This window comes from Felis catus, chromosome X, assembly GCF_018350175.1.
Source record: "Felis catus isolate Fca126 chromosome X, F.catus_Fca126_mat1.0, whole genome shotgun sequence".
Lineage (NCBI taxonomy): Eukaryota > Metazoa > Chordata > Mammalia > Carnivora > Felidae > Felis > Felis catus.
The window spans coordinates 122,133,499-122,273,921 of NC_058386.1; the positions used below are offsets into that span (position 1 = coordinate 122,133,499).

The window sequence follows — 140,423 nt, forward strand, 5'->3', positions numbered from 1 at the left end:
ACACACAGACACACACACACACACACACACATTCCTGGTTTGGTCTCCTCCAAATGTTCCTGATGAGTTGGTTCTGCTCAGATAGGCACCACCAAGAGTCCTGTTTTCCTGCCCCCTATGTCGAATTGTCCTCAGAGTAGTGTCTCACTTGGTAGCACCCCTTTTATTCCTGCCCCTCCCCACTTCCCGCTTTGGTCTCTTGCAACTGTTCCTGCTGGTTAGTTGGTCCTACTCAGATAGGCCCCAGCAAAGAGTCCTGTTGACTTGCCCCCAGGTCAAGTTGTCCTCAGAGTAGGGTCTCAGTTGGTAGGCCCCCTTTATTGCTTCCACTTGCTGCTTTGGTCTCTTCCAACTGTTCCTTTTGGTTGGATGGTCCGGCTCAGATAGGCCCCAGGAAAGAGTCCTATTTCGATGCCCCAGGTCAAGGTGTCTTCAAAGTAGGGTTTCAGTTTTTAGTCCCCCTTTGTTCCCTTCCCCACTCTTCCCGCTGTGGTCTCCTCCAACTGTTCCTGCTTCTTAGTTGGTCCTGCTCAGATAGACACGCACCGGTAGTCCTGGTTTCTTGCCACCGGGTCAAATTGTGTTCAGGATAGGGTCTCAGATGGTTGCCTTCCCTTTTATTCGTTTCCCCCACTTCCTGCATTGGTCTCTTCAAAATGTTAATGCTCGTTAGTTGCTCCGGCACAGATAGGCCCCAACAAAGAGTCCTTTTTTCTTGCCCCCAGGTAAAGTTCTACTCAGAGAATGGTTTCAGGTGGTTGCCCCCCTTTTATTCCTGCTGCCCCCCTCACAGTTTCTGCTTTGGTCTCTTCCTACTGGTCCTGCTGATTAGGTGTTCCTGCTCAGATAGGCCCCAAAAAGAGTCCTGTTCTCTTGCCCCCAGTTCAAGTTGCCCTCAGAGTAGTTTCTCAGTTGGTAGCCCCCCGTTTATTCCTACCGCCAACAAAGTTCCGCCTCGGTCTCCTCCACGTGCTCCTGCCGGTTAGTTGGTCCTCTTCAAATAGGCCACGACAATGAGTCCTTTTATCTTTCCCCCAGGTCAAGTTGTCCTCAGAGTAGGGTTCCAGTTGGTAGCCCCCATTTTATTCCAGCCACCCCTCCTCAGCACACACTCCCATCTTTGGTCTCCACCAAATATTCCTGCTGGTTAGTTGGTCCTGCGCATTTAGGCCCGAGCAAAGAGTCCTGTTTTCTTGTCCTCTAGATCAAGTGGTCCTCAGAGTAGGATCCCAGTTGGTAGCCCCTCCCCCCCACTTTCTGCTTTGGTCTTTTCCAACTGTTCCATCTGGTGAGTTGGGCCTGCTCAGATAAGCCCCAAAAGAAAGTCCTGTTTTCTTGCCCCCAAGTCACGTTGTCCTCAGAGTTGGTTTTCCGTTGTTAGCTCCCCTTTTATTCATGGTGGCCACACACTTCCCACTTTGGTCTCTTCCAACTGATCCTGCTGGTTAGTTGGTGCTGCTCACGTAATGCCCTGATAACACGTCCTGATTTCTTGCCCCTAGGTCACGTTGTCATCAGAGTAGGTCTCAGTTCGTAGCCCGCACATTCCACACCTCCTCCTCAGGGGCACAGTTGTTCTCCAGGAGGACCACCCCCAAGACCAGCACCAGGAAGCTGGCCGTGGGCATGCCCTGCCTACTGCTTAGCATCCCATCACATATCAGGCCAAGGATGGTGACCAGGAAGAAGGAGTGGTCTCTGGCGTCCGCTTCCTTCACGTCAACTCCAACGACCAGCTGTAGATACTCGCAGGCTTGGCGGAAGATCACGGAGACGTGGTCCTGGTCATCTTGGCTGACCACCGCCAGCATCTCCGCCTGTGTGGTCGGTCGGCTGCTGAGTGCGATACTTGAGAGCAGGAATGCCACCAGGTCAGCCAGCCTCATGCCGAATGCATCTGGGAGCGAGGGCTGGGCTCCTTGTGGGGCCCCTCTGGTGCTGGACCCCTCCTCATCGGGGCTGCTGGGGTCCTCATCGGACTGGCTCCACGGAGCACCTGCCATGTCAGCGGGGGAGGGGCAGGCATTCGGAAGGCTCAGACTGACTCTGTTGAGGGGCCCAGGCTCCCTCTGTCCTCCTTCTGCATCCTCGCCAAGAATGGCCACAGGGCCCAGGCCCTGCCCTCTGCCCACTTGAGGTGTCCCAGCCGCCTCCCCCCACCCACACACACACACACACACACACACCCCGTGTCTGTGAGACTCCACTGTGGAAGTCTGGCCCGACTCATCCACCCAAATGCCCATCCTGCCCATGGCCCTTCACAGAAGGACGCGGGTGCCCGAACTCTGGCAGGTTCCTTCTGTGTGTCCTAGGGACCTGAGTCCTTCGGTCCGCCCCCCATGTCCCCACCTGGACTCCCTAGCCCGGCCCGTGCCCCTGCCCTTTCTGACCTGGGATCCTGTCCCTCACCCCAAGGTCCTCGGCTCCCTCAAACCCCCGAGGTACAGTTGAGTGGACACAGCCTGCGGCCGCCCTCTCCAGAAACCCCGGCCTCAGCGGGGCCTGAGCGCCTGCCTCTACCCAGGGTGGGTGGGTATAGTAGGCCCTACCGCTCTCCCTCAGGTCCAGACACCAGCTCCAGGAAGAGCCTGGGCCCGTCCCTCTGGGGCCCCGAGTCTACCACCCTTAGCCCCGCTGGGAGAAGGGCTCCGCCTGACCACCCTGCCGGGGTCTCTCGGGCTGCCGGCTGGACTGACCTGGATTCCGGGATGGGGGGGCCGGCCGTGCTCCCTCACATGTCGACGTGCACGCCTTGCTGCCCGGCCGGGCCCCTTCTCTCTGCCGGCCCGAACCAGGCATCCCAGACTGAGGCTCCCACCTCTGTCACCATCCTTTCCGGGATCCTCACCTTGACTCTGACCGGCTCGGGCCGTGCCCCCGCCCTCTACACAGCTGAGTCTGTGCGCCTCAGATCCAGGCTCTCACTCCCTGACTTCCTGGAGACGGAGGCAGGGAGCACACCGCAGCCACTGTCCCCTCCCCGCTACATTGTGATCAGCTACCCAGAAGGCATCACACTGACCAGAGACACCAAGCCAGCCTGGCTCAGGATGTCTCCACTGTAGGGCTCCCCCTGGAGCCACACTGCCTCACCCTCCTTTGATTTGTTCTGCTCCTCTTAGGGGACCCTTCCCTGCCTTCCCACTGGGACTGTCGCTGCTAGACAGTCACCTAGGGGTGGGACGTGTCCCGCCTCTCCTAGTGTCCTCACTGCCAACACAGGGCCCTTCCGAGAGTGAGCAGAGCTCAGCGAATGTCCGGCCACAAATGTCCCAGTGAGCTGGGGACCTCTGCTCAGATCGAGTGTCTCCTCCTTTCTTGGAGACCCAAGCAAAGGCAGGCACACATCTCTATGTCCCTCGTCCAGAATGACAGACGACAAGGGACGAGAAGCAAGAACGAACATCTTTTATTGCTCCATGCCCTGAAACCATCCGCTTACTGCCAAGGTCTTCACGTTTGCAAGACATCCCTGTCTGTGCCCAGCCCAGGCACCGCGTTTCCCTTCTGGATCCCGAACGAGGACGGAAGGGTTCCCAGCTCGTTGCACCAAACGGCACAACTCTGACTCTTGAACACCTGTGGCGTGGGTGCCACTCCCACACTGAGCCCGAAGCTCACGAAACCTTCTATGACAAGGAACAACATCGGAAAACTTCCTCGAGGAAACAAAGATCGATTTCCGAGGCCACGTAGACAGAGAACAAGAACCCACCCAAACGCGCGCTTGGCCCCGCTTTCCCCCAAGCCGCCCTGGCCCTCCACTACTCACAACGCCCAGCGCCCGCTCTGCTCGCACTCGCAGGGGAGAAGTGGCCTGGCTTCGTGCCCCGCAGGAGAAGCTGCTCGACCCCAGGTGGGAACGGGCCCGGCTGCCCCTCGGGCTCAGGCCCGCTCTTCCTCATGGCTCACAGCCTCTTCGGACAGACACGGAGACCCGGGCTGCCTGCTGTTGACCGCGAGGAAGTGCTGCAGCACTTGCACGCCACTGGTTTCTGCGTGGGCCCTGGGACCCCACAGGAACTCGTAGCGTGCGGGCTCGCTGCCGGGCACCTGCCGGTACTCCAGGTACCCTTCCTGCACCCAGACGTCGGTCAGCAGCTCCCTGGGCTCCCCATAGAATACGTGCTCCCTGCCGGCATACACCCCCATGACCCCCAGCGCTTCCCACACCGCCTCCTCAGGGGCACGGTCCTCCTCCAGGAGGATCACCCACAGGACCAGCACCAGGAGGCTGGTCTTGGGCATGCCGTTCCTACCACTCGGCGTCCCATCGCAGCTGAGGCCCAGGATGCTGACCAGGACGTAGGAGCCCTCGCGGGGGTCCACTTCCTTCACGTCGACTCCAAAGACCAGCTGCAGATACTCGCAGGCTCGGCGGAAGATCACGGGGAAGCGGTCCTGGTCATCTTGGCTAACCGCCGCCAGCATCTCCGCCCGTGTGGTCGGCTGCTTGGTGCGATACTTGAGGAGCAGAAGCAGCACCAGGCTGGCCACCTTCACGCGGAGAGCATCTGGGAGCGAGGCCTGGGCCCCTGCCGGGGCCCCCCAGGTGCTCGACCCCTCCTCATCGGGGCTGCTGGAGCCCTGGTGGGACTGGCTCCCCGAAGCGCCTGCCATGGCCCTGGGGGAGGGGCAGGAGCTCCGAGGGCTCTGGGGAGGACTCGGGGACCCGGCAGCAGCAGACCCCTCCTCCAGGGGGACCAGAATGAGGACAGAGCAGGAGGAGGACAGGGAGGAAGAGGAGGAGGAGGAGGAGGAGGGAGATGGGTACCCCCCCTCCTCCTCCTCTGCTTTCTCCTCCTCCATCTCCACCTCCTCTTCCAACTCCTCCTCTTCCTCCGACTCCACCTCCTCCACCTCCAACTCCACCTCAACTCCACCTCCAACTCCTCCTCTTCCAACTCCTTTTCCTCGGACTCCACCTCCTCCACCTCCACCTCCACCTCCTCCACCTCAACCTCCACCTCCAAATCCACTTCTTCCACCTCCTCCTCCTCCACCTTCTCCTCCTTCAACTCCACCTCCTCCACCTCCTCCACCTCCTCCTCCTCCAAATCCACCTCCTCCACCTCCTCCAACTCCACCTCCTCCTTCTTCAACTCCACCTCCTCCTTCTTCAACTCCACCTCCTCCACCTCCGTGTCCTCAGGCTCTGGCAGCATTGCATCCCATGGCAGCGGGACCTCTCTTGGCTCCTCCTTAAGCTTGCAGAGCTCACTCCTCTGACGCAGGGGCATGATGGTCGCCAAACCCTGAAGACAGAAGAGGGGTGGCTCCTCAGGGGGAGGCCCAGCCCACCCAGACCCCGAGCTCCCAGGCCTGAGAGCGGGGCCGCGTGGGGGTTGGGGGCCGAGGGGTCCCCTCTGGGGTGGGATGGGCGAGCCCCCGGCCCCACGCGCGGAGCACGCACCTCGCCTGGACAACCGACTGGCACGCGGCCTCGCCTCCTCTGCTCTGTGACCTCAGGACTCCTGCCTCAGACCAAGGCCTCAACTGCAGAGCTCGCAGAGCCCCTGGAAGAGGGAGGGATGGAGGGAGGGAGGGGGGGAAGGAGGGGGCGCCTCAGGGTCTCAGGGTGGGTGCAGACCGCGAGCACCGCCCCGGGCCCCCACCCCCCACTGCGGCCAGGAGATTCTGGCCAGGACTCTGGGCGGCCCCGCCCCGGGAGCCCCCACCCCCCACCCCCCATCCAGCCTGGGCCTGCCCCTTCCGGGCCTCCCCTGACAGCCAGAGCGGACCCGAGCGGCAGGGCAGGCCTGGGCCCTACGCAGGTGTCCTGGGCTGGGAGGCAGCGCCTCCTCTCTCCCCTGCACCCCGGCCAGGGCCCTGGATCCTGCCTCGGCTGACCGGGGTCCAGCCCCGCACACCAAGGCCCTCCCCTCGCCCAGACCCACCGCGGGGGCGGCTTTCCGAGGGCGGCCCCGGGGCTGGGGTCCAAGGGGCCTCCGGCCGTCCTCCCGCAGGGCTCTCCCGGGGAGCCCCCGGCCGCTGCCTCCCACCAGAGCCCTCTCGGCCCGGCGAGGTCCGGGCCAAGGCGGCTGGCGTCGCACGAGGCGACCAAGTCCGGGGAGGCCCGGGGCCGATGGCGGGGGGCTCACGTGGCTTCCTTGGGGTCCCTCAGCCCTATCCTCTCGTCCCCATCCGGACTCCCTGGGCGGCCTGGGCCTCGGGCTCTGCCGCCTGACGCCGGCTCCTCGCGCGCAACCAGCTCTCAGTCGGGCTGGGACCCAGAGCCCGAGTCCGCCCACGCCGCACGCCCTGGTCACAGTCGTCGTGGTCGCGCCACCCTGCGGCCTCCACCGCCGCCCCCACCGCCGCACTCATTCCCCTCTGGGTCCCGGCTCCCTCGCTCCTCCCTCTGGGCCTCACCTCGAAGCCCACGAGGCTCTGCGCCCTTCCCGCGCCTGACGGGATTCGAGGCGCGGCCGGAAGACGCCGAGGCCCCCTCGCCACGCCCCGCCCCGCCAGTCTCTTGAGACCCGGATGCGGAAGTCCAGACACCGCGCGGGGCCTCATTCCCACTAGGCGCTTCCCTAGGCTGCCGCTAGGGGTCGCCTTCCGGGCCGGGGCCGGGGCCTGGGTTCTGGGGGGCCAGAGTCCCTCCCTCGGTGTTCCCTCCGTGGCCTCCTGCACCCCGGGGATGGCCTGTGCGCGTGGCCGCTGACGATGGGAACTCGTGCCCCTCAGACCGGGGTCCGAAGGTCTCTGGGACGCACCGCCCAGGCTCAGTGACGGGGCGCCCGCCACCTCTGGCCACCCGATGCAGTGGCTCCCCGGGCCTGCGGCACGGACTGACTTCGTAGCTCTGGGCTGGGGTGGACCTGGTCTCCTGACAGCACCTGGGCCCTCCTCCCGTCTGCCCACCGGAGCGGCTGCTCCCGACAGACAGCGGGTCCTCGGTTCTCCCCAGCTCACCCATCCGACCCCCACTCCCCCGTCCAGGTGATCCGAGACCCGGATGCCCAAGTCCAGCCTCGCCCAGTGTCCCCATCCCTCCCGGGGGCCTGCGCGGACTGACTCTGTTGTGGGGTCCAGGCTCCTTTGCCTGCAGGTCCCTCTGTTCCTCATTAGGAATCGCCCCGGGACACGGGCCCTGCCCTCTGCCCACCTGAGGTGTCCCAGCCACCCCCCGCCCCCTGCGCCTCCTCCGGTGTCTCTGAGACCCGGCTGCGGAAGTCTGGCCCGACTCTCCTCCGCGAGTCCCCATGCCTCCCAAGGGCCCTTCTCAGAAGGCCTGAGGTCTTGAACTTTGGGACGTCCCCTCTGTCCTGGGGACCCGAGTCCCTCAGTCCTCCCTCTGACCCCCACCTGGACACCGTGGCCCCGTCCTGTATCCCTGCCCTTTCCTGACCTAGGATCCTGTCCCTCACCCCAAGGTCCTCAGCTTCCTCAGATCCCTGAGGCACAGTTGAGTGGACGGGGCCTGCGGCCACCCTCTACACGTACCCCGGCACCGCGGCCCAGGCTGATCTCCTGTCCCCGGGGCGGGATGGGCCCTGCGGATCTCCATGAAGTCCCGACACCTGCTGCAGAGGAGCCTGGGCCCGACCCCCTATTATTCCTGCCGCCCCGCCACACACACTTCCGACTTTTCTCTCTTCCAACTGTTCCTGTTGGTTACTTGGTCCTGCTCAGATAGGCCTGAACAAAGCCTCCTGTTTTCTTGCTCCTAGGACAAGTTGTCCTCAGAGGAGGGTCTCAGTTGGTAGCCCCCCTTCTATTCCTCCCCCCTCTCTTCTTGCTTTGGTCTCTTCTAGCTGTTCTTGCTGGTTGGTTGGTTCTGCTCCAACAGGGCCCCAACAAAGTGTTCTATTTTCTTGACCCCATGTCAAGTTGTCCTCAGAGTACTGTTGCAGTTGGTAGCCCCCCCCATTTATTCCTGCCGCACCCCACACACACACATTTCTTGCTTTGGTCTCTTCCAACTGTAATCACTGGTTTGTTGGTCATGCTCAGATATGTCCCAGCAAAGAGTCCTGTTGCCTTGTCCCCAACACAAGTTGTCTTCAGAGTTGGGTTTAAGTTTGTAGGCCCCCTTTTATTGCTCCCCCCCCCCACTTCTCACTTTGGTCTCTTTCATCTCTTCCTGCTGGTTAGTTGGCCCTGCTCAGATAGGCTGCACCATGATTCCTGTTTTCTTTCCCCCCAGGTCAAGTTGTCTCCAGAGGAGGGTCCAAGTTGGTAGCCTCCTCTTTGATTTCTGCCCCCCACCCACACACACTTTCTGCTTGGGTCTCTTCCAAATGTTCCTGCTTGTTGATTGGTCTTTCTCAGATAGGCCCCAATAAAAAATCCTGTTTTTTTTGCGCCCAGGACAAGTTGTCCTCTGAGTTGGGGTTCAGTTGGTAGTACCCCTTTTATTCCTGCCCCCCACATACTTTCCGCTTTGGTCTCTTCCATCTGTCCTGCTGGTTACTTGGTCCTGCTTATATAGCCCTCAACAAAGAGTCCTGTTTTCTTGCCTCCAGGTCAAGTTGTCCTCAGACTAGGGTTTCAGTTGGTACCCCCTTTTATTCCTGCTTCTCCCCCTCCCCACACACACACTTCCTGCTTCCGACTCTTCCTACTGTTCCTCCTGGTTAGTTGGTCCTGCTCAGATAGGCCCCAACAAAGAGTCATTTTCTTGCCACCAGGTCAAATTGTCCAGAGTCGGGTTTCAACTGTTAGCCCCACTTTTTTTCCTGACCCCAATGCTCTTCCAGGTTTGGTCTCTTCCAACTGTTACTGCGAGTTAGTTGGTCCTGCTCACATAGGTCCCACCAAGAGTATTGTTTGTTTTATTGCTCCCTAGGTCAAGTTGTCCCCAGAGTAGGGTCTCAGTTGTTAGCCCCCCGTTATTCCTGCCCCCACCCAATTCCCGCTTTGGTCTCTTCCAACAGTTCCTGCTGCTTAGTTGGTCCTGCTTAGATAGGCCCCATCAAAGAGTCCTATTTTCTTGTCCCCTAAGTCAAGTTGTCCTAGAGTCGGGTCTCAGTTCGTAGCTCCTATCTTATTCAACCCCCCCCCAACACACACTTCCCACTTTGGTCTCTTCTTACTGTTCCTCCTAGTTATATGTCCTGCTCAGATAGGTCCCAACAAAGAGTCCCGTTTACTTGTCCTAGGTTTTCTTGCGTGCCCCTCACTTCTGTCTTTGGTCTCTTCCCACTCTTCCTCGTGGTTAGTTGGTCCTTCTCAGATAGTGTGCAGCCAAGACTCCTGTTTTTTGCCCCCTACATCAAGTTGTCCTCAGAGTGGTGTCTCACTTGGTAGCCCGTTATTACTGCCCCACCTTCACTTTCCGTTTTGTGTCTTCCAATTACTCTTGCTGGTTAGTAGGTCTGCTGTGAGAGACCCCAACACAAAGTCCTGTTATCTTGCCCCGTGGTCAAGTTCTCCTCAGAGCAGTGTTCCAGTTGGTAGCCCCCCTTTTATTCCTGCCCCCCTCACTTCCCACTTTGTTTTCTTCCAACTGTTCCTGATGGTTAGTTGGTCCTGCTCAGATAGGCTCAAAGAATCTTGTCTTCTTGCCCCCAGGTCAAGTTTCCTCAGAGTAGGGTTTGGTTGGTAGGGTTTGGTTTCTTCCTGCCGCCTACCCCCCCCCATTTCTTTCTTTGGTCTCTTCCAACTCCTCCTGCTGGTTAGTTGGGCCTGTTTTCAACAAAAAGTCCTGGTTTCTTCCCCCGGGTCATGTTGTCCCCAGAGTAGGGCTGTGATGGAGCACGGTGTGAGCATTCGTCTTGTTCCTCAACCTCAATTTTACCCATAACACCTCAGACACAGTGTTACCCAACGCGTCGGTGTTAGGCGTGAACGGCCGCTTCCTCCGCTGTGCTTGAGAGTCTCTTGTTGTGCTTCTCCATGTTCCTCAGCTCATCCCTCTCCAGATCACAAGGGGATTGTCTTTAGTTTCCATTTGTTCCCTATAGAAAACCTTCTCATTGCCCAAGACCTGCTCACTTTGGGAGCACTTGAGTATGCCCTTTGCAGATCACCTTCTGCAGACACTTGGATTCAGGGTCCCTCAAGCCTACCTCTGAAGCCCTATTTCCTTTCTTCCATATGGTGGTTTCGCTTCCGCTCTCCCAGATTTCTGGCCTCCTGCTTGCGAATTGGATCTCCTTCGGTATTTCCCCCTTTAATTACTTGATTTGCAAGTTCAGAATATACTCCATTCTGTTGACACAAAGCACTTCACGGGTCCATTGCCATGCCCACCCTGCTTCTCTTGTCCTGAGCCCACTCCCACCCCACCCCGTGTGTCCTCTCCTGCCATTACCTTGATTGGAGATACACTGAATAACGTTCTTTACTGTGGGGCTACTTTTCATAGGGCCTGCTTTACACAGACTCACTCCCAGGGACCATTCCTACTTGTTTAGCTAGACGTGACTAGATGGAACCAATATGAAGTATCTGAAAATAGAGGAGAGTCTGAGTGTGGGGTGGCACAAAACCCAAATGAAAGTCATCTTCGCCACAGGTGAGAGGATGGGACAGTGGATTTGGGGATACGTGTTCTCTAGGCATCTGGACAACTTTGTTCTTAATCTTCACTCTGGATAGGAGGAAAGGGCCCTGCCTGCGAGGATCCTAGCTCCTTGTGCCAGCTCCACCACTGAGGAGCGTCATTGGCCCTCTCTGAGAGTCCATACTTTGTGTCTAAAAGGGGAACACCAAGAGGGTCTGAGAGAGGGTCTCCCAAGGTGCCTTTCAGTCCAATGGCTGGAACCCTCGACGGAGCCTCAGGTCTAGAGTCAGGCTTGCTCCATGGGCTGTGTGCTTCTAGACAGGTTTACCAAGTGTTCATTCCAGAAGTCAGCGTGTCTTGTATGGCCGTGCCCTGAGAGGATAAGGATTTAAACGGGAGGTAAAAGTAAAACAAAGCCACCATTTCAAAGTCATTCGTGGTTTCTCAGAAGGGGGCTCCTAGCATCTCTTCTTCCACAGCATCTCGGCTTCCTTTAGTTGCACACATAAGGATTTTCCCTTCAGTGAGCTCTTTAAGGAGTGGAAGCGGTATTTCACTGTGGCCCTTGAGAGCCCCTGAGCTCTGTTGGTTACTGACAGGGACAGGACCTATTGGTGGGAGGGATGTGGGAGAGAAGAAGATTCATGAAGACACAGTGTGGTGCTCTACAGAGAGCAGGCAGAGATTTGATTGGATTTAGGCGCTGTTAGGTCCGAAGTCTTCTGTAGGACTGTTGCCTTATGTTCTTTGTTTCAAGAGTCCCCGAATCTCCACTGGGGTTAACAGTCTAGGGCAGGAGGCTCAGCTCATCCCCTGAAGAATAAATAGCCACCGTGCCATCTTCAGTCTACATGAAGAAGGGCATGATGGAAATCCCAGTCTCTCTTGGCTAAACCTTCTCAGTCCCAGCATTACAACCCTGGGACCCATGACCACCGCTCAGACGAGTCTGTCTCAGGTAGCTTCTGTGCTCGAGACCCTCTGGGAGAAATGACTGGCCCTCAGGGCTTCAAAGGCCCCAGAGAAGACCCAGACGTGTCACCGCCTTACAGGGACCAAACCCCATGCTGGGCGACTCCAGCAGAGCACAGCTGACCAGGCCAGGAGGACAGCCACGCTGAAGGGAAAGCGATTTCAATCTTGACTCTCCACGGCTCCCACACAGCCTGGTGCCCACGGGGAGGGCGCCGAGCTCCAGGTTACAGGGCCCGAGGCCTGGCGTCTCCACCCGGCAAGCCTGGCTCTGTGGCCTTGCCCTCAGCCGCCCCCACCCCCACCCCCTGGACTCCATCCATTAACATCCCCCTGTCCCCCCCCCCCACCGTTGCTCCCAGTGTCCCGGGAGCCACCCCCTTCCTGGTCCCCATCCCCCAAAGGCACCACCCTTCCCCTGCTGTTGGGTCACCTCACACCCCGAGGGTCTATCTCAGCCACGGCCCAGAAGGAGCGCGTCCGTTGTGGACACAAATCTTCACCATGTCCCAGGCCTGCTTTCTCCAGCCCTGCTGGCCACTGCATTCACCACACCCTCACCTGCACCCACCAGCCCTCCAGCCCTCCAGCCCTCCAGCCGCTTTTTCTCACCCTCTGCTGGGCACCGGCCCCTGGCCCAGCCCGCCACTCGTCTAGCCAGCACTGTTGTCTGACACACCTGGAGCCCGTGTCAGGGTCAGACCCCGTGCTACCCTCTCCTGTGGTCTGGCTTCGAGGTCGCTGTCTCCGGAAGTCCTAACTCCTGGCCCGGTCTCCCTCAAGATTCCCTTCCCGGGGCTCCCGCATCCAGCCTAGCTCCCACGTGGAGTCCCAGTTGGGTGCTCCGTCTCCCCTTCCAGACTAAGGAAGTCCTTGGGGACAGTGGAGACCACGATGTGAACCCGGTCCCAGGGTGTACATTTTGGAAGGAAGAAAGTTGTGTGTGACCCACCAGGAGCTGGTCGGGGTTTAGCGTCTTTGACGTTACAGCCCTGCAAGGTAACAGGACAGCAGGAGCAGGCACGGAGGGCCCCGCATCACAGCGGCTGTGCTGAGCGCTCCACGGGGTCTGGGCCATTTCCTCTGGGCCCCGGTCCCCTGGGAAGGTGTCAGAAAAGGCCCAACCTAGGCCGTGGAAGGTGGAGTCAGGGGCCCAGGTTCCACCTGACCAAGTTGATAGAGCCCTGAAGCCACGAAGCCTCCCGTGTACTGCACAGACCAGCAGCAAAGGAGCCTTTCCTATCTGGTGGCGTTACATTCTGTAGTCGCCCAAGGCTCGGGGACACTGGGAAGGTTGCAAATGGCACGGGGCCATTGGGTGCTTTCTCGAGGAACCATGTGCAAGTGTTGTTAATAGCCGGTTTCCCTCCCATGCTGTAGACAGGGAGACTCGGGTCCTCGGGGTTTCCATCAGCGTTTCTTTTCTGCAGTATCCGACGTGTCTCCTTCGGAGATGTTCTCCCATCGGGAACTGTGCCTTTAGAGTCACTCTCCGTCAGTGTCTCTCTCTGTTGTGAACTCTGAATCTTGGTAACAGAAGGCATCTCCTGGTGCTTTTTGCCTACTGGAGGCCCTGGGGAAAGGAGGACCACGTGGGAGAGAGAGGCAGCCCGCAGAGCCTTTTAGAGACTGGAAAAGCAGGGTTCAGGTCGTGTTCTACAAATGGGCCAAACGGGTCCTGCGCACAGGGGCCCCCGAGGCGGTGGACTTCTTCACGGCAGGCTGCTGCACCCTGTTGGCTCAAACACCCGCCAGCACCCGACTCACATTTTCTCTCACGTTTGTGATTGTTTCCAACGTAGCCCAAAGCAGCAGAGTTTGGGCCGTTTGGAGCCTGCGTGCTTGGCGTGCCTCGCCAAACCTCACCCTGCATCTGCAGAGAATACACAAGATAGAGCCTTATGCTTCTAAGACCCCGGGCCAGGGCCCTGAGCTGCTGAGTTGAGCCCCCTCCCTGAGGGAGGCCTCCCCCAGGGGCCCCTTCCCTTGCCTTCATCCCTTAGCCCATGGGGCTGCGGTAACACAACGCCGCACACTGAGTGGCTTATGAAGAAGGGACATTTATTCCTCATGGTGCTGAAGGCTGGAAGTGCAAGGTGCCGGCAAGGTGCCGGCAAGGTGCCCGCGCACGGTGCAGTGAGAGCCTTCTTCCTGGGTCACAGCCGCCATCTTCTCGCTGTGTCCTTTCATGGTGGCAGGGGCTGGGGAACTCCCTGCAGCCTCTTTCCCAAGGTGCTCCTCCCACCCATGAGGGTTCCACCTTCGTGACTTAAGCACCTCCCAAAGGCCCCACCTCCAAATGCCATCATTCTTTGGCACTTAGGATTTCAACAGATGTATTGGGGGGTGGGGGGTGGGGGAGGACACAAACATTCAGACCATAGCACTCCCGTTCTGCATAGGCTCCCTGCCCATAAGCCCCTGGATGGTCTCATGCTGTGAGGGACTCCTGGGTAATGGGGCTGTTCAGGCGCCACCCAGGAGAGCTTGTGTGCTGCTGTGTCTCCTGGTCATGTCTTCTTCCCGGAGCAGCCCCCAATCCCCAGAACCCCCTACAGTTTGCTAAGGAGCCCTGGGGAAATCACAGGTCTGACCCTTAGAGGATGACGATTATCTGGCCCGAGGTGCAGGTTTTGCAGCGGTCAGGTGGCGAGACTCTAAGGATGGCGAGGCCGGAAAGGCTTAGGAAAGCATCTGCTTGCCATGGGGACTTGGGCAGCTGCTGTCTGGCCTGGCCGGGTCTTGGCTTTCTTGCGGGAAGCTGCTGCGGAAGCGCCACCGACTTTGTTAGACCCGAACCACAAAGCCTAACTGCCTGGCTTTAATGCCGAGCCAAACCTGAACGTGGCCCCCGTGGGCGGGCCTTTTCAGCCTCAGCAGGTGCTGTGCTGGACCGAGAACAGGCAAAGCCCGACCGCCAGGTCTTGGGCTCTGGGCGTGTTGCAGATTTGGGACACCCCTCTGTGGGGTCCAAATCTGTCAAAATATCCTGGGTGCCGCCCTGCACCATATGGGTCCCTTCCAGATGTGCGCAAGGAAGCACTCGCTCTCCCAGGAGACCAAGAGAAACGGAGCCGCCCAGGGGCATTTCTGACACAGACGAGGGAGCGTGTTCCGAGCTTGGGATGCCCGCTGAAGCTGCAGGTCCCGGGAAGGCCAACCGCAGGGACCCTGAGGCCTCCGTGCACTCAGGGCAGATCCGACTCGGAACCCCTCGAGGGGGCGGCCCTCTGCTCTCGGCTCGCTGTGCTGGCCCGGCCTGGTTATCTGCGGTCCGCAACAAGCACTGGCCGCCTGTTCCCTCGCCTTCCTCCCGCCGCACCCACCAGGCCGTGTGCGTGTTCCCTCAGCTTTCCCAGGAAGGCAAGGCTCTTTTGTCCACCCCTCACCGGGTAAGCGATCAGGATGAAAAGGGTCACGTGCCCCCATTTCAAACACTGCTGAAAATTCAGGCTGTCACCCTGACTAGCCCCTGACCGTGACGAGTCTTTGTGGTTCACTTTTACGACAACGTTGCTCTGCCAAGATGCTTCAGTCCCTCTTGGGTAGGACCCCTCCAGACAAAAGGGTCTGGGGGAGAAGAGGGGCCAATGGAAACGATGTAGTCTGATTACTGAAAGGACACAGTGATTCTGCGACCGTGGAGCAAAAGCCAGCCCTAGGCTTGGGGGGATCGGACACCCCGCCGGGCACAGACAGGGCTTTGTGATCTTGGTGTTCCAGAACTGCTCCTGGAAGCTTCGCCCTCCTCCTGAGGGAAGCCGGAGGCGCTGCCCTCCTAAGCTGCCACGACGCTGGTGATGCAAACTGACTGCCGGGCCTGGAGGCAGCCTGACAGCACTCTCACACGGCCAGGGGCGGGCCCGGCAGGGTGGCCCAGAGTTCATCCTGCTTCTGCCACTCTCCACCCAGAGACAGCATCGCAGTCCACAGGGCCGGGGCTCGGGCCCACAAGGTTGCCCACCCCTACTCCCGCCAGTCCCAAACCCCGGGCCGTCACCCCTGCTTGCGACCGAGACGCTGTAAATCAGAGGTTCCCACCACCCCGTCCTCAGGTTCCATGAATTGGCTAGAGTGGCTCACGGAACTCAGGCAAACAAGCTACCCGGTAGCTCACCGCTTGACTGCAAAAGGATGGAGCTCAGGAAGAGCCAGACACAAGAGCTGCCTGCGTATGTGGGCAGAGGGGCGAGGCTGCCGTACCATCAGAGTGCGGCCCTCCCCCACACACCTGCAAGTTCAAACACCTGAAGAAACCTCCCTCAACGCCTCCCTTCGGGGTTTTCTGGAGGCTTCCTCACTCAGTCTGCAGCCCCTCGGCCCTCCCTGGCAGTGGAAGGAGGAGGAATGAAAGCGCCCATCCTCTAAGCACATGGTCCACTCACCTGGCAATCAGGCCCCGTGCTTGGGAGATGCCCAGACTCACCTCATTGACATAACAAGACACCTTCATCTTTTAGGGATTCCTTCCTCAAGCTTTGGGATTAAAAGCATTTGGGGAGGTCTGAGACAGACCCTGGAACAAGACCAGCTATGTATTTTGGTTTACTTTTTTATGATTTTTTTAATGTTTATTTATTCATTTCTGAGAGACAAAAAGAGAACACTCACTCCCCCACAAAGGAGGAGGGGCAAAGAGAGAGACGGGGAGACACAGAATCCAAAGCGGCCTCCAGGATCTGAGCTGTCAGCACAGACCCTATGACGCAGGGCTCCAACAGACAAACCGTGAGATCACGACCTGAGCCAAAGTCGCACACTTAACCGAATGAGATGCCCAGATGCTCCACACAGATATTTGAAAGAAATGTATTTTAGTCATCTCAGTGACCACAAATATATTTTCTGCATATGCCATAATATCACACCAGCACTTCAACTATCGTGAGTACTGCATCTGTGAGCAAAGGAGCAAAAGAAGTTTGGAACCCAACTTTCTACTCTTTGCGACGATACCCAGAATTAATTAGGATTGTTGGACCACGCAGGGATTCCATTCTGAATCTTTCGATGGCACACCAAACCGTTTTCCACCACAACTGTATCCTGTCACGGTCCCGCCAAAACTGTACAAGAACTCACATCTGACACAGGGACTGGGCCACTTCCAAGTGCCCCCAGGTACTCCACCCCATCTCCTCCGGGCTGCTGGGGCCAAGGTCCCACGGGCTCAATGGAGCACCTGCCATGGCATTTGGGGAAGGGCAGGGGCTGTGAGGGCTCTGGGGCTCTGCAAGCCAGCAGCAGATCCCTCCTCCAGGGGACCAGAAACTGGGCAGAGCAGGAGGAGGACAGGGAGGAAGAGGAGGACGGAGAGGGAGAAGGTGCCTCCTCCTCCTCCACATCCACCTCCTCCTCTTCGTCCTCCCGTCCCACAGCAGTGCATCCAACAGGAGCAGGATGCACTGCTCTTCCTCAAGCTTCCAGAGCTCACTCCTCTGACTCTCGGGCAGACTGTGCCTCGCCCTCCTCCTCCACCTCCTCCACCTCCTCCACCTCCTCCACCTCCTCCACCTCCTCCACCTCTACGTGCTGCACGTCCTCCGCCACATCCACCTCCTCTTCCTCTTCGGCATGCACCTGCTCCGCTTCCACAATATCCACCTCCTCCACCTCCACCACCTCCACCTCCACCTCTACCACCTCCACCTCCTCGTCCTCCGCCTCCCACAGCGGTACATCCCATGGCAGCGGGGCCTGTCTGGGCTCCTCCTCGACCTTGCAGAGCTCACTCCTCTGACGCAGGGGCATGATGGTCGCCAGACCCTGAAGACAGAAGAGGGGTGGCTCCTCAGGGGGAGGCCCAGCCCACCCAGACCCCGAGCTCCCAGGCCTGAGAGCGGGGCCGCGTGGGGGTTGGGGACCGAGGGGTCCCCTCTGGGGTGGGATGGGCGAGCCCCCGGCCCCACGCGCGGAGCACGCACCTCGCCTGGACAACCGACTGGCACGCGGCCGCGCCTCCTCTGCTCTGTGACCTCAGGACTCCTGCCTCAGACCAAGGCCTCAACTGCAGAGCTCGCAGAGCCCCTGGAAGAGGGAGGGATGGAGGGAGGGATGGAGGGAGGGAGGGGGTGAAGGAGGGGGCGCCTCAGGGTCTCAGGGTGGGTGCAGACCGCGAGCACCGCCCCGGGCCCCCACCCCCCACCCCCCATCCAGCCTGGGCCTGCCCCTTCCGGGCCTCCGCTGACAGCCAGAGTGGACCCGAGCGGCAGGGCAGGCCTGGGCCCTACGCAGGTGTCCTGGGCTGGGAGGCAGCGCCTCCTCTCTCCCCTGCACCCCGGCCAGGGCCCTGGATCCTGCCTCGGCTGACCGGGGTCCAGCCCCGCACACCAAGGCCCTCCCCTCGCCCAGACCCACCGCGGGGGCGGCTTTCCGAGGGCGGCCCCGGGGCTGGGGTCCAAGGGGCCTCCGGCCGTCCTCCCGCAGGGCTCTCCCGGGGAGCCCCGGGCCCGCTGCCTCCCACCAGAGCCCTCACGGCCCGGCGAGGTCCGGGCCAAGGCGGCTGGCGTCGCACGAGGCGACCAAGTCCGGGGAGGCCCGGGGCCGATGGCGGGGGGCTCACGTGGCTTCCTTGGGGTCCCTCAGCCCTATCCTCTCGTCCCCATCCGGACTCCCTGGGCGGCCTGGGCCTCGGGCTCTGCCGCCTGACGCCGGCTCCTCGCGCGCAACCAGCTCTCAGTCGGGCTGGGACCCAGAGCCCGAGTCCGCCCACGCCGCACGCCCTGGTCACAGTCGTCGTGGTCGCGCCACCCTGCGGCCTCCACCGCCGCCCCCACCGCCGCACTCATTCCCCTCTGGGTCCCGGCTCCCTCGCTCCTCCCTCTGGGCCTCACCTCGAAGCCCACGAGGCTCTGCGCCCTTCCCGCGCCTGACGGGATTCGAGGCGCGGCCGGAAGACGCCGACGCCCACGCCGACGCCCAGGCCGACGCCCACGCCGACGCCCACGCCGACGCCCACGCCGACGCCGAGGCCCCCTCGCCACGCCCCGCCCCGCCAGTCTCTTGAGACCCGGATGCGGAAGTCCAGACACCCCGCGGGGCCTCATTCCCACTAGGGGCTTCCCTAGGCTGCCGCTAGGGGTCGCCTTCCGGGCTGGGGCCTGCGTTCTGGGGGCCAGAGTCCCTCCCTCCGTGTTCCCTAGGTGGCCTCCTGTGCATATGGTGGGTCCCCGTCCTCCCCAGCTCACCCGTCCGACCCCCGAACTGCCCCCCACTCCCTGGTCCCCGCCCTTGGAGACCCAGATGCCGAAGCCCAGGCTCTAACAGTGTCCCCATCCCGTCTGGGGGCCTACTCGGACTGGTTTTGTTGAGGGGTCCAGGCTCCTTCCGTCCTCCCTCTGCGTCCTCACCAGAAATCGCCCCAAGATCCAGGCCCTGCTCTCTGGTGACCTGAGGCGTCCCAAATCCCTCTCCCCCCCCCCCCTCGTGTCTCTGAGACCCGGCTGTGGAAATCCGGACAGACTTGCTGCCGCAAGTCTGTACAGGCCCAGGGCCCTTCCATGAAGGATGCAAGGTCGCGAACTCTGGGAGGTCCCCTCTGTGTTTTCTGGGGTCCTGGGTCCCTTGATCTTCCCTCAGGGTCTTTACTTACCTTCACATCGCAGGGTCTGGGAGTCCTCTCTGTGCTGACTTGAGGATTCACACCTCAGAGGAAGCCAAACTGCCTTCCCAGTCCCCAGGTGGAAGTGACAAATACTACATTTGCCCAGACTGTCATGGGGCTTCCAACAGCTGACAGCTAGGTTGGGTTTTTGTTGCTGGTGGAGGTCCCCTCTCTTCCGGAGTCCAGGGCCCCTTCAAGCCTCCCTCAGGACCCTCCCTTTGATTACCGACAGGACCTAGGCCCTCCCTTCTGCTGACCCAAGTGCAGCACCTTTCAGATCAAAGATTTCCTCTCCTTGAGATCTCCCCTCCCTCCAGAAGATCTCAAAGGCGGACACATAGGGCCTCGTATTCCCGGGGACTCCCAAGGCTAATAGCAGATGCAGGGTTGGGCTGAGGACCCTTCTTTTCTGTGATCGAGGGTCCCTTTACTCCTTCAACAGGATATTTTGATTCATGGAAGGTACTGGCACGCCTTTCTCTGCTGATCTGAAGACATACCCCTCATCCAAGTCTCACTTTCCTGAGACCTGCATCTCTCTTCCCCAGGAGGAAGTCAGGGGCCTCTACATCCTTCTGACATGGGGCCTCTAGTAGATGACCACAGGGACAGGGCTAAGCCGGGATCGCTCTCTTAAGGTTTGGGACGTTCCTTCAATGCTCCTTAAAGATCCTCACCTTGGTTTCTGGCATGGCCTTAGGCTCCTCCCTCTGCTGACCTGAGCCCTTCCCCTTCTGGCCAAGGCTTTCATTGCTCTTACACCACTGAGGCAGAATGAAGAGGGGTAGGGGACCTCTCAGCCTGACAGTTCTGCCAGGGTCTCCCAAGCCTGTCATCAAAGTTGGGACTAGATTCTCTGGGCCCTCTGGAGAGGGTGGACCCCCTCAGTCCATAGTCGTGAGTGTCCTCAGCTTCTGGCTCCTTGATTAGATGCTGCCTTGGAAACGCCCCTTCCCTGTTAGATCCAAGTTTTTGCTTAGCTACAATCCTTGCAGAGAATGACTCAGGATCCCATAGTTGACGTTAGTGGCCAGCTGCAGCACCTAAGACTTGTGGTGGGAGGTCAGAGAAGAAGCATCCTTTTCTATCATGTTTCTTCACCAGCCAGCCAGCCAGCCAGCCAGCCAGGCTTCGTTTTGTTCGAAAAGATTTATTTTCCACGTGGAAGAAGGTGAGCGGCAGGATTTGGGGAGATCCTTCTGTTACCAGTTATCTAACATTGTATCATTGAGTGCAGTGATTTTCACTTTCTTAACCCTCACCTCTAGTTAAAAAAAACATGTATTTTATGTCTCTACCAAGCGTCTACTTAGAATATGGTTAACATTTCATGAAAGAGTCTCTACACTTAGTGTGTGTGGATCACTCTGAAACTTCCTATTGTATTTTCAGATCATTGCTTTTTTTTCTCATCTCTATCATGCTGTTTACTCAGCCAGAGACTTATGTCAGGGATGTATGGCCCTTAGATGTGACATGCCCGATTTCTGCGCCTTTAAAGCCCCGGGCATGGCTACAGGTATTCCACCACAGAGGCACCCCACAGGAAATGGGTTGGAGGAATTCATTCATGCCACCTGCACCCTCAGGTCCCTGAGCTACTGCCATCAGTCTGCTCAGGGCTGTGATGTGTCTGTCTCTTTTGGGAAACCAGCAGCCAGCTGCACATTGGCCATGTTGGGATTGGGGGTGTCCTCCCCTGGGGCCCTGCCAGCAGGCCCCACGTCCGTTGCTACCCACACTACCCAGTCCATCCTGACCCTGGCCTCAGTCTGCATACTTTGGGGTTTTGTCCTCCTGTCTCCCCATGCCGCCCCCCCCTCACTCCCCAGTGCCGATAGTCACTTGCCCTCCTCTTCCCTTGGGAGTCCCCAGACAAGAATCCTCTTTCAGCGTACTTGTGCTTCCTGTAGAGCTGACTAGACAAACCTGGTGGTCAGTCTCCTAGGGCTTGGTAAATAACAATCATAGCCATGTGACTGTGCGAGAATGCACCTGAGAAGCAGTTATTTGCAAAGAGCTCCTGTGAGGGGTCTCAGCCATGGTCCTGCTCCTCTGAGAAGCCCTCATTCCCCAGCAAAGCCTGCTCTGAACTCCAGCCTCCTTGGCAGGGGTCTGACCTGCAGTCTGGCTGCCACCCACCTGCCCTCCTCTGTGGCAGTTATCGCTGGCAGCTGCCCTAGGTGCTTCATGAGCAAGTAATTGACCTCGCTGCCTGTCCTCAGTCACCGAGCCGAGCCACCCTTGCCAGGTGCCCAGAGGATCTGTCCAAAGTTTCCCCACGACGCTCCCCACCCCTGTGGGGATGCAGCGAGAGTCCACAGGCCCAGTGGGTGTGTGCTCCGAACCGCTGGCCCGTTGAGTGCCTGACGTCCAGCCTGCCCAGGGAGTGAGCCTGCAGGAGAACGCTGGGCCACCCAGCCACCTGGGATAGAAGGGGACCGGGCTGGGCAGGAGAATGGGACAGCAGGGGCCAAGCATGAACACCAGAGCAGCCTTCAGTTGGCCAAGCTCCTACGGCCACGTGCGAGAGTGATCTTCTCCATCCTCACACCTTCCATCCTCACCCCCACTTGGTGTCCAGAGCCATGGAATCCATTTAGGACAGATGGTGACCCAAAGGGGCTAGGAGAGGCCGTGTCGGCAAGGTGCAGTGTCTGGCATCTTGATGGCATCGTTTTTCCTGGGGTCCCTTCATAAAGGGACATGAGGCATCGTGCTTGACATCCTCACAGAGGACAGCTAGAACCCTGCTGGTTGTGGGGAGAACACCTCTGGCCAGTGTAGGACCACAGCTTTGCACCTGTAGCAGGCTCAATTTGAATGGGAATGCTGCCACTCATAAGCTGAACACCGCATGTCAACTCTCTCTGGCTCTATTTCTGGATGGGCAAATGGGTACAGACAGTATCAGTACACATTCAACGTGTAGCTTCGAGTTGTACACGACGTGACCTGTGTGTAAAACGCCTGGCCCAAATTAGGTGTCAGTAGCCTCACCTGTTGTTCTTGTGCGTCTAAGCTGTACCTTTCCCCCTTATTGTGAGGATGGATGCTGAACCAGTCAGTGCATGTCTTGTGATCCCTGTGAGCATCACATGATGGAGTTTTTCTTTCCCGCTGCAAACCTGTTGCCTAGCTAATTCCTCTCACATGTCAGAACTGGGCAAACACGGTATAAGTTGTTCTAGAGTCGGCCAGGGCGAACGTCAGGGCTCCTAGAGTGGGCATAGAGAGGACATGGGGCTGGGGCAGGCATCTAACCTCCCCCAGGCTGCCTCTCCTGCTCTGAGCGCCTCAACCTGGAGCTTTGGAGCACTTCATGGTGCCTGGTTTGAGGCTGTGTGAAGGAGAACTGCTTGTTGTACACCCCTAGGGATGGTCTGACCACCACCCCCTCCCCCCCCCCCCCGTTATTTTGTGGGCACTTCCTGAGCATCTACTTTATACCAGGTTGCAGGGATGCAGGTGGGTAGCAGGTTGCTCATGGGGGCCTGAGCCGAGGCCTGAGAGAGCACCCACGAACTGTAAGTAGCTCAAGGCAGGGGGCAGCATGCTGTGCATGGGGCTGATCCCACGAGGCCTTAGAGGCTGGCTGGTCCCAGGCCTGGGGGCGCTTCTTCAATGGTGTATGATGCTGAAATGCTTGGTGCAGAGGCAGGGTGCCATCGCACTTGTGTTCTGGGAAGACCACTCAGGAGAGTGATGTGGGGGCTGCGGGTGGAGCTGGGCCTTTGGGGGGCTCCCGCCATTGTCCAGAGAGGATGAATGTGAGGCTGCTTTAGGCCTGGCCGGGGGCTAGAGAGGAGGGACGGGCTCCTGAGATGAAAGCGAGGTAGAGGACGCCAGAGTGGTGTAGGAATCAGGCTTGGGGGCTCGGAGAGGGCAAAGCGCTGAGGTCATCATCAGGAAGGCTACTGCACCTGCCTGCTACTGGGTGTGTGTGCTCGCTTGATTTCTTGCGTTTTAACACATGTTCATCATCCATTTAACTTTTTAAATTTCTGTAGACTGGATGTTGGAGAGTTTTATATTTATAGAAAGTCTGCACTCCTTGTACGGAGAGTCCCCATATACTGCACCCCCAGTTTCCCCTAATATTAACCTCTCAGATCAGTAGAGTTCATGAGGTACAACTCGTGAGCTAATGTGGATGCGATATGATTAGCTAAAGTTCACCATGCCTTCAGATTTCCTCAGTTTTCTTCTTGATATTGACCTTGAGCATGTGGCTGAGGTAGAGGCTGTCAGGTGTCCCCTCTGTAAAGGCACTCTTTTATTTGCCGGTTCCACATTGTCCTGTTTGGAAGGAAGTCGCTCTGTACAGCCCTCACTTCACTGGGGTGAGGGATGATGCTCCCACTCTTTGCGGGAGGAGTATCTACTTCAGTCAATTGGAATTCTAATGCAGGGGAAATTTGTCTACTCTCAGGCATTTGTGTCTTTGCCATTTGGTCATGCATTGCTCTCACGATGGACTCAAGGATATTTGTTTTATACTTTGGGTTATATTCCAATATTACTTTCTTTGGTTGCTCAGACTGCTCCATCGTTGGTCATCAGAAGCTGAGTCAGTTACCTTCTGAGTCCTTTTGACATACAGTGTGGTTCGGTTTGTCTTGTTATTTGTTTTCGGTTTTGTTTTTGTTTTTTACCATGTCCTTACTTTCCGGCACTACAAGATGCCCAGGCTCATTGTTAAATGATAAGATATTGATCTCTGTATCTATGTCTCTGTCTCTCTGTGCCTCTCCTTTTCTCCTTCTGTCTTTATTTCTATTACACAGGTTTCTGCCCCTGTTCCTGGCACAGGGCTCCTAAACCCACTGTAAATAGGGGTGCTAGGAGGATCTTTTGTTCTAATGTGTAGTCTTTGGCTCCGGTTTGATGCAGGGCTCCTCAAACCCTCGTCAATTCTCCAACGATAAGAGCACTAGGAGCATCTTGTCTTCTAATGACGTGACCCTACGTGGGCTCCTGGATGGCTCCTGGGTGGCTCCTAGACCGCTCACCAGAAAGACCAAGCCATGATTAGAAACTTGGAGTGTTCAGCTCTGTTCCCCCATTCTCCAGATTGGTGAGAGGGGCCAGACATGGAATTAATAATCAATCATGCCAACGTGAGGAAGCGTTCATAAAATCCCAATAGTGTTAGAATTTTGGGAGCTTCTATGTGGGTGAATACATCCCCGTCCCAGGAGGGTGGTGCACCCCAAGTCCATGGAGGCAGATGATCCTGTGCTCAGGACCCTCCCAGACTTCCTTTGATGTGTGTCTTCATGTGGCTGTTCCTGCCCCTTAATAAAGTGGCAATCACAAGTGGTTCCCTGAGTTCTGTGAGCTGCTCTAGCAAATAGTCGAATCCACGGTGGGTCAAGGGACCCTCCAATCTGTAGCCCACTCAGACGGAAGCTGTGGGTAACCTGGGGACCTACTATGTATGATTGGCGTCTAAAGTGGGAGGCAGTCTTGTGGGACCGAGCCCTTCAGCTGAGGGATCTGGCATTGTCTCCAGGCAGAGAGTGTCAGTAGTGAGTCAATAATTGAATCAGGACACCCAGCTGGTGTTACATAGAATTGGTTGCTGTGGGGGAAAAGCCCACAGAATGTTAAAAGTGTTGTGAGTATGGTAGCAGTGTGGGAGGAAAAGGCAAAAAGGAGGAAGAGTGACATTTTGTTAGTCACTTAATGCTGCATACTGCCTGCCCCAATCCTGGAATCATCCGTACATCTAAGGAGCCCTGCTTCTGTTCCTTGACGAATGGTTTTAGGAAACAAGATGTGCGTGTTAGGTGTGCTCATTGCTACCGAGGTGTTGTTAGTTATAGGTCCTCTCTGCTGACAGAGCAAGGACACATATACAGAGGTACTCACCCCTGCGTACACGTGTATCTATGAACAGTTTTTGTGTAATCTGTTTCTATGTGAAGCTAAACATGGCCTCATGCTGATGACTCCAACTGTAATATACTATCCCCTGGATCTTCTAGCCTCCCACTATTTATAAGTCAACACCCCTCTCAACAGTGAGAAACCTGGCTCCCACTGTTGGCCATCCACTTACATAGTTGTTCAGTTTCAGGTATGCTTGTGTAGCAGCATCAGAATTGTTAACCTGTATGTGCCGTCTTGGGAAATAGTTACATGAGCTAGAAAACAGTGGTTATCTCGTTACCCGTGTCTTAAGTCTCACAGACTCACTTGCTTCCCTAGTTACTTAGGTAAGAACCTTCTCCCAACCCCCTCCAGTGAAGTTATTTCATATATTTGTGATATGTTTGCCAGAGTTGGATTTCTGAGACAGGCTGCATTCCTTCCTGGGATTCCACTGACCTCCTATGTGATTTTGTGCATGTGTGTAATGGGCATACACGAAGGTACGCTCTTGTGCTGTAAAGGTCAATGGGCTTTGACAAGTGCGTAATACCATATAACCACCATTACAGTATTATACACAGTGGCCTCACTGTTCCAAAATATCCCCCGTCTCTACCTATTCAGGCCTTCTTCCCTTCTCCCAAACCAGTGGCGATCACTGAACTTTTAAAATAATTCTCTAATTTTGACTTTTCCAGATGCCAGAAACCTGGAATCATACAGTACACAGCCTTTAAGAATGATTTTTAGGAATTTGAGTCTTCTCTGTTTCGGTAAGTCCAGCTAAAAGTCCGTCACTTCCGTATCTTTTCAAAGAACAGACTTTTCTTTGCATCTATTTCCTCTTTCGTTTTTTTTTCTTTTAAATATTTTATTTGTAAGTAACCACTACACCCAGCATGGGGCTTGAACCCCAAACCCCAAGATCAAGAGTGGCATCCTCCACCAACTGAGCCAGCCAGGTGCCCCTGTTGTTTCAATATTCTCTATTTCATCTACTTCCACACTAATCTCTCTTATGTCCTTCCTTGTGCTTGCTTTGGGTGTGCTTTGCACTTTTTTTTAGTGTTTAGTTGTTTTTGTGCTGTGCTGTGCTGACAGCAGAGAGCCCAATGTGGGGCTCACACCCATGAACTGAGCCGAAGTCGGTTGGACGCTCAACTGACTGAGCCACCCAGGCACCCCGGGTGTGCTTTGCTCTTTAGTTTGCCAGTGTTGATGGTTAGGCTTTTTGTTTTGTATAAAGTGGGTGTTTACAGCTCTAAATTTCCAAGGACTGCTTTCACCCCATCTCCTAAGCTTTGGCGTAGTTGCTGTAGATTTTGTTCACTTCAAAGCATTTTCTAGTTTCCCTTTGATTCTGGTATGACCCATTGGTTATTGTCACAGACTTAATTGCAGTGCCCCCCAAATTCATATGTTGCAACCATACCCCCAGAACCTCAGAATGTGACTGTTGCTGGAGATAGGGCCTTTCAAGTGGTGTCTGAGTTAAAAGGTAGCCAGGTAAAATGAGTTCTAATATGATATGGCTGGTGTCCTCAGGAGAAGGGTAGATTAAGACATATAAAAGGAGACACAAGGGGTGGGGTGCATGCATGCAGGGTGACCATGTGGAGAGGCAGCAAGAGGGCAGCCACCTGCAAGCCAAGGAGAAAGGTTTCCAGAAGAACTCAACCCTGCCAGCACCTTGATGTTGGACTCAAGTCTTGAGAACTCGGAGGGAATAAATATCTTTTGTTCAAGCCAGGCAGTCTGGTCTTTTGTTCTGGCAGCCGTGGCAGACGAACGCGGTTATTTGGGAACGTGCTGCTTGATTTCCATGTATTTGTAAATTTCCCACATTTCCTTCTGTTACTGATGTCTGCTTTCACTCCATTGTGACCTGAGAACGTACCTCATATGGTGGGAAGTTTCTGGAGGGATGTATCGTAGTCAGGCACGTGTATTTTTCCTGGGGAAAGTGCCCTTGAGAAGAGCATTTATCCTGTTGCTGGGGGGAGTCGTCCACAGGTGTGGTTAGATCCAGTTGTTCCACAGTGCTGTTTGAGTCTTTGATTCCCTTACTGTGTCTCCATCTAGTCCTTCTCTCCTTTACTGAAAGCGGGGTGTGTTCGCCAGCTAGGGCTGCTTAACAAAATGCCACTCACCGAGCAGTTTACACAGCACGCATTTATTTTCTCACAGTTCTGGAGGCTAGAAAAGTACAAGCCAAATGTTGCAAAATTTGGCTTCTGGTGAGGGAAAACCTCTCTTCCTGGCTTGTAGAAGGTGGCCGTCTCACTGTGTCCTTTACATGGCCTCCTTTCTGTTCACGGAGAGAAAGAGATCTCTGCTGTGTCTTCCTCTTCTCACAAAGGACACTAGTACCATCAGCCTTGGGGCTTATGACCCCGATGGCCTCATTCACCCTTAGTTACCTCCCTAAGGGCCCTGTGTCCAGATTCAGTCACGTCAGGGGTTAGGGCTGCAGCATATGAATCTGGTAGAGGACACGCAGTTCAGTCCATCACATGGGGGAGCAAAGTCTCCAACTTGTATGGGAGAAGTGTGTGTTTCTTCCTTCAGTTCCGTCTGTGTTTGCATTGTTCACTTTGGGGCTCTGTCGTTAGCTTTCTCAGGAGATCCCCTCGACCTGCACTAGCGGTTGGATTGTCACCAGCAGGGGTGGGAGATGCGACCAGGGGAGACTCAGGGTTCCTCTGGCTCATGGTGGTCATGGCTTCCCTTGTACCCAGGCTCAGCTCTCCTCCCACCCCCACCCCAGCAGTGTTTATGAATGGGCCCTCGCTGTTACCCTGCCCCTGGGAGACTCAAGGAGTCCTGCCCAGGTCTTCCCCTCCCCACTGTGCACCCCAGAGGCAGCATGTGGTTCGCTCTCAGTGCGCGCTCTCCTCCAGTGCTCTTGAAACGTCCCCTGTGCAGTGATTCCACTGCTCAGTGTCCTCACGGAGTAGGCAGGCTCAGGACCGTCCAGCTCAGCTGGGACCCAGCAACTTTCTAGAACACATGCCATTGAACAGTGAGAGCTCGGACAGTTGAGGCTGTGTAGACATTGTGCTGGGTGCTCAGGGTCACCGTCCCTTCTTGTATGAGAACCGTAGGAAGTGTGACACACCAAGGAAGTGTGACAGCACCTGACAGAAAATCCTGGCACCCTGGGCGACCATCGGGGCAACATGTAGACCTGTCTCGTCAGGTGGCTGCTGAGGGGAACGCTGAACCATCATCGCCCCAAACAAACTGAGCATCTGTTGTGAGTGAGGGTCCCATGCCATCAAGGAGTGAGCGTATGGCAGACCGTCACTCCTACTTAAGACAGCAAGAAGTTGTGCAAACAGTTCAGTAAAGTGCCTGCACAGCCTCGGTGGGCTCTCCCACGTGTCACTGCATAACGTACTCTGTGTTCCTGTCCCTGGTGTTGGACAAGGTGGTCAGTAAGATGGGTGTAAGACCAGGTTCACATCGGCCTGAGTCAGAAAAAATATGCCAGCAAGGCCTGTGCCTTGAATGCTGTGAGGGGCCCGTGACTCTGATGCTGCACTTGGGAAGAAGAAAGGGTGAGTCCTCTGAGTGCATCCTTCCCTAATGGTCTGAGAGACTATTTTCCTGGCACCTCTTGTACATAATGACCTGAGGTGGCCTCAGGTGTAGAGGAGGGATACAAGAACACGTGAGCAGCCCAGTTCCAAGTCCCCATTCATCCCGTTCTCTGCCTGACATGGTTTTACTGCAAATTCGGCTTTTAAACTGAGCTGAAGCACCGAGAACATCAGTTTAAGAACTTGAAAAATTTAGCTAAGAACAAAGAAACCCATGTTTCCCTGCCACCTGCACCTCAGCTGTTTCCTGAGACCTGTTGGGTCACTCAGACTTTCAAATACCACCCTCCTGTATTTTTAGGAGCCCCAGTATGTCTCTGAAATGACGTTCCTAACAGTGACGTTGATTCTGTCATCATAGTGACAGAACTGTCACCTGAATAGTCATCATGTTCAGCTGACCTTTTCAGTTGGGTTTTATATTTGGGAAGGGGAGGGTGAATTCCTTCTTCCGGATCCTGCCTTGAGGCCTCGCGAGCAGTATCTAGTGGAAGCATGAGGAAATCGGTTGAGAGGGGAGGGTGTGCAAGTCACCGTCTGGGCCAGGGTCTGTGCACAGTGCCACTGTTGGTATTGGGGGCTGGGTCATCCTGTGTGTGGGGGCTGTGCTGGGTGCTGCAGGCTGTTTAGCAGCATGCCTGGTCTCTGACCTCTGGATGGCAGTAGCATCCCGTGCCTGCCCCACTCCCCAGGTGGGACAACCGAAATGGCTCCAGACCTGGTCACATGTAGCCCAGGAGGGAGACCGTCCTGGTGTGAGGGGTTGCCTTAGATGAGAACCCTCTTCTTGGGGACTTGAGGCTATTTTTTTTTTACATGTTTATTTTGAGAGACAGAGGGTGTGAGCGTGAGTGGGGGAGGGGCAGAAAGAGGGAGAGAGAACCCCAAGCAGACTCCATGCTGAGACCTGCTCTTTCGGAGACCTACACAGGACTCGATCTCCTGACCTTGAGATCATAACCTGAGCTGAAATCAAGGGTCAGACACTCAACCGACTCAGCCACCCAGGCATCCCTATTTGGTGATTTCAAAGGCTTGGCTGGGGAACAAGTTCTCAACTCTTGGTGCCCCTCTAAGAAAGCTGTCTTGGGGGTGGATGCTTTATATTCTGTTACATAACCATGTGACACCTGATATCCATCTTTGGGGCAATGGCCCAGAGCACCCGGTCAGTCTCTGAGGCATTGGTGTGTCCCTGTTTCATATGGTGACTCTCGTGATGAGTGTGAACCACAATCATCCCCGAGCCCTAAAGGACACCCAGCCAGAAAATGGTGTGCATTCTTCCACAGAACATGCAGCCCAGCACCGACAATGACAGTGCTTCTTTTTCCTGGGATTGGCCATTCAGTGGGTGAAAGGCTCTGACTCTTCCACCGTCCCTCCCGTCACCATTTGGCACCTTCCCCTAAGAAGGGACTGAGAGAAATGGAACCTAGAGATGTTGGGGGCTCACTGAAGAACAGAGCTGACCCCAGCCCAGGCCGAAGGAGGCTTGGGCAATGCTTTGTGGGGAGTGAGTCCATGCTCACCCAAGTCACCTGGCTCTACGCTGCATCTCACATACTTTGGAGCACCCTTCACGCAGCCCTCCCTATGCAACCCTTGCTGGTTGAATCGCATTTTCACTTTCCTAGACACACTCACCTCTGATGGTGTCCTGGGAAGGAAAGTAAAATCCAGTCTTCTGGGCCAGCGTGGTCTCTCCTCTGGACCCCCAAGCACGAGTTCTTTCTAAGACTATCTGGCCATCCCAGCCCAGCCCATAGAAGACTTTCTTGCTCAGTTCACCCTCAGGTGAGCTCGGACTGCTGCCCACTGCCCAGCCCAGGAGGGCTGGAGGCCAGCCACTTTCCATCCACAGAGGGAAGGGTCAACATGTAGACATGACTGAGTGGTGTGAAGAAAGTGTGGGATTGGTCTGCTAATGACATCATGCTGTCTAGATTTTGCAAATATGACCATACCCTTTTTGAAAAGCAGACACTGCAAAATTATAGTTCTGCACGTCCGCCCCTTTCTGGATAGATCGACATGTCAGCAAGTTTCACATGGGTTTAAGTTCACAGGAAAGTGGTTTTCAAAACAGCGTGGAATTTAGGATCAAGAGGCATACGGAAGTCCAAACCGTCCCTTTTAAGAGCTAAGGAGTTCACAGGCTACTGAATCTTAGAAAGGGGACAAGAACCCATTTGGCAGCATCAGTTTATAAGGGAGCAGGTGGGGACAGGACAGATGTGCTGCAGTCAGATTAGCGCTAAACTCGGGATGACAGGGGCTGCATCCTCCACTGCCATGTGTCCATCCTTTATGGGCTCTTCCTCCTCAGGGGGACTCTCACCTGCTGTCTGGTGGAAAATAAAGGAGAGGGGTCGGTGTCTTTGGGTTCTGGCGGATGGCTGCTTGTGCAGACGTTCCCCCTCCACCTGATTTTGGAGCCTGTCTGGTGTCTATGCCCAATTATTGCCATGGTGAGAGCGTGGACGCTTGCTTCCTATGCTCCTTAAGACCAACACTCTTTAAAGCGGTCCTCGAGAAGAGCGTGCATTATTTACAAGCTGGACGGCCCAGCAACCAGAGGTTTCTTCCCACGTGGAACCATGATGCCTTGAAATATTTAGTTCAAAAGGGAAAGAAAAGAAAAGAAAAGAAAGAAAAGGAAAAATTCACAAGAAACTGTACCTGCAGTGAAAGCTGAACATAAATCCTGTCTTCCAGGCACCAGGGAGCAGCCTCTCAGACTGGAAAACTGTGGGACTCTGGCAGCGACTGTCCACACCCACATCTGGGTGCTGGAGAACAGTGAGGGCACATTTTAGCCCTCTTATGAGGTGAGACTTGATCTCTTCTCATGTATAAACTGAAGATCCTGCTATCTATGGGCACCAAGAGGACAGGGAAATGTGCCTGGATGGCCAGGAAAACATTGCCACTGTTATCCTTAGGCCACTGATGCTAGGTTCTTGGACCTGTCCAGTGCCTTAAAGGGCCTCTTTAACGAGTGGATGGTGAACATCGGAGGGGCTTAACTGACTATCTACTCGGTGCTGCATTATGCCAGGAGCGGTATTCCACTGAATTCTCTAGCACACAAGCGAAAGAGGGCTACCCCACTGCTAAGAAAGAAACATCACAGGGGCCAGGAGCACTTGGGTTCAGCAGAAAATGGCTCCTTTTCTGATACATTTTATTGACCTGCCTGTTTTCTGACAAAATGATCACCTGCAGGGGTTGTAGTGTGCGTAGACGGGGTACCCTGGTGGCTATCAGTAGATGGCAGGTATTCTGGGAAACAACGGCAGTCCAAACCGCCGTGGAATGGACCTGGGGGACAAGGAATCACAGTCATGGAGGCGGCAGGTCTGGAAGCCACGACAGGCATCCAGTGATGGCACGAGGGCAGCAGCCCAGCCATGGGGAGGGGCGCAGATGGCACATGTCCCCGGGCTGGTCTGGGGGTGCCAGGAGCGTGGGAGGCATGGCAGCAAAGCTACCAGCGGCCCGTAGGAATGCACATGGGCAGAAGGCAGGGCGAGACAGACCAGGGGGAAGGCCCCAGGCATGGCCATGGCAGCCATGGGAGTGTCAAGACCTGGGTGCCCTCAGGCTGGCCGCTGGTCGGCCGGCCTCCTGCAGCATCCAGATCCAAGTTGGGCCTGGCTGCCATCCTTGGAATGGCTGGAGGGGCGGACTCACTCCTGACCGGGGTAGTAGGACTGTCAAGCTCTCGGCTACTCACCGGCTCCCACTTGTCCTCATTAGAGGTGGGGAGTTCCTCTGGTCGTTCAGTGGCTGCAGGTGCTGGGGGAATTCCCAGGGCTTCGGGCTTGCTCTCCACCTGCCTTAACCCAGATTTAATGCCCACTCTCCTCTTCATCCTCACGAGGAGGTGAGAGCAGGCTCCCTTAAACAAGGGGCTGCTGTAGAACTGTAACTGAGATGCAAAATCGAAAGAGGAAAAGAAATCCCAAGTCACAACAGAGTTGATCACAACCAGCACCAACATTCTAGGCCCCTGTGTGACCTAAGCCAGTGGTCCAGAGACCTCTTTGGAGGAGATCGCAGTCCCAACAGGAAGGTGTGCGCTAGCTTGCCCATCATCCCCATTCACTGACTTATGACCCGCACGTCACCTGGGACAAGAAATACAAGGGGCCAAGTGGGGGTAAGCGTATAAGTCCGACAAAGGGGGACGTGGAGTCTGCAGATGGGGAGAGATCTGGCGGCTCTATGAGCAAGTGTCAGCTGGCAACAGAATTGCCCCGTTGCTGGGAGTTGCTCTTGGCCTGCAGGGGCCCGCTGAACTTGGCAAGCACACCCATTTGGCCAGTCTTCAGCAGGCTTCAAAAAGTGCTTGGGGGCTAGCACCCCCAGACCAGCCCAGGGACACAGCTCTTTCACCAAAAGGGACCCGTACACCCACCTCAGTTACGGTTTAGAGCTATGGGCATCATGCATGCACACGTCCCCGGTGACACTTGTCACTTGTCCCCGAGCAGGAGGGCATGAAGATACAGTGTCTCCCAAGTTTTATTGAGATGGGATTGTCAGGCAGCACTCTGTTTAGGGTGCACAGAGCAATGCCTTCGCCTATGTGTGCTGTGGAGTGATGGCCACAGCACACTCAGGGCATGCCCATTACCTCACATAGACACCAAACCAAAAGAAAAAATTAAGAAACGGGGAAAGAGAAAAAAGCAGGTGGCAACACGGAAAAAGTTTTCCCCGTGTGACGAGAACTCTTAGGATCTACTCTCTTAACCATGTGCCAGCATCCCACCCTGCAGCGTGTGCTCTCGTCATCATGCGCTGGGCCTTTGAAGAAAGCGTTCAGGACACCCTTGGCACCATCCGGAGCACCTTCCCCATTTTCAGTCTCTGCTGCCATTGCCACTGCCCATAGTGGGACACGGGCACCCAATCACCATCGGGGCTGCTGGGATTTCCAGCCCCCTGGACACCACCACCCAAGAGTCTGCGGGTTCAGCCCCTGGTGGGGGTGGGGTCACCCACCCTTACTTTGCTCAGCATGGGGTCTCCGGGGAAGAAGCTGGCCAGGCACATGGATGGGAGGACATCCTGAAGAATTTTGTTGAATCCATAGAGGATTCCATCGAGCTGGTGGATGAAACTTCATACAGTCTGTTTCAAACACTTTGTTCAGGCCATGCCTCTCCAAAAACTCCTTCTGGAACAGTTTCTCGTCGATGCCTATGCAAGTCCCATCATCGTCCCACCAAATGGATGCAAACTGATTGCTATTAACAATGTTCCGCAGCTTCTTGGGGAAGGGCAGGCAGAGGAAATTGCCTGCTCCCAAGGACAGGGCGTCACAGGTGGTGCGTGGCCTTTTGAACAAAGGCTCCTCAGTCAAAGCTTGCGAAGTATTTTCTTCAAGCAGCAGCCTGAAGCCAGGGTGTGGGGAGGGTCTGCTGGGGGAGCATAGCTCTGCAAGCCAATTGCGGGAACCCCTATTTCTGGAGGAAACGGCCCAACCTGAAGCCAGGCCCCTGGCCTGTCGGATGACTTTTCTTGTGGTTAGCCATCCTTGGCGGTGGTGCATCCTTCCTTCCTGTAAACATGACAGTGTATCGTGGCCAGCAGCACCCCTTGCTAACAGTGCAGCTTGAGACACCACAAAGGGGCTCGGGTCACTTGGGGGTGACATCGCAACACAGCTAGCCGGTAACCTAATAAAAGGCCAGCCATGCAAGTGACCTGTCAGTGTGCCAACATTCTGGTCACACAAGGTAGTTCACCCAGAAAGCCGACACTCATCTACGGGTTTAAAGTAACCATGCCAAACATGGGGGCAAACCACCAACTGTCTTTGTATCCTCGATCTCCCAGGACCTGGCTGACCCACACTGATGTGCTGCCCAAAGGTCAGAGCTCATTTTCTGAGGCCGTGGCCTTGAGAGCCCCGCACCAGATGTATACTTTCAAACAGGCAGCAGAAGCCAGGACGGGTGTCCAGGGTCAAGGGAGTAGCCACACGGTCCTTTCAGCATTGTCACAGCCAGGACGGCGAGGTCCTCCACAGAGACCCTCCGAATTCACCCACGCCTGGGTCACCCGAAGGCACATGGAGACTGCTACTTAGGTGAATGGGTTAGCCAAGGGACCCACCGCCACCTTGCACAATGATGAGGGGGAGGAGGCCTTCTCTTTGCCTCTCCTCAGCCTGCACGTTGCCCCTCTCCGCACCCCACCAATGCCTCCCGGGCAGATTCCCGTGCCCGTCGGAACAAGGCACGAGCCACGGGCCTCACGCTGGCTTACTTTCCTTGACTGATGTCTGTAGGGACACCCGGTTTGTGCCCAGGGTTTGAGCTCTGCAATCCTTGCCTGGGGGGCGGGGCTGGGAGAATCAGTAAGAGGCGGCCATGCAGAGAAGCCTCTCTCGCACATTCTCCCCACGTGCAGGGCCACCTACCCTGAAGACCCACCACACACACTCGATTCTAGGCAGGAAGTCAATGATCTATCTTCCAGACATTTCCATGAAGCAGAAATGCCTCCACACTCCAGGGCATTCTGTCTAACAGCAAGTCTGAAATACGGTCTGTGGCCTTTGGCTACCTGCAGGTGAACCATGGGCTGAAAAGCCATCTGACTCAAATGCCCGGTAAAATGCAAAGACAGCTAGGCAAGCTAGGCAGAAATCACAGGGGATTTTAAATGTAAGTAGCACTCTGCTGCTGGTGTCACCGAGCAATGCCCCAGGATCACTAAAAAGCCCATTTCAGTTTTAGACTGTCTTGGGTCTCAGGAGTACTCTCATAAGGCTCCTAAGCTATCCCAATGATGGCACGGGGTTCCCCAGCCAATGGTCGAGTCTCCATGATGTCCGTGTCTGTCTACACTCTCTAGGTTCAGGCTGTACCTGAAGACTCATCAGAGATGTTCACCCACCCCCACACGCCTTGACTGCCTGTGGCAGCTACAAGGTGTTTCATGCTGGCCGAGAAGAACCCAAGCGTCCTGGACCGACCGTATCTCGCGGAAGATGCACGCAGTACCATGGAAAAGGAGGAACCAGTTTATTGAACAACTGCAGGGAGCAAAAATAGTGGATTGAGCTACATTTGTTACACAGCAAGCAAGAAAGGCTATGCCATTCCCAACGTTCCCCCTCCCCCCCAGAGACAACAGGCTTGCTGGGCACCGCTTCCAGGCAGTCTCATGTGCTGGACATTGGCCGAGCCTGACGGAGAGACGTCAGCAGCTGCCCCCGTTAAACCCTTCCCTCTCCTGCGTGACAATGCCAGTGCGCCTTTTCCCTCCTTTCACAAACGGCTACTTGTTCTCAGGCCAAAGGCTCTTATCCTGGAGGATCTGCTTTCTTCTGCTTCGCCCAGGGCTCTACCAGCAGCTCTTGGAGCAAGTGTACTCCCAGTTGAAAGCACGGGGCTGGCCGGCCGGAAGGACTTTTGTTGGGGGCCCGACAAAGGGCCTCAGACCCTAACAAACACGTGATTCCAGTGGCTGTTTCCAGTTTCAGCAACTTCTTCCAGTTTCTCTAGTTTCAGCTCACGCACATATTCCCAGAATGTAGGAAAAGCACAAACCATTTCTTGCTTATCGTGGCTGTTCTGGCAGTAGCAGCCACTGTGTGTGGAGGATTTCAAGGGGGGTGATGACGATGGCCCGTTAAGGGGTGACACCCCCTGGGCAGGACAGGTGCGCCAGCAGCTTCTGCTTCTGCAACAGAACACACGTCTCCCATACAAGCTCGTAAAAAAATACTTTAACAGAATATACTGTACAGAACTAGGATTTAACACGGTATATTACAATGCTAAAATATTTGTATAAATACTATACAGGCACGGAGTCACTCCATTGGAAAGGGCTCACCGATGGGGCCATTAAAAACTGCTGTCAGCATTGCCCAAAGAGAAACGACTTCCACAGCAGGAACACAAACAGTAATGACGGTGTAGGTACACTCGTGGTGCTGCAGAGGCGTATTTACAGTTCCTACTGACTACGCTGCGACAGGAGAATCTAAGCTACATGGTGTGGCCAGCCTGGTCTAAAAAACCATTTTCAAAGAACACTTTCAATAGGAATTTTAGCACTTTGAAAACCAGCTCCTTTTCTGGCCTAAGCAGCCATCCCTAACAGATCCAAGTCAGCTCCTGAGGCGCCTGCCCAGAGGTGATGGCTTTCCCCTTCTCACACACGCTCCCTCCTTCACGCCCACGTCCACTGACACGCGCCCTAGCCCAGCCCACACCGCGGGTGCCAGTCACCTGCCATGTGTGCGTCCCGTCAGGGTGAGTCACTGGTAGGCATTGAGTGCAAACAAGGCATGAGATGGAAGTTCCCGGAGCCCTGGCCTCGGCTCCAGTTCTGGGTGGGGTCAACAAAGAGGCAGAGGAGGGTAGGAGACAGCGTGCGTGCGTCCCGGTGGTCCGCTTGCATTCTGTCCAAGGAAGTGGTGTCTAATCTGGCATTTCAATATTCAGTTTGGGAGGTGGGAGGACATACTTCCCAGGGCTCTGGGTGATAACGACCCTGGTCTTCTTCCGAAACATTGGAGCAATTTTAGGAGGTTCTGGAACTGGGGTTTCTTCGGTTTCCTCAGTATCTTCATGATGGAGGTCGTAGGAGATGTTTCCATATTCTCTCAAAAATGGGAAGATTTCAAGCAGAAACTGACAGAAATCCTTGCGAATACCAAACCACCCTGAAAAAGAAGTATGAAAAAACTTTTTCAAACACTAGCCTCCACTGAATTTCGTGTGACTTTTCTTTCCTGAATGTGATGTTTAACACGTACCGTTTAATGCTTTATCCTGATGTCTTAGAAATGAAGATAGAGCAAGGCCTGAATAGCCACTAAGGGCAAGGGGAAAGGCCTGTGGCTCCGTGGCTCTCCAAGTGGGGCCCCCAGGCTGGCAGTGACCACACGAACCCCTGCAACCTTGTTAGGGATGGGAAACTGTGGGTGAGGTGGGGCGGCCCACAGGCACAGGCCTTCCGGGACTCGGATGGCTGCTCCAATGAGAAGGACCACTCTAGCAATGTCAAGTCCCTGCGGCATCAAGACTTTGTCAACATCCTCCCATCTGCCCCGCCTGGGATACGCTCACATGTGACAAAGAATGTCAAGGATGTCATCCCAGAAAGGGACTTCTGTCAGTATCTGGCAGGCACATTGGTCCAGGCAGGCAGGCAGCCTGAGCTACTTCTCAAAGTTACTTCTCTGAGGCCTGCTCTTGCTGTCTGTACCATGGGACCATCGGCTCAGTGCTGGCTCTCCCAGGGCACAATGTGCCCCGCCCCCATCCCCCTGGCTTTTAGAATGGTGTGCTCTGGGGCTACCCGCAGAGGAGTTCACAGTCTAGTGAGGAGGGAACCTCTGTCAAGGATCACTTCAAAACCGAAGGTGCCATCGTGTGGGTGGAGAGAGAAGAGAGAGCAAGCAGAGCACCGCTGACAAGACACAGTGATGTCAGGAATGTCACTGGGGAGAATGAGGAGGACACAGAACCTAAAAGGACTCTCAGGATTTGGTTGGCGACATGGATCTTAGTCTGATCAATCCTTGGGAGCCCCTGGAAAGCAGGTATCTTGATCCCCATGTTGCAGCAGAGGGGATGGGGCTGAGAGGCTACCTACCATGGTCAGTCCTACCTCAAATGGCAGAGCGTACACTAGGAAGGCCATGGTGTGGGGCAGGGAAAGCAAGGTTGAAAGCTCACCCTTTCCTTGGAAAATTCCAGGCCTTCCTCAGGTCCAGATTTCCCACACGACCTCCCTGAGCGCAGACCCTCAGGCTCATCTTTTCAAAGAGTGGGGGCCACGTGCATGCACACACACACACACACACACACACACACACACACATATGCACACACACACACACACACAGGTCAAGGGCTTCTGAAGTGCTAAGTACATACAGTGGTTTCCTCCCTTCTGTCCAAATGTGGTTGCCATCAGAGTGATCAAGGAGAGCCAAAGGGGGACAAATATTGGGATACAAGAGAATGCGTTGTGGCCATCCAGTTTGTGAACCAACAGGATCTAAGGAAAGAGAAACAGTTGAGGTTCTATTGATAAAGCATCTGAGGGTGGACGATGTCTGAAGCCAGTCCACCCTTCCTTTGTCAGGTGTCATAAGGGGAAAAGTCAGCTCCACAGGAGACTACGAAACCCTCTATTCTGTGGGACAGAATGAGATAAGCTTTTGTATCCATCTTCAGGACTAAGCAAAATCTGTCCATTTGGGAAGTTTCCAACACCAACATTGTTACAGGAGGCTCCTTTGGTGTTTGTTCTAAAGAGTCAACAGTGCGCATTCTATAATCCTGCACAGAACTCAAAATACCAAAAACACCCAACGTTCTCTTTCTACATGTAAACAAATCAGTACACACCCATGCATCATGGCTAGAGAGACTTCTCACTGCCAGCCCCCCAAAAGAAAGGTCGCTCTAATTTTACCATCATCCTCTCCATGTGCTTTTCAGGGGCCAGCTCATTTCCAGGCAGAGCAGGCTGCCTTGACAGGCACGCAGGGTGCTGTCACAGGGAAGGGTGGGACTCGGGGCCTGAAGAGTTCTGCTGTCTAAAGCTTACCTCAAAAGTAAGGAGAGGCACGACAATGGTCATCCAACTCAGTGCCATTGTTATGTGTGTCCTTCGCTGTTCTGCAATCACATCCATGGAACGCAGGAACAAAACAGACCACACGATGTAATAGAGGACCACCAGGCACAGAAAGGACATAAGAATCCACAGGGGAACACACACGACCTGAGGGAAGGAGGAGAGAAAAAAACCTTTATAGTTTGTGCCCAGCACCTCAAGGGAGGCATAGCCAAGCCCCTGATGGATCTCTGTAGCTAAGACCGTGTGCGCCCGAACGAGGACAGCCGCCCTGCACCCCAGGGGTGCCATGAAGGACAGTGTGGGGCCTGCCGCCCGCGCTGGGACATGCTCTGCTGTGGGCCACTCCTGGGGGAGGAGCCCAACAGCCGCCCTTCCTAAGATATGACCTCACTCAGCCGGCCCCTGGCTCTGCCCTCCAGGGAACAGGGCAGCCCGCCACCCTGCGCACTCACCTCACCTGCCCCTGACATGCCCTCTCCACGGGCTGCTTCCCCATCCCACCAGAGGCACTTTGGCCAGAGACTCTGGGGGACGTGCTCCTGGGAACTTTCACTGCCCGGGTTGCAGAAGCCCTCCGCTCACATGCACGCTGTCACTGACAGGGTTCTGCCACCTGGTCCCTGCCACCTTGCCCAGGCGGGTTACACGTCTGCTGCCGTTGCGCCGGAAAGACCTGGCTTCACCCCTGCACGAGCCCAGAGAAGAGGCACTCGGGTCCCCACCAGTCTCCCCTGCGTGATCCTTCTCCTTCCTGTTCTGCCCCTTGGATCCGTCTGTCATCCTTCCGTCCCATGTTATCGAACGGTAAACTGACTGTGTCCTTTTGGTATATACTTCTAGGATTTGTCACCCATGCACGTGCAGAACTGTGTATCCTCTGGCAGGACACAGGACAGCTCCTTTACCCCACAGGACTCCTCCGTGCTGTCCCTGCAGTGTCATACCCTCACCCCACCCCTACCCCAGGCAACCACTGATCCATCCTCTATCACTAGCACTTTTATCTTTCCCAGAGCGTGATGTGCATGGCACCACAGAGCATGTGACATTCTGAGACTACCCTCTCTCAATCTGCAGAATGTCTGGGAGGTTCTTCCAGTCTGTTGTGTGTAACGACAGGTCGTTTTTAGTGCCGAGTGGTATTCTGCCAGACGGATGCACCACTGCCTGTTTATCGAGCCACCCGTGGAAGTTGATCTGGCTGCTTTCTCGTGTCTGGCTATCACAAATAAAGCTGCTGTGAACACTTGCGCGTGGCTTTTGTGTAGCTGTACGTACTCATCTCTCCAGGGCAAATACCCAGGATTGGCTCTGCGGCATCGTAGGGTGACTGCACGTTTAACTGGATACGAAATTGCCTGTTTCTCAGAGTGCCTATGCAGTTCGGTACTCCCCCTGGCGGTGCACAAGTGTCCCGGCCCCTCCACGCCCTCCCCTGCGCTTGGCATTGCTTTCTTTCTCCTTGCCATTCCGGTGAGTGTGCTGAAGGGCCTCGTCCTGATTTTCCTCTGCCTTTCCCTGATGGGTGATGACATCCTGTCCATGTGCGTATTTGTCGTGTGTCTATCCTCTTTGTGAACGGTCTTTCCAAGTCTTCTGTCAGTTTTAAAATTGGGTGGTTTTTTGAGTTTTGAGAGTTCTTTCTGATGTTTTGGATACAAGTCCTTGTTTGGACATGTGCTTTCCAAATATTTTCTGCTGCTCTGTGGCCTGTCTTTTCATTAATTCCATTTCAATTCTGAGCTTCTTTTATGGACCTTGTTGTTAGTGTCACTTGTAGGGACTCCTCATCTAACCCCAGGCCTCAAAGATTTTCTCCTACGTTTTCTTCAAATAGTACTTTGGTTTTCCATTTTGTTTTTAGACCTATGACTTGAGTTGGTGTGTGATTTTTAATCCTCTCGAATCGCTTGGAGTTGCTGATGGTAGGTCTGGCCGAAAAGTCTCTGGAGAGCCTCTTTCTTCCCTGTGTTCCCTCCTCATGCAGCCGCTCTCACTTGGGGCCCCCGTGGGTGGAATGTCCGTGATCATAGCAGCCTCACTCGGTCTCTCTTGATCATTGTGGGAAGTGCGCAATCAGGCTGCTCCACCTGCTGGGACCTGCACAGGACTGGGGCCGGAAAAATCCCTCCATTCACCTACAGAAGACATTCTTCATTCCTCATCTTTTTTTTTCTCTGAGGGCACCTTATACTAAAATTTCGGTCTTGCTCACATTTGTTTCCTCCATGTCACAACACAAAATTCTGAACCCAATTACGATTCCCCAGAGACGGCACCCTAAAAGTGCAGGACAGGTAGCCAAACGTTGTTTTATTACGACTGTTTTATCAAAGACTTGGGCAGAGGTGAAGAGTCTTGTCTCTATTCACTATGGAGGTGACTTGTGTTCCCTCATTTTTCTCCCTGTCACCAAATGAATATTTTCTTTTTTTACTCTATTTGTTACTTTTTCTTAAAGTAAACCACGTTCACATGTAAAAGTACACATGAAACAGCAGAGGGGGGAAAAAAAACAGAAGAAAACACTGGCATGACCTCATCTCCCAGAGGCAACGCACCTCTTCCACCTCTGTTCTCTGCATCAGTAGTGGGAAGTCCTACCATATTCTCTAATTTGTAGCTTGACATGAGTACATACTTACATATATATGTAGCCTGATCGATCCATCCACCCGCCCTTCTATCCATCTATGTAGGCAATTTTAACCACACACCCAGTAACTGAGGCCACAGATTATACGCATGGCTTTACACCTCATCCCTGGAAAGAGTGTGAACTGACACAACTCTTTTGAGAAGCAAGCTGGTAGTGCAGTTTGTATTTCAAAATCTCAGAAAGCTCCCACCCAGTAATACTGTTTCCAGAGTCTTTCCTATGAAAACAATCAGGCAAAGATTTTTATGTACAAAAATATATGTTACATCATGGTTTAGAATCACACTCATCTCAACTTCAATATTTGGAAATAAGGGGATGGTTTGGTAAATGCACTGGAAGAATACTGCATCAATTAAACCTTAGGTTATATTTAACAAGGCCTTTTCCACACAGGAAAATGCTTACGATGCATTAGAATGAGAAAGCAGTGCACAAAATGACACACACAGTACGCTCTCAGCCATCTGTATGAGACAATAACCTCCAGCACAGGAAACACAAACCACTAACCGGAGAATCTCCCAGGGGATTACAGGGGATTATCATTCTATTACCTACGCTCCTCTCTTTTCCAAGTTTTCTACAATGAACACAAATTACGTTTATAATTAAAAAAAGAAAAGTTTATTTTAGGATTTTAAAAGTTACATACAAGCCAGGGCCAGTGGATGATCTTGTCCAGTCTTAAGGCAATGAATATAAACTGCAGGATGTTGACAGAACACAGTATTTCTAGCTAAAAATGAAGAGAAGAGTCAATTAAACAAAGTAAAAGTTGTATTCAATACTGCAATTATTTGGTTGACACACTAAAAGGCAATGAGAATTACAATATGGTAAAAGTTTTAGCAAGTTATAGTGGGACTTCCAGGGGTGCCTGGGTGGCTCACCCAGGTTAAGCACTGACTGGCTCCGGTCACGATCTCACGGTTCATGACTTCAAGCCCCACATTGGGCTCTGTGCTGACAGTGCGGAACCCGCTTGGGATTCTCCTCTCTCCCTCTCTCTCCGCCTCTCCCCGACTTGCACACACTTTCTCTCTCTCTCTATTTTGAGAGACAGTTTATTTATTACTTTATAAATAAATAAACTTAAAAAATTATACTGGGACCTCCTGATTTTCAAAACCACAGGAACAAAGCAATGCGGCGGCAAAAAGAAACCTGCCCCCCGTCTCCTGCCTCAGGCCCTCTACTTAGTGGCTGCTCTGTCCTTTACACTCTTACCAAACAATAACTTTGTTTCCAGGCTCGCTGAGTAGAGGCAATCCGTGGCAGACACCCCAAGCATCCTTCTTGCCCCTACCCACAAACTTCTTGATTTCTAACCATACCTGTATCTCCTTCTTCTTGTACTCAGGACTCAGATCTACACCCCACCCCTTCCTTTCTGGTTCCTTGAGGACCTTGTCACATCAAGACATCAATTACAGATTCCTTACTGCATCTTTTTTTTTAATGTTTATTTTTGAGAGAGAGACAGAGACAGAGTGCGAGTGGGGGAGGGGCAGAGAGAGAGGGAGACACAGCATCCAAAGCAGGCTCCAGACTCAGCTGTCAGCACAGAGCCAACGTGGGGCTTGGACCCACGAACAGTGAGATCATGACTTGAGCCTTAGATGTTCAAACAACTGAGCCACCAGGCGCCCTTCCTTATTGCATCTTTAGCCCTGCCTATTCCACTGATCCCTCCCAGAAGCACGGAAAAAAATTCAAGTCATTCTCATCAAACACAAAACAACCCCAAGACCAAATGACCCCATCCGTCCCTGGAGTCAACATCCCCTCCAGCCACAGCACTTTCTGTTTCCATCAAGCTATATAAGACCTCCTGGATGCGCAAGCCCCCCTGGCCTCCCCTGCCATTCTGAGCTCTCAGCACTGTGATCCGGCCCCCAGCCCTGACCACTGGTGACTGCTTCTATCAACGTCGCCAGTCACCTCTATAGCATCAGACCCCCTATGTCAGATCATCCTACGGGGCATCTATGTGGCATGTCTTTCCAGGAGCCCACTGCAGTCTTACCCTCCTCCTCGTGCTCTTACAGCTCCTTTTCAGTCTCCTCCTCTCCTTAAACCCTGATTTCTCCCCAGAGCCTTCAACTCAGTCTTCTGTCCCCACTAGAGAGGCACAGATGCAAACACACATGCTTATACTTGCTTGCCCTGCCGTCCAGAGCCTTGTCTTGTATGACCTCCTGTTGGTTGCTTCTCCCACTCCTGTCTCTGACCTAGCCTTCCTGCTGTGGTCCAGACCCAGCCCTCCCAGAGGTGCCTTGGCTGGAGCCAGCCCCGGACTGAGTCTGTTATCCCCTCGCACCTTTACAACTTTATCCCGTCCCACTCCCTTCCGTAGCCTCTCGCCTTGAAGGTTGGGTGGTAAGGCACCACACTGGCCCAATTACCCAAGCCACACTGCCAGCAAGCACCCTATATTCTTTTTCCCACTCTTGCATGCTCAGGCACCATGTCCTGTCCTCTCTACCACCCTGAGGACCACTGCCTAGTCAGGACCTTCCCCTCACCAGCCCCCCAAATGCCTCCAACAGGCCCCTAACTAGCTTCCCAGCCTCCAGTCTGGAAGGCTCTCTGCTCCCAAGTATCTGGGCTGTCTTCCTTCTGGCCGTGGCACTCACTGCTCTTCAATGGCTTGCCACTGCCTACAAAATGAAACTCACAGGAAGCCATCTGATCTGGCCCAGAGCTTCCCCAAAGTTCTCAGCTCACAGGGCATTTAGTGAGGTAGTAATTCTTTCATAGGCCTCTGGGCTGAAAGAAATCCCTAGCAGTTCCACTGGGTTAAGTATTTAGATCTAAACTTAGTAAGTATTTATGTCCTGAGTAGCCATCTAAAAAAAAAAAACCTCATATAAATTGAAAGAAAAATATGATTTTTATCTCCTTCTTAAAGAACCACAACTGTTCCCTAAGAGGATGTGTGTGCCTATTAGGTACTGCATCATTTCTTAAGACAGTGCCACCCTCATTACCTGTTCTCCAGGTAGATTTTTGCACAGGACTACCTTTGCATCATGGCAACTGGCAACAACCTTGCTTCTTATACGGTATCATCAAAACCAATGTAGTGTGACCAAAAAATAAAATGGTAAACTACTTGGAGGTAGTAGTTCATATCATGTCCCCAAGGCCGGTTGCTGTCATTGCTTCTCCCTCAAAAATGTCCAATATCCCACGGTGCCCTGTGAGTTCACTATGGCGCCCTGGGACGGCTCAGTGCACGCTCTGAGGACTGAGGATCTGGCCCCTACTCAGCTCCTCTTTATGGCCTTCCTTTCCCCAACTCCCATCACTGTCTCCTTTCCACTTCGTGTTCTAGGCAACCTTTTTTTTTTCTCTTTTTTTACCATGGTAAAATGCACACACTGGAAAACTTACCGTCTTAACCATCTCTAGTTGCATAACTTGGTGGCATTACATACACCCATACTGTTGTGCAGCTGTCATCAACATCTACCTCTAGAAGCCTCGCAACTCGCCAAACTGTGCTCCAGTCATACTGGAGTCACCATAGTTCGCTCAGCATGAGGACAGATTTTCTCCTGCCTCTGTGCCTTTGTGTGTTATTCCTTCTGCCCGGAAAACACCATCCCCTGCCCCACCTGCATAGGCAGCCTGGCAAACCCTGCTTTTCCTCCGTATCTCTGTGTAAGCCTATCCCCGGTCACCCTCTAGCAAATGCAGGTAGGTACTCTTGCTCCCGGGAGATGAGAAGCAAGAGGGAGGGAGCTCAACTGCCAGCATGCTGTTTCTTCTTGCAGGCAGGAAGGCCGAGAGTGTGACTGCATGAACGACTTGCATCTTGTAGCTCCACATTAGGAAAATATGGTTTCGTGCCCAATGTAGTCCTGGTCCTTGTATATACTTTTATTTTCTAAGAAACAAAGTTCCAAAATTTTAGTCATCTTAAACCTCCTCCTCAGTCCCTATCCAACTCTATTTAGGTAACTCTCCCAGTGCTTTTCAACCTGGGCGACACCGCTGCTGCCCCAGGAAAAAGCTAGGAAATGCGCAGTGGTACCACCAGCCATCACAAAGACCTGTCATAGGGAGCCCCTCCGCTACCATTTCGTGGCCAGAGGTCAGGCATAAGCATCCTGCAGTGCAGAAGTCAGTCCTGTTCAACACAACATTTCCCGTCCAAAAGGCCAATAGCTCATGTCCCTCGATCCCTGAGAAATGTCGAGCCACATGTGGAGTATCTAGAATGCGTGCTCTCAGTGATTCTGTGTAATGTGAACTTTCACAAATGATTTTTAAAGCTTGGTTTTGCTTCATCTGCCCAGGTAATAGAGAAAACATGCAGAGCAAGAGAGGCATAAAGTAAAATGGTAAGGGTGACTGGGTGGAAGTGGTGCCTTTAACCGGCACAGGGAGTGCAGATTCAGGTGGGGTTGCATGAGGAGCCTAGAGCTGGCGGAGAGATCGGAGTTTTGCAGTGTGAATTTAGGGAGTGACAGAACCTAAGTGGCAGTGGAGACAGGAAGTATAAACAAGATCAAGATAATTCCGAGGGAGTAGGCAAGGTGAGGACAGAAAGTGCCCCCAAGCCTAGAACCCTAAGAAGCGGCGATAGAGCCAAAGCAGAGGTGACCAGACTAGTCAAAAGCTCAGGGGTGTCAGGAGCTACAGAAAAGATGGACTGAGAGAGACCACTGGATCTGGCCAGTTTCTGGGGAGTGTAGGGCTGAACAGGGAGCACGGGGTCAGAACAGCGGTCAGAACAGCGCTGAGGCAGGGAGCCTTTCTGTGAACTCAGGAGCAAACGCTCAGAGGAACCAGCAGGGGAGAAGGTCTCCTTCCCCCTGGGAAGGAGTGCCACGCAGAGGCAGACAGGCAGTAGGCTGCACAGGGGGCAAGGAGGGTCTCGGTGTTTCCCAGCCTTGCTCCCATTACTGTCCCCCAAGGAGTCTTTTTCCTAACTGCACTCCCTCATGAAGTCTTCATACCCTGGCAAGCAGCCAGGGGGCCGTGCAGCGAAGCAGCCGGGTTAGTGAAGGCTGGGGGGACTGCAGGGAGGGGAAAGTGGGTCCTCAGATCCCGCGGCCGCTCCAGCCTACCAGCCACACTGCCCCGTGCCCTTGTCCCCAGTGCCAGGATGGAGAATGCCCTCCCTGTTCCAGACCAAGCCCTTCCTAGTGCTCAGGGTCCTGTGCCCATGGGGTCCCTCAGGGTCTTATTCTCTCCCCCTCCCTCTCTGTGGGTGCCTTCTCAAGTTCACGTACCCTGAGCCTTCCAGCTCAAGTGCCATCCCCCTTCCTCTACTTTTTACTCAGCCAGCTCAAAACAGAGCATCCCTAGCCATCTTGTTCTCCCCTCAACTCATCTGTATAGGGCTCTGGGCCTTCAGCCTCCGTGTGGTTCGGTGCGGGCTCTGGAGTCAGGCTGACTGACATGGGATCCTGGCCCCAGCCCTGCCCCTTAACCAACAGCCAGGAACACATTCCTTCCTCTCTCTGGAAGACAGGGGTGGTGACTGCATCTACTTCGCAGGGTTGTTGTGAATCTTTAAGAAGATACTACCACATGGGAAGGGACTAGCCCAGTGCCCAGCACACAGTAAGTGCTCAACAAATGTGAGCTGCCACCATTTTTGATACTAGTATTAGTTTTTCTAGTATTACTTTTTTAATTGATCTGTATATCCTCTGTGTCTAGGCAAAAACAGGGCTTGAAGCTAACTAGAGAGCAGATGAAGTGCTAGATCATGGGGTCTGAGGTGGCAAGGTGGTTAGTTTTATGTGTCTGTTTGGCTGGGCTACATGGCACCCGGTTATTTAATCAAGCACGAGTCTAGGTATTGCTGTGAAAAGTATTGCCTTTCAGTAAAGAAGGTGGTCCTTGATACTGTGGGTGGCTTTTGCCAATTAGGTAGAAGGCCTGAGGCTCCCTGGAGACGAAGAAATGCTGCCTCAAGGCCGTAGCACCAAGGCAGCCTGCATATTCAGCCTATCGGCACAACCTCTGAACACCAGGCTCGCCAGCGCCCAACACATGAGCCAGCTCCTTACAACTGATCTCTCTCTCTGTCTGTCTCTCTATCTCTGTCTCCCTCCTTTGCTCCCTTCCTTCTCCCCTTCCCCACTTCTCTTATTGGTTCTGTTTCTCAGGAGAAGCCCGACTACCACGGGTGGCTGGGGCGAGCTGTGACGCTGGATGAAGCCTGATGGCCTGGGTGAAGAGCCAGCGCTCTAAGCCAAGAAACATGATTATTTCCATCGTCCTTTTGCTTCCTTACATATCATCACCTGGAGTTAATGATTCATCTCTTCCTAACAAAGGGCAAGAGATCTTCATTACAGTAAGTGACCAGATTTCCTGTTTAAAACATTCTCAAATAAACGAAATCTTACCTCCAGGGACCGGTCGTGTCGAAAGCCCCAAACACAAGCTGCCACAGACACCGGGGAAACAAAGAACAGAGGCATGAAGACCAGAAGCCAAAAATGGCTTCCTCTTTCAATCCTGTCACAGACCAGAACTTCGAACATCAACAGGAGCAAATGGATGCCCACTGCAATTAGCATGGCTTTAAACTCCACACATGTTTCTCCTTCTGCTCTAAAAAGGGACACAAGAAGAAGAAGAAAAATAGTCTCAGTTCAGAATCTTCAAACCAAGCAAGCAGTCCAGGCCAAATACCAACTTATGTTGATACCATGAACTGTAGTGATAAGTCTGACAAAAAGCGAAGGAAGTTAGGTAGAAAACTAACTTAAACTTCATCTTTAATATGTAATCTTCCAAACACCAAAGAACTACTACATGGCAAGAAATGAACACTGCAGGCAAACCAAAGTTTTAACTGGGTAAGGATGTTCTCAGAAGTAATGGTCAGTTATTTCTCTGACCATGTACACAAATGGTTTTATTCACAACTTTGAATTCAGCTGCTTCCAAGATTATTCAAGCGGATTTCTTCTACCACTAACAACTGACAACTATCCCCTAAATCTCATGATCCTCATTCCTCAATGAATTAAAAACCATGTAAATCACATTTCATGCAACACTATAAAAATAACTAGCTTTATGAATCAGCGTGGGTGATAGTTCAAGAAAATATAGCAATTATTGTTAGGTGCTATTTTAAAATGCAAATAAAATTATGAATGCCTTTTTGTTTTCCTTTCTCTTCCACTGGGATGAATTAACACCTGCAGATGAAAGAGAAATAAGAACAGTGAAAACTGTTTTTAAACAAAATCAGTTTACCTAGCTGTTTACGTACCATGGAGGAAATGCTCTGATTGAAAACTGAAAAAGAATAAGGCTGCTAATCAAGAAAATGCTTACAAAAGCATCTGCAAAGCCGAGAACATTTCATTCAAAATACAGGTAAACATTTATGATGTATCTTCTTGGTGAAAATATACCTGGAAAGGAAGCCAGTGGTTACTTCTATGGGAACCAAGAACTTTCCACTGGATAATGTTAACACCAGAATGACCATGCCCCAACATTCACGACACTCAACCACACGCATATAATTCCTTTCCTTGCTCTAAACCACCTGTTGGGATGAGCCCTGGGTGTTCTATGGAAACCAATTTGACGATAAGTTATATTTAATATAAAAAATAAATAAAAAATTAAAAAAAATAAACATCGTAAATTAAACCACTAGGACAAAGCTCAAATAGCTTCTAAATATTAATCAGTGGAATCTAAAATGTTTAGTTATTTAACTTTTCAATCTTTGAGTCGTAAACATTAGACATCTGAAAATATCTCATAAAAAAGAAAAGATTTGCCAGCTGCACAGGTAATCTTCAAAAATAAAGGAAGTCTAAGGACTTTAAAACAACTGCACACAAATGTGTCCCATCTGCCAAGGCTCTTTGTAGGACTGTTTTAAAGTTCTTAGATGCATATGTGCTAATGGGCTAAATCTTATTTTTAAAGTTGATCAAGACTGAAACACCTCCTGCACTTTTCTCACGAGCAGCTGAATGTGCCCTGCCTGTCCGCTGGGCACTCCTGCCCTCCCCCTCTGCCTGGCGAAGGCTGAGAACAGCCCCCCCCCCCCAGTCCCCCTTTTTCCTTTCTGAAGTGCCGGTCTCTGTGAGGGAGAAGAGACTCTCCAGGCCCCAGCAACCTAGGCTGCACAGCACAGGGAGCCGACTCCAGGAACCTGGACTAGCTGAGGCAGCCAAGAAAGGCTCAGGGGAGTTGAGGGTAAAGGTGACCCCTCTTCCTGGCTCCCAAATGCTCTGCTCTCCTTCACGGCATCTGGGCCTCAACTTTCCCTATCTCAGGGACTCGCTGTTTCCCAGCCAAACCACCTCACCCACACCACTAACAGCCCTAAAACCCCAGGACCAGGGGATTGGGACAAGGCGAACCCCAGCTCTGGGACTGAATTGGAGACTGATAGATCCCTGGTGACCAAAGCCAGGACTTTGTTTTGTAGAACTGCTCTTGCAAACATGATAGTCTTATACTTCCTAGTTTAGCATGGTGTAACAGTTCGATATTTTGGATGCATTTTAGTTTACATTGCCTATTGTGGGCCAGCTAGGACCTTAAGCACCCCAAGAAACACTGCTTATATGTAAAAAATGCATATCCAACAACTAATTTAGAAAAGTACTTAGGCTAGAACCCAGTTTGCCTATATTATGGTTCTTATAAAACCCTAGATAGGTAGAAAAAAATAGTGCTTATTTAATTAAAAGTGAAAAACAAGATCTTGCTCCCTTAGGGAAGAGACCAATCAGTTTTATAAAGCAGTATTACCGATATTGGGGATTTCGTGCCCAGACTCCAGTTCCAACTGAGGCTCCAACAATGACCATCAACTTCCACAGCCATATTGGAGCAAAAACAGCCCAGTAACTCCACTGAATGATGCCATCCAGACGAAGGGCCAGCAGCACAGAGAACAGCAGGAGACAGGCATAGATGAGGAATTTACTAGGAGAAAAGTAAAATGATTAAAGAGGACTCACTTTTACAAATATGTGATACTGAAAGGGAGAGTAAGAACAGTATTTTTGAGCATGTGTAAAGAGTCACTAATTCAACAATCGTTTATTGAAAGGTTCTATGCAGTAGACATACACTGTGTGTTAGGGGATAAGGGACACATAAAGAAGACTAAAATAAGTTCCCTGCTTTCTAGGGCTTCCCGGTAGGAGAGAGTCCACACAGAAACACGTCACTGTATGGGGTGCCTGGGTGGCTCAGACGGTTAAGCATCTGACTTTGGCTAAGGTCATGATCTCATGGTTCGTGGGTTCGAGCCCCGCGTTGGGCTCTGTGCTGACAGCTCAGAGCCTGGAGCCTGCTTCAGATTTTGTGTCTCCCTCTCTCTCTGCCCCTACCCTGCTGGTGCTCTGTCTCTTTCTCTCTCTCAAAAATAAATAAAAGCATTAAAATTTTTCTTAAAAGAAACACAATTATAATACAACATGATATGTGCTGGAATGGTGCTAGGGTAGACATTGATGGAAACCCAGAAGAAGAAATATGGATTCTGTCTGGGGGTACTAAGAAGGAGAGAAACTTCCAGAAGATATATGGAAAGCTGCCAGGCAAGAAATATTGTGAAATGAGGAAGCATTCCAAGCAGAAAGAACTAGACGTACCAAGACATGGAGACTGAAAAAGGTTGACATGTTTACGATATGGTCAAGTTTTGTCACTAATTATTTGATTCTATTTTTAAAAAGCCATGACATTTTTAATCTTCAAGGTTCAGATACAGTAACATTTTAGTACATGTATTATAATTTCTGTGACTGAATAGATTTCTCTCTCGCACTCACTCTCGTGTGCTCTCTCTCTCTCTCTCTCTCTCTCTCTCACACACACACACACACACACATACACATTTCCCATAAAAGGGATTTCCTGAAGATAATGTCCTTAAAATAGTTAGAAATTACATTGTTGAGGTCTTCTATTTCCAGATTTAATGAAGTAAGAGGAATGGGGTTTTTCTTCCAACCTTAAACAACAGACTGGACAAAATATATGAAACAACAGTTATCAGATACTGGACAACAGACAACAAAGGACTGTGATGACAGGGAGGGAGGGAGGAAGAAAATAAACTTTATTAATGCTCCAGCTTACTGCCTAGAGGCAGTTCCCAGGGTTCAGCAAGAGGTAGTTAAAACCCAACCCTACTGACAATCACAGTAAGTGTAAATGGTCTACCAGTTAAAAGGTAAAGATGGTCACATTGGATTAAAAAGCAGGACAACTATATGCTATCTATAAGAAACCTATGTCATGAATTGATAAAATCACAGATTAAAACTAAAAGGACAGAGAAAATTTATACCAAGCAAATACTGACCAAAAGAAAGCTGCAGTGGTATAGTAATATCTGTTTTCATCTTCTATTGTTGCTATAACACATTATCACAAACTTAGCAGGTTAAAACAATACAAGTTTATTATCTCACAGTTGTGTATGTCAGAAGTCCAGACAGGCTTGGTTGGTTTCACTGCTCAGATGTTCATAAGGCTGAAGTCAACATGTTGGTTGGCTGGACTCTTATCAAGGGATTCTGGGAAGAATCGCTTCCAAGATCATTCAGGTGGCTGGCAATTTGCTTTCTTGTGGTTGTAGGACTGAGATCCCAGTTTCTTCACTGACTGCCAGCATGGGGCTTCCCTTAAGATCCTAGATGTCTCTCTCTGATCCCGGCACATAAGCCTTTAAAACTCAAAGCCAGCAACAGCACAGTGAATCTTTCTCATGCTTAGAATTCTTCTGACTTCCCCTTCTGCCATATTGCTCCTGCTTCCATAGAAGGTTCTTTGCTTAAGAGCTTATGTGATTAGATTGGGTCCACCTGGATAATCAGGATACTATTCCTGTCATCAAGTCCATAACTTTGGTAGGCAGAATTATAAACATGCCCCCCAAGATTCCTGTCCTCTGTTTATTCAATCAAATACTAATCTAGGTACTGCCATGAAAGGACTTTGTAGATGGAATTATTAATCAGGTGACCTTAAAATATTGGGGATTATCCAGGTGAGCCCAATGTGATTATATGAATCCTTAAAAGCAGAAAAGGAGGCATAAGAGTGATTCAGAGAGAGACAGCAGAAGAGGAGAGATGAGGCCGAAGGGGAAGTCAGAATGATTCTAAACATGAGAAGGACTCGACCTGTCTTTGCTGGCTTTGAAGATGGAGGAAGGGAGCCATGAGCCAAGGAATGCAGGCAGATGCTAGAAGTTGAAAATGACCCCTGCTGACAGCCAGCAAGAACACTGGAGTCTTCTGTTAAGTTTCTCAGGATCCACATAAGAGTGAAAACATATGGTATGTCTCTCTCTGTATGACTTATTTCACTTAGCATAACCCTCTCCAGTTCCATCCACATTGTTACAAAAGGCCATATTTCATTCTTTCTCATTGCCACGTAGTATTCCATTATGTATATAAACCACAATTTCTTTATCCATTCATCAGTTGATGGACATTTAGGCTCTTTCCATAATTTGGCTATTGATGTTGGGATGAGCACTGGGTGTTGTATGGAAACCAATTTGACAATAAATTTCATATTAAAAAAACATGATAAAAATAAAATAAAATAAAAATAAAATAAGTAAAGTGCTGTTGAATTCATAAAAAAAAAAAAAGAACATTGAAGTCTTCAGCCCTACAACTGCAAGGAACTAAATTCTGACAACAACCCAAATGAGTCTGGAAGCAGATTAATCCCCAGAGCCCTAGAAAGGAATGTGGCCCTGCCAACACCTTGATTTTGGCCTTGTGAGACTCTAAGCAGAAAATCCAACTTAGCCCTGCTGTACCTGTACTTCTGACCCACAGAAATGTAAGATAATGAGTTCTGTGTGGTTTTGAGACACTAAACCTGTGGCAATTTGTCATGGAAACAACAGAAACTAATACTGTCACCTTAGATACTTCTGAAAAGTCTCCCTTACCATGTAACATAACAGTCCCAGGTTCCATGGTTTAAGGCCTGGATATCTTTGGGGAGCCACTTTGCCTACCACAATATAAGACAAGGTATATTTTTGAACAAGGAATATTACCAGCGACAAATAGGGGCAGTTAATAACAATAAAGAGGTCAATTTGTCAGAGGATCTAACAACTGTAAATATTTATGTACCTAATAATGCTTCAAAATGCATGCAGAAAATAAAGGAAAAATAGAAAAATCCACAATTATTATTGGAAATTAGCATTTCTCTCTAAACAACTGATAGAACACATAGAAATTACTAAGGTTACACAAGAGTGCAATAATGCTATTAACAAACATGACCTAATTGATACTGATAAAGCATTCCTCCCATAACAGCAGAACAGAAATTCCTTTCAAATGCACATGGAATATTCACCAAGACAGGCTGAAATCTGGGTCATAAAACAAGACTCAAGAAATTTAAAAGAATCAAAATCATACAAAGTAAATCTCTAGGGGCGCCTGGGTGGGTGACTCGGTTGGTTAAGCGTCCAACACTTGGTTTCAGCTCAGGTTATGATCTCACGGTTCATGAGTTTGAGCCCTGAATCGGGTTCTGTGCTGACAGCATGGAGCCTGCTTGGGATTCTCTCTCTCCCTCTCTCCCTGCCCTTCCCCTGCTTGCTTTCTCTCTCTCTCTCTCTCTCTCTCTCAAAATAAATGAACTTAAAAAATTAAAAAAAAAAGTCTCTATACACAATGAAATTAAACCAAAAATCAACAACAGAAAGATACCTTGAAAATTCTCAAAATGCTTGCAAATTAAACAACATGGTTCTAAATAATCCATAAGTAAAGTAAAAAACCACAAGGAGAATTTGAAAATTCCAGAATAAATGAAAAGTGGAAAATCTGTGAGATACGGCTAAAGCAGTACGTAAGGGCAATTTATAGCATCAAATGCTTTCGTTAGAAAAAACATAAAGTCAACGTTCTAAGGTGCACCTTAAGAAACTAGGAAGAGAAGGAAACTTTAAAAAGTAAACAGAAGGAAGGAAATGATAAATATAAGTGCAGAAAAATCAATGAAACTAAATCCTGGTTCCTTGAAAAGATCAAGAAAAAGAGTAAACCTATAGTCAGAGTGATCAGAAAAAAATAGTGGGCAAAATCACCAATATCAGAAATGAAAGCAGGGACATTACCACAAATCCTACAAACATTACAGGGATTAGAAGGGGATATTATGAACATCTTTATGCAAGTAAATTTCTTGAGACATTATCAAAGTTCACACCAGATGAAATATCACATGTCTGTATCTATTGAATAAACTAAAACTGTAGTTAAAATCCTTCTCACATAAGAATGAAATATGGCCCTTTGTAGCAACATGGATGGAACTGGAGAGTGTTATGCTAAGTGAAATAAGCCATACAGAGAAAGACAGATACCATATGGTTTCACTCTTATGTGGATCCTGAAAAACTTAACAGAAACCCATGGGGGAGGGGAAGGAAAAAAAAATAAAAGAGGTTAGAGTGGAAGAAAGCCAAAGCATAAGAGACTCTTAAGAGCTGAGAACAAACTGAGGGTTGATGGGGGGTGGGAGGGAGGGGAGGGTGGGTAATGGGTTTTGAGGAGGGCACATTTTGGGATGAGCACTGGGTGTTGTATGGAAACCAATTTGACAATAAACTTCATATACTGGAAAAAAAATCCTTCTCACAAAGAAAATGTAAGGCTCTGAAAAAAAATCTATCAAATACATAAAGAATAAATAGTACCAATTTTTTGCAAATTCTTACAGAGAAAGATAGGAGGGGGATATCTCCAAATTTATTTTATGAGGCTAGCATTACCCTGATACCAAAACCTGACCAAAAAAGAAAACTATAAACCAATATCCTTGATGAACATAGATGCAAAATCCTTAAAAATTTATCAAATTGAATCCAGCACTATATAAAAAGGATATTACAGTATGACTAATTGTGGTTTAGTCAAGATTGTAAGCTTGACTTAACATTTGAAACCAATTAATGTAATTCATTGCATTAATAGAATGAAAAAGAAAAAACATATGATTATCTCAATAGTTTCAGAAAAAGAATTTGACATAAATTAGGAAGAGAAGGATATCTATGAAAATAATGTTTAATGCTGCAAGACTAAATACTCCCCCTAAGATTAGAAACAAGGCAAGTACATCTATTCAACATTGTACTGGAGGTCCTTGCCATAACCATAATTCAAGAAAGAGAAATAAAAGGGGTAAAGAGTTGAAAGGAAGGAGTACATCTAATATTTGCAGACAACATGATTATCTATGTTGAAAATCCTAGCTAATCTACCAAAAACAAAACAAAATAAAACAAAACACTTCCAAATCAAATAAGTGAATTTATCAAGGTTGCAGGATACAAGGCAATTTGTACAAAAAAATATTACTGCATTTCTGTTTGCCAGCAATTAAAAAGTGGACCCTGAGATGTTTTTTAAACCTATCATTTACAACTTTCCTATAAATCTAAAACTATTCTAAAATTAAACGTTCATGAAAAAAACTGCCATTTACAAACATCATCAAAATATGAAATACTGAAATAAATGTAACAAAATATGTGCAAGACTTGTACGCTGAAACCTACCAAACACTACCAAGAAAAATTAAAGATACCATATGTTTTCACTCACATGTGGATCTTGAGAAACTTAACAGAAGACCACGGGGGAGGGGAAGGGGGGAAAAAAGTTACAGAGAGGGAGGGAGGCAAACCACAAGAGACTCAAGGACTGAGAACAAACTGAGGGTTGATGGGAGGTGAGGGAGAGAGAAAAGTAGGTGATGGGCAGGGAGGAGGGCACCTGTTGGGATGAGCACTGGGTGTTGTATGGAAACCAATTTGACAATAAATTTTATTTAAAAAAAACGATCTAAGTAAATGGAGAGAGATCCCATGCTTATAGATTAGAAAATTTGATATTGTTAAAGTTTGCACACACTGTGTATTAATTTCCTATGTTTGCTATAGCAAATTACCACCAACTCGGTGGCTTAAAACAACACACATTTATTCTCTTATAGTTGTGGATGGAGGCCAGAGGTCCAAAATGGGTTTCGCTAGGTTAAAACTAAGGTGTCACAGGGCCCGCTCCTTCTGGAGACTAGGGGAGAATCCATTTCTTGCCTTTCCCCGTTTCTATAACTGTATTCCTTTCACTCCTTAGTCCCCTTCCTCCATCATTAAAACCAGCAGTGCAGCGTCTTCAAATCTTTTTCTCTGCTCACATCACATTGCTTTCATGGAAACCCATGATTGCATTTAGGATCCACCTAGATAATCCAGGATACTCTCCCCATCTCAAGATCTTTAACCGAGTCACATCTTTTGGGACATAAGCTAATATTCACCTTTTTGCCTTAGAAGGTAATATTCACAGGTTCCATGGATTAGGAAAGTGGTTATCTTTGGCAATCATTATTTAGCCTACCATGCTCACCAAATTATTCTACAGATTCAATACAATTTCAATGAAAATCCCTCTGTAGAAACTGATACACTGATTCTAAAAGTTATATGAAAACGAAAGGACTCATAAAGGGGAAAACAACGGTGAGAAAGAATAAAGTTGGAGAACGTATACTACATGCTTTTAAAGCTTATTGTAAAACTACAATAATCAAGACAATGTGGTATTAGCATCAGGAGAGACACAGAGAACAGAAAAGAATACAAAAACAGACTCATACATATATGGTCAGTTAATTTTTGACAAAGCTGCCAAGGCAATTCAATGGAGTGAGGACTGTGTTCCAACAAATGGTGCTGAAACAACTGGAAAGATGAAGAAAATGCACCTAGACTCTTACCCTCACAGCATATACAAGCATTATGTGAAATGGATCAGACCTCCATGTTATAGCCAAAACTATAAAACATCTAGAAAACACAGAAGGAAAAACTACTTGTCACCTAGAGTTAGGAAAAGATTTCTTAGATGGAATACAAAACTGGACTTATTCCAAATTAAAAACTTTTAATCTCCAAAAGAGACAATTAAAGCAGTGCTTGTGTGGCTCAGACAGTTAAGTGCCCAACTTCGGCTCAGGTCATGATCTCATGGTCTTTGAGTTTGAGCCCCGTGTCGGGCTCTGTGCTGACAGCCTAGAGCCTGGAGCCTGCTTTGGATTCTGTGTCTCCCTCTCTCTTTGCCCCTCCCCTGCATGCTCTGTCTCTCTCAAAATTAAAATAAACAATAAAAAAAATTTAAGTCAATTAAAAAAATGAAAACCCAAGCCACAAACTGGGAGAACACATTCTGAAAACATGTATCTGACAAAGTACCTGAATCCAGTACATATAAAGAACTTTTACAACTATAAAATGAGAAAACAATCTGATTAAAATCGGCCTAAAAAAAATAATAATAAGGACACTCCATCAGAGAAGTTATACAAAAGGCAAATAAGCACATGAAAAGATATTCAATATTTTCAGGCACTAAAGAAATACAATATCAATGCAATACAACAAGATAAAACAACACACTCCCCACCATGGCTAAAATTAAGATGATCAAGTTTGACAACTGTTGCTAAGGATGTAGAACAACTGAGACCCTCAAATATTGCTGGTGGGAATGCAAAACAGCACAGCCACTTTAGAAAACACTTGAGCAGTTTCTTATAAAGTTAAGTACACACTCTATGGCCTTGCAATCCCATGCCTAGGTATTTACTCAAGAAAATGAAAAGCATATGTACACACAAAAACTTGTATTCGAATTCTCAAAGCAGCTTTATTTATAATAGCCACTGGCACCAACCCAAATGTCCATCAGCTGGTGAATGGTTAAACCAACTGTCGTATATCTGTTCACTGGAGTACTTACTAATCAGCAGTAAAAGGGAACGAAGCAAGGATGCATGCCTCAAGTGCACTCTGTTGAGTAAAACAACTCAAACTGAAAACACAAAATACTGCACGACTCCATTTAGTTGATGTTCTGGAAAAGGCAAAAGTATAGACACAGAAATACATCAGTGTGGTTGCCAGTGGCTGTGTTGGCGGGGAAATCTGACTATAAAGGGACATGAGGGAATTTTTTGCAGTGATGGACCTGTTCTGTATCTTTGGGTTATCCACATATCCACAAATACATGGATTAAAATGCACAGGACTGTGCACTAAAAAAGGGTAAATTTTACTGCATGTAAAAGATATTTCAATAAAGCCGGTATATCTATCAATCTATCTGGGCATGCACAGCAACATCAATAGCTGACATTTACTGCACGCTTATGACACGTCAATACTATGCTGCTTTTCACGCATTGTCTCACTTAAGCCTCACAGCAACTCTGCAAAGGAGGAGTTTTCACTACTCCCATTTTGCAGATGAGGAATGAAGGCTTAGATGTTAAATAACTTGTCCAAGCAGCTCACAATGCACAGGGCTGGATTCAAACTAAGATCTATTTGCTATTTGACCCCAGAGTCCTTTTACTACTGACATTATACTGATAATTCAACATTCTTGCAAAAGCATCTGGATAGATACACACTGAGAATTAAGAATGATCTCCAGCAGGGAGGATTAAGGATAGTCTTTACATTCTTGTTTATGATTCCTGACTTTTTTCAAGGTACATGTACTGCACCTGCATTATGAAAAACAACATAAGAAACTTCAACTGGAAAAAAAGGGGGAGGCTGTAAGGATTGGGACCTATAAAACTCGGCTCAGAAGCAGACCTTTAAGAATGTAAACTACAGTGGGAAGACTATCAGATTTCGAAAGGTTGCTAACTAGAATATGTATACAGCCTTTTTGTGTCACAGTATTCTTGTCTATAAAATCAGTAAGGTGGTTGTGAATACAAGATAATGAATCCGAAAAGTGCTTTGTGTAAAGCAGTACATTCGTGGCTCTCAAAATCTTTTTTTTAATTAAAAAATTTTTTTAACATTTATTCAGTTTTGAGAGACAGAGAGAGACAGAGGACAAATGGGGGACGGGCAGGGAAAGAGAGAGGGGTAACACAGAATCCGAAGCAGGCTCCAGGCTCTGAGCTGTCAGCATAGAGCAATGCAGGGCTTGAACTCATGGACCATGAGATCATGACCTGAGCCAAAGTCAGCTGCTTAACCAACCGAGCCACCCAGGTGCCCCTCTCAAAATCTTTTGTATCAGGATTCCTTTACATTCTGAAAAATTACTGAGGAACCCAATGAGCTTTGTTTCTATCGTTTACCTATTGTTATTTACTGTATCGGATTTTGAAATGGCTATTTTTGAAATATTTATTAATTCATTTAAAATTACAATAAACTCATATATTAACATACATAACGTAATTTTAATGAAAAAACACTATTTTTCAAAATTTGTACAGTTTTGAAAATGTTTTAAATGTCTGGCATCATAAAGGACACCGAGATTTTCATACCCACATCTGTATTCATTCTATTATAATATGCTGTTTTGGCGCAAGCATATGAAGAAAATCTGGCCTCACAGAGATCTGTAGTTAGAAAAGAACGGAATATTTTAACAGCTCTTTCAGATAATGGTGGATATTATTTGACAGGATGCCAAAAGTCAAACAGTGGTAGTTTCCTGAAGGCTAACTGTGATGTGGAATCTGAAACCCTGTCAGTGAACTTCTTGTAGGCTGTACATTAAAATCCATTGGTCTCTCTTGCACTTTGGATGAATGTTTTATCCCTACAAAATCATGATACCATGTAGGCTGATTGAAAAATAGTAGTTCACTAAGTAATAAGGATCTTTCAAATGTTGACACACTTCACTATACCAAGGCAAGATCACAGTAGTTATTGTCACAACTCATTTCATCAGAAATATGTCGGTATTGGTTGGGGCGCCTGGGTGGCTCAGTTAAGCAGCCGACTTCGGCTCAAGTCATGATCTCACGCTTTGTGAGTCTGAGCCCTGTGTTGGGCTCTGTGCTGATAGCTCAGAACCTGGAGCCTGCTTTGGATTCTGTGTTTCCCCTCCTCTCTGCCCCTCCCATGCTCATGCTCTGTCTCTGTTTCTCAATAATAAGTAAATGTTAAAAAATAAAAAAAAAAGAAATATGTAAGTATTGGGAGGCTGTCAAGTTCACGGGGATAGATAAAACTTTTCAAAAATTCTGACTTTCCCTTGAAAGCTCAAATTTTACTATTTGCAAAAATATCATCAGTTGTTTTCCTTGTTGAAAACGCTGAAGGCACTCCAACAGTTTTTTTACATTTTAAATTAGATTTGTGTTTATTGTGTTATCAGTGCTGTTTCCAAGTTACAGGTTCACTTGTATTTTCAAGAAAAATGTCTGCCAAATGCCCTAATACAAATAGCCGTAGTCTTGTGTGTTAGCTGTCCTTCCAGGTAAAAATGGTGTTCCGTGAAAAAAGGCAGCTTGCAGCCCATGCACATAAGTGCTGTTCCTTGAGTCAAGCACTGTACAGCAGACAGCCTTTCTGCCTTCTTCCTATTTTGTCACACAGAATATTAAAATGGACGTGTACTCAAGGGTCACTATTTAGTGAGACTGGTATTTTTGTATGCTTTATTAAGGACATCCTTACGTGAAGCTGGCTGTTTGAACTGTAAGCGTACTGCAGTGAAGACTCCAAAAACTACTAATACAGTTTCGTGTCACCAGCTTGATTTGTGCTCAGGTTCCAACAGTCTACCCACCACTGCTTTTGTACCATCGGTGCAAATGTCAACCCAGAGAGAGGCAAAGAACATCTTAGTGTTATGAAAATAGTTGTGACCTCACAGACCCCTAAAAGGTTCTCAAGGACCCCCCCCCCGCCAAGGTGTCTGTGGAAAATGGTTTGATAACCACTGCACTAAATACATGTTAGTTATGATCAATGCTCAAAACCAAAGGATGTTTTTCAAGCTGTCACAAAGACAAGAGAGCTACCACTGAAAGATGCCAAGGCAAGAATGACTTCACCACTAGACTCTGGAGAAGGAAAGGGCTTGATGGGGACTCATGAGCTCAAAGAAATGGAGTCATCGCCACAGAGACAGGAACCAGCAGAGGCAACTTTTTCCCTCTAACGCGCAGGGGGATAGTGCAAAATCTAGAAAACCAGAACCAATTTGTCAACCCAAACCTGTGGCTATACCTATCATTACCAGAAACAATGGACTTGAAAACAGAATATTTTTTAAAAAAAAAAAGTGAATTCAAACATCAGCAAATGTGAGGACAATGATAAACAGAGGATTCACAGGTAAATTAAATAATATGTAGAGGTAAAATTTTTCTAGAGTTTCAAAATATAAACAAAAAATAAATGAGGTGGTGGGAGAGTAAACCCTCTAAGCTAAATTCATGATCTGCTCTAAAGGAGAGGATTTTTTTATTTAATTAAAGAGTAGAAATAATGGAAACAGAAGTACCAAAATGTTTAAAATGTTGGGAAAGTGATTATTTTATAATTTTTGATGTAATTTAAAAGGAAATTAAGAGTTCTAGGTCTCTTACATGAAAAATGAAAAATAGAAGCAAGAAACTTACAAGAGGACAAATAATAATACAAAAATATAATTCCTAATTCAAATACTGGGGTTGAAAAAATATAAGTAGGAAGAAATGTTCTTGTATTACTCTTCTATTGTTGTCATGCAAAGTTACCACCAATCTAGTGGCTTAAAATGCATAAATTTATTATCTTTACTGTTCCAGACATCAGAAGTCTGAAGTGGTTCTCACTGGGCTAAAATCAAGGTGCCACCAGAGCTGTGATCTTACTGGAGGCTCCAGGAGAGACTGTTGCTCTGCCTTACAAGCTTCTAGAGGCTGTTGTGCAGCCCCTTGGCTCATGGCCCCTTGCTCCAGTTTCAAAGCCAGCAGTAGAGAGCCCAGTCCTCCTTACATTGACTCACTCTGACCTCCTCTTCTGCCTCTCTCTTCCACATTTAAGACCTGTAATAATGGGCCTAGGCAGAGAATTCAGAATAATCTCCTTATTGTCAGGTCAGCTGATTGGCAACCTTAATTCCATCTGTAACATTAATTCCTCTTTGCCATATAATGGAATATATTTCCAGGTTCCTAGAATTAGGATGTGGGCATATTTGGGGGGATCATTATTCTGCCTACCACAGACCTACAATAAGAAAGTTCATTTAGTGGATTAAAAAATAAAACCTCAATCTGTTGCATTCAAGAGTCACATTTGCAACCAGTATCAAAAGTCAAACCAACTACAGGAAAGGAGATAACAAAGGTTTATCATGTCTGGGTGGGGACAAGAGAAGCAGTTTACTAGTACAGTAATTTGGTGGATTTTAAAGATAAAGCATTAAAATACTAAAATGACTAACAATGAAAGCACAATGAAAACTTAGCAACATGGCCATAGAATATGGCAATAACGTGACAATTTTTCTTTTAAGAATATACAGAGATATTTTCACTGTCAGCTTCTACACGCTACTGTTAAATCATCACAGATAAAGTAGATAAAATTCCTAAGGAAACTAGAAACTATGGAAATGAACACAAGAGTAGATAAAAATAGCACGGTTCTATACAGAGAATCAAGTAGCAGGACAAAAATAATGCTTTCTTTACATACATCCAGATTTTTCCAGAGGGGGAGAAAAAAGATCACAGGGCACTGACACACAAAAACCATGAATCTAATTTAAAATTTAACTGTTTGAGTGCCTACAATGTATGGAATGTATAAAAATGAGAAAGTGGGGGTACCTGGGTGGCCCAGTTGGTTAAGTGTCCAACTCTGGCTCAGTCATGATCTCAGGGTTTGTGAGTTCGAGCCCCACATCAGGCTCACTACTGTCAGCACAGAGCCTGCTTCGGATCCTCTGGCCCCCTCTCTCTGCCCCTCCCCCGCTTGCATGCTCTCAAAAATACATAAAACATTTTTTAAAAGAAAAAAAATGAGAAAGGAAGTCTCTGCTCTGAAGTTGTTCAAGACTAATGGGAACAGGGGCGCCTGGGTGGCTCAGTCAGTTGGGTAGCCGACTACAGCTCAGGTCATGATCTCACGGTCTGTGAGTTCGAGCCCCGCATCAGGCTCTGTGCTGACAGCTCAGAGCTTAGAGCCTGCTTCTGATTTTGTGTCTCCCTGTCTCTCTGCCCCTTCCGTGCTTGCTCTCTGTCTCCCTCTCTCTCTCAAAAATAATAAGCATTAAAAAAAATTCTTTAAAAAAGACTAATGGGAACAGAGGGAGGTGATCTACAACAAGTAACTACTTTTCATTGTAAACTGGTACATGGAACATTGGTTTCCCTGGGAGAGTTGGGAAGGGAGGTAGGAGTTAGGCAACAGGGTGGGGACAGGGAATTCCAGACAAAGGGATAAGATTCTTTAAAGTATGAAACAGTTTTTTGTATCCCAGGAGACTGAACACCCAGAATAAATTCTGTAAGTCTTTGGGGGTGGGGTAGGGAGACAGGAGAAAAGGCACCAGAGGAAATCAGGGAAAAGTAAGCTGGGGTTAGAAGGTAGTGGGATTCGAATAATAAGGTAAAGTCCTTGGAATTTATTAATAGGCAATGGGGAGCCACTGGAGATTTTCTGAGCAAAAGAAAGGTATAGAAGGCATAGAAAAATGTGTAAGGTAGATTGCAATTGGCAGAGACTGGAGGCAGAAATTCTACACAATTCATAATAAACTGACAACAATGGACTGAACATTGCCTAACCATATGGATCTTTTTCAATGCTCACTTGTTAAGCAGAACAGCAGAGCTGAAGAGATTATTTGTGCAACTCTATTTGAACCTTTGCTTCTTCATAGCAAAATGCAGATAATACTACCTCTACCAGGCAGTGCTGAGATCAGAATTAAATAACTTATCAGAAAGCACCTATTGCAGGGCTTGGCACCAAGCAAGTAACTTGTTAGTTTCCTTCTTTAAATAATGACTAAATCCAGGATGAAACAGAACACTATTGGAGAATATTCAAAATCCTGCTAAAGCACAACTGAAACATCAAAACACCCGGGCTGTTGCCAAAGCAAAACTTGGAGAAAATGTATCCACTCCAAAAGTGGAACTAAAATCAAAAAAGAAAAGAAAGAAAAAAGAGGCAAAGCGAAAACTAGTGAACTAAGTTTGTACACTAGTGAACTAAGTTTGTACCTAAGAAATTTAGGGGTGAAAAAACCCCAAGGGAACCAAAATATGGAAATAATAAAACTAAAAGTAGTAATATAGATACCAAAGTGGAATTAATCGATAAGTAACACCAACAGCTAGTTCTTTGAAAAAAAATGAACAACTACAAAGTTGACTGAATAAGTTAATGCACTCAGAAATTTTAGAAGATGTAATTGGTACACACATTTGTAACTGGGGGAAGAAGGAACAGTATGTCAACTATACCAATACATTTGAGAACCAAGTAAAAAAGATGACTGCATATCAAATAGGAAATCTTCAACCTGACTGGCAATAAGAGAATATGATGCAGCAATAACATAGTGACAAGAAAATTTATTAAAAAAAAAAAAGTTGGCACGCCTGGGTGGCTGAGTAGGTTAAGCGTCAGACTCTTAATTTTGGCTCAGGCCGTGATCTCACAGTCATGGGATCGAGCTCCGTGTCAGGCTCTGTGTATGGGATTCTCTCTCTCTCAAAATAAATAAACATTCAAAAAAAGTCACAATCAAAGCCTAAACTACTTTGAATCACTTTTCAAGAAACATTTAGACTAGAGTCCAAGTATAAAAATAGACTTTGCTTAATTCTCCACAAACCAGCAAATGGAGGTTCCACTGGATATTGTGGCATCAACCACTACTTCCTAAATTTCACTTTTGCAATTACATGTTTAAAATGGGTGTATTCCACTCTATGAATCTGTAACGCTAGTACATGATCATTGAGTAGTGTTACATAGGTCTAACTACAAAGCTAGTGTCCTCTCTGAAATGTATATGGAGCTTTCTGCCAGAGGCTCAAATTCCCTCTCTCCACTTTGAGGGACAAGGGAAAAGGACGGGGAGGGAGGAGGGAGGAGAGAACACACCTAGTAAAGAGACAACTATGGGTGTAAAAGTTCTAACATCTGTTATCTGCAAATCAAAAGAATGCAACTGGACTTGTGTTAGACCTATCGGTCTTCTCCAGTTAAATGCAGCAGGTGCACATGCAAACACACGTGTGCACATGCACACACACACACACGCTCTGCGTGACACATCCCTGTAGGTGCCTCTTGTCTACAACTTCAGAGAATGGCTCCAACTGACAAAATGCTAACTGACACTCTCCCAAACTGTTAAGGGACTGTATTTCTGACATTGAGCAGAACCTTACCAACAAAATTTAAATTCTTTTAGTGGTGATTTTAACTGGCTTTATTAAGATGAAAAGTGTTTAAGATCAGCTAGCCAGTAGATGTAAGAAAGCAAAAAAGCCCAATAAAAACAAATCACTCTTAAGGAGGTCTAGAAGGGGGCAAGGCTGGAAGTTTATCAGCTGTGCAATTGCCGAGGGTTACTCTTTCCCTAAGCCTGTCTCTTCCTGGGGTTGCTCACATATTAATTCACTAAGATTAGGGGATGTGAAAGCCCTGTGTAAACAATCAATTTTATCTACTTTTGCTGCTACTACTATTATAAAAGAGAAAAGTTGTAACAATCTCACTTAGCAATCCTTTTTCTCACTATTAGACCATAGCTGACAAAGTATGAATCATTAGTTACAAAGAACCTATCTTGAGTTCAATTCAACGCTTTCATCTTAAATTCTAGTTCGGGTACAACCTGTGATCAGGCAAGGCAATTAGAAACCCCAAGCTCAATACTGGGAAGCTTAACTCCTAGAGTCCTAAGAAATCATCAAAAACTCCTCCAACCTACTGTCTCTCACCTACAGCAGAGTCTCCAATGGTACATGTCCATTTGTACTCAACATCCGCTCATTCAGCACATTTACTGAATGCCTCAACATCCTGGACTTCAAAGAGCTCACAGCCAAGAAAAATATGTATGTAATTATCAAGTAATGGGAATGATATTTTTAAAACCAGAAATTATGCATTCAAATGAGACTTGTCTCCTTTAAATAGTCCCCCTGGGAGGCAAAAGGCTAATTCCACTTCATTGCTCAAACCACCTTTGGAGCTGTCCTCCTAGAATCGCCTTGAGAGCCTGCAGTCTGTTCTTCTGAATATCCTCAATGGTGCCAACTCTTCACTGAAAGTGAATTCGATTTTTGGAAATGGGCAAAAGTCAGTCAAAGCCAAGTTTAGTGAACAAGATGTATGATCAAACTAGGTGGCACTATTTTTGGTTCAAAAATGATACGTGATTATAAAGCAATGAGATGCAGTTCCTTATATGATTTGTAATCTGACTCCAAAGGAAATTTCAGATGAGTAACAAGGTGTATGAGCAGTGGAATAGATGTGTGTGTGTGTGCGTGTGTGTGTGTGTATTTCTCTTTCCTAAGCAACTTCTTGGAGGCAGAACACTCATTTGGATGTGTAAGCTCAGATAGAAGGTTTACTTTGTTTAATCACAACTCATAAGGTTAGAGTGGGAGAGAGCGAAAGCATAAGAGACTTAAAAACTGAGAACAAACTGAGGGCTGATGGGGGTGGGAGTGAGGGGAGGGTGGGTGATGGGTATTGAAGAGGGCATCTTTTGGGATGAGCACTGGGTGTTGTATGGAAACCAATTTGACAATAAATTTCATATATTAAAAAAAATAATCACAACTCATAAATAGAAGGCTCCTTAGGATGTTGGACCCATTGTGGTATGGTGGACTGTCACTAAATTAGAGAGGTGGCATGGCATGCAGGAAAGAGCACAGGCTTCAGAAGGAGACTGACTCACATTAGAATCCTGACTTGGCCCCCTGCCGCCTGTGCAACTTTAGGGAAGTCACAAGCTCTCTAAGACTCTGCAAAGCAATGCTTATAATCTAACTTGCTGGTTGTTGCACAGATGGGAGATAATGATCCCCATTGTGCCTAACATATGGTAGGGGCCCCATAAGTCACACATATTATTAATAATAACCTCAGTATAATCAAGAGGTTTTTCTTACTCTAGGTGGCTTGAGATGACAGAACGAAAGATAAACCAACATTTGGGTGGTGAGTAGTTCATTAACAGTACCAGCATACACTCACTACCAATGCATCTGAAGCCTGCTTTAAAAAAAAAACAGTAATACATAAAACTATTTGCAATAATTAATAACACTACATGTAGTAGTTTTCAATCCTATGACATGTGCCACCTGCAGCGCTCCTACCACACTGACCTTTCACCACTGTCTGAGCATACCAGGTCCTCTCATGAACCCTATGCCTTTGCATCCTCTGTCCCTCCTAATTTGCCTTTCCTGACCTCTGGTCTGACAAAAGCCTACAATTACATCCTTCAAGATTGAGCTGTGGAACCATCCCTGCCCACTCTGACAGAATGATGGCTCTGCCCCTTGTGCTCCCACAGCGTTTGGTTCCTGTCTCTGGAATGCCTCTTCTTGTCTTGAATTTTAATTTCTCTTCCCATTTATGCTTCTCCTGCCAGGCTTGAGCATGGAGAAGAATTATATCTCATTTATTTTTGTACTTAGAGCACATAGCACATCTCTTGGCACACAGAAGGAACTCAGGAGATGTTTGACCAACGAATGCTTTAAAGAGAAATCTTTTACAAATGATTGGTAAAGACCAGGTAGCTGCCTTTGGTTAACAATTACCAGAAATCACATCCATTTTTCCTAAATTCAAAGAGACAAGATAGCTTACATAGACCCCAGAATAGCTTTAGAAGTTGCAGCATATGGAACTTTCTAAACGCTACCGGCCTCCTTAGTACTCCATGCTCACGTGACAGAACCCCCAGAGCAGCATCCCTCAGCCTTCGCCCCGGTCTGGCTTACCTGCGGGACTCACTGCGTGGCCAGGTGCTTACAACAGATGACTCAGAGGGCCTAGCACAGCTCTCACAGCCTTCCAACACTGTCTGGCTACCAGGGCCAAAGAGCTTTCTTCAAGCCAGCAACTCCAGCAAGTCCAAGTTAGCAGAAAATCCCGAGGCTCCATGGTGCGGGCGGGGTGTTGGCTCAATGCCACTATTCCCAGATCCCCACCTCCCACAGGCACCTCAGAATCAGTCTTCCAATTCTGTATACTGCTAATAGCTGCCTCTTCAATGAATGAGGCTCCCTCACTGCTAAGTTAGGAAGCCTTAGGCACTCAGGGAAGGACTTGGTGGGTCCAGTGTGTGTGTGTTTCAGCAAGTCTTAACCTGTGTATCTAAAAAGAGGTTCATGAGCAACCAGTTATGGGTCAGAAGGAAATAGGCAGAGGGTCAGCTGGCAGCCCTGTGTATCCGGTGCTGACACTTGTGAATCATTCTGTTACTGCAGTTTCCCAGGGCCTTGGCAATATAGTGGTGGGTTCAAACTCACCAAGATCAAAAGGTTGGAAAGGAGATCTGGAGCCATGGCCCATGCCTTGGGACCCACAAAACCATGACAGGGACTATTTTTGTGACACACATAACCCACAAAGTAAAGACAGCCATATTCTGCCTTAGCATCACCATCTTCCCTGTCTCTCCAATGGAATGGCTGCATTCTGAGGGAAGGAAGAAGATAAGAAAGAGAACCAAGCCAAAGACGACCAGGAAAACAGTGACTGGAAGAAGCCATTTCAGATTTCTCCTGTGGGCTCTGGAGAGTATTGTATTCATTCATCCATCCATCCATTCATTCATTCCACAAATATTTATTGAGTCAGGTACTATTCCAGGTATGCAGGATACTATAATGAACAGAGTCATGGCCCTGGCCCCATGGAGCTTATAGTTTAGTAGGGGAGACAGGCATTAATCAAATAAGCACACAAATATAAGGATACAAGTAAGTGCTCTGATGGAAGAGTTCAGCATGCTACAGGAATTGTATAAACAGGTATCAGCAGACTTAGGGAAGTCAGAAAAGTTTTCCTCAGCAAGTAACAAGTGAGCTGAAACCTCAGGAATAAGTAAGAGTTAACTAGGTCAGGAGAAGAGAGGCAAACATTCTTGGCAAAGAGAACAGTATGTGCCAAGGTCCTGGGGTAGGAGGGAGATGTTGAACTGGCTCTGAATTAGAGGCAGGGAGAAAGGCAGTAGCACCAAGGTTAGAGGCCCTGGCACAAGGTATCTTCCTGTCTACACTCCTTGGCTTGTGCTTCAGCTGTCTAGAAGGCCCGCCCCAGCATGGAACAAGACTAAAGAACAATGTTCAAAACTAGGTGTGCCCACGGGACATGACACAACACTAGCTAAAAATTGGACTTGCCAATATTACCTGGCCACTCTAATAGCAATCACTACTGTGAGGTAACACTGCTCACTCCCACTGACTCAACACTGCATCAGGAAAATGGCACCTTATAAAAGGTCTTTAAACTTAGAGATGCCTTTCAATCCCAATAGAATGATAAATAGATCCCAATCCCAATAGAATGTTGATAAATATGTTGACGATTACTATACATCTATTTAGATACCTAATATTTCATTGTGATTTTCATATCACAATTTTTGCTGGAGGGGAGGGGAAGGGAAGAAGCTACAGGAAAAAAATGGTTAAGGTTCTTATGTGCACAGCACTGCTGTGCTTTGGCAACTCTGTTCACCAGTTAGAACACTCGAGGCAGTTCTTGGGTTCTGAATTATCTGTCACCCTGCAAAATAGTCCTGGAACTTTCTATTTGTAAAGCACTTTGCAATCAATCATTAATTTAGCCTCCCATCCTGCTGAGATTATACTCAAATCTACAGATAAAACAGAAAGATAAGTGAGTGGCCCAAGGCTACAAAACAAGTCAGGTTTTACTTACCTTTCTTATCACTCTTGCCAAACAAGGTAGACACACAAAGCCTGTCCAACTCCAGGACCAACGCTGCTAGGCTGTGGACCAATCCTAACCCCTAGGAGAGGCAGTGGAAGGCACCGCAGTCACTTCTCCCTTACCTACTCAACAAGCTCCTCTACGCAGACTGCCTCCAAGGCCAACAATGATAATGACTGCACTGTGATTGGAACATTGGCACTCCAGACTAGAATATGAACTCTGGTAGTGCCCAAAGAATAAGAGTACCTAGGAAGTCACGATGGCTCGTAGCTTAAAGTGTCACTGTCCCTAGGGAGACTGTGCTCCCAACACTCTCTCAGTCTCTCTCTCCCAAGACTTCGCTTCATCTCCCACAAGCAGCCCAGGCAGTGGCCTCCACTGGGCTCCCTCCATACAATACTGAAAAGTGTTGTCAATCATATATTTACATGCCCCTTCTCCATCCCTAAGTTGGGACCTTCCAGCATCTGAGGGACCTAGAATACAAAAGGTTGATTGAGGGCATGGCTTCCCACCAGCAAATAAGGGAAACAGGTACTCCCTTCACAGACTAGTGGACTTAAAAGATCAATTAGGTCAACTCGTTGTCAGATGAGCAGGGAATATGTAACCCAGTTACATGAGGCCTGGTCCTCAATCCAGGTCTTTTGGCTCACTTTAGTTCCACAAACATTTTATAAGGGCCTGCTAAATTTCAGATGCGGTGGTAGGTGCTGGGGATAGTGAGAAGAGCAGGAGATGGGTCTCTGCTTCAGGGAGCTCAAGGCCCGGGGGGGGGGGGGCGCGGGGTGGTGATGGACAGAGTTACAGAACACTTGGGCAAGTGCAAGGACAGGCACTTGATTCCTTAGTTAGTGTTCTCTCCACACTGTCCAGAGGATATTCCCCAGCTAGGAAGCAGAACGGTAATATCTACTTCCTGCAAATAAACTTACAGTGAAGACCGATGAGAAACCACATATGGAAAATCGTCAGGTTCACCCCCAGAGGCATTATGTAAGGTATTGCCATACCCTGACACCGACTCCGAGGATTCAACGTCGTTTCAGATATCACTCGACAAAGCAGCAAACAAGCGAGGGATGGGCATATATCCAAGGAAAACCTCAAGGGCTCAGAGGAACTGGAGGAAACAGCTGGGTGGTGGTGAGGGGGTGGTTAGGGGTGTCGGGTCAAGCGAAATGGCCCTGGCGCGGGGAACGGAGGCCAGGCAGCGGGGCGCGAGAAGAGGGGACGAGAGGGGGCGTTGGGCCAGCAGCGAGGGTGGGCCGGCCGAGAGGAACGCGGGTCCCGCGGAGCCGGGGCCCGGGGCTCGAGGCACCGGGCGCGGGAGCGGGAAGCGCTGCCCAGAGAGCCGCTCGCAGGGAGCTGCCCTGCCGCCCGCCGCAGCCTCACGCCCGCCGCGCCTCCCCGGCGGAGCCTCACCTCGGGTTGAAGTCCTGGAAGAGGCCCCTCAGGTTCATGGCGGAGAACTTCGCCGCGGCGGCCTCCTCCTCCCCCCTCCCCCCGCGCCGCGCAGCCTGTGCGTTACAGCGGGTTCATGGTGCCGCCGCGAGCCGCGTCCCCGCCCGCCGCCGCCGCCGCCGCCGCCCGCCGCCGCCGCCCGCCGCCCGCAGAAACCTGAACCGCCGACCCCCGCCCCTCCTTCCGGGCTTCCGTACGACGGCGGCGCATGCGCCCGAGCCCCGCCCCGTCGGCCGGGGAAGCGCAGCTTGCCGCGTGCGACGTCGCTCTCCCGGCTGGCCGCGGCCCTGGGTGCTCCCGCGACGGCCCCAGGAGACGGCTGGGGGCGTGGAGGCTGGGAGAGTCGGGGAGCCTGAGGGCGGCGGCGGAGAGCCTAGCAGAGAAACCTACCTGGTGCAGGCCTGCGGAAAAGGAGCGCGCCCCCCCCCCCCAGGAGTCCCGCGGGGGAGGTCTTCGCAGACACCTGTCACCTTGGCCCGTTGCTGCCTTCTGGAGATTTCCCCTGAGCCTCGGAGGGTGGGGTGGGTAGTGAGCACGGGTGACACGTTGCATTTTGGCGATCTCAGCCCAGGCTTCACCTGTTAGATCTCCCCAGTCTGCGTCTCAACTTCCCTCCCAAGGCCCAGGCTGGCATATGGACACGTGGGCTGCCGGTCCCAAATTTGGACTACCTGTCATCTTTCCTCCCAACTGCCTTCCCCTCCTGGGTTGCCCTCTCTCTCCATTGGCAGCAGACCTATTCATGGGGGCACGCCAAACTGGAAATCTGGTAGTCATCCTCCCATTTGCCAACATAGTCCAGAGACTCGGCCCTAGCCTAGACTTTGGGGTCACTTCACACCCGGCCTCTCCCTTCACTCCAGGCCATCTATTCATAACTACCAGGTTCATCTTCCTTGGGCAAGTCAACATCTTTGTGCCTCATTTTTTCTCCTCTGCAAAATGTAGATGATAAAACTGACTCCCTAAACTCAGATGAGATAGTGTGCATAACACTGTGCTTGGTTCACACCAGGTGCTCAGTTGGTGTTGCTCTCTGGCTCCTTCTGGATGCCTGCCTCCTCAAAGAGTCTATTTACTTTTGGAGTTGGAGAGCTGGACAAGTTCACAGCAGGTGCCCCAGTCTACCTTCTTCACTTCCGGCTGATTTAAGACTTTTCCATGAGCACAGAAATACCTTGCACATTAGTATCATTAGGGATAATAGTTGTACTTTGTCACACTAGCAAGGTTTCATGAATGGCAGTTTTATATGGGTTAGCCCTGGGGCAGCTTGAGAAGTTCACGATTATTATGATAGTCATACCTTGCTATGATGTATCACCTTTCTTATGAGAAACAGAAAACATTTCACAAGTGGTAATTAGGCTTCCCAAACCCGCTGGAGAATGGATATTATTATATGAGCAGGTTGGTTTTAAGGATGAGTAACCTGAATCAGGTTTGTCAGCTGCTGAAGCGCCAGAACTCTGTCCCAGAGTTTTTGGTCCAGCTCCCTTGTCCATCCTCTGGATAGAGTCCAGTGTCCAACCCTGAGGAGGTTCTCAATGAATACTTAAATACAGAAGAGAACACTGAAGCATAGAGAAGCTTATATAATGTGCCCTGAGCTACCCATTTAGTAGACGTGTAGGAGCAAAGAGGCAACTTGGGGTCCTGCCAAAACTGCAGCCCACAGTGGAAAACAGAGGTACTTGCCAGTGGGCAGATTGGCTAGCACCATCTTAATTACTGGTGACCTCCCCACAAACGGGCATTAAGACTGGGATTGTCAGTTAAGACACTTGAACAACAGATACTGTTGCCCTTTCAAAACCTTCACAGACAGAGACCAGGCAGGCTGCTCCAAGTCCAGAGCTTTGGGGGCAGGTACTACTTTGGTGAGGTCCCAGGGAGTCCCAGAGTTGAACCACTGCTCTTCAGGCTCACAGTCCCCCAGACTGGACTAGGTTGTGAGGGCTATCCAGCCCGAGGAACAGAACGCTAATACACAAACCAATTGTCAATGCAATCTTTTGCTCTGACAAGCCAAATTGCCGAGGGGAGCTTAGAAGCCTGTCCGTGGGAACATAAGGGAAGAATCAGACTATCCCAAAGCCTCACATCACCAATCTTCACAAAGTGGACGTATCTGGACTTCCTCAGCTTCACTGGAGTCCAGCCCTGTACTCTACTGGTGCTCTCATGGAAATATAAATGCACACCCTCATCATCTCCCCTAGCAAACTTTGACTTGCAACCAGATTTCAGGGCCATCTTAGTACAGACTCTCAACCTTCCCTATACAGAGGCATGAAATGGCTCAGGATTGAAAAAGCCAGAAAGCACGTCCATGTGGCTTTGGAGTGGATAAATGTCACAGTGTCCCAGAAGCATCAGTGTATATCTGGACCATGGCTGGATGCGCACCACCGTTCCGATAAGTTGGTGGCTTGTCCAATTCAACGTTCACATTGGCTCCAATCTGATGGGGTGAAGGGCAGGCTTCTGAAGAGCAGGGCTGTGAAAGAGAGAATCCTGGTATATTCAGACACTTTGGTCATGGAAGGCCTGGGTTAGGGGACAGAAATGGCTGTGGCCCAGCTCTCACACCACTTGGCTCCTCCCCTGGGCTGTAGCAGAATGGAGAGAGCATAGAATTAGAAGACTCAGACAAGCTTCACCACTGCTCCAGTGGAAGGAGGGATAGCTGGGATCCAATACTGGGCAAGGCCAGCAGACCTACTAAGCTTCCTGGAGTATCAGCTTGACAACTTCTTCAGCCAGGAAACACAAGGTGCCAGCTGCACGCTGACCCTCTCTCAACCCACAATTCTCCACTCCAAGTTCCCCAACGTCCACACCCTCAATGCCACCAATTAAAGAATCACTGGAGTCCCCAGGACTCCACTTGCAAAATGCACCCCTTGCTTCCTGAGAGGGCCCTGTGTTTCTGGCTACTTTAAGTTGACTTGGGGGAAGTGTGTGGTCTTTCTCTTACTGAGATCTCCCTAGGAGCTGTTTGGGGTCTGAACACATAGCTGGATTTGGGGGGCTCAAGGAACTTGGGGGAGGAGGCTGGGGGCAATGGAAGGGACCAAGAAAGTAGTGCCTTGGTCTGCTTTGACTTGCAGCTGTCCCTGGTCCTCAAGAGCCCGGAAAGAGCCACTCCTCACATGGAGGCATCCCTGAGGACTTGAAAAATGCAACTGCTGAGAGACAAGAGGGAGGGAAGGCAGTCCCAAAGCCCCACTGGCCCTCTTGTCACAGAAGGTGGCCCCAGGAGCAAGTGGGTCAGCATCCATCCATCTTGGGGCAAGCTTCCCAGTGAAGGGAGCAGGGGCTATTTCCTATTGGAAAGTAGAGTGAGGAGGCTTTGTCTGGGCCTCCAGAGCTACCACAGTGTCCCTGTGCTTCCCCCCACCCCCCACCCCAGACCTCTCCTGCCACCAGGGGCTCCAGGAAGTCTTCCTAGGTGGAGAGGGAGGCTCCTGGGACCCTCTCCTTCAATGAGATGTGCCTGTAAATCCCAGGTCAAGTACATGTGGTCAGGCCTCTTGGGAAGACAGAAAGAAATGTGCCTGTGAGAGGTCACCAACCAGCTGTCCACACAATTCCCTTCTCTTCTCATCCCTGTCCTGACCTCCTTCCTGTGTCTCCACTCACCGCTTGCCTTTTGACCTTTATGCTTCCATGCTGGCTTTCTGTCACTTTTCTCTGGGACCCTCTGCCCTTACTGATCAGATGCCCCCTGCTTCCCCATGCCTTCTCCTAATGCACCCTTTTTGCTGGGGCAGCCCACAAACTCCACTTCTACTATTACCTTAGATTAATGTCTTTTATGAAGCGTCTGCTTCATGCCAGGTGCTGTGGAAGGCACTGCTAACACACAGCATTGTATGTGCTAAGCTTCCAGGGCAGGAGAACCGCTGAGCTGAACCTGAAAGGACACGTAAGATTTCAAGCCAGGAGGAGAAGAAAGGGGACTGCAAACTGAGGGAACAGCACTTGCAAGTACACAGAAGCCAGCAAGTGGAGGCAGGCGGACCTTTCAGGAGAAAAATGTCATCTACATTCATTCTCTGTGGAGTCTCGGGAGAACCCTCCTTTCGGGCAAGTCCTCTAGTCTGGGCTCTGAGAACTCATTGCAAAAATATTTTCCCCAGACTGACCCCTGGAACAGAACAGGACTCAGCCTGGGCCATGCTAGATGCTGTGTGTAAACACAGCACACAGAACTGAGCAATGTAAAGCAACAGCTCAGTGAGGTTGTTTCATACATTTCTAATACTGGTAGATTGCCTTCTCTCAGTCTCCAGTCTATCCGGGGATCCTGTGGCCTCCTGAAATGATTGTTTTCTCCAGCTTCATGAGCAGCACACTGCCCCCTGCTCTGGCTTACTTGCGATCCTAGGCCTATGGTCAGTGAGAACTCAGCTCAGGAAGCCTGTTACAGACCAGCAACCTCCCTGCATACAGTAGGTACTCGAGGAGTGGTCACGAAATGAGTGCAAGAGTCAGATCATCCCCAGATCCTTTCAAACAAGCCATTCTCCTCCCCCCACACCTCAAACTGGACCCCCAACATCTGTCGGAACAATGATCTATTATTCCTAAGTTTATAGTAGCTGCAGGCATTATCTGTGGGCACCCACTCTCTCTTTTTCCTACCACATTCTCCAGGTCATTGACACACTGAGGGTTTCTGAGTCTTGTGATACAACAAGTTATACCACGTTTGCACATGACCATCCATTTGAGATGGGTCATCCATTTGATAACTGATTTTCAAGGGAAAAAAATCACTGCACCAATCAATTTACATATAGATTGTAAGACATATACTGATTCAACAATATTAAATGGGGGGAAGGAAGGTACACCTTAGATGCTTAGTAATAATAGCTCCTTCTCGCTGACCACCTACTTTGAGTCAGTCATTTTACATACAGATGACACCTTGTATAATCTTTGTTAGGGTTGAATTATGCCCCCCTAAAATTATGCTGAACTACTAATCTCCAGGATCGGGAAGGTGACCTTATTTGGACGTAGGGTCTTTGCAGACATACTTAAGTTCAGATGAGGTCATTAGTGTAGGCCATAATGAATCTGACCGGTGTCCTCATAAGAAAAGGGAAAGTTGGACATATACAGGTATGGGGGGAAGACAGGCTTGTGAAAAGGAAGAGACTGGAGCGATGTGAACACGAGCCAAGGAAAACTTGGGGACACCAGATTCTGGAAGAGGCAAGAATACAATCCCTTCCAGACCTCAGAGGGAGCATGGCCTTACCAACACCTTGACTGTGGACTGTGAGCACCCATAAATGTGAGAGAAGAGATCCCTCACATCCAATTTGTTAGGCAGTCCTAAGAAATGAATACAATATCACATCAAGGCACACTATTATACTGTTTTATCCTTCCCAATTTACAGAAGAGGAAACTGAGAGCTGGACACTGACAGCCGGACACTGGACCAGCCCATGTGCCCTCTCCCAGCCCCATTGGGTCAATATCTGTCCTGAAATGGAGATGAGAGGTGGGCTGTAAGACAGAGGGGGTAAAGATGGAGAAGGTTCCACTTGGAGGTGAGTGTTGGAACTGTGGCCACTGAAGGCTGCTCTGATGTTCAAGCTTGGCCCCTGCTCTCCCATTCTCCTGCCCAGCCTGGTCCCCTTCTATCCCAGCTGGCTGGATGGCCCAGCGTTCTCCTGCAGGCTCACTCCCTGGGCAGGCTGGACATCAGGCACTCAATGGGCCAGCAGTTCAGAGCACACACCCACTGGGCTTGTGGACTCTCACTGCATCCCCACGGAGAGAGTTTCTGAAGGGGTTTTTGGACAGACCCTTTATCTGGGTGCTAGGTAAATGTGGCCTTGCTCCTGGATGCTGTCTTGTGGATGGCCTTTGGTGTCACATCCCATACCCTCTCATGAAGGACCTAGGGTAGCTGCGAACGATATTTGCCCCAGAAGAGGGCAGGCGAGAGCCAGGCAGGCTGTCAAGCCCTTGCCAAGGAGGCTGGAGTTCAGAGCAGGCTTTGCTGGGGAATGGAGGCTTCTCAGAGGAGCAGGACCATGGCTGAGACCCCTCACAGCAGCCCATCAAGGGGCAGGCTCAGGGGATCTTCTTGCTAATGGTCAGAGGAGCTCTTGCCTCCTCTGCCCCACCCTGGTACAACTGCCCAGGACCTGGGTGGTGGGTGTCAGCACAGACATTGCTGGAGAGGACTTTGCACCCTGGAAAATGCCTTCCTGAAGGACCCTTGTGGTGGGGCTTGGGGCATCCTGGGTGCTACCTCCCAGCGGGCCATCCGGCCTGGGGGCAGCACCATCCAACACCAGTCATTTCCCTCTACGGACAGCATGCAGGAACCCTGCTTCCACCCTCGAGTACCCCATGGGGTCTGGTCCTGGGACGTGTGCCAAGAGCGCCCCTCTCATGATGTCATCCAGGGCTCCAGCTCCCCTCAGGCCACATCTGCTCCCACGACCCTCCCCTGGTCAGCCCAGGGCAGATCCAGATGGGGTCTGGTGGGAGCTCCTCATTCTACCCCTACTGGGGTGGCTGACCCTCTTCACGGCCTGCTGCCTGGGAACCCGAAACCCCCTCCTGCTCGACGGTTCTCCAAATCCTCATTTGAGTCCACTGTCATCTGCTAAAGTCTTTCCTCTGTTCAAACTGCCCATTTGCAGACACCAGGGTCCTAGCTGGCTCTGTGGATGGCTTACAGATACCACACCCCATCTCTGGTTCAGTGTCAGAGAGCAAAACCTCAGAATCGCCTTCACAAGGCCTTCAGCTTAGCGAAATGGTTGGCATTACATAGGGAGTTATTAGAAAATAACTCATAATCCTAGCAACTTGTCACACAGTCATATGACAAAGATTATTATTCACCAGCTTCTAGGAGACTCACCAAGATGCTGCATCAAGTCATGCCAGCCCTACCTGAACCAGAGCAGTCATGAAAAGGCACTTTTCTCTCCTGCACTTTCAAATAAAGATAATTGCTTATGAACATGAACACTGGAGACTAAGAAGTTGGCAGCAGGGAGACAGGAGGACAAAGCCTCAAGTTCTGAAGACTGAAGCAAGGTTCAGGGGAGACTGAGCAGTGCAAGTAGCAAGGAGGATGGGAACTGCCAGCTGGGCCGCGGGAGGAGGACAGCCCCCTTTCCAGCATGGCTACTTGGATGCCTGTCCTAAGCCTTGCTGGACATTATGGCTCTCAGGAGACTGATGGGTGTAGCTCTGGTCCCTAGAGAGTATGGATAGTACCCCACCAATTCCTGCAGGCAGCATCCTGTGGGGCAGCCCCTGTTTTGAACACTTCCACCCCTGCCTTGTGCCTTAAAGGTGCCTTAAAAAAGCACATATGCATGACTTAAGTCCCTGACTATGAGAACAGAGTGGACTGTGCTCTGTGATCTCTTGGTGTGGTAATGAAACTCACAGCTCCTGAAGCTTCTTCTATAGAAACAGCTTCATGCAGCTTCCCATGCCCCCAGCTTCATGCTCACCATTATCCAACTGTCAGGCCCCAGTCCCCCATTCTTGTCACTCACTTTTTCTGACCGGGGTGGAGAGGATGCTTGGTCCTGCAAAGAGGAAGGCAGGAAGAGGAATGCACTGTCCTCATGGGTGGCCTTGTATTTGCAGCTCAGACATAGACTCCTGCACATGTCCCATTTGGGCACCTGCATATGTCCTGAGTGGTGGTAGAGTCGGAGGGACCATAGAGTGGCTAACACTCCTGGGAGCAAAAGGGCAGGGATATGCCCTTTTTCTTTCCAACCCAGGATGCCACATTACCTGTAGTCATTATGCCCCCTTAATGTCCTCCAATCTGTGATCGTTTCCTAGTATTTCCTGTTTCACTGAACCTGTATTACTTTCCTATTGCTGATGTAACAAACTACCACAAACGTAGTGCTACAACTCAAATTTGTTTGTGGAACAACATAAATGTATTCTGTAGCAGTTATGGAAGTCAGAAGTCCAAAAAGAGTCTCATTGGGCTAAAATCAAGCTGTCAGTGGGGCTGTGATCTTTTTGGAAGTCTCTAGGGAGAAATCTGTTTTCATGACTTTTCCAGAATCCAGAGTTGGAACTCTGGAAAAGTATTTTCTAACTCACACAATCTAGACCACGATCTTTGGCCCATGAACCCTTATTCCATCTTCAAAGCCAGCAGTAGGTAGTTGAGTCTTTCTCACATGGCCTCCGTCTCCCATATTTGGACAATTTTATTAACATTGGATCTACCTGGATTACCTTGGACAAAATCCCTATCTTAAGGTCGGCTGATTAGTAACTTTAATTCTATCTCCAACTTTAATTCCACTTTTATGTGTAACTTAACATATTCCAGCTCCTGAGCACTCAGATGTGGACATCTCTGGGAGACCAGTACTCTGCTTCTATCAGTGGTATTGACACTTCTGAGGAGGACTGGTCCACTTTTGGTAGAATGTCCCTCAGTTTGAGTGTGTCTTATGTCTTCTCACAATTAGGCTGGCCTTTGGCATTATTGTGAAGGACACCACAGGGAGGAAAAGCACTTCTCATTGCAGGCACAGTATCTCCAAGACTTCGAAATGCAAGGAACAGTATGTGCAAAGGCCGGGGGGGGGGGCACCTGTACTCTGGCAATGGGGAGAAATCCTAGTGGTTGGGGTATTTGGGGTTTGAAAGTAACCTCACAAACTTACTTTTTGTGGCTAAGAAGAGGCTAACCCCCTCTTCTACTTTCTCCAGAGAAATCTCATCAAGGTCATTGGTGAATATGCGTGTGCTCTCCAGATCATGCCCAGGAATCAGTGGGCAAGTGCTGTTTGGACCGGCTGTTTGCAAAACTCTTTGTGGCCCAGGCCAAACCCAAGGGCATGTGAGTCCCTAATTGCAGCAACTTATAGATCCAGGCCAACAAAAAGGAGGAGCAGAGCATAGGAGTGAAGGTCATAGCTGCCTGCTGGCAGGAAAGAGTGCAATAAGCCATGGGTGTTTGGAGTCCTGTGATGCTGACATTCCCAGAATACCAGGAGCACGGACCAGGGACTGGAGGAAGGGGTCTCTAGAGTCCCCAGTAAGCTTGGTTGCTTACCTCACCCATGATCCAATAATTAGAGAGTGGTGGGAAGCATTCAAACTTTGCCTGTTTGGGTAGTTGTGGGGGTTAGAAATGCCAAGGGGGTTAGGAAAGTAGACTCCAAGTACTGGGACCTTGGAGTTGGCAGTTCTTTATTCATTTTCAAAATGAGTAGTGAGCATGTACTATGTGTCAGGTACTGCTCGAGGCTCTAAAGATACCGCATTGAGCAAATACCCTGCCTCTGTGGTACTTATACTCTACTGGGTGTAAGGGTATAGACTGTGTAGACTGAAATGAACAATGGAACAAAGTAAAAGGTGAAGTAGGTTGAATAGTGATACATGCTATGGAAAAAAATTGAATCTACAGAACTGAATAAGGAGTCTTGGGGATGGAGTGGGAAGAGGGATTACAATTTAGGATTGGGTATTCATGGAAAGACTCATGGAGAAGGCGACACTGAAGGAGAGACTTGAGGACGTCTCAGGAGGAGTACTAGCAGCATGACAACAAAGCCAATGCCCAGGGGAGAACAATGGCATACAGTAGCTCAAGGCCCGGCAACAGAGAGTAGGAGGCAGAGGTCTAGAAAGCCAGTCTGGAGGGCCTGATCCTCTGAGCCAAGGGCAGCCTTGCAGCAAGATCAGTGGCACTGGTACCATGAACTAGCTTTTTTGATTCCAGTTTGTATCCGAGGTTTGTGACTTGACCTATGAGATAGGGAGCAAATGCAGATCTAAGCATCCAGGACCATTCTCCCAAGATAAAGGGAAGGGAAGGCACCTAAAGAAGCAGAATACACATTCTTCTCGAGTGCACATGGAACGTTATCCAAAATAGATCACATGCTGAGTCACAAAACAACCCTCAACAAGTATAAAAAGATTGAGATCATACCATGCATATTTTCAGATCATAGCGCTATGAAACTTGAAATCAATCACAAGAAAAAATTTGGAAAGCCCCTAAATACATGGAGTTTAAAGAACATCCTACTAAAGAATGAATGGGTCAACCAGGAAATTAAAGTAGAAATTAGGGGTACCTGCATGGCTCAGTTGGTTGAGCATCTGACTTTGGCTCAGGTCATGATCTCACAGTTTGTGAGTTTGAGCCCCTCCTCAGGCTCTGTGCTAGAGCCTGTTTGGATTCTCTCTCTCTCTCTCTCTCTCTCTCTCTCTCTCTCTCTCTCTCAAAAATAAATAAACATTAAAAGTTTAAGTAGAAATTTAAAAATATATGGAAGCAAATGAAAATGAAAACACGACCGTCCAAACCCTTTGGGATGCAGCAAAGGCAGTCCTAAGAGGAAAATACATTGCAATTCAGGCCTATCTCACAAAGCAAGAAATGTGCCAAATATACAACCTAACCTTATACCTAAAGGAGCTAGAAAGGCAGCAGCAAAGAAAGCCCAAAGCCAGCAGAAGAAGAGAAATAATAAATATTAGACCAGAAATAAACAACACAGAATCCAAAAAACAGTAGAATGGATCAATGAATCTAAGAGCTGGTTTTTGAAAGAATAAACCAAATTGATAAACCCCTAGTCAGACTTCTCAAAAAGAAATGAGAGAGGACCTAAATACATAAAATCATGAATGAAAGAGGAGATATCACAACCAACTCCACAGAAATACAAACAATTATTAGAGAATACTATGAAAAATTATATGCCAACAAGCTGGACAATCTGGAAGAAATGGACAAACTCCTAGACACCTACACACTACCAAAACTCAAATGGGAAGAAATAGAAAATTTTAACAGACCCATAACCAGTGAAGAATTTGAATTGATTATCAAAAATCTCTCAACAAATAAGAGTCCTGGGCCAGATGGTTTCCCAGGAGAATTGTACCAGACATTTAAAACAGAGTTAATATATAGTCTTCTTTTTTGTCCCAAAAAATAGAAATAGAAGGAAAGCTTCCAGACTCGTTCTGTAAAGATAGCATTACCTAGATTCAAAAACCAGACAAAGAACCCACTAAAAAGGAGAATTACAGGCCAATATACCTGATGAACATGGATGCAAAAATTCTCAACAAGATACTAGCAAATTGAATTCAACAGTACATTAAAAGAATTATTCACCATGATCAAGTGGGATTCATTCCGGGGCTGCAGGGCTGGTTCAATATTCACAAATCAATCAATGTGATACATCACATTAATAGGAGAAAGGATATGAACCATATTATCCTATCAATAAAAGCAGGAAAAGCATTTGGCAAAATACAGGATCCCTTCTTAATAAAAACCCTCAATAAAGTAGGGATAGAAGGAACATAATTTAGTACCATAAAAGTCATATATGAAAGGCCCACAGCTAATATCATCCTCAATGGGGAAAAACTTAGAGCTTTCCCCCTGAGATCAGGAACATGACAAGGATGTCTACACTCACCACTGTCGTTTAACACAGTGTTAGAAGTCCTAGCCTCAGCAATCAGACAACAAAACTAAATAAAAGGCATCTAAATTGGCAAAGAAGTCAATCTTACGCTCTTCGCATATGAAATGATATTCTACATGGAAAACCCGAAAGACTCCACCAAAAAGCTGCTAAAGCTGTTACAGGAATTCAGTAAAGTCGCAGGATATAAAATCAATGTACAGAAGTCAGTTGCATTTCTATGCACCAATAATGAAGCAACAGAAAGAGATATCAGGGAATCAATCCCATTTACAGTTGCATCAAAAACCATAAAATACCTAGGAATAAACCTAAGAGCAGAACCAAACCAAAGAGATAAAAGATCTGTACACTGAAAACTAGAGAAAGCTTATGAAAGAAATTTAAGAAGACATAAAGAAATGGAAAAACATTCCATACTCACGGATTGGAAGAACAAATATTGTTAAAAATGTCTATATGACCCAAGGCGATCTACACATTCAATGCAATCCCAATCAAAATAGCACCAGCGTTCTTCACAGAGCTAGAACAAACAATCCTAAAATTTGTATGGAACCAAAAAAGACCCAGAATAGCCCAAGTAATGTTGAAAAAGAAAATGAAAGCTGGAGATATCACAATTCCAGACTCCAAGCTATATTACAAAGCTGTAATCATCAAGACAGAATGGTACTGGCACAAAAACAGACATGTAGATCAATGGAACAAAACAGAGAACCCAGAAAGGGACCCACAAATATATGGGCAATTAATTTTCAACAAAACAGGAAAGAATAGCCAATGGAAAAAAAGACAGTCTCTTCAGCAAATGGTGCTGGGAAAACTGGACAGCGACAAGCAGAAGAATGAACCTGGACCACTTTTTTAAACCATACACAAAAATAAACTCAAAATTAGGGGCACCTGGGTGGCTCAGTCGGTTAAGCGACCGAATTTGGCTCAGGTCATGATCTCACAGTCTGTGAGTTCGAGCCCCACATTGGGCTTTGTGCTGACAGCTCAGAGCCTGGAGCCTGCTTCAGATTCTGTGTCTCCCTCTCTCTCTGACCCTCCCTTGTTCATGCTCTGTCTCTCTGTCTCAAAAATAAATAAACATTAAAAAATTAAAAAAAAAACCTCAAAATGAATGAAAGAGCTAAATGTGAGACAGGAAACCATCAAAATCCTATAAGAGACAACAGGCAGAAACCTCTTTGACTGCAGCCGCAGGAACTTCTTACTTGACATGCCTCTGAAAGCAAGGGAAATAAAAGCAAAAATGAACTATTGGGACCTTATCAAGATACAAAGCTTCTGCACAGTGAAGGAAACAATTAACAAAACTAAAAGGCAACCGACGGAATGGGAGAAGATATTTGCAAATGACATATTGGATAAAGGATTAGTATCCAAAATCTGTAAAACACTTATCAAACTCAACATCCCCAAAACAAATAATCCAGTGAAGAAATGGGCAGAAGAAATGAATAGATACTTTTCCAAAGAAGACATCCAGATGGCTAATAGACACATGAAAAGATGCTCAACATCGCTCAGCATCAGGGAAATACAAATCATAACCACAATGAGATACCACCTCACATGAGTCAGAGTGGCTAAAATTAACAACTCAGGAGACAACAGATATTGGCGAGGATGTGGAGAAATGGGAATCTTCTTCTTGCACTGTAGATGGGAATGCAAACCAGTGCAGCCACTCTGGGAAACAGTGTGGAGGTTCCTCAAAAAAGTAAAAATAGAACTACCCTACAACCCAGCAATAGCACTACTAGGAATTTATCCAAAGGATGCAGGAGTGCTGATTCATAGGGGTACATACACCCCAAAGTTTATGAGCAGTGCTATCAACAAGAACAAAATTATGGAAAGAGCACAAATGTCAACCAACTGATGAATGGATTAAGAAGATGTGGTATATATACACAATGGAATACTACTCGGCAATGAAAAAGAATGAAATCTTGCCATTTGCAACAGTGTGGATGGAACTGGAGGGTATTATGCTAATTGAAATAGGTCAGCCAGAGAAATACATATCACATGATTTCACTCACATGTGGAATTTGAGAAACTTAACATGATCATAGAGAAAGGGAAGAAAAAATAAGATAAAAACAAAGAGGGAGGCAAACTATAAGAGACTCTTAAATACAGAGAACAAACAGGGTTGGTGGAGGTGGGGAAAATTGTGATGGGCATTAAGGAGGGCACTTGTTGGGATGAGCAATGAGTGTTATATGTTAAGTGATGAATCACTGGATTCTACTTCTGAAGCCAAGACTACACTGTATGTTAAATAACTTGAGAATAAATTTTTAAAAAAGAAAAAGAAAAGATATGACATATTTTGGATATACTCTACAATATTCCAGCCCTGAGATACCAGGCGTGTAGGGGTAGAGTTGGAACCTGATTGATCATGTATAGAAGATTGGTGACCTTGGGTGTCAGGTATATGGGGTTCATTATAATATGCCCTACTGTTTGCATGTTTGAGAATTTTGGTAATAAAACATTTTTATAGTTTATTTATTTACTTAGAGAGGGAGGGCAGAGAGAGGGAGAGAGAGAGAATCCCAAACAGGCTCCATGCTGTCAGTGTGGACCTTGATTCGGGGCTTGAATTCACAAACCATGAGATCATGACTTGAGCGAAAATCTAGAGTTGGACACTTACACGACTGTAATAAAACAGTCGTGTTTTATTACAGGTGTCCCTGTAATAAAACAATTTTATTTATAAATATCCTTCCATTAAGTTTGAAAATCTAAGTAAGATGGATTTTTTTTAGAAAAAGATATGACAAATTTATCCATATAAAATAGAAAACCTTAATGTTACGTTACAAACTGAAATCGTATCATAAGCTCAAGCAACCCTCAAATGTTCCAGGGCAAGGCAGTTTTCGAGGCTAGTTCTACCAAATGGATGGGGAGAACTCATCATCATAGGAAAATGCTTTCAAACTAAAGAAGAATATGGGGAATTATTCAATTAATTTTCCCAGGCTAGTGCTCCTAGATTTAAATGCTAGAGGAGAAACCCACCATGAAAGAACACTTAAGCAAAAATCATTCATAAAGCAACAAATACACAAAATAAATTTATACATAGTCAACATAGGAGTGAATTAAATGGACATTAGGCTGTGCCCAATGAATGTAAATGTGCTTTAACATTAGAAAATTCTTTCAACTATATTTACCTACATTAACAAAGTAATGGAACAGAAAACATCTGATCACAAATGGGTACAGAAAAATCCTTGGAAGGAAATTCAATACAAGTTAATAGGAAAAAACTTTTATCAAAATAAGATTAGAAGGGAATTTCTTTTTTGAGTGTCTGATTTCAGCTCAGATCATGATCTCACGGTTCGTGAGATTGAGTCCCACCTCAGGCTCTCTGCTGTCAGTGTGGAGCCCGCTTTGGATCCTTTGTCCCCCTCTTGCTTGCCCTCCCCCACTTGTGTGCACACACGCTGCTCTTTCTCTCTCTCTCTCAAAAATAAATAAACATTTTTTTAAAAAATTTAAAAAAGGGGGAGCGACCTGGGTGGCTCAGTTGGTTAACAGTAGGACTCTTGATTTCGGCTCAGGTCATGATCTCATGGTTTGTGAGTTCAAGTCCTGCATTGGATTCTGTGCTGACAGCACAGAGCCTCCTTGAGATTCTGCCTCCCTCTCTCTCTGCCCCTCCACTGCCCACTCTTTATCTGAAAAAATAAACATTTAAAAAATATGGGACTTTCTTTTTGAATTTCTGTGTAACTAAAACTACTCTTCAAAAATTAAAGTCTTGAAAACCACACACAGAAGGAACAACAATGTCCGAACAATAAAACAGGAGAAAGCCCTGGGGGACATTGAAAACCCCTGAGCTGGTACTTGTGTCTGGGGCAGGGACACAGGGAGCAACAGGGGTTTGGGAAGGTAATGTAGGTTGCATAAATGCAGGTGACAGGATGGATAAAGGAACCAGTTTTCAACTTCTGCTTCCCCTTCCTTGTACACACTGGAGGCAGGAGGATCTCAGAGCACACATGCCAGGAGCCCTGGGGTGAGACCAGGACAGAGGGAAAGATGGGATGATTGAGGCATTTGACTACAGAGTCTATGCTATTAACACCTGAAATCATCTTAGCGGGGAGGAATGTCCTTTTAAAAAAGTATTTGAATGGAATATAAAGAATTGACTGGAAATAGAATAGTGGGTATCAAGCAAATCACATAGTAAGAGAAGGTATTCTTCATGAGGTAAGTATACACATAGTATACACATATATAAATACATACACATATAAATGCATATATAATGTGAACACACATGCATATATATGTGTCAACATCCATATGTATGTATATGCAGGTGTATATAAGCATATATAATCTACACATATCATATATATATATATATATATATAGTAAACACACTAGGTAGTATTGGACAATGTATTTCTTACTATGGATGAACATGACAAAGGAAAACTCACTGAACTGGACCCTACAATATTAGATAAGCATAAAAGTGCAGGACTATCCCTCAAATCCCCTGGAGCTGATCGGCTTTTTCGGTAACGTAAATCTTGAACAGAATGGTTCTGAAGGCGGGTTGCTGGTGAAGGACCCCTTTCAAATGAGTGCTTCTTCTCTGACACTGCCCCCAGGGTCATGGGTGCCATAGCTCCACATTAGGCTCCTTTCCTGCACTGTATGCATCCTGCAAGTGTTGATGAGGGCCTCCTGGTTGAGAACTGAGAAGTACGTACGTTTCAGACGACTGGGGGCTACGTAAGCCTGCTGTGACCCGCTGGCATACCTGAGATAATCCAGGCCTGGAACAGGTTGGGAACGACCCTCCCAAACCATCCCTTACCAGCTAGAGGAAGACAGGGAGTCTGAGAGCCTGGGTCTGAGGCACATGGACTCAGGTCTAGACAGGACTGGGAGAGAGCCTGACAGAGTCAAGATGAGGATCCTGGGAAGGACAGAAGGAAGCCCCCAACCCCGCCCCTGGAACCCACCTCCGGTCGATGATGACAGTGCCAGGGGACCCCTGGCCACCGGGTCCAGATGTGATATCCACTGAAGTCCACATGGCAGGCAGGGTGACAGAGGTGGGAGCCTCGGTTTGGGAGGTCCGGTTTGGGTCGGCCGAGAGAAGGGGCCTAGGCCCGGCAAACAGGCATATACATCGACCTGTGAGGGAGCACAGCCGGCCCCCCACCCCAGAATCCAGGTCAGCCCAGCAGGCTTCCCCGAGAGACCCCGGCAGGGTTGTCAGGCAGAGCCCCTCTCCCAGCAGGGCTAAGGGCGGTGGACTCGGGGCCCCAGAGAGACACGCCCCAGCTCTTCTGGAGCGGATGTCGGGACCTGAGGGACAACCGTGGGGACCATTCCACCCTGGGGAGAGGTGCTCAGCCCCTGGCACAGCCCAGGGGTTTCTGGGGAGGGAGGCCAAAGGCTGAATCCTCTCAACTGTGCCTTGGGGGCCTGAGGGAGCTGAGGACCTTGGTGTGAGGGACAGGATCCCAGGTCAGGAAAGATCACGGCATGGGTCAGGAGATCAATATCTTATCATTTAACAATGAGCCTGGGCATCTTGTAGTGCTGGAAAGTAGGGACATGGTAAAAAACAAAAACAAAACCGAAAACAAATAACAAGACAAACCGAACCACACTGTATGTCAAAAGGACTCAGAAGGTAACTGACTCAGCTTCTGATGACCAACGATGGAGCAGTCTGAGCAACCAAAGAAAGTAATATTGGAATATAACCCAAAGTATAAAACAAATATCCTTGAGTCCATCGTGAGAGCAATGCATGACCAAATGGCAAAGACACAAATGCCTGAGAGTAGACAAATTTCCCCTGCATTAGAATTCCAATTGACTGAAGTAGATACTCCTCCCGCAAAGAGTGGGAGCATCATCCCTCACCCCAGTGAAGTGAGGGCTGTACAGAGCGACTTCCTTCCAAACAGGACAATGTGGAACCGGCAAATAAAAGAGTGCCTTTACAGAGGGGACACCTGACAGCCTCTACCTCAGCCACATGCTCAAGGTCAATATCAAGAAGAAAACTGAGGAAATCTGAAGGCATGGTGAACTTTAGCTAATCATATCGCATCCACATTAGCTCACGAGTTGTACCTCATGAACTCTACTGATCTGAGAGGTTAATATTAGGGGAAACTGGGGGTGCAGTATATGGGGACTCTCCGTACAAGGAGTGCAGACTTTCTATAAATATAAAACTCTCCAACATCCAGTCTACAGAAATTTAAAAAGTTAAATGGATGATGAACATGTGTTAAAACGCAAGAAATCAAGCGAGCACACACACCCAGTAGCAGGCAGGTGCAGTAGCCTTCCTGATGATGACCTCAGCGCTTTGCCCTCTCCGAGCCCCCAAGCCTGATTCCTACACCACTCTGGCGTCCTCTACCTCGCTTTCATCTCAGGAGCCCGTCCCTCCTCTCTAGCCCCCGGCCAGGCCTAAAGCAGCCTCACATTCATCCTCTCTGGACAATGGCGGGAGCCCCCCAAAGGCCCAGCTCCACCCGCAGCCCCCACATCACTCTCCTGAGTGGTCTTCCCAGAACACAAGTGCGATGGCACCCTGCCTCTGCACCAAGCATTTCAGCATCATACACCATTGAAGAAGCGCCCCCAGGCCTGGGACCAGCCAGCCTCTAAGGCCTCGTGGGATCAGCCCCATGCACAGCATGCTGCCCCCTGCCTTGAGCTACTTACAGTTCGTGGGTGCTCTCTCAGGCCTCGGCTCAGGCCCCCATGAGCAACCTGCTACCCACCTGCATCCCTGCAACCTGGTATAAAGTAGATGCTCAGGAAGTGCCCACAAAATAACGGGGGGGGGGGAGGGGGGGGTGGTCAGACCATCCCTAGGGGTGTACAACAAGCAGTTCTCCTTCACACAGCCTCAAACCAGGCACCATGAAGTGCTCCAAAGCTCCAGGTTGAGGCGCTCAGAGCAGGAGAGGCAGCCTGGGGGAGGTTAGATGCCTGCCCCAGCCCCATGTCCTCTCTATGCCCACTCTAGGAGCCCTGACGTTCGCCCTGGCCGACTCTAGAACAACTTATACCGTGTTTGCCCAGTTCTGACATGTGAGAGGAATTAGCTAGGCAACAGGTTTGCAGCGGGAAAGAAAAACTCCATCATGTGATGCTCACAGGGATCACAAGACATGCACTGACTGGTTCAGCATCCATCCTCACAATAAGGGGGAAAGGTACAGCTTAGACGCACAAGAACAACAGGTGAGGCTACTGACACCTAATTTGGGCCAGGCGTTTTACACACAGGTCACGTCGTGTACAACTCGAAGCTACACGTTGAATGTGTACTGATACTGTCTGTACCCATTTGCCCATCCAGAAATAGAGCCAGAGAGAGTTGACATGCGGTGTTCAGCTTATGAGTGGCAGCATTCCCATTCAAATTGAGCCTGCTACAGGTGCAAAGCTGTGGTCCTACACTGGCCAGAGGTGTTCTCCCCACAACCAGCAGGGTTCTAGCTGTCCTCTGTGAGGATGTCAAGCACGATGCCTCATGTCCCTTTATGAAGGGACCCCAGGAAAAACGATGCCATCAAGATGCCAGACACTGCACCTTGCCGACACGGCCTCTCCTAGCCCCTTTGGGTCACCATCTGTCCTAAATGGATTCCATGGCTCTGGACACCAAGTGGGGGTGAGGATGGAAGGTGTGAGGATGGAGAAGATCACTCTCGCACGTGGCCGTAGGAGCTTGGCCAACTGAAGGCTGCTCTGGTGTTCATGCTTGGCCCCTGCTGTCCCATTCTCCTGCCCAGCCCGGTCCCCTTCTATCCCAGGTGGCTGGGTGGCCCAGCGTTCTCCTGCAGGCTCACTCCCTGGGCAGGCTGGACGTCAGGCACTCAACGGGCCAGCGGTTCGGAGCACACACCCACTGGGCCTGTGGACTCTCGCTGCATCCCCACAGGGGTGGGGAGCGTCGTGGGGAAACTTTGGACAGATCCTCTGGGCACCTGGCAAGGGTGGCTCGGCTCGGTGACTGAGGACAGGCAGCGAGGTCAATTACTTGCTCATGAAGCACCTAGGGCAGCTGCCAGCGATAACTGCCACAGAGGAGGGCAGGTGGGTGGCAGCCAGACTGCAGGTCAGACCCCTGCCAAGGAGGCTGGAGTTCAGAGCAGGCTTTGCTGGGGAATGAGGGCTTCTCAGAGGAGCAGGACCATGGCTGAGACCCCTCACAGGAGCTCTTTGCAAATAACTGCTTCTCAGGTGCATTCTCGCACAGTCACATGGCTATGATTGTTATTTACCAAGCCCTAGGAGACTGACCACCAGGTTTGTCTAGTCAGCTCTACAGGAAGCACAAGTACGCTGAAAGAGGATTCTTGTCTGGGGACTCCCAAGGGAAGAGGAGGGCAAGTGACTATCGGCACTGGGGAGTGAGGGGGGGGCGGCATGGGGAGACAGGAGGACAAAACCCCAAAGTATGCAGACTGAGGCCAGGGTCAGGATGGACTGGGTAGTGTGGGTAGCAACGGACGTGGGGCCTGCTGGCAGGGCCCCAGGGGAGGACACCCCCAATCCCAACATGGCCAATGTGCAGCTGGCTGCTGGTTTCCCAAAAGAGACAGACACATCACAGCCCTGAGCAGACTGATGGCAGTAGCTCAGGGACCTGAGGGTGCAGGTGGCATGAATGAATTCCTCCAACCCATTTCCTGTGGGGTGCCTCTGTGGTGGAATACCTGTAGCCATGCCCGGGGCTTTAAAGGCGCAGAAATCGGGCATGTCACATCTAAGGGCCATACATCCCTGACATAAGTCTCTGGCTGAGTAAACAGCATGATAGAGATGAGAAAAAAAAGCAATGATCTGAAAATACAATAGGAAGTTTCAGAGTGATCCACACACACTAAGTGTAGAGACTCTTTCATGAAATGTTAACCATATTCTAAGTAGACGCTTGGTAGAGACATAAAATACATGTTTTTTTTAACTAGAGGTGAGGGTTAAGAAAGTGAAAATCACTGCACTCAATGATACAATGTTAGATAACTGGTAACAGAAGGATCTCCCCAAATCCTGCCGCTCACCTTCTTCCACGTGGAAAATAAATCTTTTCGAACAAAACGAAGCCTGGCTGGCTGGCTGGCTGGCTGGCTGGTGAAGAAACATGATAGAAAAGGATGCTTCTTCTCTGACCTCCCACCACAAGTCTTAGGTGCTGCAGCTGGCCACTAACGTCAACTATGGGATCCTGAGTCATTCTCTGCAAGGATTGTAGCTAAGCAAAAACTTGGATCTAACAGGGAAGGGGCGTTTCCAAGGCAGCATCTAATCAAGGAGCCAGAAGCTGAGGACACTCACGACTATGGACTGAGGGGGTCCACCCTCTCCAGAGGGCCCAGAGAATCTAGTCCCAACTTTGATGACAGGCTTGGGAGACCCTGGCAGAACTGTCAGGCTGAGAGGTCCCCTACCCCTCTTCATTCTGCCTCAGTGGTGTAAGAGCAATGAAAGCCTTGGCCAGAAGGGGAAGGGCTCAGGTCAGCAGAGGGAGGAGCCTAAGGCCATGCCAGAAACCAAGGTGAGGATCTTTAAGGAGCATTGAAGGAACGTCCCAAACCTTAAGAGAGCGATCCCGGCTTAGCCCTGTCCCTGTGGTCATCTACTAGAGGCCCCATGTCAGAAGGATGTAGAGGCCCCTGACTTCCTCCTGGGGAAGAGAGATGCAGGTCTCAGGAAAGTGAGACTTGGATGAGGGGTATGTCTTCAGATCAGCAGAGAAAGGCGTGCCAGTACCTTCCATGAATCAAAATATCCTGTTGAAGGAGTAAAGGGACCCTCGATCACAGAAAAGAAGGGTCCTCAGCCCAACCCTGCATCTGCTATTAGCCTTGGGAGTCCCCGGGAATACGAGGCCCTATGTGTCCGCCTTTGAGATCTTCTGGAGGGAGGGGAGATCTCAATAAGAGGAAATCTTTGATCTGAAAGGTGCTGCACTTGGGTCAGCAGAAGGGAGGGCCTAGGTCCTGTCGGTAATCAAAGGGAGGGTCCTGAGGGAGGCTTGAAGGGGCCCTGGACTCCGGAAGAGAGGGGACCTCCACCAGCAACAAAAACCCAACCTAGCTGTCAGCTGTTGGAAGCCCCATGACAGTCTGGGCAAATGTAGTATTTGTCACTTCCACCTGGGGACTGGGAAGGCAGTTTGGCTTCCTCTGAGGTGTGAATCCTCAAGTCAGCACAGAGAGGACTCCCAGACCCTGCGATGTGAAGGTAAGTAAAGACCCTGAGGGAAGATCAAGGGACCCAGGACCCCAGAAAACACAGAGGGGACCTCCCAGAGTTCGCGACCTTGCATCCTTCATGGAAGGGCCCTGGGCCTGTACAGACTTGCGGCAGCAAGTCTGTCCGGATTTCCACAGCCGGGTCTCAGAGACACGAGGGGGGGGGGGGGAGAGGGATTTGGGACGCCTCAGGTCACCAGAGAGCAGGGCCTGGATCTTGGGGCGATTTCTGGTGAGGACGCAGAGGGAGGACGGAAGGAGCCTGGACCCCTCAACAAAACCAGTCCGAGTAGGCCCCCAGACGGGATGGGGACACTGTTAGAGCCTGGGCTTCGGCATCTGGGTCTCCAAGGGCGGGGACCAGGGAGTGGGGGGCGGTTCGGGGGTCGGACGGGTGAGCTGGGGAGGACGGGGACCCACCATATGCACAGGAGGCCACCTAGGGAACACGGAGGGAGGGACTCTGGCCCCCAGAACGCAGGCCCCAGCCCGGAAGGCGACCCCTAGCGGCAGCCTAGGGAAGCCCCTAGTGGGAATGAGGCCCCGCGGGGTGTCTGGACTTCCGCATCCGGGTCTCAAGAGACTGGCGGGGCGGGGCGTGGCGAGGGGGCCTCGGCGTCGGCGTGGGCGTCGGCGTGGGCGTCGGCGTGGGCGTCGGCGTGGGCGTCGGCGTGGGCGTCGGCGTCTTCCGGCCGCGCCTCGAATCCCGTCAGGCGCGGGAAGGGCGCAGAGCCTCGTGGGCTTCGAGGTGAGGCCCAGAGGGAGGAGCGAGGGAGCCGGGACCCAGAGGGGAATGAGTGCGGCGGTGGGGGCGGCGGTGGAGGCCGCAGGGTGGCGCGACCACGACGACTGTGACCAGGGCGTGCGGCGTGGGCGGACTCGGGCTCTGGGTCCCAGCCCGACTGAGAGCTGGTTGCGCGCGAGGAGCCGGCGTCAGGCGGCAGAGCCCGAGGCCCAGGCCGCCCAGGGAGTCTGGATGGGGACGAGAGGATAGGGCTGAGGGACCCCAAGGAAGCCACGTGAGCCCCCCGCCATCGGCCCCGGGCCTCCCCGGACTTGGTCGCCTCGTGCGACGCCAGCCGCCTTGGCCCGGACCTCGCCGGGCCGTGAGGGCTCTGGTGGGAGGCAGCGGGCCCGGGGCTCCCCGGGAGAGCCCTGCGGGAGGACGGCCGGAGGCCCCTTGGACCCCAGCCCCGGGGCCGCCCTCGGAAAGCCGCCCCCGCGGTGGGTTTGGGCGAGGGGAGGCCCTTGGTGTGCGGGGCTGGACCCCGGTCAGCCGAGGCAGGATCCAGGGCCCTGGCCGGGGTGCAGGGGAGAGAGGAGGCGCTGCCTCCCAGCCCAGGACACCTGCGTAGGGCCCAGGCCTGCCCTGCCGCTCGGGTCCGCTCTGGCTGTCAGGGGAGGCCCGGAAGGGGCAGGCCCAGGCTGGATGGGGGGTGGGGGGTGGGGGCTCCCGGGGCGGGGCCGCCCAGAGTCCTGGCCAGAATCTCCTGGCCGCAGTAGGGGGTGGGGGCCCGGGGCGGTGCTCGCGGTCTGCACCCACCCTGAGACCCTGAGGCGCCCCCTCCTTCCCCCCCTCCCTCCCTCCATCCCTCCCTCTTCCAGGGGCTCTGCGAGCTCTGCAGTTGAGGCCTTGGTCTGAGGCAGGAGTCCTGAGGTCACAGAGCAGAGGAGGCGAGGCCGCGTGCCAGTCGGTTGTCCAGGCGAAGTGCGTGCTCCGCGCGTGGGGCCGGGGGCTCGCCCATCCCACCCCAGAGGGGACCCCTCGGTCCCCAACCCCCACGCGGCCCCGCTCTCAGGCCTGGGAGCTCGGGGTCTGGGTGGGCTGGGCCTCCCCCTGAGGAGCCACCCCTCTTCTGTCTTCAGGGTCTGGCGACCATCATGCCCCTGCGTCAGAGGAGTGAGCTCTGCAAGCTTAAGGAGGAGCCAAGAGAGGTCCCGCTGCCATGGGATGCACCGCTGCCAGAGCCTGAGGACACGGAGGTGGAGGAGGTGGAGTTGAAGAAGGAGGAGGTGGAGTTGAAGAAGGAGGAGGTGGAGTTGGAGGAGGTGGAGGAGGTGGATTTGGAGGAGGAGGAGGTGGAGGAGGTGGAGTTGAAGGAGGAGAAGGTGGAGGAGGAGGAGGAGGAGGTGGAAGAAGTGGATTTGGAGGTGGAGGTTGAGGTGGAGGAGGTGGAGGTGGAGGTGGAGGAGGTGGAGTCCGAGGAAAAGGAGTTGGAAGAGGAGGAGTTGGAGGTGGAGTTGGAGGTGGAGTTGGAGGTGGAGGAGGTGGAGTCGGAGGAAGAGGAGGAGTTGGAAGAGGAGGTGGAGTTGGAGGAGGAGAAAGCAGAGGAGGAGGAGGGGGGGTACCCATCTCCCTCCTCCTCCTCCTCCTCCTCCTCTTCCTCCCTGTCCTCCTCCTGCTCTGTCCTCATTCTGGTCCCCCTGGAGGAGGGGTCTGCTGCTGCCGGGTCCCCGAGTCCTCCCCAGAGCCCTCGGAGCTCCTGCCCCTCCCCCAGGGCCATGGCAGGCGCTTCGGGGAGCCAGTCCCACCAGGGCTCCAGCAGCCCCAATGAGGAGGGGTCGAGCACCTGGGGGGCCCCGGCAGGGGCCCAGGCCTCGCTCCCAGATGCTCTCCGCGTGAAGGTGGCCAGCCTGGTGCTGCTTCTGCTCCTCAAGTATCGCACCAAGCAGCCGACCACACGGGCGGAGATGCTGGCGGCGGTTAGCCAAGATGACCAGGACCGCTTCCCCGTGATCTTCCGCCGAGCCTGCGAGTATCTGCAGCTGGTCTTTGGAGTCGACGTGAAGGAAGTGGACCCCCGCGAGGGCTCCTACGTCCTGGTCAGCATCCTGGGCCTCAGCTGCGATGGGACGCCGAGTGGTAGGAACGGCATGCCCAAGACCAGCCTCCTGGTGCTGGTCCTGTGGGTGATCCTCCTGGAGGAGGACCGTGCCCCTGAGGAGGCGGTGTGGGAAGCGCTGGGGGTCATGGGGGTGTATGCCGGCAGGGAGCACGTATTCTATGGGGAGCCCAGGGAGCTGCTGACCGACGTCTGGGTGCAGGAAGGGTACCTGGAGTACCGGCAGGTGCCCGGCAGCGAGCCCGCACGCTACGAGTTCCTGTGGGGTCCCAGGGCCCACGCAGAAACCAGTGGCGTGCAAGTGCTGCAGCACTTCCTCGCGGTCAACAGCAGGCAGCCCGGGTCTCCGTGTCTGTCCGAAGAGGCTGTGAGCCATGAGGAAGAGCGGGCCTGAGCCCGAGGGGCAGCCGGGCCCGTTCCCACCTGGGGTCGAGCAGCTTCTCCTGCGGGGCACGAAGCCAGGCCACTTCTCCCCTGCGAGTGCGAGCAGAGCGGGCGCTGGGCGTTGTGAGTAGTGGAGGGCCAGGGCGGCTTGGGGGAAAGCGGGGCCAAGCGCGCGTTTGGGTGGGTTCTTGTTCTCTGTCTACGTGGCCTCGGAAATCGATCTTTGTTTCCTCGAGGAAGTTTTCAGATGTTGTTCCTTGTCATAGAAGGTTTCGTGAGCTTCGGGCTCAGTGTGGGAGTGGCACCCACGCCACAGGTGTTCAAGAGTCAGAGTTGTGCCGTTTGGTGCAACGAGCTGGGAACCCTTCCGTCCTCGTTCGGGATCCAGAAGGGAAACGCGGTGCCTGGGTTGGGCACAGACAGGGATGTCTTGCAAACGTGAAGACCTTGGCAGTAAACGGATGGTTTCAGGGCATGGAGCAATAAAAGATGTTCGTTCTTGCTTCTCGTCCCTTGTCGTCTGTCATTCTGGACGAGGGACATAGAGATGTGTGCCTGCCTTTGCTTGGGTCTCCGAGAAAGGAGGAGACACTCGATCTGAGCAGAGGTCCCCAGCTCACTGGGACATTTGTGGCCGGACATTCGCTGAGCTCTGCTCACTCTCGGAAGGGCCCTGTGTTGGCAGTGAGGACACTAGGAGAGGCGGGACACGTCCCACCCCTAGGTGACTGTCTAGCAGCGACAGTCCCAGTGGGAAGGCAGGGAAGGGTCCCCTAAGAGGAGCAGAACAAATCAAAGGAGGGTGAGGCAGTGTGGCTCCAGGGGGAGCCCTACAGTGGAGACATCCTGAGCCAGGCTGGCTTGGTGTCTCTGGTCAGTGTGATGCCTTCTGGGTAGCTGATCACAATGTAGCGGGGTGGGGACAGTGGCTGCGGTGTGCTCCCTGCCTCCGTCTCCAGGAAGTCAGGGAGTGAGAGCCTGGATCTGAGGCACACAGACTCAGCTGTGTAGAGGGCGGGGGCACGGCCCGAGCCGGTCAGAGTCAAGGTGAGGATCCCGGAAAGGATGGTGACAGAGGTGGGAGCCTCAGTCTGGGATGCCTGGTTCGGGCCGGCAGAGAGAAGGGGCCCGGCCGGGCAGCAAGGCGTGCACGTCGACATGTGAGGGAGCACGGCCGGCCCCCCCATCCCGGAATCCAGGTCAGTCCAGCCGGCAGCCCGAGAGACCCCGGCAGGGTGGTCAGGCGGAGCCCTCCTCCCAGCGGGGCTAAGGGTGGTAGACTCGGGGCCCCAGAGGGACGGGCCCAGGCTCTTCCTGGAGCTGGTGTCTGGACCTGAGGGAGAGCGGTAGGGCCTACTACACCCACCCACCCTGGGTAGAGGCAGGCGCTCAGGCCCCGCTGAGGCCGGGGTTTCTGGAGAGGGCGGCCGCAGGCTGTGTCCACTCAACTGTACCTCGGGGGTTTGAGGGAGCCGAGGACCTTGGGGTGAGGGACAGGATCCCAGGTCAGAAAGGGCAGGGGCACGGGCCGGGCTAGGGAGTCCAGGTGGGGACATGGGGGGCGGACCGAAGGACTCAGGTCCCTAGGACACACAGAAGGAACCTGCCAGAGTTCGGGCACCCGCGTCCTTCTGTGAAGGGCCATGGGCAGGATGGGCATTTGGGTGGATGAGTCGGGCCAGACTTCCACAGTGGAGTCTCACAGACATGGGGTGTGTGTGTGTGTGTGGGCGGGGGGAGGCGGCTGGGACACCTCAAGTGGGCAGAGGGCAGGGCCTGGGCCCTGTGGCCATTCTTGGCGAGGATGCAGAAGGAGGACAGAGGGAGCCTGGGCCCCTCAACAGAGTCAGTCTGAGCCTTCCGAATGCCTGCCCCTCCCCCGCTGACATGGCAGGTGCTCCGTGGAGCCAGTCCGATGAGGACCCCAGCAGCCCCGATGAGGAGGGGTCCAGCACCAGAGGGGCCCCACAAGGAGCCCAGCCCTCGCTCCCAGATGCATTCGGCATGAGGCTGGCTGACCTGGTGGCATTCCTGCTCTCAAGTATCGCACTCAGCAGCCGACCGACCACACAGGCGGAGATGCTGGCGGCGGTCAGCCAAGAAGACCAGGACCACGTCTCCGTGATCTTCCGCCAAGCCTGCGAGTATCTGCAGCTGGCCGTTGGAGTTGACGTGAAGGAAGCGGACGCCAGAGACCACTCCTTCTTCCTGGTCACCATCCTTGGCCTGATATGTGATGGGATGCTAAGCAGTAGGCAGGGCATGCCCACGGCCAGCTTCCTGGTGCTGGTCTTGGGGGTGGTCCTCCTGGAGAACAACTGTGCCCCTGAGGAGGAGGTGTGGAATGTGCGGGCTACGAACTGAGACCTACTCTGATGACAACGTGACCTAGGGGCAAGAAATCAGGACGTGTTATCAGGGCATTACGTGAGCAGCACCAACTAACCAGCAGGATCAGTTGGAAGAGACCAAAGTGGGAAGTGTGTGGCCACCATGAATAAAAGGGGAGCTAACAACGGAAAACCAACTCTGAGGACAACGTGACTTGGGGGCAAGAAAACAAGACTTTCTTTTGGGGCTTATCTGAGCAGGCCCAACTCACCAGATGGAACAGTTGGAAAAGACCAAAGCAGAAAGTGGGGGGGAGGGGCTACCAACTGGGATCCTACTCTGAGGACCACTTGATCTAGAGGACAAGAAAACAGGACTCTTTGCTCGGGCCTAAATGCGCAGGACCAACTAACCAGCAGGAATATTTGGTGGAGACCAAAGATGGGAGTGTGTGCTGGGGAGGGGTGGCTGGAATAAAATGGGGGCTACCAACTGGAACCCTACTCTGAGGACAACTTGACCTGGGGGAAAGATAAAAGGACTCATTGTCGTGGCCTATTTGAAGAGGACCAACTAACCGGCAGGAGCACGTGGAGGAGACCGAGGCGGAACTTTGTTGGCGGTAGGAATAAACGGGGGGCTACCAACTGAGAAACTACTCTGAGGGCAACTTGAACTGGGGGCAAGAGAACAGGACTCTTTTTGGGGCCTATCTGAGCAGGAACACCTAATCAGCAGGACCAGTAGGAAGAGACCAAAGCAGAAACTGTGAGGGGGGCAGCAGGAATAAAAGGGGGGCAACCACCTGAAACCATTCTCTGAGTAGAACTTTACCTGGGGGCAAGAAAAAAGGACTCTTTGTTGGGGCCTATCTGTGCCGGAGCAACTAACGAGCATTAACATTTTGAAGAGACCAATGCAGGAAGTGGGGGAAACGAATAAAAGGGAAGGCAACCATCTGAGACCCTATCCTGAACACAATTTGACCCGGTGGCAAGAAACCAGGACTACCGGTGCGTGTCTATCTGAGCAGGACCAACTAAGAAGCAGGAACAGTTGGAGGAGACCACAGCGGGAAGAGTGGGGAAGGGAACAAAGGGGGACTAAAAACTGAAACCCTACTTTGAAGACACCTTGACCTGGGGCATCGAAATAGGACTCTTTCCTGGGGCCTATCTGAGCCGGACCATCCAACCAAAAGGAACAGTTGGAAGAGACCAAAGCAGCAAGTGGAAGCAATAAAGGGGGCCTACCAACTGAGACCCTACTCTGAGGACAACTTGACCTGGGGGCAAGTCAACAGGACTCTTTGCTGGGGCCTATCTGAGTAGGACCAACTAACCAGCAGGAACAGTTGCAAGAGACCAAAGCGGGAAGTGGGGAGGGGCAGGAATAAAAGGGGTGCTACCAAGTGAGACACTACTCTGAGGACAATTCGACATAGGGGGCAGGAAAACAGGACTCTTGGTGGTGCCTATCTGAGCAGAACCAACTCATCAGGAACATTTGGAGGAGACCAAACCAGGAATGTGTGTGTGTGTGTGTGTGTCTGTGTGTGTGTGTGTGTGTGTGTGCGCGTGCGTGCGTGTGTTGGGGGGTGGCAGGAATGAAAGTGGGGCTACAAACTGAAAACCAACTCTGAGGACAAATTGACCTGGGGGAAGAAAATCAGTCTTTGTCGGGGCCTATCAGAGCAGGACCAATTAACCAGAAGGAACTGTTGGAAGAGATCAAAGTGGGAATTGGGGGAGGACAAGAATAAAAGGAGGGTACAAACTCAGACACTACTCTGAGGATAACTTGACCTAGGGGGCATGAAAACATAACTCTTTGTTCGCCCTATCTGAGCAGGAACAATTAACCGGCAGGGACATTTGGAAGAGACCAAAGTGGGAAGTGAGGAGGCAGGAATAAAAGACGGGTACCCCGTGAAACCCTACTCTGAGGACTCCTTGACCAGAGAGCAAGAATATAGGACTTTTTGTTGGGGCCTATCTGAGCAGAACCAACTAACAAGCAGGAATACTTGGAAAAGACCAAAGCAAAATGTGTGGGGTGAGGCTGCGAGTATAAAGGGGGACTACCAACTGAGACCCTACCTTGGGGACAGCTTCATCTAGGCGGCAAGAAAATAGGACTTTTCGTTGGGGCCTAAGCAGAGCAAGGAACCAGCAGGGACATTTGGAGCAGACATAAGCAGGAAGTTGGGATGTGCAGGAATAAAGGCAGGGCTACTGCGTGCAATTCTATTCTGAGGACAACTTGACTTGGGGGCAAAAAACCAGGACTCTGTGTTGGGGCCTATCTGAGCAGGATGTACTCATCAGCAGGAACAATTGGACGAGACCAAAGCAGGAAGTGCGGGGGGGGGCAAGAGTGAGGAGGGGGGCTACCAACTGAGACCCTACTCTGAGGGCAACTGAACCTAGGGGGCAAGAAAACAGGAGTCTGTGTTGGGACATAGGTGAGCAGGACCAAGTAACTAGAAGGAACAGTTAGAAGAGACCAAATAGGGAAGTGTGTGGGGGGTGGGAATAAAAGGGGAGCAACCAACTGAGACCCGACTCTGAGGACAACTTGACTTATGGGACAAGAAATCAGGACTCTAAGTTGGGGCCTATGTGAGCAGGACCACCTAAGCAGCAGGAACATTTGGAAGAGACCAATGCAGGAAAAGTGGGGGGGGGGGTGCGGGAATAAAAGCAGGGCTACCAACTGAGACCCTACTCTGAGGACAACTTGACCTCGGGAGTAAGAAAACAGGACTCTTCCTTGGGGCCTATCTGAGCAGGACCAACTAAGCAGCAGGAACTGTTGGAAGAGACCAAAGCAGGAAGTAGTGGGTGCAGGAATAAAAGGGGGCTAACAACTAAAACCTTACTCTGGGGACAACTTGACCTAGGGGGCAAGTAAAGAGGACTCTTTGTTGGGCCCTATCTGAGCAAGACCAAGTAACCAGCAGGAATAGTTGGGAGAGATGAAAGTGGGAAGTGGGGGAGAGAGAATAAAAGGGGGGCTACAAACTGAAACACTACTCTGAGGACATCTTGATCTGGAAAAACAGATCTTGATCAAGAAAACAGGACTCTTTGTTGGGACTATCTGAGGAGGGCCAGCTCACCAGTAGGAACAGTTGGTAGACAGCCAAGCAGAACGTGTGCAGAAGGGTTAGGAATAAAAGGGGAGGCTACCAACTGAGACCATACTCTGAGGACAACTAGACCTAGGGGGCAAGGAAACAGGACTCTTTGCTGCGGCCTATCTAACAAGGCCCAACTAATCAGCAGGAACAGTTGGAGAAGACAGAAGCTTGAAGCAGGGTGGCAGCGTTAAGGTGGGGCTACCAACTAAGGCCTTACTCTGAGGACCATGTAACTCTCAGGACCATATAACCTGGGGCCAAGAAAACAGGACTCGTTGTTGGGGCCTATCTGAGCAGGACCAGCTCACTAACAGGAACAGTTGGAAGAGGCCAAAGTGTGAATTTCAGGGGCAGGAATAAAAGGGGGGCCACCGACTGAGACCCTACTCTGAAGACAACTCGATATAGGGGACAAGAAAACAGGACTGTTGGTTCCGGCCTATCTGAGTACGACCAACTAACTAACAGGAACAGCTGGAAGAGACCAAAGCAGGATTGGGGGGCAGGAAAAAAGGGAGGCTGCCAACTGAGAACCTGTTCTTCAGACAAGTTGACATTGGGGGCAAGAAACAGGGCTGTTAGTTGGGACCTACCTGAGCAGGACCAACTAACCAGCAGGACCAGCTGGAAGAGACCAAAGCGGGAAGCATGGGGGGAGAAAACAATAGGGGGGCCACAAACTGAAACCCTACTCGGAGGAGAACTTGACCTGGGGCAAGAAGAAAACAGGACTCTTCTGGGGGCCTATCTGAGCAGGAGTAACCAACCAGCAGGAAATATTGGATTAAACCAAAGGAGGAAGCGGGGGGGGGGGTAGGAATAAATGGGGAAGCTACAAACTGAGACCCTACTCTGCAGAAAACTTGACCTAGAGGGCAAGAAAATAGGACATTTTCTTGGGGCCTATCTGAAGACAACCAACTAACCAGCAGATACAGTTGGAACATACCAAAGCAGGCAGAGGGGGGTGGCATGAATAGAAGGGGTACAACCAACAGAGACCATACTCTGAGGATAACTTCATCTAGGGGTCATGAGAAATGGAATCTTTGTTGCGGCCCATCTGAGAAGAACCAACTAACCAGCAGATACAGTTGGAACAGACCAATGCGGCAGGTGTTTGGTGGAGGCAATCAAAGGGGGTCTACGAACTGAGGACCTACTGTGAGATCAACTTGAACTAGTGGGAAAAAAAAACAGGACTCTTTTTTTGGGCCCATCTGAGCAGGACCAACTAACCAGCAGGAACAGTTGGAAGAGACCAAAGCTGGAAGTGTGTGAGGGGGTGCAGGGATAAAAAGGGGCTCCCAGTTGAAACCCTACTCTGAGGACAAACTGACATGGGGGCAAGAAAACAAGACTCTTTGTTGGAGTCTATCTGAACAGGACCAACTAACCAGCAGGAACCTTTGGAGCAGATCAAAGCTGGAAGTGAGGGGAGGCATCAATAAAAGTGGGGCGACCAACTGAGACCCTACTCTGAGGACCATTTGACCTGGAGCAAGAAAACAGAACTCTTTGTTGGGGCTTACCTGACCAGGAACAACTAACCGGCAGGAGCAGTTGGAAGAGACCAGGAAGTGGGGAGGGCAGGTATACAAGAGGGCCTACCAACTGAGACCCTGCTCTGAGGATAACTTGATCTGGGGGCGTGAAAACAGGACTCTTTGTTGGGGCCTATCTTAGCAGGACCAATGAACCAATAGCAGCAGTTGTGAGAGACCAAAGCAGGATGTGGGGAGGCAGGAGAAAAAGGGAGGCAACCAACTGAGACCCTACTCTGAGGACAAATTGACCTAGGGGGCAAGAAAACAGGACTCTTGTTTCGGGCCTACATGAGCAGGACCAACTCACCAGCAGGAACCATTACGAGAGAAGAAATGAGGAAGTGTGTGTAAGGGGGTGGCAGGAACAAAAAGGGGGCTACCGACAGAAACCCTACTTTGAGGACAACATGACATAAGGACATGAAAATAGGACTGATTGTTGCGGCCTACCTGAGTAGGACCAACTAACCAGCAAGAACTGTTGGCCCAGGAAGAAAGGGGGGGGGGCTAACAACTAAGACCTTACTCTGGGGACAACTTGACCTAGGGAGCAAGTAAAGAGGACTCTTTGTTGGGCCCTATCTGAGCAAGACCAACTAACCAGCAGGAATAGGTGGAAGAGACCAAAGCAGGAAGTGGGGGAGAGAGAATAAAAGGGGGGCTACAAACTGAAACGCTACTCTGAAGACAACTTGACATGGGGGTAAGAAAACGGGACTCTTTGTTGGGACTATCTGAGGAGGACCAGCTCACCAGTAGGAACAGTTGTTAGACAGCTAAGCAGAAAGTGTGCAGAGGAGGTAGGAATAAAAGGGGGCCTACAAACTGAGACCCTACTCTGAGGACAACTTGGCCTAGGGGGCAAGGAAACCGGACTCTTTGCTGCAGCCTATCTAACAAGGCCCAACTAATCAGCAGGAACAGTTGGAGAAGACAAGAGCTTGAAGCGGGGTGGCAGCATTAAAGTGGGGCTACCAACTAAGGCCCTACTCTGAGGACCATGTAACCTGGGGCCAAGAAAACAGGACTCTTTGTTGGGGCCTATCTGAGCAGGACCAAGTTACCAAAGTAGTTGGAAGAGACCAAAGGGGGAAGTGTGTGGGGGCAGGAATAAAAGGGGGACTACCAACGGAAACACACCTCTGAGGAAAACATGCCCTGGGGGCAAGGAAACAGGAATTTGGGGGGGGGGGGTTCTGAGTAGGACCAACTACCTAGAGGGAACAGTTGGAAGGGACCAAAGCAGGCATTGTGTGGGTGAGGCAGCAGGAATAAAAGTGGGGCTGCCAACTGAAACCCTACTTTGAGGACAAATTGACCAGGGGGCAAGAAAATAGGAGTCTTTATTGGGGTCTACCTGAGCAGGACCAAGTAAGCAGCAGGAACTGTTGGAAGAGACCAAAGCAGGAAGTAGGGGGTGCAGGAATAAAAGGGGACGCCAAGAACTAAGACCTTACTCTGGGGACAATTTGACCTAGGGGGCAAGTAACTAGGACTCTCTGTTGGGCGTATCTGCGCAGGACCAACTAAGCAGCAGGAATAGTTGGAAGGGAGGGAAGCGGGAAGTGTGGGAGAGGGAATAAAAGAGGGCCTACCAACTGAAACCCTACTCCGAGGACAACTTGACTTGGGGGCAAGAAAATAGGACACTTTGTAGGGACCATCTGAGGAGGACCAACTCACCAGTAGGAACAGGTGTTAGACAGCTAAGCAGAAAGTGTGCGGACGGGGTAGGAATAAAAAGGGGGCTACCTACTGATATGCTTCTCTGAAGACAGTGTGACTTAGGGGGCAAAAAACCGGGCTCTTTCCTGGGGCCTATCTTAGCAGGATCAACTAACCAGCCTGAGTAGTTGAAGAGACCACCTAGGGAAGTGTTGGGTGGAACAGGAATAAAACTCGGGCATCCAAAGGAAACCCTACTCTGAGGGAAACTGGGCCTCGGGGGCAAGAAAAGAGGACTCTTTCTTGGGGCCCATCTGAGTAGGACCAACTAACCATCAGGAATAGTTGTAAGAGACCAAAGCAGAAAGTGGGAGGAGGCAGAAATAAAAGGGGGGCTATCATCTGAGACCCTACTCTGAGGGCAACTTGACTTAGGGGACAAGAAAATAGGACTCTTTTTTGGGGCCTATCTGAGCAGGACCAACTAAGCAGCAGGAACTGTTGGAAGAGGCCAAAGTGGGAATTGGGTGGGGGCAGGAATAACGGGGGGCTAACAACTGAGACCCTACTCTGGGGACAACTTGACCTAGGGAACAATAAAACAAACAATACTCTTGGTGGGACCTATGTGAGCAGGACCAACTAACTCGCAGTAACAGTTGGAAGAGACCAAACCTGGAAGAGCATTGGGGTCAGGGAAAAAAGTGGGGCTAACAGTTGAAACCCGACTCTGGACAATTTGACCTGGTGGCAAGAAAATGACTCTTTGTTGGGGCCTATCTGAGCAGGACCAACTAACCAGGAGGAACAGTAGGAAGAGTCGGAAGCAGGAACTATGTGTCTGTGTGTGTGTGTGGGGGGGGAGAAGCAGGAATAAAAGGGGGTACCAACTGAAACCCTAGTCTGAGGACAACTTGACCTGGAGGCAAGAAAACAGGACTCTTTGTTGAGCGCTATATAAGCAGGACCAAGTAACCAGCAGGAACAGATGGAAGAGACCAAAGCGGAAAGTATGTGGGGGGCAGGAATAAAAGGGGTACTACCAACTGAGCCCCAACTCAGAGGACAACTTGTCCTGGGCGCAAAAAAACAGGATTTTTCGTTGGGGCCTATCTGAGCAAGTCCAACTAAGAAGCAGGAACATTTGGAAGAGACCCAAGCAGAAAGTGTGTGTGTGGGTGGGGGGCAGAAATCAAAGAGGAGGCTACCAACTAGGACCCTCCTCTGGCGACAACTTGATCTAGGCCGCAGGAAAATAGGATTTTTGTTGAGGCCTATCTAGGTAGAACAAGTGACCAGCAGGAACAGTTGGAAGAGACCAAACCAGAAAGTGTGGGCGGGCAGGAATAAAAGGGGAGGCTACCATCTGAGACCCTACCCTGGGGACAACTTGACCTAGGGAGCGAAACAAAACAAAACAAAACAGGAATCTTGGTGGGGCCTCTCTGAGCAAGACCAACTAACCAGCAGGAACAGTGGAAAGAGACCAAAGAGGCAAGTATGTGGGAAACAGGAATAATGGGGGGGGGGATACAAACTGAAACTCAACTCTGAGGACAACTTGAACTCGGGGCAAGAAAACAGGAGTATTGTTGGGGCCTGAGAAGGAACATCTAACGAGTAGGAACAGTTGAAAGACGCCAAATCAGGAAGTGTGTGTCGGGGGGTGGCAGTAGTAAAAGGGGGACTACCAACTGAAATCATACTCTGAGGACAACTTGATTTGAGGGCAGGAAAACAGCACTTTTTGTTGGGGCCTATCTAAGCAGGACAAACTATCCACCCGGAACAGTTGGAAGAGACCAAAGCAGGAAGTGTGTGGGGGTTGGGGGGGGGCGGAATAAAGGGAGGGGGCGACAAACTAAGACCCTACTCTGGGGACAACCTGACCTAGGGGGCAAGAAAACAAGACTCTTTCTTTGGGCGTATCTGAGCAGGACCAAGTAACCCCAAGGAGAATTTTGGAAGAAACCAAGGAGGGAATTGTGTGTGGTGCAGGAATAAAAGGGGTGCTACCATCTTAAACCCAACTCTGAGGACAACTTACTTTGGGGCAAGAAAACATGACTTATTCTTGGGGCCTATCTGAGCAGGACCAACTAAACAGCAGGAAGTGTTGGAAGAGAACAAAGCGGGAATGGGAGGAGCAGGAATAAAAAGGGAGGCTACAAATGAGAACCAACTCTGGGGACAACATGACCTAGAGGAGAGAAAATAGGACTCTTTGTTGGGCCCTATATGAGCAGGACAAACTTCCCAACAGGAGCGGTTGGACGAGACCAAGGAGGGAAGCGTGTGGGGTGCAGGAAACAAGGTGGGCTACGAACTTAAACCCAACTCTGAGGACAATTTACCTGGGGGCAAGGAAACATGACTTATTCTTTGGGCCTATCTGAGCAAGACCAACTAACCAGCAGGAACAGTTGGAAGAGATAGGAATTGCAGGGGGGCAGGAATGAAAAGGACGCTACAAATGAGACCCTACTCTGGGGACAACATTTTCTAGGGGGCAACAAAATAGGACACTTTGTTGGGCCCTACCTGAGTAGGACAAACTAACCAACAGAAGAGGTTGCAAGAGACCAAGGAGGGAAGTGTGTGGGGTGCAGGAATAAAAGGGGGACTACCAACTTAAATCCAACTCTAAGGACACCTTGACCTGGGGACAAGAAAACAGGACTCTTTGTTGGGACCTATCTAAAAAGGGAACAACTCACCGCCAGGAACACTTGGAAGAGACCAAAGTGGGAAGTGGCAGTTGGGAGGGGCATTAATAAAAGGAGGGCTCCTAACTGACACACTACTCTGAGGACAACATGACCTTGGGGGCAAGTAAACAGGACTCTTTTGCGGGGCCTATCTAAGCAGGACCAGCTAACCAGCAGGAACGGTTGTTAGAGACCCAAGCAGAAAGTGTGGGGAGGAAGGAATGAAACGGGAGGCTACCAACTGAGACCATACTCTGGGGAAAACTTGACCTCGAGGGCAAGAACAGGACTCTTTGTGGAGGACTATCTAAGCAGGACCGACAAACCAGCAGGAACAGTTGGAGCAGACCACAGTGGGACATGTGGGGGGGACAGCAATAAAAGTGGGGCTACCAATTTACACCCTCCTCTGAGGACAACCTGGAACAAGAGAACAGGACTCTTTGTTAGGGCCTATCTGACCAGGACCAACTAACCAGCAGGAGAATTTGGAAGAGACCAAAGAGGGGTGTTGGCTTCAAAGGGGCCTATGGACTGAGACCCTACTCTGAGGACAATGTGGCCTGGAGCAGGAAAATAGGACTCTTTACTGGGGCCTATCTGAGAAGTACCAACTAAGCAGCAGGAGTAGTTGGTAGGGATCAAAGCGGGAAGTGGTGGGGGAGGGAATAAAAGGGGGGCTTCAAACTGAGACACTACCCTGGGGACAATTTGAATTAGGGATCAAGAAAACAGGACTCTTGGTGGGGCCTATCTGAGCAGGACCAACCAACCAGCGGGTACAGTTGGAGCACACCGATGTGGGAAGTGTGTGGGGGGGGGGAGCAGGAATCAAAGGGGGTCTACGAACTCAGATCCTACTCTGAGGACAACTTGACCTAGGGGCAATAAATCAGGACTCTTGGGGGGCCTATCTGAGCAGGACCAACTAACCCACAAGAACAGTTTGAAGAGGCCAAAGTGGGAATTGGGGGGGGGGGAAGAAATAAAATGGTGGCAACCAACTGAGACCCTACTCTGAGGACAACTTGACCTGGGGGGCAACAAAACAGGAAACTTGGTCTGGGCCTCTCTGAGCAGGATCAACTAATCAGCGGGAAGAGTTGGAAGAGACCAAAGCGAGAAGTGTGGGGGTTCAGACATAAAACAGGGGCAACCAAGTCAGACCCTACTCTGAGGACAACTTGACCTTGGGGGCAAGAAACGGGACTCTTTCTTCGGGGCTATCTGAGAAGACGCACTCACCAGCAGGAACAGTTGGAAGAGACCAGAGCAAGAAGCGTTGTGGGACAGGAATAAAAAGGGGGCTACCAATGGAGACAGTACTCTGAGGGCAAGTTAATCTGGGGGTAAGAAAACAGGACTTTTTGTTGGGGCCTATCTGAGCAGGACCAACTAACTAACAGGAGAAGTTGGAAGAGGCCAAGAAGGGAAGTGTGTGAGGTACAGGAATAAACGCGGGGGCTACCACCTTATACCCAACTCTGAGAACAACTTGACCTGGGGGCAAGGAAACACGATTATTTTGGGGCCTATCTGAGCAGTACCGACTAACCAGTAGTAAGAGTTGGAAGAGAACAAAGCAGGAACTGTGTGTTGGGGGTGGTGGTGGCAGGAATAAAAAGGGGGCTACCATTTAAACCCTACTTTGAGGACAGCTTGACCTAGGGGCATGAAAATAGGACTCTTTGTTGGGGCCTATCTGAGCAGGATAAAGGAACAGTTGCAAGAGACCAAATTGAGAAGTGGTGGCGGGGCGGGGGGGAGCTATAAAAGGGGTGCTACCAACTAAGACCCTACTCTGGAAACAACTTTACCTAGGAGGCAGAAAATATGTTTCTTTGATGGGGCCTATCTGAGCAGTACCAACTATACCAGCAGGAAGGGTTGGAACAGTCCAAAGCGGGAAGTGTCGGGGGGGCAGCAATAAAAATGGTGCTCCCAACTGAGACCGTACTCTGAGGACAGCTTGACTCTGGGGGCCATAAAACAGGACATTTTGGGGGGTCCTATCTGAGATTGATGTCTACCCAGCAGGAACAGTTGGAAGAGACTAATGCAGGAAGTGTGGGGGGCAGGAATAAAAGGGGGGGCTAGTAACTGAGACCATACTCTGAGGGCAACTTGATCTAGGGGGCAAGAAAACAGGGCTCTTTGTTGGGACCTATCTGATAAGGACGAACTAACCAGCAGGAACAGTTGGAAGAGACCAAAGCAGGAAGTGAGGTGGGGAGGGAATAAAAGGGGGACTACAAACTGAAATCCTACTCTGAGGACAAGTTGACTTGGTGGCAAGAAAATAGGACTTTTTGTTGTGGCCTATCTGAGCAGGACCAACCAACCAGCAATAAAATCTGGAAGGACCAAACCAGGAAGGTGGGGGGGGGGCAGGAACAAATGGGGGGCTACAAATTGAGATGCTACCCTGTGGACAACTTGACACACGAGGCAAGAAAACATGTCTCTTATTGGGGCCTATCTGAGTCGGACCAACTAACGAGCAGGAACAGTTGGACGAGATCAAAGCAGGAAATAGGGGGGCAGGAATAAAAGTGGACACCAACTGAGATCCTACTCTATGGACAACGTGACCTGGGGGGCAAGAAACCAGGGTTCTTCCTTCTGGCCTATCTGAGCGGTACTACCTAATCAGCAGGAAGAGCTGGAAGACACCAAAGCAGGAAGTGTGGGAGGCATGAGTAAAAGGGGGGCTACCAACGAAGACCCTACTCTGAGGACAACTTGAACTGGGGCAAGTAAACAGGGCTCTTTGTTGGGGCCTATCTGACCAGGACCAACTAGCCACCAGAAGTACTTGAAGAGACCAAAGCGAGAAGTTTGCCGGGGCAGGTATAAACGGGGGCTACCAACTGAGACCCCAATCTGAGGACGACTTGGCCTGGGGGCAAGAAAACAGGACTCCCTTTTGTGGCCCATGTGAGCAGGACCAAGTAACCAATAGAGCAGTTGGAATGGACCAAAGCAGGAAGTGGGGGGGGGGCAGGAAAAAAGGGAGGCAACCAAACCACACCCTACTCTGAGGACAACGTGACCTCGGGGGCAAGAAAAGAGGACTCTTGGGTCGTGCCTATGTGAGCTGGACCAACTAACCAGCAGGAACAGTTGGAAGAGACCAAACCAGGAAGTGTGTTTGGAGGAGTGGCAGGAATATAAAGGGGACTACCAAATTAAACCAGATGCTGAGAACAAAGTGACCTAGGGGCATGAAATTAGGACTGTTTCTTGCAGCTTACTTGAGAAGGAACACTTGGAAGATACCAAAGCAGGAACTGGGTGGATCGGGAATAAAAGGGGGCTACCAACTAAGACCCTACTCTGGAGACAACTTGACCTGGGGGGAAAGAAAACAGGAATCCTGGTGCAGCCAATCTGAGCAGGGCCAACTAACCAGCAGGAAGAGATGAAAGAGACCAAAGTGAGAAGTGTAGGGGGGGCAATAAAAGGGGGCCTACAAACTTAAACCCAACTCTGAGGACAACTTGACCTGGGGCCAAGGAAACAGGACTTTTTGTTGGGCCTTACCTGAACAAGACCAACTAATCAGCAGGAGCAGTTGAAAGAGGCCAAACCAGGAAGTGTGTGTGTGGGGGGGGGGGGCGTGGTCAGCAGGTACAAAAGGGGGGTGCCAAATTAAACACAACTGTGAGGACAACTTGTCCTAGGGGCAGGAAAATAGGATTCTTTGTTGAGACACATACAAGCAGGACAAACTAACCTATAGGAACAGTTGGAAGAGACCAAAGCAGGAAGGGGGAGGCAGGAATAAAAGGGGAGGCTACCACCTGAAATCCTACTCTGAGGTCAACTTGACCTAGTGGAATAAAAATAGGACTCGTAGTTGGGGCCTATCTGAGCAGGACCAATTAACCAGCAGGAACAGGTTGAAAAGACTGAAGCAGGAAGTGTGGGGTGGGCAATAGGAATAAAAGGGGGGGCACCAAACGACTCCCTACTCTGATGACCACTTGACCTGGGGAAAGAAAATAGGACTCTTTGTTGGGCCCTATCTGAGCAGGACCAAGTAACAAGCAGGAACCATTGGAAGAGACCCAAGTAGACAGAGTGGGAGGGCAGGAAAAAAAGGGGGGCTACCAAGTAAGACCCTACTCTGGGGACAACTTGATCTAGATGGTAAGAAAACAAGACTGTTTGTTCGGTCCTATCTGAGCAGGAGCAAATAAGCAGCAGGAGCCTTTGGAAGAGAACCAAACGGGAATGGAGGGGGGGATAAGAGGGGGGCTGCCAAATGGGACCCAATTCTGACAACTTAACCTGGCGGCAAGATAATAGGACTCTTTGGGGGCCAATGTGAGTAGGACCAACTAACCAGTGGGAACAGTCGGAAGAGGCCAAAGCAGGAATTGGGGGGCAGGAATAAAAGGGGGCTACCAGCTGAGACCATACTCTGAGAACAATTGGACAAAGCGGGCAAGTAAATTAAGACTCTTATTTGGAGCCAATCTGAGTAGGACCATCGAACCAGCAGGAAGAGTTGGAAGAGACCAAAGCAGGAAGTGTGGTGAGCAGGAATGAAAGGGGCCTAGTAACTGAGACCCTACTTGGAACACTACTTGACCCAGGGGGCAAGAAAACGGGACTCTTTATTGGGGCCTGTTGAGCAGGACCAACTACACATCAGGAATCGTTGGAAGAGACCAAACCAGTAAGTGGGAGGGAGCAGGAGTAATAGGGGGGCTGCCAACTGAGTCCCTACTCTGAGGACAACTTGTGTTGGGGACAAGGCAACAGGACTCTTTGCTGGGACATATCTGAGCATGACCAACAAACCAGTGATTACAGTTGGAAGAGACCAAAGCAAGAAATGTGTGTGTGGGGGGTGGGGGTGCGGCAGGAATAAATGGGGGGGGGCGCTACCAACTGCAACAGTACTCTGAGGACAACTTGACATGGGGTCAAGAAAATAGAACACTTTGATGGGGCCCTGTCGGAGCAGAACCAACCAACCAGCAAGAACAGCTAGAAGAGACCAAAGCAAGAAGAGAGGGGGGAGGAATAGAAGGGGGGCTACCAACTGAGACCCTCCTCTGAGGACAACTTGTCCTAGGAGCAAGAAAACAGGAGGCTTTGTTCAGGCCTATCTGAGCAGGACCAAGTAACCAGCAGGAACAGTTGGAAGAGAGAAAAGTCGGAAGTGTGCGTGGCGGGGCGGCAGGAATAATAGGGGGGACGGGCCCAGGCTCTTCTGCAGCAGGTGTCGGGACTTCATGGAGATCCGCAGGGCCCATCCCGCCCCGGGGGAGAGGAGATAAGCCTGGGCCTCGGTGCCGGGGTACGTGTAGAGGGTGGCCGCAGGCCCCGTCCACTCAACTGTGCCTCGGGGATCTGAGGAAGCTGAGGACCTTGGGGTGAGGGACAGGATCCTAGGTCAGGAAAGGGCAGGGACACAGGAAGGGGCCACGGTGTCCAGGTGGGGGTCAGAGGGAGGACTGAGGGACTCGGGTCCCCAGGACAGAGGGGACGTCCCAAAGTTCAAGACCTCAGGCCTTCTGAGAAGGGCCCTTGGGAGGCATGGGGACTCGCGGAGGAGAGTCGGGCCAGACTTCCGCAGCCGGGTCTCAGAGACACCGGAGGAGGCGCAGGGGGCGGGGGGTGGCTGGGATACCTCAGGTGGGCAGAGGGCAGGGCCCGTGTCCCGGGGCGATTCCTACTGAGGAACAGAGGGACCTGCAGGCAAAGGAGCCTGGACCCCACAACAGAGTCAGTCCGCGCAGGCCCCCGGGAGGGATGGGGACACTGGGCGAGGCTGGACTTGGGCATCCAGGTCTCGGATCACCTGGACGGGGGAGTGGGGGTCGGATGGGTGAGCTGGGGAGAACCGAGGACCCGCTGTCTGTCGGGAGCAGCCGCTCCGGTGGGCAGACGGGAGGAGGGCCCAGGTGCTGTCAGGAGACCAGGTCCACCCCAGCCCAGAGCTACGAAGTCAGTCCGTGCCGCAGGCCCAGGGAGCCCCTGCATCGGGTGGCAGGAGGTGGCGGGCGCCCCGTCACTGAGCCTGGGCGGTGCGTCCCAGAGACCTTCGGACCCCGGTCTGAGGGGCACGAGTTCCCATCGTCAGCGGCCACGCGCACAGGCCATCCCCGGGGTGCAGGAGGCCACGGAGGGAACACCGAGGGAGGGACTCTGGCCCCCCAGAACCCAGGCCCCGGCCCCGGCCCGGAAGGCGACCCCTAGCGGCAGCCTAGGGAAGCGCCTAGTGGGAATGAGGCCCCGCGCGGTGTCTGGACTTCCGCATCCGGGTCTCAAGAGACTGGCGGGGCGGGGCGTGGCGAGGGGGCCTCGGCGTCGGCGTGGGCGTCGGCGTGGGCGTCGGCGTCTTCCGGCCGCGCCTCGAATCCCGTCAGGCGCGGGAAGGGCGCAGAGCCTCGTGGGCTTCGAGGTGAGGCCCAGAGGGAGGAGCGAGGGAGCCGGGACCCAGAGGGGAATGAGTGCGGCGGTGGGGGCGGCGGTGGAGGCCGCAGGGTGGCGCGACCACGACGACTGTGACCAGGGCGTGCGGCGTGGGCGGACTCGGGCTCTGGGTCCCAGCCCGACTGAGAGCTGGTTGCGCGCGAGGAGCCGGCGTCAGGCGGCAGAGCCCGAGGCCCAGGCCGCCCAGGGAGTCCGGATGGGGACGAGAGGATAGGGCTGAGGGACCCCAAGGAAGCCACGTGAGCCCCCCGCCATCGGCCCCGGGCCTCCCCGGACTTGGTCGCCTCGTGCGACGCCAGCCGCCTTGGCCCGGACCTCGCCGGGCCGTGAGGGCTCTGGTGGGAGGCAGCGGGCCCGGGGCTCCCCGGGAGAGCCCTGCGGGAGGACGGCCGGAGGCCCCTTGGACCCCAGCCCCGGGGCCGCCCTCGGAAAGCCGCCCCCGCGGTGGGTCTGGGCGAGGGGAGGGCCTTGGTGTGCGGGGCTGGACCCCGGTCAGCCGAGGCAGGATCCAGGGCCCTGGCCGGGGTGCAGGGGAGAGAGGAGGCGCTGCCTCCCAGCCCAGGACACCTGCGTAGGGCCCAGGCCTGCCCTGCCGCTCGGGTCCGCTCTGGCTGTCAGGGGAGGCCCGGAAGGGGCAGGCCCAGGCTGGATGGGGGGTGGGGGGTGGGGGCTCCCGGGGCGGGGCCGCCCAGAGTCCTGGCCAGAATCTCCTGGCCGCAGTGGGGGGTGGGGGCCCGGGGCGGTGCTCGCGGTCTGCACCCACCCTGAGACCCTGAGGCGCCCCCTCCTTCCCCCCCTCCCTCCCTCCATCCCTCCCTCTTCCAGGGGCTCTGCGAGCTCTGCAGTTGAGGCCTTGGTCTGAGGCAGGAGTCCTGAGGTCACAGAGCAGAGGAGGCGAGGCCGCGTGCCAGTCGGTTGTCCAGGCGAGGTGCGTGCTCCGCGCGTGGGGCCGGGGGCTCGCCCATCCCACCCCAGAGGGGACCCCTCGGCCCCCAACCCCCACGCGGCCCCGCTCTCAGGCCTGGGAGCTCGGGGTCTGGGTGGGCTGGGCCTCCCCCTGAGGAGCCACCCCTCTTCTGTCTTCAGGGTTTGGCGACCATCATGCCCCTGCGTCAGAGGAGTGAGCTCTGCAAGCTTAAGGAGGAGCCAAGAGAGGTCCCGCTGCCATGGGATGCACCGCTGCCAGAGCCTGAGGACACGGAGGTGGAGGAGGTGGAGTTGAAGAAGGAGGAGGTGGAGTTGAAGAAGGAGGAGGTGGAGTTGGAGGAGGTGGAGGAGGTGGATTTGGAGGAGGAGGAGGTGGAGGAGGTGGAGTTGAAGGAGGAGAAGGTGGAGGAGGAGGAGGAGGTGGAAGAAGTGGATTTGGAGGTGGAGGTTGAGGTGGAGGAGGTGGAGGTGGAGGTGGAGGAGGTGGAGTCCGAGGAAAAGGAGTTGGAAGAGGAGGAGTTGGAGGTGGAGTTGGAGGTGGAGTTGGAGGTGGAGGAGGTGGAGTCGGAGGAAGAGGAGGAGTTGGAAGAGGAGGTGGAGTTGGAGGAGGAGAAAGCAGAGGAGGAGGAGGGGGGGTACCCATCTCCCTCCTCCTCCTCCTCCTCCTCTTCCTCCCTGTCCTCCTCCTGCTCTGTCCTCATTCTGGTCCCCCTGGAGGAGGGGTCTGCTGCTGCCGGGTCCCCGAGTCCTCCCCAGAGCCCTCGGAGCTCCTGCCCCTCCCCCAGGGCCATGGCAGGCGCTTCGGGGAGCCAGTCCCACCAGGGCTCCAGCAGCCCCGATGAGGAGGGGTCGAGCACCTGGGGGGCCCCGGCAGGGGCCCAGGCCTCGCTCCCAGATGCTCTCCGCGTGAAGGTGGCCAGCCTGGTGCTGCTTCTGCTCCTCAAGTATCGCACCAAGCAGCCGACCACACGGGCGGAGATGCTGGCGGCGGTTAGCCAAGATGACCAGGACCGCTTCCCCGTGATCTTCCGCCGAGCCTGCGAGTATCTGCAGCTGGTCTTTGGAGTCGACGTGAAGGAAGTGGACCCCCGCGAGGGCTCCTACGTCCTGGTCAGCATCCTGGGCCTCAGCTGCGATGGGACGCCGAGTGGTAGGAACGGCATGCCCAAGACCAGCCTCCTGGTGCTGGTCCTGTGGGTGATCCTCCTGGAGGAGGACCGTGCCCCTGAGGAGGCGGTGTGGGAAGCGCTGGGGGTCATGGGGGTGTATGCCGGCAGGGAGCACGTATTCTATGGGGAGCCCAGGGAGCTGCTGACCGACGTCTGGGTGCAGGAAGGGTACCTGGAGTACCGGCAGGTGCCCGGCAGCGAGCCCGCACGCTACGAGTTCCTGTGGGGTCCCAGGGCCCACGCAGAAACCAGTGGCGTGCAAGTGCTGCAGCACTTCCTCGCGGTCAACAGCAGGCAGCCCGGGTCTCCGTGTCTGTCCGAAGAGGCTGTGAGCCATGAGGAAGAGCGGGCCTGAGCCCGAGGGGCAGCCGGGCCCGTTCCCACCTGGGGTCGAGCAGCTTCTCCTGCGGGGCACGAAGCCAGGCCACTTCTCCCCTGCGAGTGCGAGCAGAGCGGGCGCTGGGCGTTGTGAGTAGTGGAGGGCCAGGGCGGCTTGGGGGAAAGCGGGGCCAAGCGCGCGTTTGGGTGGGTTCTTGTTCTCTGTCTACGTGGCCTCGGAAATCGATCTTTGTTTCCTCGAGGAAGTTTTCCGATGTTGTTCCTTGTCATAGAAGGTTTCGTGAGCTTCGGGCTCAGTGTGGGAGTGGCACCCACGCCACAGGTGTTCAAGAGTCAGAGTTGTGCCGTTTGGTGCAACGAGCTGGGAACCCTTCCGTCCTCGTTCGGGATCCAGAAGGGAAACGCGGTGCCTGGGCTGGGCACAGACAGGGATGTCTTGCAAACGTGAAGACCTTGGCAGTAAACGGATGGTTTCAGGGCATGGAGCAATAAAAGATGTTCGTTCTTGCTTCTCGTCCCTTGTCGTCTGTCATTCTGGACGAGGGACATAGAGATGTGTGCCTGCCTTTGCTTGGGTCTCCGAGAAAGGAGGAGACACTCGATCTGAGCAGAGGTCCCCAGCTCACTGGGACATTTGTGGCCGGACATTCGCTGAGCTCTGCTCACTCTCGGAAGGGCCCTGTGTTGGCAGTGAGGACACTAGGAGAGGCGGGACACGTCCCACCCCTAGGTGACTGTCTAGCAGCGACAGTCCCAGTGGGAAGGCAGGGAAGGGTCCCCTAAGAGGAGCAGAACAAATCAAAGGAGGGTGAGGCAGTGTGGCTCCAGGGGGAGCCCTACAGTGGAGACATCCTGAGCCAGGCTGGCTTGGTGTCTCTGGTCAGTGTGATGCCTTCTGGGTAGCTGATCACAATGTAGCGGGGTGGGGACAGTGGCTGCGGTGTGCTCCCTGCCTCCGTCTCCAGGAAGTCAGGGAGTGAGAGCCTGGATCTGAGGCGCACAGACTCAGCTGTGTAGAGGGCGGGGGCACGGCCCGAGCCGGTCAGAGTCAAGGTGAGGATCCCGGAAAGGATGGTGACAGAGGTGGGAGCCTCAGTCTGGGATGCCTGGTTCGGGCCGGCAGAGAGAAGGGGCCCGGCCGGGCAGCAAGGCGTGCACGTCGACATGTGAGGGAGCACGGCCGGCCCCCCCATCCCGGAATCCAGGTCAGTCCAGCCGGCAGCCCGAGAGACCCCGGCAGGGTGGTCAGGCGGAGCCCTCCTCCCAGCGGGGCTAAGGGTGGTAGACTCGGGGCCCCAGAGGGACGGGCCCAGGCTCTTCCTGGAGCTGGTGTCTGGACCTGAGGGAGAGCGGTAGGGCCTACTACACCCACCCACCCTGGGTAGAGGCAGGCGCTCAGGCCCCGCTGAGGCCGGGGTTTCTGGAGAGGGCGGCCGCAGGCTGTGTCCACTCAACTGTACCTCGGGGGTTTGAGGGAGCCGAGGACCTTGGGGTGAGGGACAGGATCCCAGGTCAGAAAGGGCAGGGGCACGGGCCGGGCTAGGGAGTCCAGGTGGGGACATGGGGGGCGGACCGAAGGACTCAGGTCCCTAGGACACACAGAAGGAACCTGCCAGAGTTCGGGCACCCGCGTCCTTCTGTGAAGGGCCATGGGCAGGATGGGCATTTGGGTGGATGAGTCGGGCCAGACTTCCACAGTGGAGTCTCACAGACACGGGGTGTGTGTGTGTGTGTGTGGGCGGGGGGAGGCGGCTGGGACACCTCAAGTGGGCAGAGGGCAGGGCCTGGGCCCTGTGGCCATTCTTGGCGAGGATGCAGAAGGAGGACAGAGGGAGCCTGGGCCCCTCAACAGAGTCAGTCTGAGCCTTCCGAATGCCTGCCCCTCCCCCGCTGACATGGCAGGTGCTCCGTGGAGCCAGTCCGATGAGGACCCCAGCAGCCCCGATGAGGAGGGGTCCAGCACCAGAGGGGCCCCACAAGGAGCCCAGCCCTCGCTCCCAGATGCATTCGGCATGAGGCTGGCTGACCTGGTGGCATTCCTGCTCTCAAGTATCGCACTCAGCAGCCGACCGACCACACAGGCGGAGATGCTGGCGGCGGTCAGCCAAGATGACCAGGACCACGTCTCCGTGATCTTCCGCCAAGCCTGCGAGTATCTGCAGCTGGCCGTTGGAGTTGACGTGAAGGAAGCGGACGCCAGAGACCACTCCTTCTTCCTGGTCACCATCCTTGGCCTGATATGTGATGGGATGCTAAGCAGTAGGCAGGGCATGCCCACGGCCAGCTTCCTGGTGCTGGTCTTGGGGGTGGTCCTCCTGGAGAACAACTGTGCCCCTGAGGAGGAGGTGTGGAATGTGCGGGCTACGAACTGAGACCTACTCTGATGACAACGTGACCTAGGGGCAAGAAATCAGGACGTGTTATCAGGGCATTACGTGAGCAGCACCAACTAACCAGCAGGATCAGTTGGAAGAGACCAAAGTGGGAAGTGTGTGGCCACCATGAATAAAAGGGGAGCTAACAACGGAAAACCAACTCTGAGGACAACGTGACTTGGGGGCAAGAAAACAAGACTTTCTTTTGGGGCTTATCTGAGCAGGCCCAACTCACCAGATGGAACAGTTGGAAAAGACCAAAGCAGAAAGTGGGGGGGAGGGGCTACCAACTGGGATCCTACTCTGAGGACCACTTGATCTAGAGGACAAGAAAACAGGACTCTTTGCTCGGGCCTAAATGCGCAGGACCAACTAACCAGCAGGAATATTTGGTGGAGACCAAAGATGGGAGTGTGTGCTGGGGAGGGGTGGCTGGAATAAAATGGGGGCTACCAACTGGAACCCTACTCTGAGGACAACTTGACCTGGGGGAAAGATAAAAGGACTCATTGTCGTGGCCTATTTGAAGAGGACCAACTAACCGGCAGGAGCACGTGGAGGAGACCGAGGCGGAACTTTGTTGGCGGTAGGAATAAACGGGGGGCTACCAACTGAGAAACTACTCTGAGGGCAACTTGAACTGGGGGCAAGAGAACAGGACTCTTTTTGGGGCCTATCTGAGCAGGAACACCTAATCAGCAGGACCAGTAGGAAGAGACCAAAGCAGAAACTGTGAGGGGGGCAGCAGGAATAAAAGGGGGGCAACCACCTGAAACCATTCTCTGAGTAGAACTTTACCTGGGGGCAAGAAAAAAGGACTCTTTGTTGGGGCCTATCTGTGCCGGAGCAACTAACGAGCATTAACATTTTGAAGAGACCAATGCAGGAAGTGGGGGAAACGAATAAAAGGGAAGGCAACCATCTGAGACCCTATCCTGAACACAATTTGACCCGGTGGCAAGAAACCAGGACTACCGGTGCGTGTCTATCTGAGCAGGACCAACTAAGAAGCAGGAACAGTTGGAGGAGACCACAGCGGGAAGAGTGGGGAAGGGAACAAAGGGGGACTAAAAACTGAAACCCTACTTTGAAGACACCTTGACCTGGGGCATCGAAATAGGACTCTTTCCTGGGGCCTATCTGAGCCGGACCATCCAACCAAAAGGAACAGTTGGAAGAGACCAAAGCAGCAAGTGGAAGCAATAAAGGGGGCCTACCAACTGAGACCCTACTCTGAGGACAACTTGACCTGGGGGCAAGTCAACAGGACTCTTTGCTGGGGCCTATCTGAGTAGGACCAACTAACCAGCAGGAACAGTTGCAAGAGACCAAAGCGGGAAGTGGGGAGGGGCAGGAATAAAAGGGGTGCTACCAAGTGAGACACTACTCTGAGGACAATTCGACATAGGGGGCAGGAAAACAGGACTCTTGGTGGTGCCTATCTGAGCAGAACCAACTCATCAGGAACATTTGGAGGAGACCAAACCAGGAATGTGTGTGTGTGTGTGTGTGTGTGTGTGTGTGTGTGTGTGTGTGTGCGCGTGCGTGCGTGTGTTGGGGGGTGGCAGGAATGAAAGTGGGGCTACAAACTGAAAACCAACTCTGAGGACAAATTGACCTGGGGGAAGAAAATCAGTCTTTGTCGGGGCCTATCAGAGCAGGACCAATTAACCAGAAGGAACTGTTGGAAGAGATCAAAGTGGGAATTGGGGGAGGACAAGAATAAAAGGAGGGTACAAACTCAGACACTACTCTGAGGATAACTTGACCTAGGGGGCATGAAAACATAACTCTTTGTTCGCCCTATCTGAGCAGGAACAATTAACCGGCAGGGACATTTGGAAGAGACCAAAGTGGGAAGTGAGGAGGCAGGAATAAAAGACGGGTACCCCGTGAAACCCTACTCTGAGGACTCCTTGACCAGAGAGCAAGAATATAGGACTTTTTGTTGGGGCCTATCTGAGCAGAACCAACTAACAAGCAGGAATACTTGGAAAAGACCAAAGCAAAATGTGTGGGGTGAGGCTGCGAGTATAAAGGGGGACTACCAACTGAGACCCTACCTTGGGGACAGCTTCATCTAGGCGGCAAGAAAATAGGACTTTTCGTTGGGGCCTAAGCAGAGCAAGGAACCAGCAGGGACATTTGGAGCAGACATAAGCAGGAAGTTGGGATGTGCAGGAATAAAGGCAGGGCTACTGCGTGCAATTCTATTCTGAGGACAACTTGACTTGGGGGCAAAAAACCAGGACTCTGTGTTGGGGCCTATCTGAGCAGGATGTACTCATCAGCAGGAACAATTGGACGAGACCAAAGCAGGAAGTGCGGGGGGGGGCAAGAGTGAGGAGGGGGGCTACCAACTGAGACCCTACTCTGAGGGCAACTGAACCTAGGGGGCAAGAAAACAGGAGTCTGTGTTGGGACATAGGTGAGCAGGACCAAGTAACTAGAAGGAACAGTTAGAAGAGACCAAATAGGGAAGTGTGTGGGGGGTGGGAATAAAAGGGGAGCAACCAACTGAGACCCGACTCTGAGGACAACTTGACTTATGGGACAAGAAATCAGGACTCTAAGTTGGGGCCTATGTGAGCAGGACCACCTAAGCAGCAGGAACATTTGGAAGAGACCAATGCAGGAAAAGTGGGGGGGGGGGTGCGGGAATAAAAGCAGGGCTACCAACTGAGACCCTACTCTGAGGACAACTTGACCTCGGGAGTAAGAAAACAGGACTCTTCCTTGGGGCCTATCTGAGCAGGACCAACTAAGCAGCAGGAACTGTTGGAAGAGACCAAAGCAGGAAGTAGTGGGTGCAGGAATAAAAGGGGGCTAACAACTAAAACCTTACTCTGGGGACAACTTGACCTAGGGGGCAAGTAAAGAGGACTCTTTGTTGGGCCCTATCTGAGCAAGACCAAGTAACCAGCAGGAATAGTTGGGAGAGATGAAAGTGGGAAGTGGGGGAGAGAGAATAAAAGGGGGGCTACAAACTGAAACACTACTCTGAGGACATCTTGATCTGGAAAAACAGATCTTGATCAAGAAAACAGGACTCTTTGTTGGGACTATCTGAGGAGGGCCAGCTCACCAGTAGGAACAGTTGGTAGACAGCCAAGCAGAACGTGTGCAGAAGGGTTAGGAATAAAAGGGGAGGCTACCAACTGAGACCATACTCTGAGGACAACTAGACCTAGGGGGCAAGGAAACAGGACTCTTTGCTGCGGCCTATCTAACAAGGCCCAACTAATCAGCAGGAACAGTTGGAGAAGACAGAAGCTTGAAGCAGGGTGGCAGCGTTAAGGTGGGGCTACCAACTAAGGCCTTACTCTGAGGACCATGTAACTCTCAGGACCATATAACCTGGGGCCAAGAAAACAGGACTCGTTGTTGGGGCCTATCTGAGCAGGACCAGCTCACTAACAGGAACAGTTGGAAGAGGCCAAAGTGTGAATTTCAGGGGCAGGAATAAAAGGGGGGCCACCGACTGAGACCCTACTCTGAAGACAACTCGATATAGGGGACAAGAAAACAGGACTGTTGGTTCCGGCCTATCTGAGTACGACCAACTAACTAACAGGAACAGCTGGAAGAGACCAAAGCAGGATTGGGGGGCAGGAAAAAAGGGAGGCTGCCAACTGAGAACCTGTTCTTCAGACAAGTTGACATTGGGGGCAAGAAACAGGGCTGTTAGTTGGGACCTACCTGAGCAGGACCAACTAACCAGCAGGACCAGCTGGAAGAGACCAAAGCGGGAAGCATGGGGGGAGAAAACAATAGGGGGGGCCACAAACTGAAACCCTACTCGGAGGAGAACTTGACCTGGGGCAAGAAGAAAACAGGACTCTTCTGGGGGCCTATCTGAGCAGGAGTAACCAACCAGCAGGAAATATTGGATTAAACCAAAGGAGGAAGCGGGGGGGGGGGGTAGGAATAAATGGGGAAGCTACAAACTGAGACCCTACTCTGCAGAAAACTTGACCTAGAGGGCAAGAAAATAGGACATTTTCTTGGGGCCTATCTGAAGACAACCAACTAACCAGCAGATACAGTTGGAACATACCAAAGCAGGCAGAGGGGGGTGGCATGAATAGAAGGGGTACAACCAACAGAGACCATACTCTGAGGATAACTTCATCTAGGGGTCATGAGAAATGGACTCTTTGTTGCGGCCCATCTGAGAAGAACCAACTAACCAGCAGATACAGTTGGAACAGACCAATGCGGCAGGTGTTTGGTGGAGGCACTCAAAGGGGGTCTACGAACTGAGGACCTACTGTGAGATCAACTTGAACTAGTGGGAAAAAAAAACAGGACTCTTTTTTTGGGCCTATCTGAGCAGGACCAACTAACCAGCAGGAACAGTTGGAAGAGACCAAAGCTGGAAGTGTGTGAGAGGGTGCAGGGATAAAAAGGGGCTCCCAGTTGAAACCCTACTCTGAGGACAAACTGACATGGGGTCAAGAAATCAAGACTCTTTGTTGGAGTCTATCTGAACAGGACCAACTAACCAGCAGGCACCTTTGGAGCAGATCAAAGCTGGAAGTGAGGGGAGGCATCAATAAAAGTGGGGCGACCAACTGAGACCCTACTCTGAGGACCATTTGACCTGGAGCAAGAAAACAGAACTCTTTGTTGGGGCTTACCTGACCAGGAACAACTAACCGGCAGGAGCAGTTGGAAGAGACCAGGAAGTGGGGAGGGCAGGTATACAAGAGGGCCTACCAACTGAGACCCTGCTCTGAGGATAACTTGATCTGGGGGCGTGAAAACAGGACTCTTTGTTGGGGCCTATCTTAGCAGGACCAATGAACCAATAGCAGCAGTTGTGAGAGACCAAAGCAGGATGTGGGGAGGCAGGAGAAAAAGGGAGGCAACCAACTGAGACCCTACTCTGAGGACAAATTGACCTAGGGGGCAAGAAAACAGGACTCTTGTTTCGGGCCTACATGAGCAGGACCAACTCACCAGCAGGAACCATTACGAGAGAAGAAATGAGGAAGTGTGTGTAAGGGGGTGGCAGGAACAAAAAGGGGGCTACCGACAGAAACCCTACTTTGAGGACAACATGACATAAGGACATGAAAATAGGACTGATTGTTGCGGCCTACCTGAGTAGGACCAACTAACCAGCAAGAACTGTTGGCCCAGGAAGAAAGGGGGGGGGGCTAACAACTAAGACCTTACTCTGGGGACAACTTGACCTAGGGAGCAAGTAAAGAGGACTCTTTGTTGGGCCCTATCTGAGCAAGACCAACTAACCAGCAGGAATAGGTGGAAGAGACCAAAGCAGGAAGTGGGGGAGAGAGAATAAAAGGGGGGCTACAAACTGAAACGCTACTCTGAAGACAACTTGACATGGGGGTAAGAAAACGGGACTCTTTGTTGGGACTATCTGAGGAGGACCAGCTCACCAGTAGGAACAGTTGTTAGACAGCTAAGCAGAAAGTGTGCAGAGGAGGTAGGAATAAAAGGGGGCCTACAAACTGAGACCCTACTCTGAGGACAACTTGGCCTAGGGGGCAAGGAAACCGGACTCTTTGCTGCAGCCTATCTAACAAGGCCCAACTAATCAGCAGGAACAGTTGGAGAAGACAAGAGCTTGAAGCGGGGTGGCAGCATTAAAGTGGGGCTACCAACTAAGGCCCTACTCTGAGGACCATGTAACCTGGGGCCAAGAAAACAGGACTCTTTGTTGGGGCCTATCTGAGCAGGACCAAGTTACCAAAGTAGTTGGAAGAGACCAAAGGGGGAAGTGTGTGGGGGCAGGAATAAAAGGGGGACTACCAACGGAAACACACCTCTGAGGAAAACATGCCCTGGGGGCAAGGAAACAGGAATTTGGGGGGGGGGGGTTCTGAGTAGGACCAACTACCTAGAGGGAACAGTTGGAAGCGACCAAAGCAGGCATTGTGTGGGTGAGGCAGCAGGAATAAAAGTGGGGCTGCCAACTGAAACCCTACTTTGAGGACAAATTGACCAGGGGGCAAGAAAATAGGAGTCTTTATTGGGGTCTACCTGAGCAGGACCAAGTAAGCAGCAGGAACTGTTGGAAGAGACCAAAGCAGGAAGTAGGGGGTGCAGGAATAAAAGGGGACGCCAAGAACTAAGACCTTACTCTGGGGACAATTTGACCTAGGGGGCAAGTAACTAGGACTCTCTGTTGGGCGTATCTGCGCAGGACCAACTAAGCAGCAGGAATAGTTGGAAGGGAGGGAAGCGGGAAGTGTGGGAGAGGGAATAAAAGAGGGCCTACCAACTGAAACCCTACTCCGAGGACAACTTGACTTGGGGGCAAGAAAATAGGACACTTTGTAGGGACCATCTGAGGAGGACCAACTCACCAGTAGGAACAGGTGTTAGACAGCTAAGCAGAAAGTGTGCGGACGGGGTAGGAATAAAAAGGGGGCTACCTACTGATATGCTTCTCTGAAGACAGTGTGACTTAGGGGGCAAGAAAACAGGGCTCTTTCCTGGGGCCTATCTTAGCAGGATCAACTAACCAGCCTGAGTAGTTGAAGAGACCACCTAGGGAAGTGTTGGGTGGAACAGGAATAAAACTCGGGCATCCAAAGGAAACCCTACTCTGAGGGAAACTGGGCCTCGGGGGCAAGAAAAGAGGACTCTTTCTTGGGGCCCATCTGAGTAGGACCAACTAACCATCAGGAATAGTTGTAAGAGACCAAAGCAGAAAGTGGGAGGAGGCAGAAATAAAAGGGGGGCTATCATCTGAGACCCTACTCTGAGGGCAACTTGACTTAGGGGACAAGAAAATAGGACTCTTTTTTGGGGCCTATCTGAGCAGGACCAACTAAGCAGCAGGAACTGTTGGAAGAGGCCAAAGTGGGAATTGGGTGGGGGCAGGAATAACGGGGGGCTAACAACTGAGACCCTACTCTGGGGACAACTTGACCTAGGGAACAATAAAACAAACAATACTCTTGGTGGGACCTATGTGAGCAGGACCAACTAACTCGCAGTAACAGTTGGAAGAGACCAAACCTGGAAGAGCATTGGGGTCAGGGAAAAAAGTGGGGCTAACAGTTGAAACCCGACTCTGGACAATTTGACCTGGTGGCAAGAAAATGACTCTTTGTTGGGGCCTATCTGAGCAGGACCAACTAACCAGGAGGAACAGTAGGAAGAGTCGGAAGCAGGAACTATGTGTCTGTGTGTGTGTGTGGGGGGGGGAGAAGCAGGAATAAAAGGGGGTACCAACTGAAACCCTAGTCTGAGGACAACTTGACCTGGAGGCAAGAAAACAGGACTCTTTGTTGAGCGCTATATAAGCAGGACCAAGTAACCAGCAGGAACAGATGGAAGAGACCAAAGCGGAAAGTATGTGGGGGGCAGGAATAAAAGGGGTACTACCAACTGAGCCCCAACTCAGAGGACAACTTGTCCTGGGCGCAAAAAAACAGGATTTTTCGTTGGGGCCTATCTGAGCAAGTCCAACTAAGAAGCAGGAACATTTGGAAGAGACCCAAGCAGAAAGTGTGTGTGTGGGTGGGGGGCAGAAATCAAAGAGGAGGCTACCAACTAGGACCCTCCTCTGGCGACAACTTGATCTAGGCCGCAGGAAAATAGGATTTTTGTTGAGGCCTATCTAGGTAGAACAAGTGACCAGCAGGAACAGTTGGAAGAGACCAAACCAGAAAGTGTGGGCGGGCAGGAATAAAAGGGGAGGCTACCATCTGAGACCCTACCCTGGGGACAACTTGACCTAGGGAGCGAAACAAAACAAAACAAAACAGGAATCTTGGTGGGGCCTCTCTGAGCAAGACCAACTAACCAGCAGGAACAGTGGAAAGAGACCAAAGAGGCAAGTATGTGGGAAACAGGAATAATGGGGGGGGGGGGATACAAACTGAAACTCAACTCTGAGGACAACTTGAACTCGGGGCAAGAAAACAGGAGTATTGTTGGGGCCTGAGAAGGAACATCTAACGAGTAGGAACAGTTGAAAGACGCCAAATCAGGAAGTGTGTGTCGGGGGGTGGCAGTAGTAAAAGGGGGACTACCAACTGAAATCATACTCTGAGGACAACTTGATTTGAGGGCAGGAAAACAGCACTTTTTGTTGGGGCCTATCTAAGCAGGACAAACTATCCACCCGGAACAGTTGGAAGAGACCAAAGCAGGAAGTGTGTGGGGGTTGGGGGGGGGCGGAATAAAGGGAGGGGGCGACAAACTAAGACCCTACTCTGGGGACAACCTGACCTAGGGGGCAAGAAAACAAGACTCTTTCTTTGGGCGTATCTGAGCAGGACCAAGTAACCCCAAGGAGAATTTTGGAAGAAACCAAGGAGGGAATTGTGTGTGGTGCAGGAATAAAAGGGGTGCTACCATCTTAAACCCAACTCTGAGGACAACTTACTTTGGGGCAAGAAAACATGACTTATTCTTGGGGCCTATCTGAGCAGGACCAACTAAACAGCAGGAAGTGTTGGAAGAGAACAAAGCGGGAATGGGAGGAGCAGGAATAAAAAGGGAGGCTACAAATGAGAACCAACTCTGGGGACAACATGACCTAGAGGAGAGAAAATAGGACTCTTTGTTGGGCCCTATATGAGCAGGACAAACTTCCCAACAGGAGCGGTTGGACGAGACCAAGGAGGGAAGCGTGTGGGGTGCAGGAAACAAGGTGGGCTACGAACTTAAACCCAACTCTGAGGACAATTTACCTGGGGGCAAGGAAACATGACTTATTCTTTGGGCCTATCTGAGCAAGACCAACTAACCAGCAGGAACAGTTGGAAGAGATAGGAATTGCAGGGGGGCAGGAATGAAAAGGACGCTACAAATGAGACCCTACTCTGGGGACAACATTTTCTAGGGGGCAACAAAATAGGACACTTTGTTGGGCCCTACCTGAGTAGGACAAACTAACCAACAGAAGAGGTTGCAAGAGACCAAGGAGGGAAGTGTGTGGGGTGCAGGAATAAAAGGGGGACTACCAACTTAAATCCAACTCTAAGGACACCTTGACCTGGGGACAAGAAAACAGGACTCTTTGTTGGGACCTATCTAAAAAGGGAACAACTCACCGCCAGGAACACTTGGAAGAGACCAAAGTGGGAAGTGGCAGTTGGGAGGGGCATTAATAAAAGGAGGGCTCCTAACTGACACACTACTCTGAGGACAACATGACCTTGGGGGCAAGTAAACAGGACTCTTTTGCGGGGCCTATCTAAGCAGGACCAGCTAACCAGCAGGAACGGTTGTTAGAGACCCAAGCAGAAAGTGTGGGGAGGAAGGAATGAAACGGGAGGCTACCAACTGAGACCATACTCTGGGGAAAACTTGACCTCGAGGGCAAGAACAGGACTCTTTGTGGAGGACTATCTAAGCAGGACCGACAAACCAGCAGGAACAGTTGGAGCAGACCACAGTGGGACATGTGGGGGGGACAGCAATAAAAGTGGGGCTACCAATTTACACCCTCCTCTGAGGACAACCTGGAACAAGAGAACAGGACTCTTTGTTAGGGCCTATCTGACCAGGACCAACTAACCAGCAGGAGAATTTGGAAGAGACCAAAGAGGGGTGTTGGCTTCAAAGGGGCCTATGGACTGAGACCCTACTCTGAGGACAATGTGGCCTGGAGCAGGAAAATAGGACTCTTTACTGGGGCCTATCTGAGAAGTACCAACTAAGCAGCAGGAGTAGTTGGTAGGGATCAAAGCGGGAAGTGGTGGGGGAGGGAATAAAAGGGGGGCTTCAAACTGAGACACTACCCTGGGGACAATTTGAATTAGGGATCAAGAAAACAGGACTCTTGGTGGGGCCTATCTGAGCAGGACCAACCAACCAGCGGGTACAGTTGGAGCACACCGATGTGGGAAGTGTGTGGGGGGGGGGAGCAGGAATCAAAGGGGGTCTACGAACTCAGATCCTACTCTGAGGACAACTTGACCTAGGGGCAATAAATCAGGACTCTTGGGGGGCCTATCTGAGCAGGACCAACTAACCCACAAGAACAGTTTGAAGAGGCCAAAGTGGGAATTGGGGGGGGGGGGAAGAAATAAAATGGTGGCAACCAACTGAGACCCTACTCTGAGGACAACTTGACCTGGGGGGCAACAAAACAGGAAACTTGGTCTGGGCCTCTCTGAGCAGGATCAACTAATCAGCGGGAAGAGTTGGAAGAGACCAAAGCGAGAAGTGTGGGGGTTCAGACATAAAACAGGGGCAACCAAGTCAGACCCTACTCTGAGGACAACTTGACCTTGGGGGCAAGAAACGGGACTCTTTCTTCGGGGCTATCTGAGAAGACGCACTCACCAGCAGGAACAGTTGGAAGAGACCAGAGCAAGAAGCGTTGTGGGACAGGAATAAAAAGGGGGCTACCAATGGAGACAGTACTCTGAGGGCAAGTTAATCTGGGGGTAAGAAAACAGGACTTTTTGTTGGGGCCTATCTGAGCAGGACCAACTAACTAACAGGAGAAGTTGGAAGAGGCCAAGAAGGGAAGTGTGTGAGGTACAGGAATAAACGCGGGGGCTACCACCTTATACCCAACTCTGAGAACAACTTGACCTGGGGGCAAGGAAACACGATTATTTTGGGGCCTATCTGAGCAGTACCGACTAACCAGTAGTAAGAGTTGGAAGAGAACAAAGCAGGAACTGTGTGTTGGGGGTGGTGGTGGCAGGAATAAAAAGGGGGCTACCATTTAAACCCTACTTTGAGGACAGCTTGACCTAGGGGCATGAAAATAGGACTCTTTGTTGGGGCCTATCTGAGCAGGATAAAGGAACAGTTGCAAGAGACCAAATTGAGAAGTGGTGGCGGGGCGGGGGGGAGCTATAAAAGGGGTGCTACCAACTAAGACCCTACTCTGGAAACAACTTTACCTAGGAGGCAGAAAATATGTTTCTTTGATGGGGCCTATCTGAGCAGTACCAACTATACCAGCAGGAAGGGTTGGAACAGTCCAAAGCGGGAAGTGTCGGGGGGGCAGCAATAAAAATGGTGCTCCCAACTGAGACCGTACTCTGAGGACAGCTTGACTCTGGGGGCCATAAAACAGGACATTTTGGGGGGTCCTATCTGAGATTGATGTCTACCCAGCAGGAACAGTTGGAAGAGACTAATGCAGGAAGTGTGGGGGGCAGGAATAAAAGGGGGGGCTAGTAACTGAGACCATACTCTGAGGGCAACTTGATCTAGGGGGCAAGAAAACAGGGCTCTTTGTTGGGACCTATCTGATAAGGACGAACTAACCAGCAGGAACAGTTGGAAGAGACCAAAGCAGGAAGTGAGGTGGGGAGGGAATAAAAGGGGGACTACAAACTGAAATCCTACTCTGAGGACAAGTTGACTTGGTGGCAAGAAAATAGGACTTTTTGTTGTGGCCTATCTGAGCAGGACCAACCAACCAGCAATAAAATCTGGAAGGACCAAACCAGGAAGGTGGGGGGGGGGCAGGAACAAATGGGGGGCTACAAATTGAGATGCTACCCTGTGGACAACTTGACACACGAGGCAAGAAAACATGTCTCTTATTGGGGCCTATCTGAGTCGGACCAACTAACGAGCAGGAACAGTTGGACGAGATCAAAGCAGGAAATAGGGGGGCAGGAATAAAAGTGGACACCAACTGAGATCCTACTCTATGGACAACGTGACCTGGGGGGCAAGAAACCAGGGTTCTTCCTTCTGGCCTATCTGAGCGGTACTACCTAATCAGCAGGAAGAGCTGGAAGACACCAAAGCAGGAAGTGTGGGAGGCATGAGTAAAAGGGGGGCTACCAACGAAGACCCTACTCTGAGGACAACTTGAACTGGGGCAAGTAAACAGGGCTCTTTGTTGGGGCCTATCTGACCAGGACCAACTAGCCACCAGAAGTACTTGAAGAGACCAAAGCGAGAAGTTTGCCGGGGCAGGTATAAACGGGGGCTACCAACTGAGACCCCAATCTGAGGACGACTTGGCCTGGGGGCAAGAAAACAGGACTCCCTTTTGTGGCCCATGTGAGCAGGACCAAGTAACCAATAGAGCAGTTGGAATGGACCAAAGCAGGAAGTGGGGGGGGGGCAGGAAAAAAGGGAGGCAACCAAACCACACCCTACTCTGAGGACAACGTGACCTCGGGGGCAAGAAAAGAGGACTCTTGGGTCGTGCCTATGTGAGCTGGACCAACTAACCAGCAGGAACAGTTGGAAGAGACCAAACCAGGAAGTGTGTTTGGAGGAGTGGCAGGAATATAAAGGGGACTACCAAATTAAACCAGATGCTGAGAACAAAGTGACCTAGGGGCATGAAATTAGGACTGTTTCTTGCAGCTTACTTGAGAAGGAACACTTGGAAGATACCAAAGCAGGAACTGGGTGGATCGGGAATAAAAGGGGGCTACCAACTAAGACCCTACTCTGGAGACAACTTGACCTGGGGGGAAAGAAAACAGGAATCCTGGTGCAGCCAATCTGAGCAGGGCCAACTAACCAGCAGGAAGAGATGAAAGAGACCAAAGTGAGAAGTGTAGGGGGGGCAATAAAAGGGGGCCTACAAACTTAAACCCAACTCTGAGGACAACTTGACCTGGGGCCAAGGAAACAGGACTTTTTGTTGGGCCTTACCTGAACAAGACCAACTAATCAGCAGGAGCAGTTGAAAGAGGCCAAACCAGGAAGTGTGTGTGTGTGGGGGGGGGGGGCGTGGTCAGCAGGTACAAAAGGGGGGTGCCAAATTAAACACAACTGTGAGGACAACTTGTCCTAGGGGCAGGAAAATAGGATTCTTTGTTGAGACACATACAAGCAGGACAAACTAACCTATAGGAACAGTTGGAAGAGACCAAAGCAGGAAGGGGGAGGCAGGAATAAAAGGGGAGGCTACCACCTGAAATCCTACTCTGAGGTCAACTTGACCTAGTGGAATAAAAATAGGACTCGTAGTTGGGGCCTATCTGAGCAGGACCAATTAACCAGCAGGAACAGGTTGAAAAGACTGAAGCAGGAAGTGTGGGGTGGGCAATAGGAATAAAAGGGGGGGCACCAACCGACTCCCTACTCTGATGACCACTTGACCTGGGGGAAAGAAAATAGGACTCTTTGTTGGGCCCTATCTGAGCAGGACCAAGTAACAAGCAGGAACCATTGGAAGAGACCCAAGTAGACAGAGTGGGAGGGCAGGAAAAAAAGGGGGGCTACCAAGTAAGACCCTACTCTGGGGACAACTTGATCTAGATGGTAAGAAAACAAGACTGTTTGTTCGGTCCTATCTGAGCAGGAGCAAATAAGCAGCAGGAGCCTTTGGAAGAGAACCAAACGGGAATGGAGGGGGGGATAAGAGGGGGGCTGCCAAATGGGACCCAATTCTGACAACTTAACCTGGCGGCAAGATAATAGGACTCTTTGGGGGCCAATGTGAGTAGGACCAACTAACCAGTGGGAACAGTCGGAAGAGGCCAAAGCAGGAATTGGGGGGCAGGAATAAAAGGGGGCTACCAGCTGAGACCATACTCTGAGAACAATTGGACAAAGCGGGCAAGTAAATTAAGACTCTTATTTGGAGCCAATCTGAGTAGGACCATCGAACCAGCAGGAAGAGTTGGAAGAGACCAAAGCAGGAAGTGTGGTGAGCAGGAATGAAAGGGGCCTAGTAACTGAGACCCTACTTGGAACACTACTTGACCCAGGGGGCAAGAAAACGGGACTCTTTATTGGGGCCTGTTGAGCAGGACCAACTACACATCAGGAATCGTTGGAAGAGACCAAACCAGTAAGTGGGAGGGAGCAGGAGTAATAGGGGGGCTGCCAACTGAGTCCCTACTCTGAGGACAACTTGTGTTGGGGACAAGGCAACAGGACTCTTTGCTGGGACATATCTGAGCATGACCAACAAACCAGTGATTACAGTTGGAAGAGACCAAAGCAAGAAATGTGTGTGTGGGGGGTGGGGGTGCGGCAGGAATAAATGGGGGGGGGCGCTACCAACTGCAACAGTACTCTGAGGACAACTTGACATGGGGTCAAGAAAATAGAACACTTTGATGGGGCCCTGTCGGAGCAGAACCAACCAACCAGCAAGAACAGCTAGAAGAGACCAAAGCAAGAAGAGAGGGGGGAGGAATAGAAGGGGGGCTACCAACTGAGACCCTCCTCTGAGGACAACTTGTCCTAGGAGCAAGAAAACAGGAGGCTTTGTTCAGGCCTATCTGAGCAGGACCAAGTAACCAGCAGGAACAGTTGGAAGAGAGAAAAGTCGGAAGTGTGCGTGGCGGGGCGGCAGGAATAATAGGGGGGACGGGCCCAGGCTCTTCTGCAGCAGGTGTCGGGACTTCATGGAGATCCGCAGGGCCCATCCCGCCCCGGGGGAGAGGAGATAAGCCTGGGCCTCGGTGCCGGGGTACGTGTAGAGGGTGGCCGCAGGCCCCGTCCACTCAACTGTGCCTCGGGGATCTGAGGAAGCTGAGGACCTTGGGGTGAGGGACAGGATCCTAGGTCAGGAAAGGGCAGGGACACAGGAAGGGGCCACGGTGTCCAGGTGGGGGTCAGAGGGAGGACTGAGGGACTCGGGTCCCCAGGACAGAGGGGACGTCCCAAAGTTCAAGACCTCAGGCCTTCTGAGAAGGGCCCTTGGGAGGCATGGGGACTCGCGGAGGAGAGTCGGGCCAGACTTCCGCAGCCGGGTCTCAGAGACACCGGAGGAGGCGCAGGGGGCGGGGGGTGGCTGGGATACCTCAGGTGGGCAGAGGGCAGGGCCCGTGTCCCGGGGCGATTCCTACTGAGGAACAGAGGGACCTGCAGGCAAAGGAGCCTGGACCCCACAACAGAGTCAGTCCGCGCAGGCCCCCGGGAGGGATGGGGACACTGGGCGAGGCTGGACTTGGGCATCCAGGTCTCGGATCACCTGGACGGGGGAGTGGGGGTCGGATGGGTGAGCTGGGGAGAACCGAGGACCCGCTGTCTGTCGGGAGCAGCCGCTCCGGTGGGCAGACGGGAGGAGGGCCCAGGTGCTGTCAGGAGACCAGGTCCACCCCAGCCCAGAGCTACGAAGTCAGTCCGTGCCGCAGGCCCAGGGAGCCCCTGCATCGGGTGGCAGGAGGTGGCGGGCGCCCCGTCACTGAGCCTGGGCGGTGCGTCCCAGAGACCTTCGGACCCCGGTCTGAGGGGCACGAGTTCCCATCGTCAGCGGCCACGCGCACAGGCCATCCCCGGGGTGCAGGAGGCCACGGAGGGAACACCGAGGGAGGGACTCTGGCCCCCCAGAACCCAGGCCCCGGCCCCGGCCCGGAAGGCGACCCCTAGCGGCAGCCTAGGGAAGCGCCTAGTGGGAATGAGGCCCCGCGCGGTGTCTGGACTTCCGCATCCGGGTCTCAAGAGACTGGCGGGGCGGGGCGTGGCGAGGGGGCCTCGGCGTCGGCGTGGGCGTCGGCGTGGGCGTCGGCGTCTTCCGGCCGCGCCTCGAATCCCGTCAGGCGCGGGAAGGGCGCAGAGCCTCGTGGGCTTCGAGGTGAGGCCCAGAGGGAGGAGCGAGGGAGCCGGGACCCAGAGGGGAATGAGTGCGGCGGTGGGGGCGGCGGTGGAGGCCGCAGGGTGGCGCGACCACGACGACTGTGACCAGGGCGTGCGGCGTGGGCGGACTCGGGCTCTGGGTCCCAGCCCGACTGAGAGCTGGTTGCGCGCGAGGAGCCGGCGTCAGGCGGCAGAGCCCGAGGCCCAGGCCGCCCAGGGAGTCCGGATGGGGACGAGAGGATAGGGCTGAGGGACCCCAAGGAAGCCACGTGAGCCCCCCGCCATCGGCCCCGGGCCTCCCCGGACTTGGTCGCCTCGTGCGACGCCAGCCGCCTTGGCCCGGACCTCGCCGGGCCGTGAGGGCTCTGGTGGGAGGCAGCGGGCCCGGGGCTCCCCGGGAGAGCCCTGCGGGAGGACGGCCGGAGGCCCCTTGGACCCCAGCCCCGGGGCCGCCCTCGGAAAGCCGCCCCCGCGGTGGGTCTGGGCGAGGGGAGGGCCTTGGTGTGCGGGGCTGGACCCCGGTCAGCCGAGGCAGGATCCAGGGCCCTGGCCGGGGTGCAGGGGAGAGAGGAGGCGCTGCCTCCCAGCCCAGGACACCTGCGTAGGGCCCAGGCCTGCCCTGCCGCTCGGGTCCGCTCTGGCTGTCAGGGGAGGCCCGGAAGGGGCAGGCCCAGGCTGGATGGGGGGTGGGGGGTGGGGGCTCCCGGGGCGGGGCCGCCCAGAGTCCTGGCCAGAATCTCCTGGCCGCAGTGGGGGGTGGGGGCCCGGGGCGGTGCTCGCGGTCTGCACCCACCCTGAGACCCTGAGGCGCCCCCTCCTTCCCCCCCTCCCTCCCTCCATCCCTCCCTCTTCCAGGGGCTCTGCGAGCTCTGCAGTTGAGGCCTTGGTCTGAGGCAGGAGTCCTGAGGTCACAGAGCAGAGGAGGCGAGGCCGCGTGCCAGTCGGTTGTCCAGGCGAGGTGCGTGCTCCGCGCGTGGGGCCGGGGGCTCGCCCATCCCACCCCAGAGGGGACCCCTCGGCCCCCAACCCCCACGCGGCCCCGCTCTCAGGCCTGGGAGCTCGGGGTCTGGGTGGGCTGGGCCTCCCCCTGAGGAGCCACCCCTCTTCTGTCTTCAGGGTTTGGCGACCATCATGCCCCTGCGTCAGAGGAGTGAGCTCTGCAAGCTTAAGGAGGAGCCAAGAGAGGTCCCGCTGCCATGGGATGCACCGCTGCCAGAGCCTGAGGACACGGAGGTGGAGGAGGTGGAGTTGAAGAAGGAGGAGGTGGAGTTGAAGAAGGAGGAGGTGGAGTTGGAGGAGGTGGAGGAGGTGGATTTGGAGGAGGAGGAGGTGGAGGAGGTGGAGTTGAAGGAGGAGAAGGTGGAGGAGGAGGAGGAGGTGGAAGAAGTGGATTTGGAGGTGGAGGTTGAGGTGGAGGAGGTGGAGGTGGAGGTGGAGGAGGTGGAGTCCGAGGAAAAGGAGTTGGAAGAGGAGGAGTTGGAGGTGGAGTTGGAGGTGGAGTTGGAGGTGGAGGAGGTGGAGTCGGAGGAAGAGGAGGAGTTGGAAGAGGAGGTGGAGTTGGAGGAGGAGAAAGCAGAGGAGGAGGAGGGGGGGTACCCATCTCCCTCCTCCTCCTCCTCCTCCTCTTCCTCCCTGTCCTCCTCCTGCTCTGTCCTCATTCTGGTCCCCCTGGAGGAGGGGTCTGCTGCTGCCGGGTCCCCGAGTCCTCCCCAGAGCCCTCGGAGCTCCTGCCCCTCCCCCAGGGCCATGGCAGGCGCTTCGGGGAGCCAGTCCCACCAGGGCTCCAGCAGCCCCGATGAGGAGGGGTCGAGCACCTGGGGGGCCCCGGCAGGGGCCCAGGCCTCGCTCCCAGATGCTCTCCGCGTGAAGGTGGCCAGCCTGGTGCTGCTTCTGCTCCTCAAGTATCGCACCAAGCAGCCGACCACACGGGCGGAGATGCTGGCGGCGGTTAGCCAAGATGACCAGGACCGCTTCCCCGTGATCTTCCGCCGAGCCTGCGAGTATCTGCAGCTGGTCTTTGGAGTCGACGTGAAGGAAGTGGACCCCCGCGAGGGCTCCTACGTCCTGGTCAGCATCCTGGGCCTCAGCTGCGATGGGACGCCGAGTGGTAGGAACGGCATGCCCAAGACCAGCCTCCTGGTGCTGGTCCTGTGGGTGATCCTCCTGGAGGAGGACCGTGCCCCTGAGGAGGCGGTGTGGGAAGCGCTGGGGGTCATGGGGGTGTATGCCGGCAGGGAGCACGTATTCTATGGGGAGCCCAGGGAGCTGCTGACCGACGTCTGGGTGCAGGAAGGGTACCTGGAGTACCGGCAGGTGCCCGGCAGCGAGCCCGCACGCTACGAGTTCCTGTGGGGTCCCAGGGCCCACGCAGAAACCAGTGGCGTGCAAGTGCTGCAGCACTTCCTCGCGGTCAACAGCAGGCAGCCCGGGTCTCCGTGTCTGTCCGAAGAGGCTGTGAGCCATGAGGAAGAGCGGGCCTGAGCCCGAGGGGCAGCCGGGCCCGTTCCCACCTGGGGTCGAGCAGCTTCTCCTGCGGGGCACGAAGCCAGGCCACTTCTCCCCTGCGAGTGCGAGCAGAGCGGGCGCTGGGCGTTGTGAGTAGTGGAGGGCCAGGGCGGCTTGGGGGAAAGCGGGGCCAAGCGCGCGTTTGGGTGGGTTCTTGTTCTCTGTCTACGTGGCCTCGGAAATCGATCTTTGTTTCCTCGAGGAAGTTTTCCGATGTTGTTCCTTGTCATAGAAGGTTTCGTGAGCTTCGGGCTCAGTGTGGGAGTGGCACCCACGCCACAGGTGTTCAAGAGTCAGAGTTGTGCCGTTTGGTGCAACGAGCTGGGAACCCTTCCGTCCTCGTTCGGGATCCAGAAGGGAAACGCGGTGCCTGGGCTGGGCACAGACAGGGATGTCTTGCAAACGTGAAGACCTTGGCAGTAAACGGATGGTTTCAGGGCATGGAGCAATAAAAGATGTTCGTTCTTGCTTCTCGTCCCTTGTCGTCTGTCATTCTGGACGAGGGACATAGAGATGTGTGCCTGCCTTTGCTTGGGTCTCCGAGAAAGGAGGAGACACTCGATCTGAGCAGAGGTCCCCAGCTCACTGGGACATTTGTGGCCGGACATTCGCTGAGCTCTGCTCACTCTCGGAAGGGCCCTGTGTTGGCAGTGAGGACACTAGGAGAGGCGGGACACGTCCCACCCCTAGGTGACTGTCTAGCAGCGACAGTCCCAGTGGGAAGGCAGGGAAGGGTCCCCTAAGAGGAGCAGAACAAATCAAAGGAGGGTGAGGCAGTGTGGCTCCAGGGGGAGCCCTACAGTGGAGACATCCTGAGCCAGGCTGGCTTGGTGTCTCTGGTCAGTGTGATGCCTTCTGGGTAGCTGATCACAATGTAGCGGGGTGGGGACAGTGGCTGCGGTGTGCTCCCTGCCTCCGTCTCCAGGAAGTCAGGGAGTGAGAGCCTGGATCTGAGGCGCACAGACTCAGCTGTGTAGAGGGCGGGGGCACGGCCCGAGCCGGTCAGAGTCAAGGTGAGGATCCCGGAAAGGATGGTGACAGAGGTGGGAGCCTCAGTCTGGGATGCCTGGTTCGGGCCGGCAGAGAGAAGGGGCCCGGCCGGGCAGCAAGGCGTGCACGTCGACATGTGAGGGAGCACGGCCGGCCCCCCCATCCCGGAATCCAGGTCAGTCCAGCCGGCAGCCCGAGAGACCCCGGCAGGGTGGTCAGGCGGAGCCCTCCTCCCAGCGGGGCTAAGGGTGGTAGACTCGGGGCCCCAGAGGGACGGGCCCAGGCTCTTCCTGGAGCTGGTGTCTGGACCTGAGGGAGAGCGGTAGGGCCTACTACACCCACCCACCCTGGGTAGAGGCAGGCGCTCAGGCCCCGCTGAGGCCGGGGTTTCTGGAGAGGGCGGCCGCAGGCTGTGTCCACTCAACTGTACCTCGGGGGTTTGAGGGAGCCGAGGACCTTGGGGTGAGGGACAGGATCCCAGGTCAGAAAGGGCAGGGGCACGGGCCGGGCTAGGGAGTCCAGGTGGGGACATGGGGGGCGGACCGAAGGACTCAGGTCCCTAGGACACACAGAAGGAACCTGCCAGAGTTCGGGCACCCGCGTCCTTCTGTGAAGGGCCATGGGCAGGATGGGCATTTGGGTGGATGAGTCGGGCCAGACTTCCACAGTGGAGTCTCACAGACACGGGGTGTGTGTGTGTGTGTGTGGGCGGGGGGAGGCGGCTGGGACACCTCAAGTGGGCAGAGGGCAGGGCCTGGGCCCTGTGGCCATTCTTGGCGAGGATGCAGAAGGAGGACAGAGGGAGCCTGGGCCCCTCAACAGAGTCAGTCTGAGCCTTCCGAATGCCTGCCCCTCCCCCGCTGACATGGCAGGTGCTCCGTGGAGCCAGTCCGATGAGGACCCCAGCAGCCCCGATGAGGAGGGGTCCAGCACCAGAGGGGCCCCACAAGGAGCCCAGCCCTCGCTCCCAGATGCATTCGGCATGAGGCTGGCTGACCTGGTGGCATTCCTGCTCTCAAGTATCGCACTCAGCAGCCGACCGACCACACAGGCGGAGATGCTGGCGGCGGTCAGCCAAGATGACCAGGACCACGTCTCCGTGATCTTCCGCCAAGCCTGCGAGTATCTGCAGCTGGCCGTTGGAGTTGACGTGAAGGAAGCGGACGCCAGAGACCACTCCTTCTTCCTGGTCACCATCCTTGGCCTGATATGTGATGGGATGCTAAGCAGTAGGCAGGGCATGCCCACGGCCAGCTTCCTGGTGCTGGTCTTGGGGGTGGTCCTCCTGGAGAACAACTGTGCCCCTGAGGAGGAGGTGTGGAATGTGCGGGCTACGAACTGAGACCTACTCTGATGACAACGTGACCTAGGGGCAAGAAATCAGGACGTGTTATCAGGGCATTACGTGAGCAGCACCAACTAACCAGCAGGATCAGTTGGAAGAGACCAAAGTGGGAAGTGTGTGGCCACCATGAATAAAAGGGGAGCTAACAACGGAAAACCAACTCTGAGGACAACGTGACTTGGGGGCAAGAAAACAAGACTTTCTTTTGGGGCTTATCTGAGCAGGCCCAACTCACCAGATGGAACAGTTGGAAAAGACCAAAGCAGAAAGTGGGGGGGAGGGGCTACCAACTGGGATCCTACTCTGAGGACCACTTGATCTAGAGGACAAGAAAACAGGACTCTTTGCTCGGGCCTAAATGCGCAGGACCAACTAACCAGCAGGA

The 140,423-nt window shown here is 51.9% G+C and overlaps 6 protein-coding genes and 1 long non-coding RNA gene across 15 annotated transcripts; 3 read left to right on the top strand and 4 right to left on the bottom strand.

Moving 5' to 3' along the window:
• Positions 1-3,395: 3,395 nt before the first annotated feature.
• LOC123383395 (melanoma-associated antigen 9-like) lies at positions 3,396-4,827 on the bottom strand. Of its 3 annotated transcripts, none has more exons than XM_045050921.1 (2): positions 3,776-4,827; positions 3,396-3,629 (listed from the first exon to the last, which is right to left on the bottom strand). In XM_045050921.1, exon 1 carries the CDS (start codon positions 4,810-4,812, stop codon positions 3,889-3,891), a length of 924 nt encoding a protein of 307 aa, XP_044906856.1. In that variant the 5' UTR covers positions 4,813-4,827; the 3' UTR covers positions 3,396-3,629; positions 3,776-3,888. The 3 variants fall into 3 exon arrangements, with proteins under 3 accessions (XP_044906856.1, XP_044906854.1, XP_044906855.1); XM_045050919.1 differs by having other exon boundaries at positions 3,396-3,632; XM_045050920.1 differs by having other exon boundaries at positions 3,396-3,658.
• A 274-nt stretch (positions 4,828-5,101) lies between these two features.
• On the bottom strand, positions 5,102-6,481 carry LOC123383439. Its single transcript, XR_006593163.1, has 3 exons — positions 6,376-6,481; positions 5,417-5,519; positions 5,102-5,258 (listed from the first exon to the last, which is right to left on the bottom strand). It is a non-coding gene; the product is annotated as an uncharacterized LOC123383439 (long non-coding RNA).
• Positions 6,482-31,870: 25,389 nt separating this feature from the next.
• HSFX2 (heat shock transcription factor family, X-linked 2) lies at positions 31,871-35,400 on the bottom strand. Its single transcript, XM_045050397.1, is given in 4 exon segments — positions 31,871-32,525; positions 33,359-33,463; positions 33,530-33,641; positions 33,643-35,400. Coding segments are annotated over 4 exon segments (1,278 nt in total). The 5' UTR covers positions 34,179-35,400; the 3' UTR covers positions 31,871-32,000.
• Positions 35,401-35,529: 129 nt separating this feature from the next.
• TMEM185A (transmembrane protein 185A) lies at positions 35,530-72,171 on the bottom strand. 6 transcript variants are annotated; one of them, XM_045050676.1, is made up of 9 exons: positions 70,579-70,655; positions 50,556-50,732; positions 49,113-49,192; positions 48,170-48,377; positions 42,451-42,534; positions 39,104-39,280; positions 38,425-38,548; positions 37,299-37,442; positions 35,530-37,205 (listed from the first exon to the last, which is right to left on the bottom strand). In XM_045050676.1, the coding sequence occupies exons 3-9, from the start codon at positions 49,160-49,162 to the stop codon at positions 36,961-36,963; spliced, it is 1,032 nt and encodes a 343-aa protein (XP_044906611.1). In that variant the 5' UTR covers positions 49,163-49,192; positions 50,556-50,732; positions 70,579-70,655; the 3' UTR covers positions 35,530-36,960. The 6 variants fall into 6 exon arrangements, with proteins under 6 accessions (XP_044906611.1, XP_044906607.1, XP_044906610.1 ...); XM_045050672.1 differs by lacking the exons at positions 49,113-49,192; positions 70,579-70,655 and adding an exon at positions 72,019-72,171; XM_045050675.1 differs by lacking the exon at positions 49,113-49,192 and having other exon boundaries at positions 70,579-70,652.
• Positions 72,172-96,216: 24,045 nt separating this feature from the next.
• On the top strand, positions 96,217-97,590 carry LOC105260348 (melanoma-associated antigen 9-like). 2 transcript variants are annotated; one of them, XM_023249541.2, is made up of 2 exons: positions 96,217-97,212; positions 97,330-97,590. In XM_023249541.2, the coding sequence occupies exon 1, from the start codon at positions 96,365-96,367 to the stop codon at positions 97,097-97,099; it is 735 nt and encodes a 244-aa protein (XP_023105309.2). In that variant the 5' UTR covers positions 96,217-96,364; the 3' UTR covers positions 97,100-97,212; positions 97,330-97,590. The 2 variants fall into 2 exon arrangements, with proteins under 2 accessions (XP_023105309.2, XP_044906865.1); XM_045050930.1 differs by having other exon boundaries at positions 97,359-97,590.
• An 18,854-nt stretch (positions 97,591-116,444) lies between these two features.
• On the top strand, positions 116,445-117,876 carry LOC123383392 (melanoma-associated antigen 9-like). Its single transcript, XM_045050911.1, has 2 exons — positions 116,445-117,496; positions 117,640-117,876. The coding sequence occupies exon 1, from the start codon at positions 116,649-116,651 to the stop codon at positions 117,381-117,383; it is 735 nt and encodes a 244-aa protein (XP_044906846.1). The 5' UTR covers positions 116,445-116,648; the 3' UTR covers positions 117,384-117,496; positions 117,640-117,876.
• Positions 117,877-136,740: 18,864 nt separating this feature from the next.
• LOC123383391 (melanoma-associated antigen 9-like) lies at positions 136,741-138,172 on the top strand. Its single transcript, XM_045050910.1, has 2 exons — positions 136,741-137,792; positions 137,936-138,172. Exon 1 carries the CDS (start codon positions 136,945-136,947, stop codon positions 137,677-137,679), a length of 735 nt encoding a protein of 244 aa, XP_044906845.1. The 5' UTR covers positions 136,741-136,944; the 3' UTR covers positions 137,680-137,792; positions 137,936-138,172.
• The last annotated feature ends 2,251 nt before the right edge of the window (positions 138,173-140,423 follow it).

Bases quoted from the DNA above. Each gene is read 5' to 3' on its own strand.
- LOC123383395 (XM_045050921.1), bottom strand. From the start codon at position 4,812: ATGGAGGAGGAGAAAGCAGAGGAGGAGGAGGGGGGGTACCCATCTCCC.
- TMEM185A (XM_045050672.1), bottom strand. From the start codon at position 72,056: ATGAACCTGAGGGGCCTCTTCCAGGACTTCAACCCGAG. The intron at 42,535-48,169 runs GTAAGATTTCGT...CTTCATTTTTAG, and splicing joins GACACGACCGGTCCCTGGAG to CTAGAAATACTGTGTTCTGT. The intron at 37,443-38,424 runs GTATGTACTTAG...ATCCCTAACAAG, and splicing joins ACAGAAGGGAGGAAACCACT to GTTGCAGGGGTTCGTGTGGT.
- LOC105260348 (XM_023249541.2), top strand. From the start codon at position 96,365: ATGGCAGGCGCTTCGGGGAGCCAGTCCCACCAGGGCTCCAGCAGCCCC.
- LOC123383392 (XM_045050911.1), top strand. From the start codon at position 116,649: ATGGCAGGCGCTTCGGGGAGCCAGTCCCACCAGGGCTCCAGCAGCCCC.
- LOC123383391 (XM_045050910.1), top strand. From the start codon at position 136,945: ATGGCAGGCGCTTCGGGGAGCCAGTCCCACCAGGGCTCCAGCAGCCCC.